Source organism: Lissotriton vulgaris, chromosome 4_1 (genome assembly GCF_964263255.1).
Source record: "Lissotriton vulgaris chromosome 4_1, aLisVul1.2, whole genome shotgun sequence".
In the NCBI taxonomy this organism is placed as follows: domain Eukaryota; kingdom Metazoa; phylum Chordata; class Amphibia; order Caudata; family Salamandridae; genus Lissotriton; species Lissotriton vulgaris.
Window position 1 is genome coordinate 1,607,589,330 of NC_141691.1, and position 144,179 is coordinate 1,607,733,508.

Below are 144,179 nucleotides of genomic sequence, written 5' to 3' on the forward strand. Positions count from 1 at the left end.
TACCTACCTGTTTAAGTATAGGGAGTTGATATTTTAGCATTCTATATTTTTAAATCAACATTTTTTTCATCTATATTTTTGAGGTTGATATTCTGTTAGTTAACCGTTTATTGCATTTCAATTGAACACAACTTCTCAATGCATTATGGAATTGATCAGAACATGGAACAAATCATCTGTATGTCCCACAACAGAAAATAGTTTAAAACCATACTTAATTAAGGAGGCAAATTAATCATACTCTTTACAGTGACATTTTGCGACTACTTCAATGTTAAAACGATCCCACAGGGCTAAAGTAAGTTGATCTACCGATTTACCATGACATCATTTCATATGAGTTATTTAATATTAAGCTGCAAGGTCCTTTTTCATTTCCGATCTGCATTTTTCATTTTTTTATGTCAATATGCTATTTTCACTCCTGAAAACCCTTTGAGTGTTCAGTTTTTCAACTGTACTCACTCACCTGGGATAACTCGTAGGATTTTTGTTCATGGCGATGCAGCGTGCGCAACAAAATTAGTTTTATTGATTTACATGTTTACTTCTAATTGGCCGTAATCTGTAGTTTACTACCCCTCACCCTGCCCCTCCCCCGCCCCATGTAAGCACCCAGCAGCACTCCCACCATGGGCCTCTACTGGGTAGTAAACTACGGATTACGGCAGATTAGAGGTAAGTAAACATGTAAATAAATCAAACTAATTTTGTTGCGCGTGCTGCATCACATTTGGCGATGCAGGGGGCGCATCGAAATTCGTTTGATTTATTTATATGTTAATTTACCTCTGATCTGCAGTAATCTGTAGTTTACTACCGCCCACCCTGCCCCTCCCCCACCCCACGTCATCACCCAGCAGCACTCCCAACTCGAGCCACTACTGCAAACTACCAGCCAGTATGCATCAAACATCCTAACTCTCCCCTGCACCCCACCCCTAAATGTTCTCACTCGACCTTTCGCCATCCTAGCCTATCTAAAACTACAATTAACTACTCACTGTAACTTTGTCTTCCTGACTTCTGCAATTTAAACTTCTTCTCCCTGTCTGTTCCAAACTGAATGCCCCATCTCAACAAAACAAACCTCTTCAACCTCTGAGAAAACTTGTCGTCAGACCACAAATACACCTACCCATCAGTGACAAACCCCCATACATTTACACCTTGGATCCCACCTTCTTCCCTGTGGACACCCCCCACAGTACGTATCTCCTTCCCATTCTATAGGGATGGGTGGGTAGGAAAATACGTTGTCCCTTATCCCCATTTGGGTCACCTACCACCATGCTGCCTGAAACCAAAATGGAGGGTGGTAGACCAAAGCGCCCAAACTTAGCCCTACCTGCCACCCAATATTTTACAGTGGCTACCCAATTAGTGTCCTTCCCTTCTATTATACCACCTGCTAAAATTGCCTGCGGGGAGTGCCTTCTCCACTGGCTCCCCCCCAAGCTCCCAATGTGCTGGATTTCCCTATGTTCCATGGGTGCTAATAACCTTAATGATTTAACTTGAGGGGCACCAACGGCTATTACCGACCTGACTTAATGAGCCTACATCTGCTGCAGAGCAGGTCCATAGGAGCAAGGACAATTAGCAAGTGTTACTGGCTGCAGGAGCAGGAAATAATGCTTAATTAAGTAGAGAAAGAAATCAAAAACGTAATGTAGTAATACTGGTTAATACTATAGAGATAGGTGCATTTAAGGAGGCTTTCTGTGAGTTTATCCATCAGAGTTTATATATTTTTTTGACTTTTGCTTCTTTTAAACAAAAGTGGGTATATTCACAAGTATCTATTGCCGAATTAGCAGCACTTTATCGCAGCTAAAAGTCGTGAGAAATTCACCGCGCCATTCACAAGCTGGTGCTAACAGCCCATAGCACCAGTTTTCCAGCGATAAGCAGTCACAAAAAACATCGCCACCGAGGACTCCCACAACTATCGCTAATGAGAGGCAGTGTAGGCGTTCCTGTGCAGAAAGCTACGACAACACGACACCTCAACATTCACAATGACCAGCCAGATGGGCGATTGGAACACAAAACAGGCGATAAGGCGCGTTAGCAGCAGGAAATTAACATCTGCTCTGACCTGATGTAAAGTTGGATGGCAACCTGCACCACAAAAGTGAGCCCAGCCCAGGGCGTCATTGAAAGGGCAACAGATGCCATGGAGCACTCATCATGCAGCCTGGACACCCAAGAGGGCCACACACCCACCAACACCACTCCCAGGACCATCCCTCCCTGGCACCCACGACCAAAGACATGCCACATCAGCTACACCTAAACATGTACGAAATAATCCGCCTGATGTGGCACTATCAATGGTGACATGCATGTGTCGTCACAGAAATAAGCATCACACATTCAGTTACGAAGCAAACAATGAAACTTTATTGAAATTAACAGAAAAAATAAATGAAGACACATGGCGGCTCCCCTTGGAACACTCCGTAGGTCACAGCCTGCAAGACGAAAAACATGATGAGAAGATGTGTCCTGCACACATCAAAGGACAGTGAGAGAGCGAAGGAGAGAGAGAGAAGTAGAGAGGGAGAGAGAGAGAGAGAGAGAGAGAAGAAGGGAGGGAGAGAGAGAGAGAGAATAGAAGAGAGGGAGGGAGAGAGAGAGAAGAAGAGAGGGAGAGAGAGAGAGAGAAGAAGAGAGGGAGAGATAGAGAGAGAAAGAGAGAGAGAGAGAGAGAGAGAGAGAGAGAGAGAGAGAGAGAGAGAGAGAGAGAGAGAGAAGAGAGGGCGAGAGAGAGAGTGCTGCTCCTGCGCACCCAGGTCACACTGCTCACCTGCTGTCACCGGTGTGTCTCCAACCATTTGCCAGTGTGTATAGCAGTACACCAGGTCACACATCAAAGTCAGAGCCGTCAATTGAAACAGCGTCCAGATACATGACTTGCACAGTACACACACTTGCACAAGAAAACATTGTCCGCCTGCCCATGCACACCCAAACAGAGGCGCCCCTCCCGCTGCCCTTCGGAGCATGCCCACCCATGTAAACCCGGGCCTCACTGTTCATCTTCCGCCATCGGCGTGTAGACAGGATGTCCCACCACATGCCACTGCAAGCCACAAGCCCATGGCCCATGGACATGGCACCCTCCACAACATGCAGCCACACTGCGCAGGCCACCAGGTCTCACGTCTGGTGCTGGGTCTTGATTACACCATGGAATGGGACATACCAGAGCACCCGGCAACATCGCAGCCTGTACAGACGCTCAGCACAATGGGTGCCACTAACTCTGTGATCCCAGAAGCGACGCCACATGGCAGTAGGCCCGCGCAGGCTGCTGGCTTAGGCCTACACTGCGGTCCAGCAAGGCAAACAAATCCTGAGCAGTCTGGACTGCCGGGACTGGGCTTCATTGGAGGCTACAATGACTCAGTGCACCCAAAGTCACTGTCCCTTGGTGGGGTGCCTGTGCCAGCTGTAATGCAGCGTGTGCCACAAACCCTGTTCAACCCCAGTCAGCACCACATGTCGGTAGGCCTGTGCTGGCCTCAAGGCATCGAGTCATTACTGGCAGAGGGGTATATGACGTCGTCGGCCCCTTATTTTAGCAGGGTCACATGGCCTGTGATGCCTGTGCCGGATGGGTGTGGTGTGCGTGCAAACCTGGCCTCAGGGAGTGGCTGGGACATGCTGACCACAGCCAGTAAGCCTGCAATGGGTAGAAATAAGCCCCCCCCCCTCCCGGAGTGTTAGCGGAGTGGTCTGGCCTGTCGTACGCCGGAAAAGCACAGGGCTTGCATAAATGACTCATGGGCACGGGGCGTGTTTCAGTCCATGTTCGGACAAGAAGGTGGCTGATGCATGTGTCCCTGTTGTGGTGTCCATGGGACCCATGCCTCAAATTGCTATGTTATCAAAGACAAGGGTCCTTAGCTTTATAAGATCAAGAGGAGAATGAAATATAGGCCATGGTAGGAGACTATATTTTTCATTGCCCAGCCGGACAGGATATTTATTTTTGATCAATGCAAACAAATTGGACAACTGGTTGTAAGGCACAATCCTGTACCATACTGGGGAACAAAACCAGACAACAAATAAGGGAAAGTTTTACAGGCAAAAAACGAGCATTGTTGCCCACTTTTAAATCAGTGTCAAATTAAAGTAATGCCAAAGAAGTGCTAGACACAACAGGATTCAACATAATAGTTAGGTTGTGAAAGCACTGTAAGAAGTCGACATTTCGATCCCTTATGCTCTAAATATATGGGACCATCATCAGAACTGACATTTTACAGCATTTGCCTGCCTGGCATAATAAAATAAAATACAACCGCCTGGATGAGCGGGCTGAGACACCGGGTGTTAAGGTGGCTGAGTTGCTGTGACTCGCCTGTTGGGATGGATTTTAACGTCTAATTACTGGTTGGGGTCCGGCCAGTCTCAATCAGAACTGCGGGATCAGGTTAGATTCCACCGGATGGTGGTCGCTTTACGGCGAGGTTGCTCTAATTTGCATCGATCTACGGTCAGAGAGCCGGGGGAGCGATGTCCCATCCATGTGCTGCCAAATTGCAGATGCCAAATTGCTATGTAGCACCCTCTGACTGGCATCCCGTAGTCTGACTACGCTGCCTCTCGAAACGCCGGATTGATTCCGTTCAAAGTCCCAGCACAAGCAACTAACCGCTTGCTGGCGTGGATGTTACTTCAGTTACTAACCTAGACGTTTCAACATGTGAGCCGTCTCCTACCTCGACCGTGCGCCGCTTCGCGGGCACCACACCTCCAGCCTAATCCCTGGGTGAAGTACAGAAACTGTGTCCGGTTGAGAGTTACCGACAACACGGCCACTTCTTTGCCATTGTGCAGAATCACGATCCCCAGTCCCTGTCCTGAAGAGAACCTGTAATAACGCTGGTTCGAAACACGTCAACACTTCCACCCTGTGGCAAATACCAAGGGTGCCCCTAGGATAGAACTCTACCGATTACTTTGGATCCTAGTTGAGCAACCCGGTTATAAACATTTAACCACAGGCTTGGTTGACAGGCAGGCTCTTTATTCCATCTCCTCCGCCTGTCCCATGGTCCCATAGTCCGATGGACTGGTCACATATTTGCTTTAAATCCTAAAGTTTTTGCACTGTATATTATCACAATTCACATTGTTCACTGAATTTTGTATTGTTTTGGTGTGTCTCGCTTAACTGTGTTGCTTGATTCATCTTTGTAAGTGTTGTATATTTGTAAAAATTGTATATTTGTAGATATTGTTATCATGAATCCACTGTCGTAACAGTTGTTTTGTTTGTTTTCGTGTCCTTGAATCTCTAATAACTTGAGTCAAAAAAAGAAAATAAATTTGCTTTGGGATTCTTGCCCGGTGTTCACGTGGTATATATTGACTACGTGGCAGAAAGTTGTTTTGTTAAATCTTCCTGTCCAGCCACCCTGTTCTGTTTTCCCTGTTGTTGAGATCCGGGCTGGGCAGACGTTGGATCCAAAACCTTCACTGTTCCACAATCCCACAGGATGAGCATCATTGACGCAAGGGAAAGCACTGCCCCTACATACATCCACACATACATACATGATGAGAAGTACTGCGGAAAAGGAGGGGTGCAGTCCGCAGCCTGCTCGCCGTGTCATTGGTCATCAAACAGGATGTGGCAGTCCATGTTGTTGTCCAAGGTGAGTGCATCTGAGTGAATCAGGGGTCAGTGGAAGGACATGAGGCCATGTGCGGGACCAAGCAGGAACAGGCCAGGTGATGGAAATGAAGGCTACTGAGTCCTGATCACAGACACATCCACGTCCTCGTCCCCGGGTGTGTGCTCTGCCCCACTGTGGGTGTTGCTGTACCTGCTGCGGCACTGTGTGCCTTCTGACACTTCAGGGGCAAGAGGTGGATTGTCGGCCACACTGTGTGCCATGGACACTTCAGGGGCCGGAGGTGGATTGTGGGCTGCATTGTATGCCACTGACACTTCAGGGGCCGGAGGTGTATTGTCACACCGCTCTGTGTGCCACTGACACATTAGGTGCCGGAGTGGTTAGGCCTTCCTCCCTGGGAGGCCGAGACACACCAGGGGGCGAAGATGTGGATGGTGTGGGGGCAGCAGCATTCATCATCACCACGCCTTGTGGCAGCAATGCCATGATGAGGATCTGCATGGCATGGTATATCCCAGCTACCTTCCGCTGATGTGCAGCAGTGGCTGCCATCCTTTCCACCTTCATCCACGCCATGTCCTCCATGAGCCTCCACATGTGTGCCAGCTCACGGCTGTTATTGCTGGCGCCACTTTCAGCAGACAGGTGTTCTTCGCTCCACATCATTACTCCAGCGATGTCAGTTAGGACTTGTTGGAGACCATGGAGTGGACCTACACACCCAAGGATGACATCATGTTTGGTTGCCATGATTCCAAAGCCCAACCACACCTGCTCTGCGGTCTCCCTCTGGCACTCCCGCACACGGTGTTGGAAGGCCATGTGTTGTTCCTAGGGGTCTTGGGGGAGTGCTGGGGCTGTGGGTGCCTTGGGTATTGGGTGGGGTCCCCTCAATGTAGTTGGGTTGCCCTGATCCTGGAGGTGAGTAGCGGATGAGGTCAATGATGTCTTGGATGGCTTGGGTGTCGATGCTGGTGTTGTCCTCCTCATCATCAGTAAAGAGTGGCTGGGACTGCTCTGCAGGAGGTGTTGAAGGTGCCCCTGCGATGTGAAGGAAAGTTGGTGTATTACAATGTATCCACATGTATGTAGCCGAATGATACATGTTGACTTTAAGACAGCATGGCATTGTACATTGTGACGGTCGGTTGATCTGGGCGAGGACCCAGAGTCATTGTGGGTGTGCACTGTGCTCTGCTTGATTGTGCATGTCCACCCCCTTTTCTGAATCGTTTTTGGCCACTATAGGTGTGGCAGGGTATACTCAGACATGAGTCCCTTTCTCACTGCACCATCAGGATTCAAGCAAGCCGGGCCGAAGACGGCTGAAATGCCAGAAACCGGTCCCCGGTAGCTTGTCTCCTTTCTGGTGAAGAATTGGCTTGGTAGTTTAGTCTGCCCTGTTCCCATGATGCACTGGGCCAGGGACAGACTGATTTGCATACAGCCAGGTTCTGAGCTGGGATGGTGCAGTGAGATAAATAACGGTGATGGATCAAGCCCTGATCTTTGGACTGGGTAAGAGTGGTCTGCTTAATTCAGACACTCTGTTCATCACCACCCCCTTTTCTGAATCGTTTTTGGACACTATAGGTGTGCAGGGTATACTCAGACATGAGTCCCTTTCTCACTGCACCATCAGGATTCAAGCAAGCCGGGCCGAAGACGGCTGAAATGCCAGAAACCGGTCCCCGGTAGCTTGTCTCCTTTCTGGTGAAGAATTGGCTTGGTAGTTTAGTCTGCCCTGTTCCCATGATGCACTGGGCCAGGGACAGACTGATTTGCATACAGCCAGGTTCTGAGCTGGGATGGTGCAGTGAGATAAATAACGGTGATGGATCAAGCCCTGATCTTTGGACTGGGTAAGAGTGGTCTGCTTAATTCAGACACTCTGTTCATCACCACCCCCTTTTCTGAATCGTTTTTGGACACTATAGGTGTGCAGGGTATACTCAGACATGAGTCCCTTTCTCACTGCACCATCAGGATTCAAGCAAGCCGGGCCGAAGACGGCTGAAATGCCAGAAACCGGTCCCCGGTAGCTTGTCTCCTTTCTGGTGAAGAATTGGCTTGGTAGTTTAGTCTGCCCTGTTCCCATGATGCACTGGGCCAGGGACAGACTGATTTGCATACAGCCAGGTTCTGAGCTGGGATGGTGCAGTGAGATAAATAACGGTGATGGATCAAGCCCTGATCTTTGGACTGGGTAAGAGTGGTCTGCTTAATTCAGACACTCTGTTCATCACCACCCCCTTTTCTGAATCGTTTTTGGCCACTATAGGTGTGGCAGGGTATACTCAGACATGAGTCCCTTTCTCACTGCACCATCAGGATTCAAGCAAGCCGGGCCGAAGACGGCTGAAATGCCAGAAACCGGTCCCCAGTATCTTGTCTCCTTTCTGGTGAAGAATTGGCTTGGTAGTTTAGTCTGCCCTGTTCCCATGATGCACTGGGCCAGGGACAGACTGATTTGCATACAGCCAGGTCCTGAGCTGGGATGGTGCAGTGAGATAAATAACGGTGATGGATCAAGCCCTGATCTTTGGACTGAGTAAGAATGGTCTGCTTAATTCAGACACTGTTCATCACCACCCCCTTTTCTGAATCGTTTTTGGCCACTATAGGTGTGGCAGGGTATACTCAGACATGAGTCCCTTTCTCACTGCACCATCAGGATTCAAGAAAGCCGGGCCGAAGACGGCTGAAATGCCAGAAACCGGTCCCCGGTAGCTTGTCTCCTTTCTGGTGAAGAATTGGCTTGGTAGTTTAGTCTGCCCTGTTCCCATGATGCACTGGGCCAGGGACAGACTGATTTGCATACAGCCAGGTTCTGAGCTGGGATGGTGCAGTGAGATAAATAACGGTGATGGATCAAGCCCTGATCTTTGGACTGGGTAAGAGTGGTCTGCTTAATTCAGACACTCTGTTCATCACCACCCCCTTTTCTGAATCGTTTTTGGCCACTATAGGTGTGGCAGGGTATACTCAGACATGAGTCCCTTTCTCACTGCACCATCAGGATTCAAGCAAGCCGGGCCGAAGACGGCTGAAATGCCAGTAACCGGTCCCCGGTAGCTTGTCTCCTTTCTGGTGAAGAATTGGCTTGGTAGTTTAGTCTGCCCTGTTCCCATGATGCACTGGGCCAGGGACAGACTGATTTGCATACAGCCAGGTCCTGAGCTGGGATGGTGCAGTGAGATAAATAACGGTGATGGATCAAGCCCTGATCTTTGGACTGGGTAAGAGTGGTCTGCTTAATTCAGACACTCTGTTCATCACCACCCCCTTTTCTGAATCGTTTTTGGCCACTATAGGTGTGGCAGGGTATACTTAGACATGAGTCCCTTTCTCACTGCACCATCAAGATTCAAGCAAGCCGGGCCGAAGACGGCTGAAATGCCAGAAACCGGTCCCCAGTATCTTGTCTCCTTTCTGGTGAAGAATTGGCTTGGTAGTTTAGTCTGCCCTGTTCCCATGATGCACTGGGCCAGGGACAGACTGATTTGCATACAGCCAGGTCCTGAGCTGGGATGGTGCAGTGAGATAAATAACGGTGATGGATCAAGCCCTGATCTTTGGACTGAGTAAGAATGGTCTGCTTAATTCAGACACTGTTCATCACCACCCCCTTTTCTGAATCGTTTTTGGCCACTATAGGTGTGGCAGGGTATACTCAGACATGAGTCCCTTTCTCACTGCACCATCAGGATTCAAGCAAGCCGGGCCGAAGACGGCTGAAATGCCAGAAACCGGTCCCCGGTAGCTTGTCTCCTTTCTGGTGAAGAATTGGCTTGGTAGTTTAGTCTGCCCTGTTCCCATGATGCACTGGCTAGGGACAGACTGATTTGCATACAGCCAGGTTCTGAGCTGGGATGGTGCAGTGAGATAAATAACGGTGATGGATCAAGCCCTGATCTTTGGACTGGGTAAGAGTGGTCGGCTTAATTCAGACGCTCTGTTCATCACCACCCCCTTTTCTGAATCGTTTTTGGCCACTACAGGTGTGGCAGGGTATACTCAGACATGAGTCCCTTTCTCACTGCACCATCAGGATTCAAGCAAGCCAGGCCGAAGACGGCTGAAATGCCAGAAACCGGTCCCCGGTAGCTTGTCTCCTTTCTGGTGAAGAATTGGCTTGGTAGTTTAGTCTGCCCTGTTCCCATGATGCACTGGGCCAGGGACAGACTGATTTGCATACAGCCAGGTTCTGAGCTGGGATGGTGCAGTGAGATAAATAACGGTGATGGATCAAGCCCTGATCTTTGGACTGGGTAAGAGTTGTCTGCTTAATTCAGACACTCTGTTCATCACCACCCCCTTTTCTAAATCGTTTTTGGCCACTATAGGTGTGGCAGGGTATACTCAGACATGAGTCCCTTTCTCACTGCACCATCAGGATTCAAGCAAGCCGGGCCGAAGACGGCTGAAATGCCAGAAGCCGGTCCCCGGTAGCTTGTCTCCTTTCTGGTGAAGAATTGGCTTGGTAGTTTAGTCTGCCCTGTTCCCATGATGCACTGGGCCAGGGACAGACTGATTTGCATACAGCCAGGTTCTGAGCTGGGATGGTGCAGTGAGATAAATAATGGTGATGGATCAAGCCCTGATCTTTGGACTGGGTAAGAGTGGTCTGCTTAATTCAGACACTCTGTTCATCACCACCCCCTTTTCTGAATCGTTTGTGGCCACTATAGATGTGGCAGGGTATACTCAGACATGAGTCCCTTTCTCACTGCACCATCAGGATTCAAGCAAGCCGGGCCGAAGACGGCTGAAATGCCAGAAACCAGTCCCCGGTAGCTTGTCTCCTTTCTGGTGAAGAATTGGCTTGGTAGTTTAGTCTGCCCTGTTCCCATGATGCACTGGGCCAGGGACAGACTGATTTGCATACAGCCAGGTTCTGAGCTGGGATGGTGCAGTGAGATAAATAACGATGATGGATCAAGCCCTGATCTTTGGACTGGGTAAGAGTGGTCTGCTTAATTCAGACACTCTGTTCATCACCACCCCCTTTTTTGAATCGTTTTTGGCCACTATAGGTGTGGCAGGGTATACTCAGACATGAGTCCCTTTCTCACTGCACCATCAGGATTCAAGCAAGCCGGGCCGAAGACGGCTGAAATGCCAGAAACCGGTCCCCGGTAGCTTGTCTCCTTTCTGGTGAAGAATTGGCTTGGTAGTTTAGTCTGCCCTGTTCCCATGATGCACTGGGCCAGGGACAGACTGATTTGCATACAGCCAGGTTCTGAGCTGGGATGGTGCAGTGAGATAAATAACGGTGATGGATCAAGCCCTGATCTTTGGACTGGGTAAGAGTGGTCTGCTTAATTCAGACACTCTGTTCATCACCACCCCCTTTTCTGAATCGTTTTTGGACACTATAGGTGTGCAGGGTATACTCAGACATGAGTCCCTTTCTCACTGCACCATCAGGATTCAAGCAAGCCGGGCCGAAGACGGCTGAAATGCCAGAAACCGGTCCCCGGTAGCTTGTCTCCTTTCTGGAGAAGAATTGGCTTGGTAGTTTAGTCTGCCCTGTTCCCATGATGCACTGGGCCAGGGACAGACTGATTTGCATACAGCCAGGTTCTGAGCTGGGATGGTGCAGTGAGATAAATAACGGTGATGGATCAAGCCCTGATCTTTGGACTGGGTAAGAGTGGTCTGCTTAATTCAGACACTCTGTTCATCACCACCCCCTTTTCTTATTGTGCATGTGTGCCATTGTGCCCATCTCCACCCGTCCCCCCAGTACCTGGTGGTAACTCACCCTGTTGTGTCCTGTTGTGTCCTGTCAAGCAGTGTCTGATCCCCCGACTCCGCACACAGACTCCACACTGATGACTGTCGACACCAGCTCCTCCATGTCATCCAGCTCGAGCTGTAGCGCTGTCCCCACCTCCATGCTGTGTTGCTGCCTTCTGGAAGGTGGAGAGTTTCTCCTTAGTCCTCCGCTTGATGTAATTCCATCGCCTCTTGACCTCATCCATTGTCCTCTTGTGCTCCCCCACTGCATTCACCTTGTCCATGATGTTCCGCCAGATTCAATTTTTGGTGCCCAATGACACGTTGGACGTGACGAATAGTTGTTGATGGTGTTCCATCACCTCCGTGACTATGATCCTGTTTGCCTTCGGACTGAACTTCGTCTTCCTTTTCTTCTTGTCCTTGCCCTTCCCTGTCCCCGATGTCCCGGGCTGGTCATCCCGGGTGCTTGTGGGGTTGCACTTTCCCTCTGCGCCTGCTTCGCCTGCCTCCACAGTACTTGGGTTTGTGTTTATGTGTGTTTTTTCTACTTTTATGGTGATTTTTCCGGCCTGCCAGGTGTGTGTTGCAGGCCTAGCGCTGATTATCGCTGATTTCCTCATCGCGCTTTGGCCCATCGCAGGTTTTTTAGTGTTGTGGTTTGTGTTTTTGTCTCCATCGAGGTGGTTGTATCGAGGACATTGGCCGCGGTTTTGGCAGACTATCGCTTGCTACCGCCGTGCTGTGAATTCCACGTGTCACGGAGTTGTTTTCCCGCGATATGCTGCAAGGTCAAAAGTTGCGTTACGCTACTCTTGCGGTAGTTATCACACGTTCTTGTGAATATACCAGTGTTTTTTCTTGAATTGGCAGGTATTGTTTCCACAACCTTCGCTCTCTCCACCTACTCTCCTACAATCCCACATTTAACAACTCATCCATAGACACGCAAGAGCGACTTTGTTTTTACTACATTTACTGCGACGAAACCTTAAAAGTATATTGTGAAACTTTTTTCATTCACATGCTTTTTATTTACATTTCATTTAGCACTGCAGGAGTATTTGAACGTTGCAGTAAATGTTCTAAATCAAAAGTCAATATTTGACTGAACTTGTTGGTTTGACCGTGTCACTTCACAGCAGCATACTTATTGTACAGCAACCAAAATCCTGTCGTGTCTCCAAAAGAATAAGAATTATTTTTACATAGTGCTTGCTGGCACACTTTTGTGGCTCTGGACTTCAATAAATAAGGCTTCTGTAAATTCGTAATGATGAAAGTTTAGGTGGGAGGCAGTAATTGAAAACTGTAGAATGCAGGTTGCAAGTATACTTTTGCAACTGCTGCAGTAACCACAGTAACCCACTGCATTATGTACAGACTGTCTTTCATGGCGATATCTGTGTTGTATTTGATTTAAGATTAAAATTACATTTGTATTCGTTTGGCAGTACATCAATATTCGGAGGATTTGGAAGCTGTCAGTTACATTTAGTAAAAATAGAAAGAATAATTCCAAAAATAACATTTAAAAAATCTGCAACACTCCCCAAAGTCTCGCCACACAGTCTGTGGGCTTCTGAAGACATGGTGAGAGTTTATTATGGGCCACGTGCAGCAAGAAGGCCGCTCTCTAGAATGGTGTATGGTAGGCGTTGTGTGGATATTCACAAGAGTCACATATCAAAGATGTGGGTCATGCGATAGACAGAGAAAACTGAGCAAGAAAGAATGGTGCATATTATCTAGGAAGTGGCGGTTTGAGACGTTAGTCTCCTTGGCTTAACGCATCTCATCGCCACTTCGGAAGCGCCAGGCTGCACCATATGTGTGCTGCTACATGCAGCACACATGTAAGTTACAAAATCGCATTTTAAATAAAGTTTTGTTTATGTACAGGAAGGGATACTTTCCTGGTCATAAACAAAGCTTGGCATTTTGCTTTTTCCATGTGTGCTGCACAAGCCAGCACACATGGAAAAAGTAAAAACGAGCAGAAATGAAGCATTTCTCCTTGTTTCGCCAACCTAAGACCAGGTCTTAAGTTCGACGCTGTCACCTATTATCGCCTCTCTTGATAATAGGTGGTAGCGTCGAAGTGAAAGGGTGCTGCGATGGAACGCCCACCGAAACACCCACTGAACGCCCCTTTCACGCTATTTTTTGCGTGAAAGGGGCCCTATTACCAAGGCAGCGTTAAGCCACTTAACGTGGCTTTGAGCCACGTTATGTGGTTTAAAATCCTGCCTTGGCAATAGGGCGCTGACCCTATCGCCACCACAACATCACAAAAAGTGACGTTGTGGTGGCGATAGGGGCTAGGTAATATGCCCCAATGAGTTAATGGTCGACTTTAAAGTGTTTTCAAGTTTTATCTCATGCCGACTGGTGGTTCTATTTTAGGATGCCTTGCAGTTAGTTTTCAAACCATCAAGGGAGGTACACTACAGCTTTTTCGTTTTTTGACACTGAATATGAAATATATAAACATGAGGCTTTTAGTTGCTTGTAAAGTCCGTTGTGCTATCAACTCCAATCCCGGTTAAAAAAAACAACTAAAATAGACCTTAGGACCGTATGATTGTTGGCATTTTCTCCTGAACGCTGCCTTTTATGTTTTATCCAGATGCCTTTCTAACAAAAGAGTCACCTGTTGTGCTTAACAGGTGGGCAGCACCATAATAGATAGCGAGAGGGGACACAGGGGAGGGGCTTAGCGAAAGGAGCAGAACATCCCATTCTTTGTTTTCAAAGCCTCTACCAATCTGTTTCTGCTAGCCCTGTCAACTAAGATTGAATCTGGAATGGCAATTATCCTTAATAAACAATATGTACTATCCCTCACCCAATCAGTGCACATTGTTAGTTCCGTCATGGTTTAATTTAGCCCCGCCCTTTACACATTTAGAATACCATAAGGCAGAGATTAGGCTTAGCAGCTATGCAGCTGCAGCTTGGCTTTATTGTACTGTTTGTAGTACTCTCATGGGAAAGAGTGTATGGTTTCGCAATAGCTTTGCAGAGCATCTCAGAGCTGGCCTTCTTAATAATATTTCAGTGGTAAGTATCCCTAATTTTCAAATAAGCCATTTTATAATGAGAAATGTTGCAAATATCAACCCGATGTTAAACATAATGATATGTATTTATTTGTATTCATTTTAATATTTAGAGCTATTGCAATAAGCTAAATGCCGCTGAACAGTTGTGTCAAAGATGGAAGGAAGAATTCAATACATGAAGGAAAGGAGAGAAAATGACAAAACAGCAAAATTAGATGATGGACTCATAGTTTGCATCTGAGAAACAACATTTGGAAGACAAACACCATGAAGTAATAGCACATCACAAACTGGATTATGTGCCTTTTCTCTGAGCAGAAGTTGCTTGCCTCGAGCCCTGTAGCCTCTAGGCCGAGCATGGCAAACCAACTCTCTCTGCTGCAACGTTAACTCATTTTCAGATTAGTATAGAGAACAAGAAGCTAAGAAAGTTATTCAATTGTTTTTTCATCTTTTTATTAGTATTTTTAATCCTACACTCCAGGGACAATATTCATCAATGTTGTTGCATAATCTTGACAATTCGCAGGAATATGATTTTCAGCGGGTCTACCGTACATTGTTGTGTGTAGCTTCCCATGTTGGATCTGATTCACAAACTGCACTTTTGAGTAAGTTTACACTTTTGAGTAAGTTTCTACTTTTGGTATTCACAAATGCCCTTTTGTAGTAATGTATATTTTGGTAGTAAGTCCAACACTACACATGACCAAACATTGGTATTGCTGCCTCCATTGTTTTCTATGGGAGGGTGTTGCAGTACCAGTGGTCGGTCATGTGTAGTGATGGACTTACTACTGTTTATTTTAAAGCAGTAACTTAAACTCAGAGTTTGTGAATATAGGAAAATAGCAAACTTATTCAAAAGTGTAAACTTACTCAAAGGTGTAAGTTACCCTTGTGAATCAGGCATGTTGAGTTCATGATGCATGATCGCTAATTAAGCATTATTACATTATAATGTCACATAAAAGGTGACCATCGTATTTATTATGTATATGGTATGCTGCAGGGCGCCACAGTGAGTCCTTGCAAGGGCAACTTTTATCGTCTATCTGTTTTGGATAGAAAAAATCAAATAACACTAAATAAAATGATTGATGGAAGCATCTGTTAGTTGCAGCACTCTGAGATTCTTTATAAATAGAAAATCTACGTTATCCATTGTGAAGACGTTAGTTGACTTTTTGTTTTGAAGGACAGGGATCGTTTGGACTCCTTAATTGTAAGCTGTACTTCTCAGGGGCATTCTACAAATAGTTTAGTAGGGGGGGACACGTTATTTCTGTACAATAATGAAGCATAAAACCGCACTCTTAATGTTAGTTTTATAGGTAGTTTGAAAACCAAAACATTACTTGCAGTGTTAGCTTCGAGAGAATGATTGCTTCATTGCCCTGTACTTACACAAGTTGGTTGGAATCACTTTCTCATGTCGAATTTCAAACTGGGAAAAGCAAATCCCAGAGATATCTCAGTAGTTGATGTATTACATCACTGAGTTATGTTAGCAGACTAGGAAACAAACCAGCATAATACAGCAGTTTTGTGCATTATTATGAGTTAAGGGTGCATCCTTCTGTACCATCTGTTGTTTCCAATATACTGAGAGCTAACTTAGGGTAAGTCCCTTTCGGCCATAGGCGTGTTTGAATCAGCCCCCTTCAGCCATTGCTTTGAGACTTTGTTAATCACATCGTTGATCAGCCAAGAGGAGTATCATTTCTCACCTCCTCCCGCTGGTAACTGTTTGGTGTATTATTCCACCTTGCAAGCTCCTAGGGAGTGTCTCCATTCCAAAGTATGAGTTGCATTTTTTCATCATCAAGTCATAAGGTCTATTTGGTGAACAAATAATCCATCTTTGAAAAAAGGCTTCACCCTCTAAAAGCAACATGATCTGTATTTATAAGCAAATGCTTACCTGAAGTATAATATATTTATTTTAATACTACATAATATGTAAACACTCTATTCATGTGTCATGTGCTGTTTTCAAAGAAAATCATTTTTGGTGTGGAGAGAGTGAAATAAATGCGTTTCATAAAAAATAACACTTGACAAATATTATCCAGCATTTACATACTTTTCTTGATGAGCTGTGTCCTTACTTTATTCAGGCTTCCGCAAGGTCGGATCTTTTACTTTCTTTATAATTTGGGATTATTTTGTTTTTCTTTCATTTGTGGTTTCTTTTATATCACTGTTTTTGTGTGCCATTGCCCCTCTTCAATGTTGCTGGTTGTTATTGACACTGTAGTTCTTCTTGTGTTCTGCTGGCATATAGCATTATGAGTTCTTGGTAATAAAAATAAATGGCTGTGATCTTAGGGCAAGGTTTTCACTGACATTTATCCGTAAAGTATGCAAAACAAAATGGATTGTCATTTGACAATGTTATGATGTGCACATGTGTGCATGAAGTGATTTTGAGGTCAGCACATGTGTGCATCTGTTTTTTCCATGAGTATGCATGTGTTCCTGTAATGTTGGTATGTGTGCCAATGTGCATGTTCTATGTGTTCCCAGTATTGTGGCCTCTGTGTAGCTATCTAGCAACAAAACCAGACCTATTTTCTTTATTAATTCTGATTAATATTATGATTCTCAGTACTATCAAATTCAATTTTAATATCTACAACACAGACTGGACGACATATTTATAGCTAATGTTCAGTATTTTTTTCATAGACGAGAATTTATTGCTACTGCATATGAGTATTGTATTTGCTTTAGTGAAAGCACAATCCGATACAAGGTGTCTGAGTGGCCTCGTTGTATTTCCTCTGTTGTCGAAGTTTAGACGAGGGTGTATAGTTTTACCACTATTATTACAGATCAAACTAGAAATGTCAGTCACAAGAGGGCAAGCAATTGCGATTTGTTTTGAGACACAAAAATAAATGAATCACTGTACTTTGATACTTTGAGGGAAGATTGATTTTGCTTTCTTACCACTATGAATTCCATGATTAACACATATAATAAGTAATCAAATGAGTATACTGCTATAAAAGAAATCCTGAAACATGTTAAAGTCTCGCTTACGAGTGGCTTCAGTCATGCAGTATTATTGTATGCGTTAATGCCATGGAGCTAGTATGCCAATGTGAGGGTAACTAATGTTTTCACTCAAGGGTCCCCTCCTAAGAGGGCCTCAGAGTCTTCTGTTCCATCATATCACGGTGCAGTGGTCTCCTAGTTTCTGTATTAGTGTGGAAGACTGACAATGGCACAGTTAGACCTGACACTTACTATGTATCACACTATCTTTGAAATGGCATAATTCCTCTTTGTAAGTTGTTGACAGATATGTATACAACTACCTATATTTAAATACACATAGAGACCTTCAAATGCCGATTGCGCAATTTTAAACACTGCCACACAATTTAAGGAGGCCGAAAACACATTGACATCTGATGCACCTAAAAGTTGAGTCGCCCTGGTTTTGTTTACTGGAAGGCATAGCATCTGGAATGAGATTCTATTCTAGGAATCTTTCCAACATGCAGTGAGGGTATGGAAGGTCCAAAGCGTAAGAGACATCCATTGGAGTACAGGTTTGTGGAGGAGCTCTGTTGATAACATTCATGTTCAAATCCCCGCAGGGTTGACTCAACCGTCCATCTTTGGGAAGTTGATTAATTGAATGCGACTACTGATTGGGTGACAATAATTGTATATAAACTACCTCAGGAAGCACTGTGTATTACTATTTTATCATTTCTTCAAATATAATTCGTGAATCTGCTAAGCTACCATGTAATCAATTCTGTCACGTTCTTTAAGTAAACCTGTGTCCATGCAAGGAGGAGCAGTGAAAGGTAGAAACCGTTTTAGTCCAATGAATAATCAATACAAGCTTTCTGACATTTTTTAAAAGGGTCGCACTGTTTAGCCTCATAAATAACAACACGTGAACTCAGGTTTTCGAACACCTTATAGTCTGTTACCTCTCCTGCAAAGACTGAAGAATTTCTTTTTGAGAACTTAATATTTGTTAAATAAATAAAATACTTGACTGGAACAAAACGTTTGGGTAGCAATCCGTGTGTTTCTGTCTCCACCATGATGTTCCTCTAAAGTCATTGTGGAGAATGGCAAACAGTTTTCAAAATAATCCAGATGAGTGCATGATAGTCAGGGGTAAACGAATCTGAAATAACCATCTAAGCTTTAACAAATGTCCCACATGCCTTACCTGGCCCCTCAGCGACATGCAATGTCTGAAAAAATAAGCTTTTTGCACACCCTCTATATTCCACAGAGTAATCCCCTTGTAAGAGTTGCCACAGAGACAGTTTTTTAACAATTGTTTTCTAAGTTTAATCAGACTCTTGCTACTTAAGCGATCACCTATAAATTAATCTCACATACATTTACTTGAAAAGGATTGCCCTTGCCTTTAGATCCACTGCTACAGCTCCTCTCGTGCCACTGTTTAGACTGGTACACATGCAACTTCTTCTTCTCTCCCAGGGGCATATCAACAAGCCCCTAGCAACACTTTTGAGCCGCCGTTGCGTCACTTCTGTGATGCAGTGGCAGCATAAAAAATGCGGCCAAATTACCATGTGATTCATCTAGGGAAATGCGTCACGTTGTAAAGCCCTGTGTCACATCTTACCTGCGTCAGGTATAATGTATCCAGGGTGAGCGTTCCCATGCAGGAAATCCTTGAAAAAGTGACACAATGAAATGTACAAGATTTCACTGCGTCACTTTTAAGACGCCACTGCATCAAAATCTTACAGCTGCTTGAAGCAGGTGTACGGAGTGACTCAGTGTAATGGGAATAGGCCTCCAAAAGCATTGCTGGTGTTGAGTCGTGCTTGCGACACGACTCCAGCAATGCGTGACTTATGCCCCAACAGATGCATCAGAATTTCGGACACATCTATCAATCCTTGCACCATGGTACGCCGCAGCCATGGTGGCACAAGGGTTTCCCAGGGTGGCGCAGGGAAAGTGGCGCATCTCTAGAGATGCATCACTTTCTTGTAAATCTGCCCCTCTCCAGTCTCTTAGTCTCCTCCCCATTGTCTCTGTCCTCGGCCTCGCCTTCACTTGGTTCCCCTAGTACTTCAGCAACACATGAGTAGAAACCTCTGGATCCCAAAAGAATTATCACCTTTTCTGTTTTTAACATCCAGTTTTGCAAAATTATTCTTTTTTCCGTATTTCGTCTTCTTATGCCTTCTTTCTATTAAGTTGGTAAGGCACGGGTGCAGGAGAATCTGATGCTGCTGTAACAGCGGTGGGCACCAGGCTCAAGCTGATGATTGTCCATCTGCTCTCAGCATCTTGAAAGTGCACCTCCTTTTATGCTTTGGGGGATCAGTGGTAATACAATTAAACAGTCAAGGCTTTCTGTTGACGTTTGCTTTGCGAAGTAGAACGTTTTAGGCTCAGTCCGCTCCTTTATCATTTATAATAACCTTAATTAAAAAGCAGAGTTAATTGTTTTATTATAATAGAAATACAACTTTTTATGTTAAGAATAATTGCATAATTACTATGGTAATTCTGATTGCATCACAATTAGCTCTGCATAAGGACATGTGGAGAACCTACTTCTCTATATGCTTTTTCTGGATTGTCTTGTACAGCTGTTCTGAGCACTTTTTGCTTTTTTTAGTCCCTGTCTTCTGAAGACTGGTCTACAGATGGAAACACTTGGTAATCGTCAGTAAAGCTATATATGGTAGGAAAGTAACATAATTGTTATCGATAATTTGCACTTGTGGAAAATATCAATATTGATAATTACAGCGTGTGGTATATACCATGCATGGAAAATACAATGTGTGGTAAGTTCAAGCCTACCAGCTCACAGAAAGGAGAAGTTACCTCTAAAAACTCGTCCACCCAAAAGCAGGAACTACATTTTGCAAATTACCTTTCAAACAACCAAAATACAACAAACGTTCCAGAAAGTATTGTAAAACAACACAGTATGCAATGCATATACCACATCCCCTTACGGATGAATGATACCACCAAACAAAATATGAAATTAGCACTCAGACTCATTCAGATACATTTAGATGCTAACAACATACACCTAAGACAAAGTCCATAGTTAGGTAAGACAAGTGAAGGGCCCTTTATAATCACCAGCATCAAGGACGATTTCATCATTATTTACCTCTGACCATGGGGACACAGCAAAGTAACACTCTGCTTCAATAGAATGTATTCCACAACATTCATAATAACAAACTTTTACTGCAGAACTTTACTTGAAGGTGCAAGCCTCGCGACAAACTGTGGGAAAAGCCTACTCTGAAGGTGGTACTTAAATATCTGTAACTGCAGCATGACATATGCCTATTCTTTTCATTTTTTGCAATATTTATTTATTATTTTACATAAACCAGCACATGACACATTTCAGCACTATGCAGAGCAGTAAAAGCAGTACATACATACAGTTCGAGAAGAATAGGGAGGGGGTGATATCCATCCTTCACACAGGAGCAAGAACAAACACACAACTGGATAGAAGAGGTGAAAGGTCTGCTGGAGGGAGTGGGTCTGTCCCATGCTGCAAATTGGTTCTTGCAAGACAACACCATTTCTTGTCACTCCTTGCGCTTTGCCAAGTTGGCCAATGAAGAGACTGTGGATGCATGACCTTCTATTACAGACATAATGGATGAAATCAGGCAAATCAGAGAGTCAGTGTTTGAATGGATGACGTGGTTCTTTTTATCAAGTGACACGGAGACCACTGGTCACAGTCCCTCATGGGCACGACCTTATTTTAATGTTTCTTAAATCTCAAGGAGGGTAGGCACTATTATATCTGCTCCCCTCATGTCCTCCTGAGTGTTGGTTGCCCTCCCTCTTGAAAGTCCACTGACCCATCTCCCACAGGGTCAGCATTGTGTTTTTAGGTGGCTTTCTAGAATTGGGTACTTTGATAGCTTTATCCTCCTCAGCTAGGCAGTTGGGAGGGTTTCAATATCCAGTGTCTTTCAAGGATTCCATAACCATCAAAATATGCTTCTTCTAGACCTCAACCAGAAAATGTATGATGTTGTATCTCTCAGATCTGGGCCACAATATCCTCACTGATGTATATAAGCACAATAGTGGCAAGTGCAGAGTGTCACATGTCTGCAGCTATGCTGTCAGTGGTGTGGTCTGCTGTGTGTGCTTAGGTGGCAGGTGTTGAGACAGTTGAGGTAACAGTGGTAGTTGGAGATCAGATGGCAGCGGTGATTGCATCTGTAGTTGCAGCATTGATTGCTGTTGTTGTGGCTGCAATGTTGGGCACGTCTTTGGCTGCAGTGAAATGTTTAGTCTTGGCACTCGTGGTGGGTGCCTTCTTGAATGCAGTGAAGGTTGCTTCATTGGCTGGGTTCCTTGGCAATCTTGGCAACAGTGGTGTGAGCAGTCTTGGCTGCAGTGGTGGGGGTCTTTTTAGCTGTAGCAAAGGGTTCAATCTTTTTTTCAGCGCTGGTGGTGTGAAGACAAGTGGTGGGCTAGTACAGCAGATGGGACTACATCACTATTATGCTCTTCACGGGATGAGTTGTGCATTTGAAGAGGTTAGTAAGTGAGTAGAACATGTGTATAATTTAGCACGTCAATTTTCATATTATACAGAGATGACACCAAGGAGGTGTGCTGATGCTTTGAACACAGAATCAAAGAACTTGTACTTCTCTGTCTGCTTATGTACACTGAGCTGCAGAGGTTTTCCACTATTTATGTCTAATAGTGAGGATGATGGCATTGGCTCCAGCCTAGAGGTTTGTTTGCTGTCTTCGATGCACAAAATGGCCACCCACTTGCCTGTTTGGTATCTGATGTTGGGTAGACAGTGGCTGGGATAGCAAAATATGTTGTCCTGAATAAACATGATTTTGTGACTCCCCTACAGTTGTGGTGCTCATGTTTTATTAATGCCACAAATGCTGTTTTTGGCACTTTTTGTGCATGTATGCTTTATGCCACATAGAGTAAATTTCAAAGGCAATAAGTTTCATATGTGGTAAATATCTCATGCTCAACATTTCCACTAAGTATAGTTATTCAGATAAGATATATACCAAACTCGATAAATGGCAATTCCGTGGTGCTCTGAAAATTCTATCTCTAAATCAAGCGTATTTCACCTGGCAGCAATAGTATTTATGGGTACAGCAATTTGCCCCAATTCCAAATAAAACTTTCTCCGGTTCAAACAGGATCTGTATTGGTAGTTCAGGCTGGACTGTTCTTATTGGAGCAGGACCAAGACACATGGTTGGGTCTAATCTGAGGATGCGTAGTGGCAAAACAACGATAGGTTGAAAGGCTACCTCGGTGACTGCCAGTAATAAGATGATTTGGAAGCATTCCTTCCATCTCTTTTTTTGTGGTTGCTGTATCTCCTTAAGAGGTCATGGGTATGCCCAGATGTGGGTCCTGTGCTCACTGTGGCACTAGATCCAAGCTGCATCTGACTGAAGAAGCTCAAATAGGAGGAAACAGGTCTTGGGTTGCTGGTGTTCCAGTTCAGAGAGGGCCTGGCTTTCAGCTCGGGCTGGACTGCTTTCATTGCAGCAGGACCAAGTATGATTTACATATGGATGGGTCTAATGTGAGGTGGAATAGTGGGTAAGCAAACAATGGTTTTAAATGCTACCACACCTAACTGCCAGGGTAGAACTATTTGTAAGCATTCCTCCTATCTCTTTTTCTGGGTTTGATGTAATGCCCTAAGAGGCCAAGAATATGCCAAAGCGGAGTCCTGTACTCAATGTGCCACTCAAACCAAGCTGTACACGAATGAAGAGGCCCAAATAGGTCAAAACCCGTCTTGGGTTACTGGTGATCAGGTTCAGAGTAAACTTAGCTTGACAGTTTGGTTTAGACTGTGCTTATTGTAACAGAACGTAGGCTGCTTTGAAAATGGTTGGGTCTAATCTGAGGTGCCATAAAGGACACACAAAAAATGGTTTGAAATGCTACTCAAGCAACTGCCCATGGTTAAACAATTTGCAAGCGTTCCTCCCTTCATATTTTGTGTGTTTGGTGCAATAAATAAACAAAGAAAATAATTCAGCATTGGCAAACCCAATAGGTCCAGCATTAATGCACTAAACTTCAGTAGAAGCAGACATTCATAAATGCTGCTCAGCACATTAAAGCCCACCGTATTATCCTGGCAAAGAGCCGGGAAAAAGTGGCTGCAGATAATTATCCTCTGTATAGTCGTTATTAAGTAGATAATGAATTGAATGTGATCAATAGTCTGATGATTGAGTTTAGTTTTCAGGTGACAAATAGTCCCTCATGCATTCAAATACAAACCCTTTGTAGAATGTAAAATGAGGAATGAAAGAGTCAATAGCATGAGGTGAGATAGAAATGCTCTCTTTGTTGGAGCAAAAGACACACTGTATGTACATTTTAAGAGTTGATAACAATAGAACTTAAAGACTGCTGATTACTCAAGCCAGACCCATAAAGACACATGGAGCCTTATTTAGAGTTTGGCAAAGGCAGAACATCAGCCAAAAAGTGGTACTGTCCCATCTGCCCTATTTAGAGTGTATGGGGCCCCTATGGCCGCTAAGTAAGATGCACAGGGCATTGTCCTTTTTTGGTAGATGTTCCACATCCAACAAACTTTAAGTAAGGCCGATTGTGGGTAGTGATTTTATACGAGTAGACATATGTTCAACTCAAAGTACATAGTAAATTAAATATAAAAAGAAACATGCTTGACTACATAATCAGAATAGCACCTCACAGCCATTGAACCAGTGGCTCTAGTAGCCTCAGGTGTGAGTAGATGATGCAGGATCCAAGGATTGCCCTAGACTAAACAGACGTATATACAATTCGCATACCATGATGGGGCGCTTTGGTGTATGGTGATGCTCCACACTCCGTAGCAACACCATTAAGAATAAAAAAGGAAACAATAATTACTTAGCATAATGAGTGCATTCAAAATTGAAAATTAAAATATGATCAACTCGTGCATCTAAAATACAACTGTTCGAAGCCTAGCAAGTTAATTGAAGGCTCACTGGATATTGACATTTACCTACGGAGCAACCAGACATCATGTCACATAAACACAAATGATGGGACTACCAAGAAGCACTTAGTGCATATCCCATCCGAATTTGCCAAGCCAACCATGACCACGTTTAACATTCCCCCTACAATAAAACCGTGTGCCAATGCGTGATTTAAAGCATGGAGTGTAATCACAACAAAAAATAGAAACACATGTTTGAAAAACAGTCACTGCACAATAAACCAATTAAAGCACTCAGTAATGAAAGCATGTTGAATGCAGTAAAACACAGAATGAAGTAATTATCAATTAAAGGTAATGTATACAAAGACAGTACATATCAAATATTAAGTAAGCGGGGACAAGGCATGCCCAAACACATCTGAATAAAATGAAATTTAATTACATTAACAAACACCATAAAAGACCAAGAATCTGGAATCCACAAATCACCCACAAGATTGAGCACCGCCATGGCCGTGACAATCTCAGTCAGCAGAGAATGCTCAGTCGCTCTTCCTTTTGTTATTATTTTACTTCAGGCCACAAGGCCCAGATAAAGAAGATGACATGCTATGACTGCAAAATGGTATCCCATATGTTTACAAAAGAATTGTAAAACTGTGCCACTAAAGACAAACTTAGCAACAGCCAAGCCTCGTTGTACAAGGCTAAATGGAAATCAAATGCAGACATCAGTCTAGCATGAAAACATACACAGGCTTCCCTCCCACAGCCACTGTAAATTAGGGAACTGTAAACATCAGACAGCTGCTCGATTCGTTGCTTGGCCAATTGGAAGCCTGTTACAACCATGCTGTTGTGAGAATACGTGTTTATTCTTAGTTCTATTAGGAGAGGACATTTTAGACCCAGGCAATTGGTCCCTGACAGGTCTGGGATGACCCCACATTGGCTGTACTTCAAAATAAAACTATTTATATATACTTAGAAGACACTCAGTGGATCCTTTACAAAAATATTGGCGACAATTTCGGCAACTTAGAAGTCAACATACACCGCTGCCCTGAGAGGAGATCAATGAACATGGCTTCAACACAAACAGATAATGACTTATCCAAACCTCCTGATAAAGTGGAAGTAGCTGCCCTTAGGAACTCATACAAAAAGGCACAAAAAAAGCGAAAAAATTAAATCAGGGAGGAGGCCTGGAATGAGCTCTTATCCATCGATGTAACTAAAAATAGTGCCAAATTTTGGACTGTCGTAAATAAGCCTTTTTTCCAGGACAAAAGCAACAGTGAGCTTGATTGTGGTATCCAGGAACAAGACTGGTACAGTCATTTTAAATATGTTTATGATGGGGAAGGGATGCCGGCAGGACCATTCCTAAATATGGAAAAATATTCATTGTCATTTACAGAGCTAGAGGTAACGCAAGCAATAATGCAAATGACGAGTAATAAAGCTCCGGCAGACTTTTTTAAAGCAGATGTAAAGACCTGGACAAAGATATTGTATAATGTCTTTGTCAGTGCTTGTCATTTGGGCCTGCCTCCTACATGGGCAAGATCTGTCATCATACCAATATTTAAGAAAGGGAATAGAGGTGACCCAAGCTGTTATCGCCCGATATCTCTAATTGACTCTTCTGTAAAAGTACTTGGTAGGGTGGTCCTAAGCCAATTGACTGGATGGCTTGAGGAAACGGGAATGCTTTCTGTAGCCCAGTATGGCTTCAGAAAAGGGATGGGCACAATAGATCAATGCCTAAACCTGCAACTATTGATAGGTAAATATACGATGGCAAAGAAGGGAGCTTTATTTTTGGCCTTCATGGACCTGTCCTCGGCCTTTGACTGAGTAAACAGGTCAAAGCTGTGGTCCATTCTCCTAACCCTTGGCGTAGACAAAAACATCATCTATTTTTTTGCGGACCTGCACAGGGATTTATCTGCAACGGTGAGGTATGACCAGCAGGGTTATTCCACGGAAGGTATACCCATTTCAAATGGAGTCAGGCAGGGGTGCATTTTGGCGCCCCTGTTCTTTACATTATATATTAACAACTTAGATACCACCCTAACTGCCTCCTGTAAAGATATTCCCTGTGCAGGGAAACGCTTGATTCCCGCACTTTTATATGCGGACGACTCCGCCCTCCTTGGGAGAACGGCAGTGGGACTCCAGTCATTGTTAGACTCTTTTTCGGCCTTTATGAAGTCATTTGACTTAAGTGTAAACTTTACAAAATCTCACATAATGGCCATTGGACTGAAATCGTTAAAGGTCAAAACCCTTTATTGCGAGGGACATATACTAACCAGGGTCGCGTCGTTCCCATATCTGGGAGTATTATTCGACGACCAAGGATCCTGGGGAACCCAAATCACAGCGAAAAAAATTGTCTTGACAAGAGCAACATCGGCTGTGTTGGGCTTCGCCAGGAAGTTAGGAGCCAGGCCAATGAAGGCCCTAATTCAAATATACAGAGCATAGTGTATATCACTAGCCATGTATGGGGCTGACCTGTGGGGCATAAAAAACATGAACGCCATACAGATTGTCGAAGATAGGTTTTTAAAGAACCTTCTTACTGTCTCTAAAATAACAGCAAATTACGGGCTCCCCCTAACAACAACATACAACAACGGCACCCCTACGAGCCTCCTTGAACGTGGCCGCGAGGCTCATCACTGGCTCAAGAAAACACTCGCATATATCCCCTGACTTCAAAGCCCTGAACTGGCTGCCTTTTGAAGCCAGAGTTCAGTTGAAAATTGCCTGTATGACACATTCGGCCGTACACCACAAATCACCCAACTACCTCACCCACAAACTGACTATATCAGGAGGCTCGAGATCCAACAGAAGCACAAAGAATCTCCTCCTGAAACCTCGTAGATTCCGGAAGGAAAAAACTTACAAACGCTCCTTCTCAGGAATGGCACCCAGGATCTGGAATGCACTCCCGCCAGAAACTAGGCTTATCCCCTCCTCTGTACTCTTCAAGAAAGAGGTAAAAGCCATCTTTATGGCTAAGTTCACCTGAACCCTATTGCCACTGGAACAATGATAGTACATGGCTCCTAGTTTATCGGCTACCTGATTGCTATCTATATTAGACTCTTTTATGACTGCTACTGGACCAAAATCACTACACGGATGCTTTATTATCTTGTTTCCAGATTGTTTATTAGGGCTGTACACTATGACCTGAGTGCCTTACTAACTTGCAATCCACTCACTGCTGCCTACTATTCTGTTTTCAACAGTGTGTATACTCACCCTCTGGGGTGCTATAATCTTATTCGAATCGTCATTGCACGGCTTCAATATTATTGCTTCCTGATTGTTTTAGTGTGCATACTCTTGTGCGTTTACTTCCCTATACTGTTTTCAACAGTTTGTTTATCCTACCTACTGTTTCTGTAAAGCGCTCTGATATCTGCAAAGATCTTGTTCGCGCTATATAAAACTTTAAAAATGAATAAAATAAATAAATTGTCCACCAGGAATGTGGAATTGGCTTTGTTCAAGATGCAATTGCTGTGGCACCCCTACAGAAAAGGATAGCTACCTGGTTAAATCCTGACTTAGTGCTTAACCATAATATTCTGAAGGATTACATGTCACTCGATCGTGGGTTGTGTATACCCTGGCTCAAATACGTTCAGAAGCTATCAGTTAAGCTGGGTAGACCAGAATTATGTAACTCCCCATAAACATTAGAGAAGGGAGATATAAAATGGTCCAAGGAAACATACCTGCGCATAGCTACCATGGATAGAGAAGAGGGAGAGCTGGTAAAGGTGACAGTAAGGGCCCACCAGCTATGTAAAACAACACTATTCATGGAACCATATCTGGGCTATTTTACAATTAACAACCACCATTTCCTATTGACCAGATTCAGACTCAATCAACTTCATTTCCTTCTTGGTGAACAGAAAGGTTGGAAAAAGGTAGATGATCTTGGCCCCTGTACCTGCGATAACTTTTCAGGACAGGATCTCATACACTTCTTATTTTTCTGTGAACACCTTACTGTCATTAGGAAACGTTTTATTTTTCCAATTTTAAGAAACAAAAGCTTTATGCATGTAAGACCAGCCCTTCTCTATTTGCAAATGTTGACAGATGTTTGGGAAACTTTTAACATTGCCAATTTTTTATCTGTAGCTGTAAGAACCCTGAGGAAAATAACCTAATTTTATATTATGTACATTTTATCATTGTGTTAAAATGAAATTAGTTTGTATTCATTTATTTTATAGGTATTTATGAGCTTTGATTGTGTTTTATATATTAGGGATTTACATTTGTTGACATAATCTGTTTTTTAGAATGCTTTTATGGTTTGCACATAAACCGAATAAACCGAATAAAGATATTTGACTGACTCTGACTTAGCTGAGGATCATATAAAAGCTGTCAAATTCAACACAGAGCCATGAGTGGACTTCAAGAGTGCAGCAGTAATAAATGTATAAGTAGCTTTAATTATTATATTTCCATGTATGAGTGTGTGTGAACTTAATTGTGCAATGGGCTCGCGCTGTGTACTCCGGAACAGTCACATGACTAAGGACAGGAGTACACCGGCGTAGCTAGGGGGGGCCAGGGGGGCGGTCCGCCCCAGGCGGCACTATTTTGAGGGCAACCGTGCGGTAGTGGCCCGTTGAGGCAGCCTTTATAATTTATTTGGGTACACTGACATGTACCCAAATAAATTATAAACGCTGCCTCAACAGGTCAGTATTGCGCGGCCGCCGTTTGAAGTGTAAACGCTGCGCAGCCAGTGGATTGGCATTCACGTGACATGGAGAGGTCACGTGAATGCACCTAACAGTCCTTTTACTGTCTCTGGGCGCGAAGGCAGGGCAAGCGGTAGTTACGTTTGATTACTTTGCTGATGCCCGCCTTTGGTGCCTCCCTCGATCAGGCATGCAAATACCGGCTTTAACTGGAGGGGCCGCAGTGCACAGTCATGGCAGAGGCAGAGATGCATGCAGGGTCGGTCGGACGATTACTAATACAAAAGTTCCACCGTCCGGCTCAGCTGAGGTGAGTGAGAAGTCTGTTGCGGGCAATGATAAAATAAATATGAGCTTTCTTAAAATAAATAGCATACTTGTAATTAATGGAAGACTTGAAAAGCCTGAAAAACGGAAAGCGACATGGTTTCATTAACCAAAATTCAATACTGGACATCAGAGGCCCTTGTGTAGGTCTTCTGGAACAGATGCACCCACTAACCAAAGAAATCGTGCGGGGCCCCACAAAGTGCACATGATCAGTCCAGTGATTAGTAAATTCAGAGGCGCGTTACACACTACCCACGGGGAAGACATTTTTCTAACAGAACTACGGGGACTTAAGCGGATATTTCTGTAACCTACAGAAGCATCAGAAAAGGCAAAGAATTAGTCTTGCTATATGTGTAGAAGGTAAAACATTATTTACATGTACAGTATGCAGGATTTTGGCTATGCAAATGTCTGTGGGTTATTCAAAACTGTGAAAGTCCAATACTGTTAACTGGTCGTATTATCCAGAATATTAAGTCAGTGGACACAGAAGTCGTTTCCTCAAAGTTCATCACAGTTGCAGAATTCCATGCGGAATCTGAACTGTAAGTATGTGCCCTAAACCTTTATCCCAACATGCGAACGCAAAATGAACATATAATCAAAAAGAGAGCGTGATGCTGAATGTACACGCAATAAGATTTCAAGTGTCAAAATATACATGGCACCAGTGCCAAGCGCCATCCACATCTGGCCAACACTGCAATGCTGTGGTCACTCGTGCCAACCTGGAAAACGATTAATATGGTGGAGCCCACAGATAAGTGAGCAAAGTCCTGTTAGGCTATAACTGAATCTAAATGAGGAAGGATGGGTGAATTCAAAAGAGTGAATGAGTGAGGGAGGCTAAACAATGTCGAGGGAGAAGGGCACCGAGCAGCTATTAGAAAGACCAGGACTGATATAAAGTGTGCCCAAGCGAGGGTGTTTTGCTGATGCTGACAGTGAGTAAGGGTAAGCGATGAGAAGTGTGTTTGAGTGAGTAAGGGAGTGAATATGAGAAAAAGGAATAGACTACGGTGTGGGGAGTGTGCCTGAATGAATGAGCCAGAGAAAAGGGGGAGGGAGATAGGGTGATGTTTCATCATCCGGGTCTGGTGTCTTAGTGAACTAATGCGTTTACTGTAGGGACCTATGTTCAACCTCATGATCACAGGGTACACATGATGAAATGAGTACTATTAAGTTTGGGTAAGAATAAACATCTGTTATTCAGCGCCAAGATACCCTTGGGAGAACGTCCGCTTTATAAAGACACATGTTTATGTTGAGAATAAGAGATGGGGTGATGCTGAGAAAAGCTATTTAGAGGTGAGTGACACAAAATTCAAGGGTAGTGCATGAGTGTGTTTGAAATGGGGCTCCTTTCCAACAACACGAGAAATGCCAAAAGATAGGTGCCAGAAGCCTCTATGATATGGTACTAAGATTGCATAGACAAGGTATTCTAGGCACACAGAAGGACCACTTTTCAAACTATTTGTCATCACCATGGGAACGATGTCTGCGTACCTTAACGTAGCAACAGCAAATGCACAACTACCTAGGATGTTAAAACATTAAAAGGAAGTTAAACAAATATTCACTTCGATATAACGTAAACTAAATAGAATCACAAAAAAAAGCTATCTGGAGTCTACCTTTAATGGCCTGAATACCAAGGCCTAGTGCAAATGCATCAAATCATTTCACGTGTGACTGTGACTGGCGTGAATGCAAAAGAAGGAATGCGATTTCTTTTTAAGAACGTATCCCTCAATGACCTGGAACATGTGAGCCGGGGTTCACCTCCATAAGTTATTTTGGCAAATATCACGAAGGACGGATTTAGAAGAGTGGGGTCACTTCGATTGTTACAAGGTTACCAGGGTAAGATGAAGGGGGGGTTACTATTGTGAAAAGACGTCAGAACTTTAAATAAATCAGTAATGATTATGAAGTACATGAAATGAAAGGTTACTGCCTAACGCAGCATGGAAGAGGGAGATATAGGGTTAACGGAGGTGGTTACGAAAAGGAGGACGGTGAACACAGAGCACAGGTGTTAAAAGCACAGGTTTATGAAAGCATGCAGTACGTGGGGGCCCCTTTGTAGCCTCCATCCAGGAGTTGCTGGCCACCCTCGTGGTCAACAACTCCTCTGTGCTCCTTCTTGGTGACTTTAATTTCTGGCCAGGAGACCCTAAGGAAGATTCTTCTTCTAAAGACTTCTCTGCCACTCTTCAATGTCTGAATCTTACCTCTTACGTCACAACCCCGACCCACGTGCACGGCCATATACTTGACCAAATCTGGTTGTCCTGTCCCCTTGCTTTACCTCCCTCCATCTCTCCCTGTGTCTGGTCTGATCACTCTATTATTTCCTTTTCTGTTCACTTAGGTGTGGCTGATAAACCCTCTCCCCCTAAAAGCCTTCTAGCCCGCAATTGGAACCATACCGACCTTGATTCCCTCTCACTATCTTTGGTTTCTTCCGCTCCCGATCTTACCTGTCTCCCCCTTGATTCCCAGGCCAAAGCCTTAAGTACATGGCTTGCTGCTTCGTGTGACCGTGTGGCCCCGCTCAAAAAGATCAAAGCGGTTCGTCCATACGACGCGCACAAATGGTTCTCTACTGAGCTCAAAGCACTAAAACTTGATCTTAGGCGGGCGGAACGCCTTTGGAGACGTCAGTACTCACCCCCTCTGCGAGCTCAGTACAGGCAACTCCTTACCAACTATAAAAAAGCAGTTCTTAATGCCAAAACTTCCTATTTCACGGAGAGAGTATCGCTCTCCGTGAATAAACCCCGCGAAATCTTCTCTTTGGTTCGCAATCTTGCCACTTCTGATCGTTCCTCCCCCGGCTTGGTTCCTTCCCAACCCCTCTGTCTCTCACTCAATAACTTTTTTATCGACAAGATTGCGAAAATTAAAGCTAACATTCCCACTGTGCCTCAGCCTATCCTCACTAGCCCTGCAACTCCCCCTTCTTCTTCCCTTGACATTTTCCCCCCTATCTCCCCTGACTTGTTTCACAACTATCTGTCCAAAGTTAAATCTGGTTCTCCCTTGGACGGTGTTCCCGCGCGTATCCTCAAAATCCTCTTCACTAACTGTCCCGGTCCTCCCCTCTCTCTTCTTAACTCCTCACTGGCCTCTGGTACTGTTCCCTCTTCCTTTAAATCTGCTGTTGTGCTCCCCATTCTAAAAAAACCTGGTCTAGATCCTTCCCTCCCCGCTAATTTCCGTCCTATCTCCCTCCTCCCCTACTTGGGTAAAATCTTAGAGACCCACGTTACCTCCTGCCTTTCCTCATACATCGAGGACAATGGTCTTTTAGCTTCCCATCAGGCGGGCTTCCGCCCTGGCCATTCTACAGAAGCGGTGGTTCTAGCGGTCTTGGATGAACTCAAGGGCAAGGCTGATGTTAACCTTCCCCAAGCCCTGGTGCTTCTCGACTTGTCCGCTGCGTTTGACACGGTCGACCACTCCATTCTGCTCGACCGTGTCTGCGCAGCGGGCATTCGGGGCGCGGCCTTCTCCTGGCTTTCATCCTTTCTTCAGGATAGGCATCAGGCTGTTCATCTCTCCGGTTTCTCTGCCCCCTTCTATCCGGTCACCTGTGGTGTTCCTCAGGGCTCCTCTCTTTCCCCTCTCCTCTTTAATCTGTACATCTGTCCCCTTGTTTCCTCTCTTCTCAAGCTGGGGGTCTCTGTATATAATTACGCAGATGACCTCCAGCTTGTTTTTGATCTGTCTGCCTCTCCCGATTCTATTCCCAAGTTCAGTTCCACCCTTATCTTTATCTCTGAGTGGATGAGCGCCAACCATCTTAAGCTCAACCCCGATAAGACGGAACTTGTCCTCACGGGTGGCCCTTCTAACCCTTGGTCCCCTGCACATTGGCCCCCTTCTTTCGGTCCCCCCCCACGCCCTCTCCCTCTGTTCGTACCCTTGGCATTAAAGTCAGCTCTGACTTAACCATGCACAGCCAGATCAGCTCTGTTGTGTCTTCATGCTTCCTTTCCCTCCGTCTCATTCGGAAAATATCTTGCTTCTTTACCATCGACGCGCTTAAAACCATAGTCTTGGCTTTAGTCATCTCACGCCTCGACTACGGCAATGGCCTGTACGTGGGCATTCCTTCCCACGAGTCCCGACGCTTACAGGCCATTCAAAACCAGGCTGCCCGTCTCATTCTCTCCCTCCCCAAATCCTCTCACATTACCCCGGCTTTGAAATCCCTTCACTGGCTCCCTATCCGCTTTAGATCCCTTTTCAAACTTGCTTGCTTTGCCTTTCGTGCCCACTCTCGCTCTGCCCCTGCTTACATCACTTCCCTCATTTTTTCCTATGTCCCCAGTCGCACCCTCCGCTCTTCCTCTCTCTCCCTTCTTCACATTCCCCGCTTCCGTAAATCCAGATCTGGGGGCACTCGTCTTTCTGTCTTGGCTCCCCAGTTCTGGAATAGTCTCCCCCTCCATCTTCGCTCCATTCCTATTTTTAGCCACTTCCGGAAAGCCTTAAAAACTTTTCTTTTTTCTTTGGCTTTCCCTCCTTAGGTTCCTTTGTGTTCCCCTCTGTGAGTTCTGATCCAGGTCCCCCAGCGCCAGGAAGCCGCTTGGCAGCAGTGCGCTCTATTAAATACTGTTTTCATTTCATTTCATTTGTATTTCAATCGTGAGGTGTTTATGGAAGCTGATTTAGAAGGTAAAGTTCCGGGGTGAAATACCCGATGGGCAACAATTCGTTTATGAATGGGTGTCACGTAAATGTATTGGGATGCAAGGGTTTGAAATGTGGGAAGTGGAGAGGTGGTTTTGGGCATCAACTTAGGGGTAGCTCTAGGGTTACTTTTAGCTCCTCATAACAAGCTGTGATGTTATGAGTGAGATGTCACAAACAAGGTAGATAGAACTGATGTAAGTTTTTTTTTCTGCTTCTCCTTCAGCGGTGTAGCTAGGTGGGTCCGCCCCAGGTGGTACTATTTTGGGGACGGGGGCTGTCTAGCCCTGAACCATTTCATGTATGTGCATTTAATTTGCATGATTGAGGTAACTATTAGCAACGATACTACGTGTCTCTCGGACCTCTTTCAGGTGTTCGCCGTCCTTTTTCCCCAGCACCATCCCAGGGGGGCGGCAAGCTGAAGGATAGCCCCGGGCGCCACAAGCTCTAGCTACGCCTCTGCAGGAGTAACTCATCGTTCTAAATGCTTAACATTTCTCAGCATTATGTTTGTTGGACACTTTGACAAGTGAAAACTTTGTACTCACAAAACGTGAAGGTTTTGATTCCCCAAGTGACAACAGCAGTACAAAGTCAGCAAGGTGGGCAGCAAAATAGTAAGTGATATGGCGTCCTACAAGGATCAGGGGAAAGAACTTTAGTAACGACATCAGCTCATGAACACCTGAAAAAGGAACTATACTGTGGTTTTCTCCACTATGTGGCGAAAATTGTAAAGAAAAGACAGTCAGTGGGTTTACAATACCAAAAGAGAAACATATGTATATTTATACAGAAAACTGAAGCAATCTATTGGTTTCCATTACCTATCTGTAGTTTTATTGCGATCACTTCTGTTACCATTAAAGCTGGTGCAGCTATTTTCTCCTGTTAATGTCAAAAATAGAGAGATAAATGATATGAGACTAGTTATCATTAAAAGAGAATACTTTTTTCTCTATTTATCTGCCACCTGGAGGGAATATAAATTTTTCTTTGATATATAGAGCACTTTGAATGTCGATGTATGCACTCGACAATAATCAACAGGTTAGTTTTTCTCAGCACATGTTTTCAACCTCACGCTGTTTAAATCTAGAATACTATGAGTGGCGAATAATGTAAGAGCAGCATCTAGCCCGGGTTCGTGATTTCCTTATATTACAGTACGTTTTCTGGCTTGGAGAAAGGTGGCAAGCTAATTCAAAGATAACATGCGAAATAAAAACATTAGTGTATGTACTGACGGCTTTAAGCCCACATATGGCATGTTGATCCTTTTTCAGAAAACGGACGCGTCGCGCAGAGAATAAATATATTTATACAGCACCAGAAGATTGCTTGCAGATCAACAAGTACAGGTAGATTATTTCCAAGGCACGCGCACGCATAGACTAACTGTATGGGCACACAATCTCCAACGAGCACGAGATCTTATAGATACAGGTTTCCACCACCTCGCACGCTAACAGTTGCGTTTTACGCTTAATTTTACACTTCCCACAAGTATCACAGTAACTGATCGATTATTTTATTTAGACGTGCTCACAGAATTTCGATGTTGCTTTCTTGTAGATCAACCAACCACATGGCCCTATCGCATGATAAATATTCTTTAAAGCATAGAAACTTTCAGGAAATCCCCCATGGTGTCAATTTATTCCAAGTAAATTTTATAATCATCAGAAACTTATTTATGCTTTTTCATTTCAAGACATTGCCCCTGATGAAGGGAAAATCATTCCTGAAATGCATTGGGCTTCGGATTCTTTGAAACTGTCAGTTATATAATATCAGATGATATATAATGTATAATGCATACCTGATGTGATTGTAGATAGGATTCATTGATTATTAGAAAAAAAAATTTATGGAGATCTCTGAAGAATAGAGACATGTACATTTCGTTATGACATCTAGAGTCACAATAATGTAATTGTTAAGACTTATATGTGAGATTGTAATGTTTGAAACTGAAATAACCTAGATTAAATGAATGTATAAACAATGAAGAGAGTATTCATTATTATAAAATTGATTGATTCAATTGTGGAATATAGTTTTGTTCCTTGGAACAGTGCACACTGCTTGCAGGCTGTTGTCTGCATCTCTTCCTACGCAGCTATTTTCTCGCCATCATTACTTTTGTTACAGACTGGCCCACCACCAATAAAGCGGGAAGAATAAATGGAAATACTCAAGAACTGTGAATGGACAATGGATGGACAAGACTTTCGCCCGTTAGAAAAACAACATTACTATTAAGCATGCTAGGAAAAGAATCACAACATATATTTAAATATATCCTAGAAGCAGTAGAACAGAATGCTCAATTTTGGATGTCTACAAAGAGACGATTATGATAGATATTAGATTTGCAAAATAGATTACCATAGCCATGACAAACGATAGATTCTTTACTCAACCTCAAAAACAGTAACTCACACTGATTTAATAGCAAGAGTGGTAATCATTGTGGTAGCACATATCACAGTTCTGAGATTAGAACATTTGTAGCTAGAATGAGAGAGTGAAGAAATTGTGGACGGAAAGGTAATTTTGCACTTATATGAAAGGAGAACAGTAGAAATAGGGTCGCTGCAGTTGTGGAGGAAAAAGTATCAATGAAAATATCTGTGACCGAGTGTTAAGTGAAGGTATAGATCTAGAAGGAAAGGAAAGAACGAGTGAACAGAAAGCAGAGTTTACCATAGCATGTAGAAATGTAGGACTAATGGTGGACTATGGCTCTATCTATACTATTTTGCCAAAAGAAATGTTTCTTAGTGATTGGCCAGGAGTCAAATTAATACCCAAGGATATTTGTCCAGAAGGATACCAAGTAGAGATTGTTGATATTTTAGTGTACTTGTTGGCTGCTATCACATTTAAAGATAGAAGGATCAAAATCCCTCTGATACTGTTATGGGAGCTCCAGAATGATCATCACATTATCATAAATCCTAGGGGGCCTCCTTAGATCATGGTAGTATAGAAATTAAGGGGGTTATTAGGATGGCGAAGGCCCGCCACCGCGAGCCATGCGGTGGCGGGCACTCCACCATCTAATTGCCCATTTCTCCCACCACATTACGATGGTGGGGGGAATCGTTCTGCAAGCGTGCTGGGCGCAAAGACCGCCCACCACGGTCCCGCCACAGGCAATCGTTAGTATTGCCTTGCTTAGCGGACTGGAACAGGGAAATGGTGGAAGTGCCTAGCAGGCACCGCCCACCAGAATACAATGCTGGCATCAGCCAGCCTTTCCATGGCAGTGAAAGGCTGGTGCGGATTGGGTTTGGGGGCCCGTTGCGGGCCCCCTTGTCTTGGGGGAGGTGTTGCTGCACTGGGGAGGTACCCATTGTACCTCCCTGCATTTCCGTGCATGGCGTGGCAGGCACAGCATGGTGCATGCCACGTAGTGCAGGAACATGCACAGCATTACATTTGGACATTGCTTACAGTGCTGCAGCCAGCAGCACCATCCGCAGTGTCAAATCGCCTGGATGGGCCCGCCAGATTGCAGTGGTGAGACCGCCGCATGACTGGCGGGCATTCTCCAACACCGCAATGATGACGGGTGGACTAATGTCCGCCCACCATCGTAATGAGCCCCTAAGTGTGGAAGATATTGTAAGGGGAGCAAAGTATGTTTTTAATAGGAAGTTGGGACAGTTGAAAAGTTATGTACAGAAAAATGTTTTGAAGCTTGATGCCATTCCTGGCTAACATGCAGTAAGGAGAGTTTCCATAGTAGTGTGAGGAGATGTAAAATAAATATTGGAGGAGATGACCAGGGATGGTATTATTGAGCCATTGGAAACTTCTGGAAGGATTTCACCTCTGATAATAACTTAAAAGGCCAGTGACTGGTTGAGGTTTCGCATAGACCTTCTGAGTCTTATTGAACAAAAAACATAGTGGTGTATACATTTCCATTGCCAATTATAAATTAATTACTCCTACTTTTGAAGGGTGTGAGGTTTTTCTTAAAACTTGATCTCAATAGTGCCTATCATCAGATGCCTCTTCACAAAGACTGAAACCTCTCACAGCGTTTATTGCCAAGGTAAGTACATTTCACCTTGCTTGCATATTGTTTAGATTATCTTTGGTGGCGGAGAGAGTTGAGGAATAAAATCTGACGCTTAATCAAATGTTGGATACATTATCGGAGGTAGGCCTTACTTTGAGAAAGGAAAAGTACACATTGTTTGGAGAAGAAATTGAGTATTTAGAATGCAGTATATAAGAAAATGATGATAAATCAAAAGCTATTTTCTTAAAATGTTTAGGTTAGCTCCACCACCAATTAATTAAGATCAGTTAAGTACTGCCAGGTTTGTAGAAAGTTTTGCTCATACAACTGAATGTTTGAGAATTATGTACATACTTTAAAATGGAAGGATGAGCAATAAAGATGTTTTGATGTGATAAAGATTAACATTTGAAATATGGGAATCCTTGTTCCATTTGATACACAGTTGAAAACTGTGGTCAAAGTTGACGCTAAAGGAGTTTGTGCTATTCTTTCACAATAGTATAGTAAGTCTGAGAAGACAGTGGGCTTTAATTTTAGAATAATAAGAAGTTCAGAGTTGAATTATTCTGTTATTGAACAGAAAGCCTTGGAAGCGGCATTAATGGAGGCATTGATACTTAACAATATTCACTTAAAATAGCTTGTAGTTAGATTTACGAAAGCGATTACCACTAGGGCAACCTTTTCCATATTGGAGAGAGACGGTTTCCCCTCTGTAATTGTAACTTATAGTGTCATACAGATCACATTGGTTGAGATGCAAACAATTTTTAACATCTAGTGGCATCAAAACATCTTTGCAGATCATTGTATAATAACCAGGCAAATACTGTTGTAGAGAGACCCAATTGAGTTTGCAAGGGTGCTATCTACATGGCATGTGTGAATGGTCAAGACATAAAGAGTAGGGTCTCAGAAATGGCATGGTGTACCACACAACAGTGCAATGCAAGAAATCCCCTTTCATATTGGTGACTGTTAGACTTGGCATCTTTTGGCGTGTTTCCCCTTCGTTTTTGCTTTATGCCCTCCCGGTTTTGACTCTGTGTTTGCTGGCGTAGTGTTTCTGCGCACATTTCTCACTGCTGATCAGTGGTAAAGTGCAAGTGCTCCTGTGGTAAAGTATTCTATGGATTGGGGTTTCCATGATTGACTGTTTGGTTTTCTTGTCAGCCCCTAGTAAAGTGCACTGAGTGTGCCAGGGCCTGGGAACCAAATGCTACGCGGGGGTCTGCAGCACGGATTGTGCCACCCATGTGAGTAGCCCGGAAAAGGTACCTTAGACCTGCCATTGCAGAGCCTGCACGCAGTTTGTAACTGTCATGTCGAATTGACCCGTGCACATACTGGCCAGTCCCTAACCTTCCCTTTTCTTACATGTCAGGCACCCCTAAGGTAGGCCCAAAGTACCCCTGTGGGCAGGGTGCACTGTATGTGAAAGGTAGGACATGCCCTGGTGTGTGTGCATGTCCTGATAGTGAATTACCGCCCATTTAATTTTTTACTATTGCAAGGCTACCTGTTCTCATAGGACAGAATGGGCAGTTTGATTATAACATTTTATAATCCTAAACTGACCCAGGGAACAAGGTAGAAATTCGAGTTTAGTGTGTTGAACTCAGAATGTTGAAATACATCTTTTACTGAAGGTGATTTTTACATTCTGTGTTTGAAAACACCACTTTTAGAAAGTAGGTATTTTCTTGCTCGGTCATCCCGTGTGCCTCTGCTGGAATGTGGATTGCCTGTCTGGGTGTTTGACGACAGATGGCTAGGAAGCAAGGGTGGCTCCCGATAGTCTAGGTAGGTCAGGAAAGGGCTGAATAGACCTGGGCTGCGATAGGGGAAAGGGAGGAGATTTCCTTGCACTTCAAAGGGCCTGGTCTGCCTCTGACAATACCATCTCCACCCCCTGACGGGAAATCACACCAGAGAAGGCAGAACTGGTTATGGTTAGGCACAGACACCCTCTGCCTAGAGGATCGGTAGTAAACTACTTCTCTGTGGTGCTCTACTGATTAGAATGTTGATGACATCATAGAATGCCTGGGGTGACTCTCTGGCTCTTAACGTCAGTTGATCTACTCAGGCTGAGCTGATGAGAGCTAGCTCCTGGTGGGGTTCTTCTTATCTACTTCTCTACTTTATATCTTGGAAGGAACTTACAATAAAGGAACCCATATCTACAGTGGACTCTTGTACTTCCTTTACCACAGTTTGGCGACGTTTTGAACTTGATTTATCTACGCGTGCAGTTATCAACAAGGAATTAAGCAACTACAAAGAAAAGAAAGAACCCAAGACATCAAGGATTGTGGAAAAATTCGTATTTATACTGAAAGGTAATGCCCAGCTGACCCCACCAGTGTCGTGTTTCATCTAGACAGCCTGCACTCTGGGCATGTGTTTATTTTATTTGATGTCTGCTGGCAATCTGCGTGGGATTTGTTCTGCTGCTACAGCACCTTGTCTGGACTCATTGTCTGCAAGTCTGATCGGCAGAAAACAGTTTGCCAGCGTTTTCCTATGTGAAAAAAAACAACAGTGACATTGCTGGTGTGTTTGTCAGTGAGCCCGTTCTTGTCCTGCTGCTGTCTGCGAGTCTTCAGCGCCTGAACAGACTCAGGAGTGTCTGGTAAAGCGGCGATTTTCGTAAGCTAATGCATTTATGTGTTTAGCATTGCTCTGTGACTAGAAGTACTGAGGCCTGTCTTTTTAACAAGCTGGACAGGGTTATCTACAGCGCCTCCGGTCTGCCTTTGCTCTTTGGGACATTTAAAGTGTTGCCTCTGTGCATTCAAACGGGCGCTTGTTGGAAGGGGACTCGGCGCAGGAACATTACGTTGTTTAAACTGGGCACTTGTACTTTTATCAGTATCCAGTGGGCTTTCCTGTGTTTTAGCCTGCAGGAGTGTTTGGCACTTTCTTGAAGGTATGCGCAGCATTGGAGGATATTGTGTCTTCGTATGTTTGGCAACTAGTGGGACACGGACAGAAGATTCAAACATTTTACACTTAAAGAAAAAAGACATTTCTTTTCTTTTCGCACTTACTGTGCCAGGGCAGTTTAACCGCTGCAGTTTGAATTTTGCTCGTCTCTCCCACCGCGCGCACATCGCGCGCTGCCTTCCTCGCTCCAGTCACAGTCTGTGACGTCTGCCTATTGTTCAGTCGTCACTATTCACAGCACGCCTTTGCCGTGAACCATCCGGCGGAGGCGTAACAGCGTGCAGTGCGCTGTTCCAGGCTTCTGTTGCAAGCCGTCTTGTGCTGTGAATTCAACCATGGACCTCGAGGCATTTTTGAGAAGTTTCTCATTTGGTGTAATGACTGCCTTTTGTTTACGCTTCTGTGCTGGCGAGTCAATAAGTTTTGGCACACGACTTAAATCAATATTACTCCAGCATTTTGAACGGTTTTCTGCAATTTTTCTCGAGCAAGTGCCGAGCTACGGTGTTGAAGGGACTTTCTTCATGTTTTCGATCACTTCCTATCTTCATGGCGAGATTCAACGGCTTATGCTAAGACCTCTGTGGCGTCTGCAGGGAGCGGAGTACAATGACCCCGGGTGAGAGGTCGCTCACCGGAGCAAGTGTTATTTATTTATTTATGACAGTTAATTTTCCATTGCACACTATTGAATATAGCTTTATTTTGTGGTGGTGTGGTATGGTGTGTCGCAAACTTCTCTTGCTCTAATTTTATTTCTGTATGGTGTGTTTGGTCATGTCCTGGTTGGATGTTGTTGAGTAGTCAATTTCCATCCATATTTTTAAGATTTGTTTTCTTAAATGTGTGCTTGGTGGTGTGTGTGTGGGTAGTCAGTGCCCCAGTGTTTCTTTGAGTTTGCATCATTTGTTTGGTGGTAGTCCATGCCCCATTCTTTTCCCTAGGAATATGGTCCTACGGTGTACCCTACATAGGGGAGGTTGTGTGGTTGTATCTGTGGGTGGGTAGTCAATGCCCATTTATTTTAGTTTGTTGAGGTAGTGGTCTGTGCGTCCATGCCCTACTTAGGGGATGTTGTGGATTTTAGGGTAGTCAATCCCATTTCAGTTCCCAGGTTTTCTACCCTGCGGTGTACCCTACTTAGGGGATGTTGTGGATTTTAGGGTAGTCAATGCCCATTTCAGTTCCCAGGTTTCTACCCTGCGGTGTACCCTACTTTGGGGATGTTGTGGATTTTAGGGTAGTCAATGCCCATTTCAGTTCCCAGGTTTTCTACCCTGCGGTGTACCCTTTTGAGGGGAGGTTGTTGATTTGTGGGCAGTCAATGCCCTATTTCAGTTCCAGGTTGTCTTTCCTGTGGTGTACCCTACTTTGGGGAGGTTGTGATTCTTAAGTTTTAGTACCCTGTGTTCCCTATTTTTGGTGGAGATTGTTTAACATCGTTGTTTTTTTTTGACAATCTACTTTCGTCAAAGTCTGCCTGCCTGAGATTCGTGGCCAAGGGTTTCATGTCGGTGGGACTTTGGGTGAGAAGTTTCATTTTTCTCTGTCATTGTTTTGTTAGGGGAGCTTGTAAAGGGTCTGTGTCTACGCTTGCCTTTGTTTTCAGGGGGTTTTCTCTCTGGTGTACCCAGTTGGCAGCGTGACCATTTTTCTTTGCTACTCTGCTCTTTATTCATACTTGCCATGTTTTTACTCTAAGGGAAGGGGATGTGGCATATAGTAGCATTTAGTAGTTTTGTAGTTTCTTTTCATTTAAAATTTAGCATGTTGTTCCATTTCTGATCATACTTATGATTATTGTATTTCTGTTCATGCTAATCATACCTCATGCAGTACTTGTTGTACTTTATTTATTTGCGTACTTCACTTTTGTACTTTTATGCAAATGTCACACTTGAGGTATCTTTGTCCGTGTTTTCTTCTTTCTTTCCTCATTCACTAAGGAGAGAGGATGTGTTGTAAACTACTTCTCTGTGGTGCTCTACTGATTAGAATGTTGATGACATCATAGAATGCCTGGGGTGACTCTCTGGCTCTTGACGTCAGTTGATCTACTCAGGCTGAGCTGATGAGAGCTAGCTCCTGGTGGGGTTCTTCTTATCTACTTCTCTACTTTATATCTTGGAAGGAACTTACAATAAAGGAACCCATATCTACAGTGGACTCTTGTACTTCCTTTACCACAGGATCAAAGGATTTTTGGATACAAATAATGGGGCCCCGGTTCAGTGAACTTTAGAACTCTTGAGGATCAAGAAGACTACCAAGAAGAAGAGCTGGAGAAGCTGTGAGGAGACCTACTGCTTTGCTGTGTGCTTTGCTGTGTTGGCCTGCAGTGTCTGCTTCTGTCTTGAACAGTGAAAGGACTGGACTGAACTTTCTGCAATCTATTTTTGTGAGTTTCTCCAAGGGCTTAAGGTAGACCTTGCCCCCTGTTTGCACCGCGACCTGTGGGCACCACCCTTTGCACCGCCCAACTTCATGACAACGCCTTGGCCTCCCTGACGACGAAGTTCCACGCCAAAATTGACACCGCTGCTTGAACCGTGGTTCGAGGGCACCGCTTGTAAAGTTACACAATTCACCGCCCTCATCACGCATCACTGCCTTTGCCTGCCAATGTTGGAACCATCGACTCCCGTTAATCAGTCGCCAACAGTTCTTCAGCAACGACAGCCCCGCTGCTTGCACCGTGACCTGCCAGCACGGTGACGAACACCACCTTCACCTCGCATCGTGACCCTGGTCTCACCGACAACGCCATCAGAAGCCGTCACGGAGCCGCTGCTCGCACCGCGACCTGAGGGCACCGCATGCCACACCGCTGCACTTCGCACCGCAGCACCCGACGCCTGCCGATGCTCCTGATCCCAACAGAAAGGAGCTCAACGTGCAACTCGAGTGACTTCAAGAGCCTCAGCGCCCTGCATCTCTAACAGGTACTGTTTGCGGGTCTTCCCGACACCGTAGCTTGTCCGCGACACCACGACCAGCCTGAACTGTTTGGATTTGTTTGCTCACAACGCCTAGCCCCGAACGGAGCTATCGACATCAAGGAACTGTTTTCAAAGCGTATTTTGATAACTGTAGATTTTTAAGTACTATTTTGTGGATTTTTATCGTTTTTGGTCTTCTATATAAAAATATTGGCTATTTTTCTAAACTGGTGTGGTGTCCTTTTGTAGTGCTTACACTGTATTACTGCAGTTAGGTGCAAAAGCTTTACACACTGCCTGACTGCTTGTGCCAAGCTACCAAGGGGGTGAGCAGGGGTTATTTTAGGGTTCTAACTCCCTTATCCTGACTAGGAAGAAGGGTCTCTACTTGGACAAACGTGAAAGCCCTTGTCAACCAGAGACCCCCATTTCTAACAGTGAGGGAGAGAAAATGAAAAACTGAAATGGTTTCTGCATGGATAAAGAGCTCATGTCAAATTAGGCGGTGAAGAATGTCAATGGTGGTGTTGAGAAAGACAAGTTTTGAATTGGTGATTGGGTGAAAGTCAGACATGGTTGAACAAAAATAAGGCTGCTCATATTTCATGGACTGTCTAAAAAACAGATTTACAAGTTCTTTGTTACACCACAGAATGGGAAGAAATAGAATCACAGAAGGGTTGCTTTAAACCAAAGAGGGGGTGATGTGGAAGAGAAAATGAGTAAGTCGCAGTTGTTTAATGTTGCTGGATGATCGAGATTTGTGCTCCTCAAGGTGAAGGGGTGTGAATTTGGAGATCGGTAAGTTGATACCACAGGAATCAGTTGTTCCAATTTTCAAAGACAAATGTCTGCTGGGCCTGGGCACATTTAAAAATTTGGTAGGTGGCACCTCCTTCAGAACAACAAAGTGATTTACTTCATTGTCCTGGTGGAGGGTGGGCCATATGCAAAATATTAAATCAAGACCTATGTACGGTAATGCTGCCCTTTTGTATTATATGATTTGATTTGCATTTACACATATTTTATTTATTATATTCTTCCAATTAATTTGTTTGTTATAGAAGGGAAAAGGATATGCTATTTCTGTCTTGTTGTTGGAATGTTTATGTTTATTCCTAATTGTATTGTATCGAGGCGCAGGCTTTAAGTTACTGGCTGGTCAGGGGTGACCATGATCTGACTATTCTCCAAAAATAAGCCAACTTATATGTACTTGGAAGATATTATGTAGAGTGGCCCAATAAGGACCTGTAAGTACCAATGTAACAACTTCCAGGGCCATAGAGGTGAAATGATATGGCTAATGAAATGTCCTTCACCTCTTTCACCAATTACTTTGCAGGCTCTGTCTCAATTGCAGAATGCTGCAATGAAGCTAGATCTCAGTTGCAAATTCTCAAGGAAGGCATTTGACTAATTCAGTACTACTGACAACAATATAAGTTGTAAAGTGCACACATTCATGAAAAAACATTAAAACTGCATCTGCTATCGGAAAATGTAAAGTTCCAATTGTAATATAAAATTATTCCTAGGGATGTAATTTTGGTTCTCTGTCACTGAGTTCACCAAATTCCTTAACATGAGCCAATGTCCCATTGCCACATGATGTATTGTACATGTACTATGGACACTTCATAGTGGTTCAAGTTGCAACTCCTGTTACTGAGTTGAAAATAAGACTGCATCGTATCCAACACAAAATAAGACATATTGGGCTACTGATGCAGCAACTTATGTTCTCATAATATCAAGAACACTCACAAAAGGAATGTGGCATTGTAAAAGTGTTTTAATGTTGCATTATCTTGCAGTTCCTATAAGAAAGGGCTAGAACCACATGGTTGGTTTGAAATATACACATTAACCAAATAATAAAATCCTGTAAGTAGAGGGACACCAATGACATTAAACTCAATAAAACGAACATTTGGAAAGGATGGTCACAGATTAGTCGATATTATACGAATCACTTGTTTAATTTGGTCAAAGACCATGTCCACTTTTGTAACTGTGGAATATTCACCTGTATCCTCACCCACTAAATACAGCACCTGTTCTGCAATCCCTATCGTATTCACAAGTCCATCAAGGTTCTTCTCTAGCCTGCTTTTCCAGCTGTCCATTAGAGCCCTCACAAGTCTCATCAGATCTAAAGGTCCACATTTTCCCCTTTTAGCAAATCATACTTGTATTTAATAAACCACTGAACTAAGAAGAAATTCCAATGGCTGTTTGGTAAGACTGTAGATATGCCAATCATAAATCTCCGCAGGGTAGGATGCTTTGGTGAGGAGCTCCAGACTGAAACCACATAAAATATCTCTGTCTTCCCCTACCACTGCAACTCCATCAAACTTGACCGTGCTCCACTGACAATCCCTGGTTTCCCCTGGGGCATCTATCAACAGCTGACTGCAGTGACCATCAAAGTCAATGACACCTGAGACTGTTATATTCCCGGGTTAGGCCCATGTAGTGAAGCAGCGTATTTCTTATATTGTCCTCACAACAACCATTCAGCTGTGAACTTCTGTTCATATTCGTGTGCACAACAATGTTGGATTAGTTTCCTTGAAACTAAACTTGTTTACACATCTACCTTCACACAACATTATCACAATGCCATGAACATCATGTACAAGGTCTCTTTTCGCACTATGTACAAATTTCATCTCTATCTTCATCCACGGAGCGGCATGGCTATCACATATCCATAACATTACTCATCTATACGCACATCGCAAGGCTACTTTCTATTACAAAAGATGAGCATCCCAATAGATTGTTAGAGGAGGCACTTCAGCTTACAAGAAGGGTCCCCGCATGCTGAGACTTCACCACGTTTGTGGTCTGACATCTCATGAGGGGTATCCAGCTTGTGACCAAGACACAGTCCTTCATTCTCTCCCATCAGGTAATGGGGTTGACTCGTCCTGTGGGGGATTCTTAGCTCTACACCTACACACACTCTAGGTACACAGAGTGGAATTTTCATAGTAGGAGTACGCTCAATTACAGCCTTGTTTTATATCACTGCATATATACACCGCTTTAGCACCATGGTAGAACAATATCAACTGTTTACGCTTTTAGTGCTTATAATCACATTTATCTGAATCTGCTTATTAATCATTGCAGCACATGTGTTTTATTCAAGAATAATGTTGGTTCAATAAACTTACTGAAAATATCCCACTGTGTATTCTCTGTATACTTCTCTGAGAATAAGTGAGCACGAGAGACTGAGAGAAATGTCTGTACTGTTTCCACGATCACAGAGGGGTCATTGTTGTCATATTAAGTGGTTGCTGGAAACCATTTGCTCCCTGATAAGGTAGGGGAGCTTACAGTGGCACTGTAAGCAAGTTGGTCTATAGGCCAACAAATCCTGCAGGAGTGTCCGGAATCAGTCTAGACACCAAGCCTCTAGTTTATGTTGTCCAATAAACGCACAGAGATCCTACGGATCAGTAGGAACTACACAACAAGACATTAGGGGACAACAGCCTGGACACAGGTGGTGGCTGGGTGCCGAGGATGTTCTGCTGCCATTAAGGCTTGTGGGTCCATGAGTTGATGTTGAGGAGAAGGGCCTAAGGGGAGGGAGGGAGAGATAGGTGATGATTATGTCCTCTCACTGGCAGGTGGAATGGTAACCTGCAAGTCTTGGGAGGTCGAACAGAGCAAACCACCGATCTTCCCAAAGGGTGTGAAGTAGGTCCTCTTCATTCAAAAGACAGAGGTAGGCCATGCCTCTGAGAGCAGCTTCAAGGTCCTCAGCACACTTTTGGGAAATGTCCAGGTACCTCAGCGTGTGGCTGATGGAACTCCTCCTGATTGATGCCATACTCTACATTGTCTCACTACAAGGGGTGAGCATCTTTACTGCAGCGAGGCAACTTGTGGCTAGACCACTGGTCTTCTTACAAGAGGTGCATCACTGAACTTCAGTTCTCTCATAGAGCATTGTCCTACACCTCATGTGACAGTCCATTACAACATGGTTCCCCTTAAGCACCAGCTGATCCACTGGGTGTTGTTGTTAGCAGCTACCCCAACATATGAGCCAGCAAATCCACATTTATTTTCCATCATTAACACCTGCACAAGAGGACAGATATACAGCTTGTAAATTAATCCTATTCTTTACATTTTTTTATTTTTATTTTTAATGGTTTGTTACATGGTGACAGTGATACCAGGGGGTGATTAATGTCTAGATGCACTAACAAAATCTTAGGCAGTATAGTGATGGTTTGAGTATGTGCACAGCAGGTTCCCTTCCTTGGAAAATGTTAGGTTACTTTTCAAAAGAGACTAATACATGATGTTATGTGAGCTGGCCATGGAAGGTATTGGGTAATCCCTATGTCTTGTAGTAGATTAGAGCGAGTGAGTGTTCAGCCATGTCTTCACGGCAATTATTGTGATCATATATGAGTAATTAGACAGCTAGGCAGAAAGTATGCCAAAGTTGTAATGTTTGCCCCCTTCATTGTTATTCATTCACGGTGTTGCTGCTGTATTGTATCTTGAAGTACAGTTGATTGTCTTAAGTGTTTCTGCTGGTTGTGATATCTTCAATGCTGAGAAGTTATGATCTATATCTGCCAACTCCGTAGTGAAAGCGGCCTGTACTGCCCTTAATACGTTAAAGAGATGGTCGATGTGGCTATATATATTAGTATAAACAGTAGGCCACAAAACAATTCAGATTGAGTTCATCGGAAACATAAATTTAATTATTCAATCAAGTATTCAATAAATGCTCTTACATTTCAGAGTATTCATATAAGTCCGTGTGGTGTCTACATATTTTCGTTATGTACAATATAATGCAGTGCTCTCAGCGCAGGAAGAGAGAAAGGATTGTTGGGGAAATTGGGAGTTATTGGGTTTGTGAGGGACAGGGTAAAGGTGATGTGATGTAGGCACAATTCAATTATATACAGTGGAACCTTTTACAGCCTATTATACGTCTAAAGTTCCCTTTACAACGCATTACACATAGGGCCAAATAAATTGATTTCTTCAAATCCTATGGTTGGTGCTTGGTAGCTGTATGGTAGTCTATGTTTCGACCCCTAGTAGATAAGGGCTATTTGATCCTCATTGTGGAGTCTTCCTCAGAACAGGATGATATATTGGAGCACCTGAAAACATAACTATGATTCAGTGCATGTCTGCAGAAGGTAGCCTACTAGTAATCAATAACCTGGAATGTACCTACTAAAGAAATCGGCTCAAAGTGTCCGATCACCAGTGGCATAAGAACGCTCATCCGTTTCTGTAATGATATATGATCATCAGGTCAAGAAGGGGGAAAGGAAAGAAATTCAATCTTAGTGGAAGTAAAAAATGTGAGAGGGATACTCACTAGGGTGGAAGTGTAATTTGTGGGGTAATCATTCTCCCATTAAGCCATTCCAACAGTCTGGTTATCATCCGTATGTCTGGATTCTTGTAAGATGTGTCGCTGAACAGTCGACACAGGTATCTAACCTGGAAGAAGAGGAACTTATTTCTAAAAAAATGCAGAATAACTGGTGCGTGTGTTAGACAGTATCGTATTTAAAAAAACAATCCTGTGCTATTAGCATAGTATAATTAATCATGCGCTTGTCATTATCATTAAGGAATCGTAGTTAAACACGTCGCTGGAGTAAAAACCCCTTGATTGTGGTCACAGATTATCAGACTATCATCGTAATGATGGTGCCCTCGCCCGTGTCAAAATTACAGAAAGGCATATTCTATTTACATAAAAGGATAAACATTCAGGAGACCCTTCTTAGCTCTTACATTCGTGTTGTCTATATTACGAGTCCGATAGGTAACACGGCTCGGGTTCGGTAATATTCTTGAGAATGTGAGGTCAGCTATATCATAAATGGGCGGGAGGTATTAAAAAGCTCCGAGGTAGAGAGCTCGATGTAACTCGGCTGTGTATACTGCGGCTACCCTAGGGGGACTGGAATCGATAGAAAGATCTGTTCTCCATAATGGAGGCTCTTACCTCGTTTCCTTCTGTGCTCAAACTGACAAGCAGAGTTGCTGTCAAGGCTACTCATAAGAACTCAATTGAGGGCGGGGGCGTGGCCACTGCACGCGGTGCTGGTGCTAGATACCGATGGGGGCTCGTTTGTGAGGTAGCCAATGGGCGCCTCGGAATGGTGAAATGGTCGATCTGGTAGGTTTACAAGACTGATTCATGCCACAATGAGCTGGCACACTAAAAGCCCGTACATACTCAGTGTCTGGAGTCTGTGGTTATACAGGACTGGTCATTTTAGACATTGGAACATTAGTTCAGATTAGATTACGGAATGTTCACCTCTACCAGCGCGGTTGGGTCGTATATATAACGGAACCAATATACATGTATAAATAAATACATTCGGCATTAGTTAGATTGATGCATGGATGTACAAAGTGATCATATGAGTAATATCGTGCATATTCTTGTAACCAGATCGACCATTTCACCATCCTGAGGCGCTGATTGACTACCTCACAAACGAGCCCCCATTGGTATCTAGCGGCAGCACCGCGTGCAGTGGCCAAGCCCTATGCCCTCAATTGAGTTCTTATGAGGAGCCTTGACAGCAACTCTGCTTGTTAGTTTGTGCACCAAAGGAAACGAGGTAAGAGCCTCGATTATGGAAAACAGGTCTTTCTATCGATTCCAGTCCCACTAGGGTAGCCCACAGTATACACAGCCGAGTTACATCGCACTCTCTACCTCGGAGATTTTTAATACTTCGCGCCCATTTATGATATAGCTGGCCGCACATTCTCAAGAATATAACCGAACACGAGCCGTGTTACCTATCGGACTCGTAATATAGACAACACGAATGTAAGAGCTAAGAAGATTCTCCTGAATGTTTATCCATTTATGTAAATAGAATATGCCTTTCGGTAATTTTGACACGGGCGAGGGCACCATAATTACGATGATAGTCTGATAATCTGTGACCACAATAAGGGGTTTTTTACTCCAGCGACATGTTTAACTACGATTCCTTATTGATAATGACAAGTGCATGATTAATTATACTATGCTAATAGCGCGGGATATTTTTTTTTTAAATACGATTGTGTCTAACACACGCACCAGTTCCTGTGCGGCTGTTTAGAAATAAGTTCCTCTTCTTCCAGGTTAGATACCTGTGTCGACTGTTCAGCGACACATCTTACAAGAATCCAGGCATACGGATTATAACCAGACTGTTGAAATGGCTTAATGGGAGAATGTTTACCCCACAAATTCCATTTCTACCCTAGTGAGTATCCCTCTCACATTTTTTCCTTCCACTAAGATCGAATTTCTTTCCTTTCCCCCTTCTTAACCTAATGATCATATATCATTACAGAAACGGATGAGCGTTCTTATGCCACCGGTGATCGGACACTTTGAGCCGATTTCTTTAGTAGGTACATTCTAGGTTATTGATTACTAGTAGTCTACCTTCTGCAGACACGCACTGAATCATATTTATGTTTTCAGGTGCTCCAATATATCATCCTGTCCTGAGGAAGACCCCACAATGAGGATCCAATAACCCTTATCTACTAGGGGTCGAAACGTAGACTACCATACAACTACCAAGCACCAATCATAGGATTTGAAGAAATCAATTTATTTGGCCCTATGTGTAATGCGTTGTAAAGGGAACTATAGACTTATTACAGGCTGTAAAGATTCCACTGTTTATAATTGAATTGTGCCTATGTCACATGTAAATGTAAATGTATTTGAGCTTATATAGCGCACAGCTACCCGCAGTGGGTTTCCCGGCGCTTGCTTAGGGAACCCGTCCTGGTATTCCCCTGTGAGATAACCCCGGCAGGGTATCCACAAGGTGAAAGCCAGGCATCCCGCCGCGAGGGGCCGTTGTGGAGATTAAGCAAGCTATTGCCCAGAGTTGCAGAGTGTGAACCCGTGAGTCGAGAAGGCACCGGAGCGAGAATTATCGAGTCCGTGGATTTTTTTTTTAGCCCAAGACCCACCAAGTCGGGGAATTGAACCCTGGTCCAGGACCGATCTCAGCTTCCGGGTCTGCCGCCTCTAACCCCTGAGCCACACTTCTCCACATCACCTTTACCCTGTCCCTCACATACCCAATCACTCCCAACTTAGCCAACAATCCTTTCTCTCTTACTGCACTGAGAGCACTGTGTTATATTGTACATAATGAAAATATGTAGACACCACATGGACTTATATGAATACTCTGAAATGTAAGAGCATTTATTGAATACTTGATTGAATAATTTAATTTATGTTTCCGATTAACTCAATCTGAATTGTTTTGTAGCCTACTGTTTACACTAACATATATATAGTCACATCGACCATCTCTTTAACATACTACTGACATAACCCAGGTCGGTTTGTTTTAAGGATCTACCCCGTTAAAACTTAACATGTACTGCCCTTAAATCATTACTTGAATAAGGGTGTATTTCCACATGCTGCAGTTAAATCTCTGAGGTCATTTTGAAAACCCACGAACTTGCCCAAAAGCATGCTGGTCAATTCTTTTCATGATTTGTAACAGTGCACACCATCTGGATATGTCTTCTGCTCTTCATTGTATCATCCATATGGTTAGAAGTCTGACATGCCCCCTTGGTAAACTGACATTATCAGGATCCCCCAAGGGCTACAGTGGAGTGGAAATCCTTGAGGTGGTTAGGATGAATGGGATTGCTTCATATGGATGTGTATTGCAGAGGGGCTGGGAGGGAATGATGTGTTACCAAGAGATTTACACCGAATGGAATGCAAACAAGGTGCGGGTGCTGCTGAATTCTGCCCTGTGCTGAAAAAATGACACCAGGACAAATTCAGCATATTTCCCCGGGCTGTGGGATCCGGCCCAGAAATAGCTGCCAAAACCGAGATCCAGCACAATCCCCCTCCTTTCCAGCACTGTACAAAAGCCCTTTTTCTCATGTCCCCCAGTGTGCACAATTACCCCATTTGTCACAATTGGTGCCTGATTTCCACCTGGTCACAGGTCCCCCTGACAGAAATTCTGCATTAAGTGTAATGATGTCCGTCCTGCTGTTTGTTGATCATAGCCATTATTTTTTGGTCGCACTACCTCTGAACTGCAGCATCTTCAAAATCAAATCAAATCAACACAACAGTTTTAATTGCTGACACATTTTTAGCTCATATTATACCTGCGCCAATATGACATGAATGTCGACTTCTGATCATCAGATAGTGAAAAATGGCACTCCGGAGGTAACAAAAGAACTGGCAAATTTCCGACCAAACGTGTCTAACGTAAATCCAGGGTTTAATCCCAATATTTTAAGCACATTTTAAAGACACGTATTGCTTCTACTGAAACCTCATTTGCCATCTCTGTTTCCAGATTGCGTAAGGCTCCTGCTCCCTCGTTTCTCCTTCCATTACTCATTTCCCATCACTCTCGTGGGCTTGAAGCTGCTTGCCCAGTTTGCACCATACATTTTTCTAGCACTTGTGTCACATCCTCGCTTATTTCTGCACCTGTGCGCAATTATTGTCTGCCCTTCAATGTCGGCTTACCGTGCCCGCGGAGGCCTTTGTCATATAAACAATATGGGTGATTTGCAGATATTCCTTTCGCTAGAGCTCGCTAATTTGCCCGTATAGGGGCGTTGGAAGGAAGCCAGCTGAGCTTAAATGCTATTCCCTGAACCATGACACAATACCCTTAGGAAGGCCCCTGGAGGGGATTAAAGCACCTGCATCTGTAAAATTATTTTTTATTGAGTAAATACGTGTATGTTTGAAGTTCAGCTGGAACAATGTGTTTTCCAAATGTCGACCATGCAAAACGATGTAAGAAAGTACGCCAGTCCAAAAGTGAATATATATATATATATATATATATATATATATATATATATATATATATATATATATATATATATAAAACATTCAAAGTGTGTCCATTCACAGCTTTATATATTCTTTTCCAACCATACTAGAACATTTAAAATATTTTATTTCTAAGGCATCTCCTTCGATGCGAAGTGGTTCCAAATCACTCGGGGTTGTGATTAAATGAGTACATTTAATAAGAGTTAAAAAAAGATAAAAAAATATTGAGGAAGCTGCAATAATAGCAAACGCAGACTAGCAAGTCTGGGACTGATGAACAGGTAATTGAATAGCGAACTTTCATTTCAGCAGGCTCAGCTGTATAATTTCAGAAAATGACCACTTAGTGACGCCATTTGAGTCTTCTTTTGAGAGGATAGCTGTAAGCCAGTGCTTCATTTGTAAAAACATAAGTCCCAGCCAGGATCCTTCTCGAGAGGCCTTTGCAGCTTACAGAACCCATTGCCTCTACCGGCCCTTCCAATGACTGTACCAACACAACTCCTAGCCACCACCCTCCGACAAGTGTGACAATTCGGACTATTCCATGACACCCAAAGGGTATAAAAATAGGTTGCAGATATTATTCATTTTAATGTATAGTGAATGATTAAACAACTGGTCTGCTCGTCTCAGAATTAGACAAAGAGCACCACCTCGCGGCAGACTGCTCAAATTAAGCACTGCTGTAAGCAGACCGTTCACTATATTTGGGTGATCTTAAGTCTCCTGCCTTCTCTATCACATTTTTTACACTAGACTAGAAACTGCTACTCAAAGATTCTACTCTTTGAAAAGGGCAGAATAATGGAGACAGTAGAGATCTGGTTGTTCTTAAATTCACTCCCTTGGAGTGCAAAAGCTCTATAAGATAACACGACCAAACATAACATGACATAACATAAAATAATATAACATACCATAACAACGCAACATAGCATACCAAATTAACACAAAACAAGAGACATAAAACAACACAGCATAATGGTGCATAAAATAATTAGGGGCACTGAAATTATGTGACAGGACGTACCAAATTAATCAGTAGGGTTTACTAAATTATGTGGCAAGAAAAGTCAAATTATGCAGCATAATGCAGCACATTTTGTGGTATTATTAAAATTACTTCATAATTTTGTCATTTTTAGGTCTGGTGCTTGCAATGACCTTTTTTAGCCAAGAAAATTTACAAAAATATGTATAATATAATTATATAGAGAGGCTTTCAACCACCTCTATTCATCCATTGGTCTGTTATTGTATCATTCACATTTTTCTTCCACCCATGGCAGCATATAGCATGGGGCAGTTGGTCAGCCTACTTAAGTCACTGGTTAACGTCACTTTGAGTGACTGCATTTTGCTCTCTCAGAAGGAGTACATTCACACACAAGCTACTTTCAGTCACTGCCTGTGTTTTTTTGTATTTACTTTATGATTATTTTAGTTTTGTCTTTGTGCTTAGAGCCTGGTGTGATAGTAGGACGCTTCTGATGCAAATTGCCATCTTTATCGGATCACATCTCCTGCCAATACTGTTGTAAATTCCTTTTGGAGTGTGTTGCTTTCTGGTTGTTACTGTTTCATGGATACTGGATCAGATTGTTCCATTTGAAACTGTTCTTTCCTTCTTTCTTTCTTCTTTCTTTCTTTTTTCCCCTTCACTTTCCTTTGTTTATTGCCTTGTTACTTTCTCCTTTCTTTCTTTCTTGCACTCTCCCTCTCCCTTTCCCTCTCTTTGTCCTTCTCTTTCTTTCTTTCATTCTTGCCTTCTCCTCCTTCTTGTTGTCTTTCTTTCTACTTGTTTCTTTCTCTTCAATTTCTCTTTCTTCTTTCTTTCATTTTCTCTATTTCCTTATCTTTGTCTTTTTCCTTATCTCTTTCTTTCTATCATGTTTTTTTCTATCTTTCTTACTTTCTTTCTTTAAATCTTTTCTTCTCCAATTTCTTCTCTTGTTTTTTTTTCTTTCTTAGAATTTAATGATGCCTATTGGAGGCACAGGTTTTTGAGTGTTTTGGAATGAAATGTAAAGAGTTAGTGAGCAGTTAACATTTAGTTAACTTTCTCTAAGGAGTGAGTGGTGTTTGGTAAATCCCAGATGCCATCCCGCACATGGCCAGCATCATGGGCAGGGAACTAAATAAGTCTTTGTCAAACTGTAGGTTGATGTTACCGAAAATAATGCAGGTTTTATGATTAGATGTGATTTTATTTATAAGATCTATGAATTCCTGGTGGAATAATGAGAGGCATGCTATGGGCCTATAGAACAGCATCAAGGGACGTGCTCATGTGGGCGAGATGTGTATATAAGCAGGCAATATTTCACAATTGATATTGTGATATGGTGACAATTATGAACTTGTGATCATCCATACCGAGTTGCACCACCCCATCTTCTCTGCGAATGTTGGGGCAGTCATGTCGGAAAAGGGCCAAATTTCCTGGCATCCATTTTGTTAATACAGGTTCTTCTTTTATTCAAGTCTTAGAGTTACCTAAAATATCCAAATTGTGGTCTGAAATTAATTTTAAGGGCATGTTTGTTCTATGAATGTACGTTTATTATGAATATTTTGATGTCATTGGAGAGGTTAACTGTTGGACTAGGGAAAAGATGCATTGGTATGGATGTCAGAGGAGCCACCATCTGAATCAGAGACACCATTAGACAGTATTCGCAGGTGTTTTGGGGAGAGGTCTGGGCGGCATCCTTAAGCACAAAAGCTCCTTGGTAGAGTACGTGATATTAACATCTAAGGATTCTGAGTCACTGTGCTAAACCGAGCAGAGACCATCATAGCAGTCGGCCTCAGTCCTGGTGGTACCCTTGAGGGCCAATACCATCTTGATTTTAGTAAGCCATAAGTGAACCCCCTGCATCCTCGAACATGCTAAGAGCTGATTTCTATAGCAATATGTTTAGGAACTTTGTATACAAAAAATCCCCAAAAATCCTACTTCTCTAAGGATGACACCCGACATAAAGAAGTAGGAGCAGTAAGAATAGACAACAGACTAGCAAACTGTTAGAAACTGGCGGCAAACCAACTCTAAATAAAATAACCTCAAGAGTAAAACACCTCTTAACAACCAGCATAGTCAAAGTCAGAAAAAAAGAAGATGGAAAGTGTAACAATAAAATTCAGCAAGTAGGTCAAAATAAAACAGTAAACAATTTGTAATAAATGCGAAATAGTGATCATTGACAATTATTCACAATAAAGATTTAAAAAGCTAAAAACTGTTTAAAACACCTAATAAACGAGGAGCCGTAAGCAGCTAAATCAATGCCTAAACATGTAGTTGAATCTGGGTCAGTAAGTGTACTATAGTTACTAGGAAGCACTGTAGTTGTTACATACACAACTGTTGTCCGACCTGACATCCCTGACATGGTAATCCTCCAAACGTTTTGCCTTCACTTCTCTTAGTTGCAGTATCTGTTTTTGTTGGCTTTAGGACTCTGTGCATCTTACCACTGCTAACCAGTACTAAAGTGCTTATGTCCTCTCCTTCAAGATTGGTAAAATTGGCCTACACCTAATTGGCACATTTAATTTACTAGAAAGACCATAGTAAATGGTACTATGTGTCCCTAGGGCCTGTTAATTAAATTCTACAATTGGAACTACAGGACTCATTGCGCCACCCACTAAAGTAATATTTTAAATGTTTCTCAGGGATCACTGACATAATATCGAGGGACATAATATCGACAACCAAAAATATCGGTGAAAAAATATCGACAGACAGAATATCGACTTTGTATCTACAAACAGGTAAGTACAAAAATATCGAGTAAAAAATATCGTTTACAAAAATATAGTTTGTAAAAATATCAACTTTATTAAAAACAATGTCAAATTAAATTAATATTAAAAATTATTTACTAAAATATACTTAAAAATACTTAAATTACCTTATAATAATTAAATAATTAATTAAAGTTATACAAAAATGTTTTACAATCATATTTGTTAAAACATATATATATAGTAACATAATATAATTAAAAAATATCCAATATTATTACCGTAGGATTTCGGAAGTGTAAAATTACTATTCCCACTCCAGAGAGTGCAACAGTAGATAAGGCGTTGGATAGCGTAGGGGTAAAAATTACTATTCCCACTCCAAAGAGTGCAACAGTAGGGAAAGCGTTGGATAGCGTAAGGGTAAAAATTACTATTCCCACCCCAGTGAGTGCAACAGCAGGGAAAGTAGATACTTCAAATATTATTTAAAAATATATATATATTAATATCTATAAAAAAATTAATTAAAAGTAATTATCACTTTAATATAATATAATAATTAATTATTTACAAATACTGATTTAATTTAATCATTACAATTAACATATGTAATTAGTTATAATTAAATTACTTCCCACCCTGAACCCACAACCCACTACAGAAATGAAATTACTTAAATTAACATAATTATCAATTAATCAATTAAATGAAATTAATTGGCAATTAAAATTTAATTAATTACCAAATACAAATTATTTATCAATTAATTATAAACAAATACCAATAAATACATTTACATATTTAATTACTTACAATTAAATTACACTACATAAATTTACATATTTAATTAATTATAATTAAATTACTTCCCACCCTACTCCCCTATAAACCCACAACCCACTACAGAAATTAACTCAGTTAAATTAACATAATTATCAATTAATCAATTAAATAAAATTAATTGCCAAATAAAATGTAACTAATTACAAAATACAAATTAATTAACAATTAATTATAAACAAATACCAATAAATAAATGTACATATTTAATTAATTATAATTAAATTACTTCCCACCCTATTCCCCTATAAACCCACAACCCGCTACAGAATTAAATTACGCAAAATGTAAATAACATTAAATTAATTTAATAAATTACATTATAACATAAATAAACACTTTTAACACATAAAATACACTATAAAAAATTTGATATTATTAAAAGTTCGATATTTTTCTTAATCTATATTATGGACTTCGATATTTTGACTATCTATATTTTAAAATTCGATATTACATTACTTACCTTCAAAACGATATTTTTGATGTCTATATTCTGTCCATTCGATATTCTGTCCAGCCTATATTTTGTACTCGATATTATGTCCATTCGAAAGTTTGTAGTCGATATTTTGTCTGTTTACCGTTTCTCAGGCATGCCACTGCAGCCTGTAGTGTAGTTTTATCCTGCCATTTCAATCTAGTAAATAAGCCTTTTGTGAGGCCTAATCCTTCCTTTTTAATATTTATATGCCACCCCAAGGGAAGGCACTTGGAGGAGCCGGATTCAACGGTTTAGATTTGCTCTCCAACCCCAGGTCAATGAGTCATTTTATCAGCAAGTAAGCGTGAGGAGAGAGAAATCATTAGCCAATCAATCCAATTAACTATGACTCCGAAGAATCAGTCTCCCAATTAAGTTTAATTAGTTTATTACAAAGCCAAGAACAGTTGGACATACAGACACCTCAGGATGAGGGTGTAGAAATACATTGGAACTAATACAAAGCCAAACCTACAGGTGAAGTTGAGGTGGTGCAACATTCACAAAATAATGAGTTAGACAATGAGAATACAGAAAATGACAGTGCAAACATCAAGGTTCTCCTTCATTGGAAGTTTGTGGGTATAAAGCATTAGTATATTCCTACACTACAACTAGCATGACCTCCCTACCTAACATTTCCCAAACTAGACCCCTTAGGTGTCGGTGTGTGAAGTCTTCCCAAGAAGTCTCTGCACGTACAAAAGGGTCAGTTAGCATTTATCTACAGAGCTTGTTCTAAGATGCTCTCTCTCTCAGGAAAGGCAGAAGTCCCCCGGACACTGTCCCTAGTTCGATACATCAATCTCGCAGGTCGTATACCAAGATGCATTGCAACATCACACCATCTATTCAAGACACTTCCTCAAAGGTGATTTTCCATTAGGCAGCGAGGCTCCCAGACCTAGGCAAGATGACCTTCATTACCAGGCGTGCTTCAATTAGAAAATACAACAGTTCTCCTTTATCAGCTTCAAATCTTAACACCTTGGCTGCTAGGGGTTTTCCCGCTGGGTGCTGATTCCTCTCATTTCCCATTGTTCATGACAAAGCCAGCTCGTCATAAGCGCAGGGCAGGTAACACCCATGACGAGCTGGCCTTGTCATCAGCGCTGAAGGGGTTAATGTATCATCTTTTCCCTAAGCCTAACTTCTAAAACAAAGACATTATTCTAGCTAACAAGGATGGATTCTCCAGCTGCAACAGACATGTGGCAAATAACAAATCCAACATGCACATGAAATTCAACAGGGAAAAATAAATTTCGGGCCTACAGAAATTACCAACATAAGGGACGGCACAAGGCCTCTTGAAATTACACAAACAAAATGAACATTATTTACTGAGTGCATCTGAATTATCAGGTTACATAAGCGCATCAAAATACGTGAATAATTGTCAGTTCCCTACACAATTCCATACACAATTTCTGCACGTTAATGTTTTCAGCTAAACACGTATGAATTTTGACATTAATTTCTTTACGTATACATAAAATGATCCCTAATCCGTCACTATTCATGTTATTACAGTTCACATTCTACTGTCCCATGTCAATACGAAAAAGAAATATATGCGGGTGTGGACTACTCATGATTATGATGCACCCCAACAAATGAAAAATAATGTTTGCCCTAGAGCCCCCTAAAGGCTTATAGGACAGGGTACATTGTTTTAAAAAGTAAGACATGCATGCTTAAGATGTCCATGTCCTGGCAGCGAGAAACTCCGAAAGTCATTTTTCACTGTTGTGAGGTCTAGCTCTCCCATTGACTAACACTGAGTTACCTTATTACATTTAATAAAGTCCTAACGTTTGATCCTTTTTGATGTTGAAGTCAGATTTCTAGTTACAATTCTGAAAATGCCACGTATAGAAAGTTGTCATTTTCTTGTCCCTACAACCTGAGCCTTTTGCCTGTGTCCTTGGTGAAATGACTTGGAATGGCTCTGCTGTAAGGCTTTGTGTATTACTTCCAGACAGTGACACAGAAGGGGCTTAGGTGTGGACAGGGTGGCCCATCCTGGCCGGATGGCTGGGGAGTAGCTGTGCCCACCCTCACTTGCACTTCAAAGGGCTTTCCCTGTCCACACACACAAAGAAACCTGACGTAAGGCCTACCTTGCCTTTTGTCACCCCAAGACTGTTTGGGGCCTTGACAGGGAAAGGGGAAGAACTTTCCAGAACCAGATGTACGGTAGGACACAAAGGCTGGGAACAGTACTCATGCTCCCATTAGATGTATCAACAAAAATGTCGGGGTATCTGTTTCTATGGAAATGAAATGAAGTCTAATGTGGAGTGTAGATGGAAATTCTGCATTTAGGGCAAGGGTTTTCCTAAATGGAAGATGGAGCCCTCACACACCCAGATGGATGTTATGCTTCATCATAGGGCTTAGCTCCTTGTGAGGCTGGTGCTGCAATGCCCCATGGGCCCTGCTAGAGGGCTCTTTGGCAGAGATCTTCTCTGTAAGCCGTACGGGTGCATGGGGGTCGTTGAATCTAGGGTAGAGTGTGCAGGAAAGGAACTGTTGTTACAACCACCTTAGGGGTCTCAAAATAAGGATTGTTCAATGATCCCCTTGGCAGGGTTAAAAAAGAGAAAAATTGTGAGAAAGCTGTCACTGGTATGTGATGAACTGTGACAGTTTCCACATGTGAAATGTGATTTAAAAGGTTGACATGTTTCACGCCTATCGGTCCAGGAGATATCCAGGACATTTCTTCAGGACCAAAAGTGTTGTCTGTAGAACTAACTTCTACCCAGCACCAGAGCTCATTTGCGTTTGGGAGAATGGAGAGGGAAGAACCCCTGATTTTTTTTTATAACTTTAAGATTGTTTTCAGCTTAAGATCATAGTAGACTACAAAGTTGTTGAAGGTCCTCCAGTTCATTATTGCATGCATCTGATTGTTCTTTTGAACCAAAAAGATAGTTCTTAAACCTGCAGGGTGATATAAAGAGCCCTCACTTTATTTTGACAATTAATGTTGCTGTATCCCACCTAACATTGAATGCATTACAAGGCAAGATAATGGGAAAATTAATTGCCCTTGATTTTCTCACTAAGTCTCCCTCTTACTTGTTCCCTGTTTTGAGGATGTTCGCTGCTATTGGCATTGCTTCTTATCTCAGAGTCTCTCTGACTTACATGGAGTATTGTACTAGTGTGGTTCAGGCCTGTGCAGGAGATCAGAGAAAGTGGATGGTGCAAGCACTTGCTGCTCTGAATAGTGTGCACCATCAGACAGTCACAGAGCCTGCCCTTGTGTCAAGTGGTGAAGTCCTGGTGCCCACATTGGCTGTGGTTAATGTGTGGTGCCATGGTGGAAGATGAGTACACAGATCAGGGCTGGCTGGCTGGATAAAAAGCATAAGGGTGAAACTGCGCTCTTCAACCTCTGAGACAGAGGTTGCACATCAAAACAATATCTCTTCCCCTTTGCCAATTGATGTTTCAGTGGTTTGTGACCAGAATTGGGGTTCCAAACCATTGATACATTGCTTTCTAAATTGCGATATATAAGGAATTCCCCTTGTATGCCTGTACCAAATTGGAATTCAGCTTGGGTCGCAAAACCCATTTTATGAGGCATTCTATGTTTTCAAAACCCAGTGAATTCGCAAATTTGGGGTTTGCAAATGAAAATGACCTTGATACATCTGGCCTTAATTCCCTTCAAAGTGAATGGTATGCTAGGGTTGTGCTATTGCTTTCTCCCAGACAGCTCCTAGATAGCTCATGCTTGCCACTGGTTGGCTTTATTGTCACTCTCATTTGCTTGCTTCTTATTTGATGGCTTTCCTTGTCCCAACTTGTCCATTTGGTTTTGTCCCTTCTCTGAATAATAGCCTCTTTACCTTATTTCTGACTGACTATCTTCTAGCATTACGCTGCTGACTTTTAGGGAACTACTTTTTGCTTTAGCACTCCATAAAAGTGCATACTTTTTCAAAGGCTCTTTCTCACATGTTTCACTTTTGTCCCTGCTCCCCATGTTGTTGTCTCCCTCATGTTGAAAGCGCTCTCTTATGTGATTCTTCTCACTGCTGTTGGAGAGGTAAATCACATTTAAACTTTCAAAGACGAGAAAAATTGAATCATGACATTTCAGAGAAAAATAATAAACGTGCACCAACTACATGTTCAAGAAAGTATGAGAAGAGAATTTTAGTTACTGCACCGTAAAAGGATGCAATAAAAGATTAGACTAGAGTATATAATTTTTGTAAATAATATAGACTGTGATATATTGAAAGTACTTTTTTTCATTAACGTGTGTTAGAAATGTGTAAATGGTGAACTCTCACGTTATGGAGTGTATCTCTAATCATACTTTATTGTCATTTATATGTGTGTATTACTAATGGGAATGTGTTTATTATCAGGAATTAACCTGAATATAATGACAAATTCAATTTGAAATGTGTCTTTAATGTGTAAACATGTGCACTGAAATGACAAAACGCTATTACACATTCCTAATTGATGATGTATTTGTGAAACTTTCAGAAAAGGTATTTTACACATTTACTAATGTTATACACCTAAAAGAAGATTTTAATACTTTGAATTAGTACTTACACATTAGGGAAACTGTCCTCTTGAACATGCCTGTGTGCCTTTGCTAAAAGAGGTTTGTTTCAATGTTTCCTTATTGGATTGCTGCGTAATTGGCCAACTTATTTCTCTACCTTTTGTATCTTCTTTTTGTCACCTGACACTCATCCTATATGAACTATCCAATTAATTGAATGGTTTGACTAGATGTGGTGGTCTCCCCCCTGGTACTATAAGAATACAATGTTGCCTAATTGAAGGGACATGAGCCCCACACTTTCTGAGCTTCTTGGCGCGGGCACACATACTGATGATGACGGATGGGTTGCTTATTATCCTATTCTGGAGGTTTGTGAAATCTTGAACTTGCCTGATGCAGACTCACCTGGTTTCCTTTACGAACTGACGCATATGCCACACAGTGGTCTCTTCCATTCTGGAGACTGCTTGAACTGGCATATTTCATGTCCCTTCCTGAACTCTTGAGCTTTGGTATATCAATTTAGAATTTGCCTGAAGTACTTATTGACCTGTTGCAAATTTATTGATGCATTTATTTCACCCTAATCTTTGATACTTTCCATATTGATTCAGCTATCATGATTCTATTTATCTAAATGAATGTGCATTCTTAATACTAGTTTCCAAAGATCAGAAAAGACCATATTAGCCATATTAGAGAGATCACCGAGCATCAAATACTAATGCTATTATTCTGTATTGCTTTAACTGAGCTTTTGGTGTGTATGGTTTTGGCTCACCTACGTTGGGAAGGGAGATTAAGGCTTGCTGTGATAATCCTTTACCTTTATAGAATTGTATTGAGAGTGATTTACATGAGCCTGATTTTTAATTTGCATTTCAGCAATCCAATTCCTGGTCCTCATTGGATGACTGTTGATGCCCTTATATCCAACCCCTCTCAGCACAAAACAAGGCCAATCGGAGGACCAAGAGAGGTATAGATATTTGACAGGAAGAAAAAGAAAATAAATACTGCTTAGTGGGCCAAGTAAATGCTACAGTACTGCCAAACTGGCTACCTCCCCGCTCCCCAAATTGTATTCTCGCAGATGTGTGTCTCCACTAGGCCCCGGTGTAGTTCTACTCTGCATGCTGTTTTTCCCATCTCAAACCACTCCTGCTGTTTTGCCCCACCAACTCCTCCGTTTCCGTCACGCCCACTATCTTTTTGTTTTAAAAAATAAAAGTGTTACTTAATTTATTTGCTTTTGGAGAGGCTCAGGCAGCAAATTGCTGCCAGCCCATTCCCTTATAAAAATGTTCTTTTGCACTACTCCTTTTTATCTGTTTTTATGTTCTGATCCATCTCAATGCCTGTATCATTTTGTAAGTGCACATGCATAATGACGCATGTGGGTCCACACGTGAACACACGTGCATGTCTGCAAAATGAGGCGGGTGCTGCGTCTGGATCATCCCACCTGTATTGTTTGCATTTTCTCATTTACTTTTGGCCATGTTGCTCAGAATCTAGTCAGTGCTGTACATCATGCCAAAAGGCATTGTCAAAGCCAATAGGTCAAAAAGGCCAATGCTTGTTTTAGAACGTATTCCTTGATTTCTGGGTTAATGGGAACGCAGCTAAGATGTGTTGTGCTGGTTGGTTTGCATGATAAGAAAATAATAAATGAATGGCTTAAGCACTGGGGGCCTCATTTATGAAAAGTGACGCATCGCTGCGTGAAAACAGCGATGCGTCACTTTTCACTGCGCACTCCTTGCGACACCAATGATGTGTCATATTTAATGTATGACGCATCATGTCGCAAGGACTTACAGATACGTCAGTATTTCTGACGCATCTGTAAGCGCAAAAGTGACGCATTGCTGGAGTGTGTCACAAAAGTGACGCAACTCCAGCAATGCGTCCTTTCACATGGGGAAAGCCCCATGTGAAAGGGCTTGCGTCAGTCTTGCGCCTGCTGTGAGGCAGGCGCAAGATTTTGGCGCAACCGCATCCTAAAAGTGACGCAGTGAAATCTCATAGATTTCACTGCGTCACTATTACGAGGCTTTTTGCGGGGGAACGCCCCCTTTGCATACATTATACCTGACGCAGGCATAATGTGGCGCAGGGGTTTAAAAAGTGACGCATCTACCTAGATGCGTCACTTTTTAAATATGGCGCAACAAGGCGCATGTTTTACGCTGCCGATGCGTCACAAAAAGTGACGCACCCGCAGCGCAAAACTGACGCAAGGCCTCTTAAATGAGGCCCCGGGGATTTATGTTGGGCATCTCGCACATATAGAGCGACCCATATGATCTGGTGCTTGACTTAAGCAATAATTTGGTGATCCTGGCTTCAATGGCTGGCATGATCAAAAGTTACAATGTTTGCTTACTTTATGTACAGAAACTGAACCAAGCACAGTGGCTGCAGGTGCCTCGTTGCCTCTGGGTTTTGTATTTAATCAGGAGCACAGAGAAGAACGTCAGCTACAACAGTTTAGGCTGAGAGGCTTACAATTGTGAGTATAAAAAGCCATTAGCAGATCAGACCAGGAAAGCCCGCTTCATGGGGAATTCATAGCACGTAAATAAACACTGGACGTTAATGATGTTTGAACTGACGCTTTATTTATACAAGCGGACAAAACATATGTACACACTTTGCAAACGCAGAAATTCTTTATGCACAAGAAGGAGACAAGGCCAAATCAAAAGCGTCCTGGAAGGTAACACAGGAATTGCACGCTGATGCCTCATGCACAGGACAGGGGGCTCGGTGCTGACCAATTTGTGGATTCTATGCATGTGAGAGATCTATAAATGCACACATTTATTTTTATGTCTCGTAAAACAGAGGAATTGTATCTAATACAAACCGAAGAACATGCTAACACTTTGTGATTCACTTAGGAGCTGAGAAGATGGATCAGCAATACAGATGAAAGATGAAAGCATGGGTTTTACATTTCTCTTAACTTTAATCTTCTGCAGAAGCCCAGAGTAAAAAACCGACAGATATGGACGGCAGGAACTTCTTGTAACTGAGGTGATGGCAGGGCTGAGTGGATGAGAACCCTTCATGCGCAGTCCCATATGCACTGAGTGACTTACCTAAAACAGAAAGCGCAGGAGGGATAAAAACTGAAGGAGGGATAATTGACAATATTAAAACTAAACTAACTCTGGTGGATTGGTGGAAATCGCAAGTTTACATTATCCGTCGCTGCACCTTTTTTTTACACAATTCTATCAAATTTCGTTTTGCATCTAAAAATTGATAGAGAATTTTGAGGGAATTAACTGGAGGAAAGTACAGGATATTTCCTGAGTCGGTGGTCCTTTTATCTACATATGGTGAGGTGGGTTGGAGGCAGGAAGTAGGACAGTGTAAAGTCTGTCTGGGAGGTGGATTAATCTTATGTGGGTTACGATGGAACAAGGAAGAATCGACTCAGAGTAATGGAATCACCAGTAAGAAATGAAAACATTAAATATTCTTCACACTATGCTATAAGCACTATTTTGATAACCTTCTCACATCTATAAAAAGATGCACCTTGCATATATAAAATATAGCAACAATGTACATAGTTGCAGAAACCCCCTCTTTTATTGATAACCATATCTGAATTGCTGGCACCAGTCACATATTTATCACTGTTGAACATAACTCTTTTCACGGATGGCATTAGGATTAGGTTCTTTAATGAATGCTAGGCAAACATTTTTTGATGTCTTTGTGGGCTGCCACATAAAACTAACTGTGTTCTCAAGATCCAGTGGGACCAATGCACTCTTTTGTCTTGCACTGCCTCCACCAATGAATACATACACAACAATAAGAAGGCCTGTGGTAGATGCAGGCAGACAGAAATGGATTAAGAGAGAAAACAGACTTGGACTCTTCCACTCTGACCCACTACTTCTCCTGGGCACTGAGGTGTGCAAGATGAAGTGGGTTGTCGAAAGGTAATAAGAGATATCTTTAGTAACTGCCCATAAACCATCAAACACATTTAGCCTTTCTCCACCTTGCTTTGTTGTACATCTGGGTGGAGAAAAAACACAGGGGCATATTATCAAGGGGGTTATCTCCGCTTTTTTGGCTTTAAAAGCCAAGAAAGCAGAGATAAAATTATCTCCCTATTACCTAGCTGTCGCTAACACCAGTTAGCGACAGCTAGTAGGAGATAGCGACCATCTTGGGCCCCACTTTGCATGTCAGTGATATTTATCACTAATGACATGCAAAGTGGGCGTGCCAAGATGTTAGCGACTGGAAACAGTCGCTAACATCGCTATCTCCTATTACCAACTTTTGGAGATAGTCGCGCTAAGCGCGAATATCTCCAAAAGCTAACACCTGCCCTGAGCAGTTCTTAGCCATGTTATCCAATGGGAGGTGGATAACATGGCTAAGAGCATTAGCTCGCTAATGCATGAATATCGCTGACTTTTCAGCGATATTCATGCATTGCGGTCGATTTTTATCGCATTTGCGATAAACCTTGGTAATACCAAGGTTTATCTGCGATAAAAATCGCCGCAGGTCGGCAATAAATTTTTGTCTCTAACCAAGCAATAGCGATAATTATCGCTATTGCTTGGTAATATGCCCCACAGTTTCCCAGTCCATGTCTTTTCTGCCGAACCGAGGCACTCGGACCAATTCTACTCATATGCTGGGAACATTCCCAGCATGTGAGCAGCGTTGGGATTGGGAGCTGGGAGCCTGCGCAGTGTGCAGCAGGCTCCTGACAAGGACGCGAGGATCAGGAGCAAGACGGGAGCCGTCAGAGCAGGCAAGAATTATTTTAATAATTAAGATTTTTTTTCTTTGCACTTTTAAAGTGCTTTCTGATTTTTTTTCTTTTCACATTAAAAGTGCTTTCACAGCCAGAAAAAATCCAGACATGGAACGTCAATAATCCATGAATATCACTTCATAAGAATGTTCCTCCTCTTTTAAATGCTGCTCCTGTTCAGATACATATCTTACTCTGTTTGCTCATTATGAATGAAGTATAAGGATGGAAGGATAAAGGTTTCCAAGCTAACTCTTTTCACGGATGGCATTAGGATTAGGTTCTTTAATGAATGCTAGGAAAACATTTTTTGATGTCTTTGTGGGCTGCCACATAACACTAACTGTGTTCTCAAGATCCAGTGGGACCAATGCACTCTTTTGTCTTGCACTGCCTCCACCAATGAATACATACACAACACTAAGAAGGCCTGTGGTAGATGCAGGCAGACAGAAATGGATTAAGAGAGAAAACAGACTTGGACTCATCCACTCTGACCCACTACTTCTCCTGGGCACTGAGGTGTGCAAGATGAAGTGGGTTGTCGAAAGGTAATAAGAGATATCTTTAGTAACTGCCCATAAACCATCATACACATTTAGCCTTTCTCCACCTTGCTTTGTTGCACATCTGGGTGGAGACAAAACATTATCAAGGAGGTTTATCTCCGCTTTTTTGGCTTTAAAAGCCAAGAAAACGGAGATAACATTATCTCCCTATTACCTAGCTGTCGCTAACACCAGTTAGCGACAGCTAGTAGGAGATAGCGACCATCTTGGGCCCCACTTTGCATGTCAGTGATATTTATCACTAATGACATGCAAAGTGGGCGTGCCAAGATGTTAGTGACTGGAAACAGTCGCTAACATCGCTGTCTCCTATTACCAACTTTTGGAGATATTCGCACTAAGCGCGAATATCTCCAAAAGCTAACACCTGCCCTGAGCAGTTCTTAGCCATGTTATCCAATGGGAGGTGGATAACATGGCTAAGAGCATTAGCTCTCTAATGCATGAATATCGCAGACTTTTCAGCGATATTCATGCATTGCGGCCGATTTTTATCGCATTTGCGAAAAACCTTGGTAATACCAAGGTTTATCTGCGATAAAAATCGCCGCAGGTCGGCGATACATTTTTGTCCCTAACCAAGCAATAGCGATAATTATCGCTATTGCTTGGTAATATGCCCCACAGTTTCCCAGTCCATGTCTTTTGTGCCGAACCGAGGCACTCGGACCAATTCTACTCAAATGCTGGGAACATTCCCAGCATGTGAGCAGCGTTGGGATTGGGAGCTGGGAGCCTGCGCAGTGTGCAGCAGGCTCCTGACAAGGAAGCGAGGATCAGGAGCAAGACGGGAGCCATCAGAGCAGGCAAGTATTATTTTAATAATTATGATTTTTTTTCTTTGCATCTTTAAAGTGCTTTCACAGCCAGAAACAATCCAGACATTGAACGTCAATAATCCATGAATATCACTTCATAAGAATGTTCCTCCTCTTTTAAATGCTGCTCCTGTTATGATACATATCGTAGTCTGTTTGTTCATTATGAATGCAGTATAAAGATGGAAGGATAAAGGTTTCCTAGCTTCTAATTTTTAGAAGCAGGATGAATGGCATGTAAATTTGGTACACTTTAGGTTTTAGAGAAAGATCAGTATGTCTGTTTCTGTATTTTAACTGAAAACATTGTATTTATTACTTGTGGCGAAACAGTTAGAAAATAAGAATTTTACATGTTTGGGCAAAGGAGAGGCTATCGAATGTATGAGGCTTGTAGCGTGAGGGTTACATTCTCTTACCACCCCCGCTAGCACATTTTATTTCCATTTGTAGCAAGAGAGATTCATTTTTAATATTTCCATCTTTTTCATGTAATGCCTTCAATTTTATAGTTAGGAATGTGGTATTAGGCCAGACTGGACACAGGGAATGTTAGCTGTGCATAATGCTGTGACTTGCTTGCAGCTGTGACGCAGTTGAATTTGCTCCTAAGGCGGCATAAGGAAAAGTGTTACAAAGGTGCTGGGAGGACCAGTGCTTACCATTGGTGGCCATGTGCAGACTTCTACAGCAGTGGCAGTATGCAGACTTGGATTGGCACAACTCCTTGCATACAGCCATCTCTCTGTCGGGAGCTGGTCCCATGAGGGAGCACGCAAGGTCACACTGTTATCACATGATTTGGGCAGCCATTTCCAATTGGGCTGATAACAATTGTGGAGAAGTGTGGCTCACTGGTTAGAGCAGGCAGACCCTGAAGCAGAGGTCAGACCCGGGACCAGCGTTCAATTCCCGACGCGGCAGGGTCTTGAGCTCAAATGTCCATGGACTCGATAATTCTCGCTTCGGTGCCTGACCTAATCATGGGTTCACACTCTGCAACTCTGGGCATTAAGCTTGCTTAATCTCCACAACGGCCCCCCGCGGCGGGATGCCTGGCTTTCACCTTGGGGATGCCCTGCAGGGGCTATCTCACAGGGAAAAGCCAGGACGGGTTCCCAAGGCAAGCGCGGAGATACCCCTTCGGGGGTCGATTCTGGCGCTATATAAGAATATAATAATAATAATAATAATAATAACAAGGATCGGGATAGGTATCGCAGGAGCGCATGAGACACTTTTTTCCGTTGGGTAGGAACAGATTTCTTTAGATTGGCGAAAGCTTCAGGGGCGGTTTTCCTTTAGTCAGGGAAGGCGCATTTATGATAATAAACAGGTTTTAAAAAAACGGAATAGCATCTAAGGACAACAGTGTTGAGCAAGGTGTGTTGGAAAGTAGGATGTGTGACAGTATTAAAAGTTGATTCAGAAGGAGGTTAGAGCTTCAGTAAAGAAAGTTGTAGAAATTGTAATAAAAAAGAGCAAGAAGGATATAGGATCTGGAGAGGAGTATTGCTCTTTGTCAGACGAGGAGGCAGAAAGGAGTGTGAGAATAGGTAAAAAAGTGAGGAAAATGAACATCTAGTGGAGAAACCATTGAATAAAAGAAAGAAGGAGGGAATCGACTCCATAACAAAGAATGGTGTCTGCAGCAGCAAATATAGCAAAGGTGTCCTTGGCAGCACGCAGAATTTGTCTGATGATGAATACATGAATGTAGATGGCGACTTCACACATAATTCTGATAAGAAGCATGAACAATACACATTTGATATAAATCCCAATGATGATTTCAATGATGATCTGAAGGTTGATGTGGGTGGGTCATCAAAGGTGACAGTCAAAAACTTGCTACGTTAAGAAATGTTTAGTCCTTTCGATATTCGCCATCCTAGGAGTGCCGATTGGTAGCCTCAGGATCATGGAGGTAAATTCATTAGGGAATGGATGAGGAAACCTTTCGAGAAAGAGGCGAGAAACTTGCTTAGGGCTGAGTGTTCACAGCTGGTGATTCAGAGTAAGAAGTGCAATACTCCAACCCTGGATCCTGACATGATTACGGTCTGCTTTAAAATGGGGAGAGATCCATGCAAGGGCTTTGGGCATTCAACAATGTCAAGATCATCTGTTAGACGTTCTAGGGCCTATCGAAAAAATCATGGATAAGGCAGAGGAGGCCCATTTAAATGAGGAACAAGTTGAAGTGGAGGTATTAAGAGGATGGAGTGAAAGGGCAATAAAACTCTGAGGAAATGCTACTGCTGGGCTTTTGGCTGAGCGCAGGAAGCCAATTCCCATAATAATCAATCCCAAACTGGGGCAATGTGAATAAAGAGGCCAGTGATGATGCAGAAAGCTTGCTTTTTGGTGATGGTTTAGTAAACTGCCTTGGCAAGTATTTAGCAATGTTCATGACACTAGATAAGGCTCAGTCTAACACAGGGAAGTTGTTAGCTAGTGTTTTTGTGAGGATCAGCAAACAAGGACCTTATGCTGGACGAGGCCGGCAAAGGTCTCAGTATAATTACACCTCTGAAGTTTTGGAAAAGGCTTCCAAGGAACAACAGGTTTTTCCCACAAAGAGGAAGATCAGGAAAAATCACGAGTATCCGAGGAAGAGGCCAGTTTTCTTCAGGATTCTGAGGTGAGTATTGAGAAACCTATGGGTTATTTCCAAATAAAGGTAGGGGAACGTGTAATAATGTTTGTGGAGGAATGAAGAAGAATAACAAGGGATCCTTGGGTGTTAGCCACAGTTTAAGGATTCACAATAGATTTTGCAGATTTGCCAGTTCAGAATGACGAACCAATGGATTTGCACATGACTCAGGTTCAAAAGTTAGTGGTTATTGAAGAAATTAGGGCAATGGTGCAAAAAGAAGCTATAAGACCAATAGGAGAACAAGCAAATGGGTTTGTACGCACTCTTTTGGTTGTGGAGAAAAAGCAAAAAAGTTGGAGACCTGTGATAAATTTGAGGTCTCTGAATCAGTATCTAGCTTACAGGCATTTCAGGATGGAGAGAATCTATCTTTTGAGAGATATGCTTCTAGAAAAGGACTTGCTGGTAAAACTAGATCTAAAATATGCTTATTTTACTGTACAGATAGAAGAAGAAAGCCAGTGATACTTACAATTCAGATGGAGGTATCAGTTTTACAAGTTTTTGTGTCTCCTGTTTGGCATCAGCACTTTGGTGCTTTATAAAAATGATGTCGTCTGAAAGCTTATTTGAAGTAAAGAGGTTTCCGTTTGATTGTATATTAGGATGAAATACTGTTGATGTCTCAGGATGTAGAAGAGTTGGCAGAGCAATTGAGGAAGGTGAGAAACCTATTGGAGAATTTGGGTTTTTTGAAAACTGAAGATAAATCCATCATGATCACATCTCAGAATTTGGAGTTTCTGGGGTTTCAGACAGATACAGAAAGGGTGATGTAACTGTTACCAGCAAAGAAGACAAACATGATAAAGAAGGAGGGTTTTTTTGTGTCCTCATTTGCCCTACCCCCTTTAAGGAAACGCCAACCACCATAAAGTGTCTTAGTATTGAGAAAACACATGATTTTAGTTATCTCTTGCAGACCAAGACCCGACATACAAATTGGCGGAAGAAGAGACCAAACCAAGAGGTGAATTTGGGGTAACAAAACTACTCTATCCAGGTGTATTTCAACCTGTTGGTCCATTACCGTGACCGTAGAGACCGATGACACAAGGTCCATGGAGTGAAGTAGGTATAATCGTAGGACCAATGGGGGGAGAAAAAAAACCCGGTAGACCTATCTCCAATTTACCAATAAGTCCCAGAAAGCCAAATTCTTTTTGCTACATGCTCTAGCCAAGTCCACCTTAGATGTGTCATATAGGGATGTCAGCGGACCTGCATGTGTTGGAGCAACTGTGTCTACCCAAAACTTGCATATTTGTCTTCTAGCCAGCAAGATAGCATAGAAAAGGAAAGATCTTGCCTGACCAGAGATGTTTTCATTTATACCAAAAATAACAAGCGACAAAGTAATAGACAATGAGGTGTTAAGGATAGAGTCCAACGTCACCTTTACTTTCTCCCAAAATGCACAAATTGAAGGGCAGTCTTTAAACATATGCACATCTGAAGCTTCAGGGAGATTGCATTTGTTGAATCTCTTTCCAGTGGGGAAAGGTATGCGCGGTGGACAGTGAAAAGATGGTTACGCCTCAACCATGCTGGTTTGACGATCTTGTATGTTATGATATGTTATGTTATAAAAGCTTTTATACCACGCTCTGTTACTAGAAAGTATCCTGGCGTGGAGAAGAGGAGGCAAAAATAGCGAGGGGGAGGCAACTGCTCACACTGAACGCCTAACTCACCCCCCCACAGTTCATCAGGGAGATCAAAAACACCATCTACCTCCTCCAAAATACTCTAAATCCACAGGGCTACCTCTTTACCGCCCCTTGCCTCACCACCAGCTGATGTTCCAAGTTGCTGTCTTTCCCCAAAGGGATACTTTTCCCACATAGGGCCCGAGCCCAGCTATCAAGCTGCATATGTTTGAACCTCGATGCCCCGGGGCCTACCATATCCTGTAATTCTTCCCATGTCACCATTGAGCCCCCTGCCAGCAGGTCTCCCTATTTTATAATCCCAGCTTCCTTTACAGGAGTCGCCAAACTGTCCCTCAAACACAGTGGTTGACCGGGGGATTCCCACATAGGTGCAAAATTTGAGAAATACGACAGCCCTATTTTCTTTTTGATATGTATCCAGGCTCTAGCCAGAGATTGGAGAATTTTTAGTTTGACCTTCTTAAAGAATTTTTGGTCCCCGATTTTTAAACAAGAAACCGTCAATTGGTAAATCAGCCCCTGCTAGCATGGCCCGAAACATTAATCCTATAGACGAGCTAGATGGCGTTTTCAAAAGCATTCTAGAATAGGACAACTGAAATAATACTGTAAGTCGGGTAATGCCAGCCCCCCTTTTCCCTCCTTTTTCTCAGCTTCTTCCAAGCCAATCTAGTGGCTTTATATTTCCAGATGAAAGAATTGATCTCACGCTGGCTCTTGTCTAGTTGTTTTGAGTCAAAAGCCAGGGGGATGGTATTAAAAATTAATGTGAACTTAGGAAGAATAGACATCTTTACCAGATGTATCCTCCCTAGAATGGATAATGGTAGGCCCAAGCTTTTAGTTTTTTCTGGCAATCTTTTAGGACCCGGTGTAAATCGTCTTGCGCGATGTTCCCAACCTCTTGGGTAATACGAACTCCGAGATAATGCATAGAGGAAGTCACACCAAGTTGCGTAGTAATGATGTTCCAAGCCATTATTTCAGTCTTGCTTGCGTTTATCTCGTACCCAGAAATGCGCCAAAATTCCTCTGCCCGCTTGATGACTATAGGTAAGGCTAAATCCGGGTCAGATGTAAAGATGAGAATATGATCTGCGTAGAGGGCTATCCGCCTTTCCCACTCCTCAAATTTAAAGGAAGGGATGTAGTCCTCTTCTCTTAGTACCTGAGCGAACGGCTCAATATATAAATTAAAGAGAAGGGGGGAAAGCGGGCAGCCCTGCCGTGTGCCCCTTGTAATTTTGAAGGACTCTGTCAGAGTATTATTGACTAGCAGCCTAGCTACTGAGGCCTTATACATGAGAGAAATGACCTGACATAAACTATCCCCAAAATTAATTTTTTTCAAAACCGCAGCCAGATAGGGCCAATACACCCTATCAAAGGCCTTGGTTGCGTCCAAAGTGAGAGTTGCCAAAAGCAGAGAGAAGGTAGAGGCAATGTCAATGACCCCGACTTAGGGGCCTATTATGATTGCGGTTTTCCCGCATCCTCCGGGCCGGCAGAAGCCACCACCGGCCCGGTGGATGCGGGAAAACTGCAGCGGAGCCTCGAAAGACCCACCACCATATTAGGATGGCTGGTGGGTCTGGCATTCCATCCACAGCATTTCCGCCGCGGTCGCCTTCCGACCGCGGCGGAAAAGTACTAACATGGCTGGCGGTGTCTATCAGACACCGCCAGCCATATTAGGATGTCTGGAGTACTATGCCTTTACTCAGCGGCATTTCTGCCGTGCAAAGGCATATGGATTTTTGTTTTGGGGCCCGTTGCGGGCCCCCAGGGGTGAAGGGTGGGTGGGGGGTGCACATGGGGAGTACCTATGGTACCCCCTTGCATTTGCATGCACAAAGCGGCAGGCACCGCGCGGTGCCTGCCGCTTTGTGCATGCAAATGCACAGCTTACATTTTTAACATTGCGGCAGGTGCTGCTTCAAGCAGCACCCGCCACAATGTTAAAAATACAGGATGTGACCGCCAGGGTAGCGGTCACATCCTAATTTGCACGGAGGGACCGCCACTGCCCCTGCGGACGGTCCCTTCTACTGCGGGGTGGCGGACGGACTCAGGTCTGTCCGCCATCATAATCGGCCGCAAAGTCATGAGTAAGATCAGCTAACTGACGCCCTTTTATAAACCCTTTCTGGTCTTGATGGATGATTGAGCCAATTACACTCCCCAACCTGTTAGACATGATTGCGGCGAAGATTTTATAATCATTGTTGAAGAGTGATATCGGGCGATAGGAAGCGCACTCAGTGGGGTCTTTCCCTGGTTTAGGGATCAGCACTATTGTTGCTTCACTCCATGACTTTGGGGGTCCTCACCCAACAAGAAAATTCTATTAAAAAGGGCCGTCAAAGTTGGAATAATAGCTTCCTTTATCCCTCAATAGAATTCCCCTGGTAGCCCGTCGGGGCCGGCCGCCTTTCCTTGCTTTAGTTGTCCAATGGCTTTACTCACTTCTGCTTCTGATATTTCGGTCTCCAAGCAACTACTTTGCGCAGGTGAGAGAGTCGACAAGGAAATTCCATCAAGCCAAGAATCCCTAGCAGAGTGGTCTTCAATGATATCCTCTTTATAGATTGCCTGAAAAAAATCATGAAAGCCACTTCCAATATCCGAGTTTGAAGTCCGAAGATGTTGTTCACCTTCAAGCTTTATTTCTCTGATATATTTCTTTGATTGGTCTGATTTTTTTTTCCAAGCCAAAACCCTCCCTGCTGCTTCCCCAAATTCAAAATGGGAAATTTTACTTGTCTCCCATCTCCTGGCAACCCTTTCTTGTAGGGTGCTTTCCAGTTGTTTTTTAAGCTCAGCCAGTTTCTCTTGCTCTTCTTTAGATCCCAGGGAAGTGCCGAGCTTTTGTTCGATAAGGCTCATTTCCGATTCTAAGTTTGTAATCTTCTCCTTATACAGCCTCCGTCTATGAGAGGCTCTATTAGTTATACAGCCTCTCCAAAAGGCTTTCAGAGTGTCACACACAATAGCCATACCTGGAAAGTCAAGATTAATCTCCAAGAAGAGTTTAGACTTGGCCAATAAAAAACTAATTTTGTCGGCTTCTAATAGTAAAGATCTATCTAAGGACCATGAAGCATGACTAATTTGCTTGTCTAGTTTTAAGGAAAAAAGAATGGCCGAATGGTCGGAAAGATGGGAGGGGAGATAAGCTATTTCCACCAATGAATTACTGAGACAATAACTAAACAATGCATAGTCAATTCTTGACTTATACTTGTATTTAAGGTTCCGGAAGGAAACCCCCAATTTGTTACCAGCCCTTTCTCTCCATAGATCAGCTAATCCCAGTTGTGCCATTATTGACACAAGAGTCTGCCTTGATTTAGAGAACACGAAAGCTCTTGAATTGGGTGACTTATCGAGCTTGGGATTCAACACAATGTTAAAATCCCCGACCCAAATAACTGGATCGTGGGAAATTACTAGGTGATTACCGATAATATCTAGCTATGATGGATCGTCTTGGTTTGGGCCATAATAGGCCACTAGTGAGCTAATCAAACTGCATAATGAAACTCTTAACAAGAGCCATCTTCCACTAAGGTCCTCCTTATGTTCCAGTATTTGGGCTTTTGCCTGTTTCTTGAAAATAAAGAGGATCCCTCTTATGTTTGCAGTTTGATCTGTGCATGCAAATTTATCGACCCATTTCTGTTTTTTTAAAAGGTCCATAGTCTCCGCTTTAAGGAAATGTGTCTCCTGTATGGCAATGACCTGCGCAGGGGAGTCTCTCAAGTATTGAAAAATGCGATCTCTTCTGCCCCTCACGCGCAGGCCATTGACATTCCAGTATAAGTATTGAAGAGAGGTCATCTCAATTTTTATCTCTCCTCATCCCGTCCCACCCGATATCGCACATCCCAAGCTTGAATAGAAACAGATTCAGACACCACAGGGCTTGAAAACAACTGTTACCAGCCTCAAAAAAGAACTGAAAGAGGGCTGACTTATGAGGACTATTTAGAATTTTTCTCCCACCACCCTGTGCACCCCCACCCCTACTCCTGTCCTCCCCCCGCCCCCTGGAAAACCCCTCCCCCCGCTGGATAAAGAAGGAGGTATTGCATGTTTTGAGGAAACACAGTTTAACTTTGAGGGATTTGGTAGGAATAATAGGTGTGTTATCTTTATCAGTTCAGGCAATTTTTCCCAGGTCCTTTGCAGTATCAGGCTTTACAGAAGCTGAAAGCAGACCCATTATGAAAGGGCTTATGGTATGGCGACAAAGTGGTGTTAAATCAGGAGGCGAAAGAGGAGCTGTTTTGGTGGCTGCACAATCTGGAAGCTTGGAATGGATGAGCAATCTTTGGGTGCAAGGCGGATTTTATATTAAAGACAGATAACATGGTTGGGGAGCTCAGCTTCTAGAGCAGGAAACGGGTGGAACGTGGCCAGGTTCAGAGAGGAGTCGACATCTAAACTGTTTGGAGTTGACAGCTGGGCTGTTTGCATTGAAGAGTTTCAGAGGAGTCTTTCAGGTCCAGACAGTGTTGATGAAAATGGAGAATGTGTGGGCTGTGTTGTACATAACTCATATAGGAGGGAGCAGGTGTCAGAATCTGTCGGACATTTCGAAGGAAATTTAAGAGCAGATTTTCTTCCAGGGACCTTGAATTCTATAGCAGATTGGAATTCAAGGAATATGATTGATTACAGTGATTGGAAAATAGTTTGGATTGGGGCCCGTTATAGGTGAATATTTTTTCAAGTAGTTTGACTTTTCATATCGATTGCCAGAACCAGGTGCAGCAGCCATGGATGCATTTTCAAAAGGACTGGTCAGAAATGAAAGTTTATGCTTCCCCCCCTTTGCAATGATACAGAGTGTGCTGTTTAAGGTGAGGAAGGAGAGATGTCTCTTAGTTCTGGTGACTTCTTTTTGGATATCTCAAGCATGGTTCCCAATGGTCATGGTGATGGCTTGCAAGGTCCCATAGTTGATTCAGGCAGAAGAGGGTCTGCTGAAGTATGGATAAGGAGAAGAGAATCCTTTGATTCAGAACAAAACATTGCACCTTCTTGTTTGGAAAGTTTCAGGAAATCTAGATCTTTCAAGGGACTTTCGCAAGGGGCTGTTGAGTTGCTCGAGAGCTCATAGGCACCAGGTACTAGGTGAAGGTACAAAGGAATTTGGAGAGTTTGGGTATGTTTGTGCATGGAAAGGGATTTGGATCCTATGGAAGCACCTGTGGAAGAAGTGAGCATTTCCTAGCTGAGCAATTTTAAACAGGTCTATTCCATTGAACATATAATTGTTATAGATGAGCAGTCTCGTCAGAACACGCATGTGTTAGTGGAAGATCAGTAGGGAGTAATATGCTGGTGTGTTGAGTAATGAAGAGCATGAGATTAAGGAGACCACCAAGGGCTAAGAATGAGACTTTGTGAGATGCAAAGAAGAAAAAACTAGGAAAAATAATGATATTTCTCCTTGTCACGCCATCCTGACATAGGTGCACTATTTCGGCTCAAACGCTTGTTTACATATGAGTTTGTGTCAAAATCAAAATACATGAGTGGATGCACAGGAATCTTGATGAACCACCCTTTTAATGGCTACTTGATGCAAGGTCACTTAAATAGCACTGGGTGGTGTTCCTTTTTTTTACAAGACCACGCAAATCAGGATTTGTGTGGCTGTGTAAATTGAAACATTTATTTTACATAGGGATGCACAAAAAAGTATCGCAACCCTGATGCAAAATCTCATAATACCGGTGCCAAAGGATCCACCCACCTCAGTAAACCAAGGTGGGTCTTTCCACAACTAAACCATTCAAAAAAGACTGTTCTGAAGGAGATGGGTTAGGCATAAACTCAGGCAAAATAACTTCCTGATGCACATGGAAGGATGATTGGACTTTAGGAACAAAAATATTCTTAACATAGAACCTAGTTCTACTAACCTTCTTACAGAAGTAATCAGCATAAGAAAAACGGGAAACATCCTTTACGCAGTACCTTTACAACGCAGATTTTTCAACGCAAGTCATTACAACGACTTGCGCTGGGGGGTGCTCTAGGATAGGTAATAGTTTAATTTACTATCCAACACCTTCCCTACTATCCACGGGGACTGGAGTTGGAATAGTAAATTAAACTATTCACTATCCAGCACCCCCCAACGCAAGTCGTCGTAACGACTTGCGTTGAAAAACCTGCATTGTAAAGGCATGTGTGGTAAAAGCATGCATTGTAACAACGTACATCCAAGAAAAACACATTCAGGGTTAAGAACCATTGCAAAGGTTCAAAGGGGACATGCTGAGGAGTTGTCAGAACCAATAGCAATGTCCAATCAATTACCAAATTCCTATTTAGAGGATAAGAAAAAGATCAGAAATTAGAAGCCGCTAGACCTCTGGAAGGAGTTTCCTCCATTTCACTATATAAGACTTGGCTGTCATATTGTATGCACTGATGAGACACGTAGCCCCTTGTATCTGATAGGCAACTTCCAACAATGTCCTTCCGAATGAATCCTGGACCCACTCTCTTGCAATGTCCAAGACTCCAGGGTGGCTCCCCACCGTAGTCAATGGCGACAGTCACAGTTAACTTTGGGATGGCATTAACAAAGAGGCATTCATACCTGTTGTTTTCTGTTATAACTACCTTTGGGAATGGCATCAAATTTGGGGTCCCTGCTCTCAAGTGCAAAGGATCCAACCACTGTCTCTGAAATCCATAGAGGTTGATATTCAGGCATCTAGAAGATGACAAAGAAAACTCCCCATTTAAATATTGTCCAAGGGACTATCACAATTGTTGCTACCATGTGCCATTGCACTTGCAGCTATGATCTGCCTTTCAGATGATCATGATTCAAAAGAGCTGAGGCATGTTTTTGCACCATGATTATCATGTTTTCTGGAAGTACTATCAGAATGTTTTTGGTTTGGATTCTGGCTTCGATGAAATATAAATCATGAACAGCAATCAGGTTTTATTACTTCCAATTGATATGAATGCCTTGAGTCTGAAACAGAATAAAAACTTGCTTGGCGTGGATTTATGTTTGGAACCTTGAAGAAGAATGAATCAGCCAATTATCCATATACTGGTACAGCCAGATGCCCTGATTGCACAAAATACCCACTAGAAAAACCATCTCCTTTGTAAAGACCCTTGGAGTTGACGTCAGGCTGATCTAAAGAACACAGAATTGGTAATGCTGGTCTTGAACAGCAAGCAAAAGAATATTTTGATATTCATTGCAGACTAGGATGTGAAGATAAGCTTCCTGAAGATCCAGTCTGATCATCAATTCCTCTGGTTGAAATAATGTGAATATGCTTTGCAAAAAATCCATCTTGATATGAATTCTGGACATCCTACAAACATTCAGTACTGGATGACTTTGAATATGTTGCATGTATAGTCAAAATAAGTAGGTTTATCAAATTCTAACTATTATTGAACAATGTTACCTTTAAAATGTATTATCTTTAAAAAATTAACTTATTTTAAAAATATATACTTAAAATATAAAACATGTATAACTATCAAACTTAAAATAAAAATACATACATACATTAAAATGGTCACAAAAATAATTTCCTTAACTTAAAAAAATATATATTATTTAAACATAAATAATAAAAAATACAAATAATTAATCATAATTTTAAACACTACGGGGTCCATTAGGATGGCGGGTGGAAAAATTCCGCCCACCACCCTAACGGAGATCAGGACCGCCCGCCTAAAGGGCGGGGGTCCAGACATTGGCATTAGGATGCGCCCGCCACAGTGGCGGGCGCGTTCCTCAAATTAACATTGTGCCAGGCGGTGCTCACTGCACCGCCCGCCACAATGTTAAAAACAAATGCGCGCATTTGCATATTCGAAGCGGCAGGCACCATGTGGTGCCTGCCGATGCGATTATGCAAATGCAGGGGGGTACCACAGGTACCCCCCCGTGTGCCACCCCCCTTTGGCCGTCACTCTGGGGGCCCACAGGGACCTCCCAGAGTGAACACCGCATGCCTTTCCATGGCGGCATTGCCGCCACGGAAAGGCATTGAAAAATGCCTATTCTAATATGGCTGGCGGTGTCTAATAGACACCGCCACCATGTTATCCCTTTTCCGCCCCGGCCGCAAGGCGACTGAGGCTGAAAACAGGCGGGCGGTGTTTCGCACCGCTGCGGCCCCTCCGCTATCGTAATATGGCGGGGGGAATGCAGGGAAGGATGTCGGGCGGATTGCCTCCGCCAGGGTGGCGGTGGCCACCGCTACCCTGGCGGAGGCAATCCGCCCGACATCCTAATGGGCCCCTAAATATTAAAGTACACAAAAATAGACTAATAACATTAAATTAGAAGTAATTCAATGACGCAATTACTACAAAACATAAATAATAAAAATCTCACTGTAAGCTAACTTTTAAAATTAAAACCTAAAATATATATTAAAACAATTATTTAAAACCTATATGATAAAACATACTCTTAGAGGGTTCAATTTTACCACCCCCATTCCAGCCTGATGAAAAGTAGGGTAAATGGTCGACTTTGGAGGGTCAGATTTACTATTCCCACTCCAATGTGAGCAAAAATAGGGAAAGTGTTGGATTTTGGAGGAGTCATAATTACTATTTCCACTCCAATTTTAGCAACAGAAAAGAATGTTCTGGACTTTGAAGAGGTAAGATTGACTATTTCCTCATATATTTGAGAAACAGTGGTGGACTTTGTAGGGGCCAGATGTTACCTGGAACATGACACCCAGCCTCTAATAACTTCAGCAGCAGCCAACTGTCTGCCTCACAGAGCTTATACAGCTGCACCCTCATAACACAAGCCATTCAGGGATCGAGAGGTAATTCCAAAAAGATAGATTTCCCATATTTTCAAAACCTGTGCCCAGTACTAAGATATCATAAAAAAGTAAGGGAATCTAACAAATAAAAAGGAAAGGAAAGTAAAACAATTTAACTTTACAACAGCCATGACTACAGGACAGGGTATTTTGCCTGAAGACACAAAAAATCAGATGTTCTTTGGGTAGGTGGTTCTTTAATCCACCGATGGAGTGGGGAGAGGAGGGGTTGTCTTTTAGGGAAAAGGGAAATAGGACAATAAAGTGTCTGTTTTGGGAGGTGGACTCACCTCCTGAGACTAATGACTGAAAGAAGGAAGTGGACGAGAAGACAAGAAGTAAAGTGCTTACTTGAACTAACATGGAGCGATAGGAAACCTCAGAAGAAGCGAATGGAGGAAATGCTTAGAAAAACTAACATTGAATATGTTCTTTCTTTTTGAATTTCGGCCCATACAGGTGTGATTTGATGTTCCGAGATAAGGCTATGGGTTGCATTTGGACAAGAGAGAGCAAGTCTGACAAAACAGTCACTAAATATTAAAAAATGAGAAAATATCAAAAAGGGTTTTTAAAATGCCCATATGTGCATTCAATAAGGATAACAGCCAACTAGGCACATTATGCAGCAGAAAGTCTGCTGGAACATTATTGGAAAATTTTCAGTTTGAGTGAAAGCCATTGGATAATTTTTAGCCTGTGACATGAAGAACAGAGCTTAGCCCTGCTGTTAAAATCAACTAGACATGCTCTGTATATCATTGGCCGAGCTCCTCACACCTCAACTGATTACATCCTGGAGAAAAACAACGACACCAACACCACCACCCTGCTGGACAACCTCGCCAACCTCAGACTCAAGCAACTGGTGAACACCCCACCCACTACGCCAGTCACACGCTTGACCCCGTCTTCTCCTCCTGCAAGCACATCTCCTTCAGCCACTCCACCGGACATCATTGGACAGACCACAGCTGTGTCCACTTCAGCTTCAGAAGAACCACGACCCACCACCACCCGCAACATGTTCCCCACCGGAGCTGGAGCAAGATCACCGCCGACCAGCTCACCACCTCCCTGAGCCTGAACCTCCCGCCAACGCAACGGACCCCAACGAAGCAGCCCGCACCTTCACACAGTGGCTCACCAACTGCGCCGACGACCTCGCACCACTGAAGAACCCTCCCAGCACACCCGGCAGCAAGAAAGCCTCCTGGTTCACCGACAAACTCAAAACTTCCAACAAAAACTGCTGCACCCTCGAAAAAGCCTAGCGCCACGACCCGACCACAGAAAACATGACTGCCCTCAAGAACGCCACCCGCAAACACCACCAGCTGATCCGCACCACCAAAAGGACAACATTCAAAGAACGACTGGACAACAACACCCACAACAGCAAGGAACTTTTCAGCATCATCAAAGAGTTCTCCAACCCCAACGCCGGAAACAACGACATCACACCCTCGCAAGACCTCTGCGACTCACTCGCCACCTTCTTCCACCGCAAGATCGCCGACATATACAACAGCTTTGGCACACAGACCACGCACCCAACCACTGAACCAATGCCCCTGACCATCACCCGCTGCAACTGGACCCCGGTCAGCACCGAAGACACCACCTGCACGATGAACACCATCCACTTCGGATCACCAACCGACCCCTGCCCCCACCACGTCTTCAACAAAGCAGACAAACATCTCCTTCAACACCGCCACCTTCCGGGAATGCTGGAAGCACGCCGAGCTCAGCGCCCTCCTGAAGAAACCAACAGCGGACCCCACCGACCTCAAGAACTTCTGCCCCATCTCGCTCCTCCCTTTTCCTGCCAAAGACATCGAGAAGACCATCAACAGACAGCTCGCTGCCTTCCTCGAGACAAACGGATCCCTCGGCCCTTCGCAGGCTGGCTTCCAAGCCAACAAGAGAACCGAGACCGCCCTCATCGCAGCCACCGACAACCTCAGATCTTTCTCGACAACGGGGAAACAGCGGCCCTCATCCTCCTGGACCTATCTGCGGTGTTCAACACTGTCTGCCACCGCACCCTAGTACAGCGCCTCAACAACATCGGAATCCAAGGGAAAGCTCTGGAGTGGATCATCTCGTTCCTCACCGGAAGAACCCAGAGAGTCCGCCTCCCCCTGTTCAGATCCGAGGCCACCAAAGTCATCTGCGGCGTACCACAAGGATCCTCACTCAGTCCTACCCTCTTCAACATCTACATGAGCCCCATCACAGCCAACACAACCTCAACATCATCTCCTACGCCGATGACACCCAGCTGATCCTCTCCCTCACCCACGACCCCGCCACCGCCAGAGCCAACCTACACGAAGGGATGAAGAACATCGCTGAGTGGATGAAGAACAGCCGCCTGAAACTGAACTCAGACAAGATGGAAGTCCTCATCCTGGGATTATCACGCTCCACCTGGGACGACTCCTGGTGGCCCCCTGCCCAGGGCACCACCCCCAAGCCAACGGACCACGCACGAAACCTGGACTTCATCCTGGACTCCTCCCTCTCGATGACCAGACAAGTCAACGCCGTATCATCTTCATGCTTCAACACACTGCGCATGCTCTGTAAAATCTACCGATGGATCCCCACCAAAACCAGGAAGACAGTCACCCAGGCACTCGTCACCAGCCGACTGGACTACGAGAACACCCTCTATGCGGGAACCATGGCCAAACTACAGAAAATACTCCAGCGCATACAGAACGCCTCTGCACGACTCATCCTGAACATTCCCCTCCACAGCCACATCTCGACGCACCTGAGAGACCTGCACTGGCTCCCCGTCAACAAGAGGATCACGTTCAGACTCCTCACCCACGCACACAAGGCTCTCCACGACATGGACCCGAGGTACCTCAACAGCCGCCTCACCTTCTACACACCCACCTGCTACGATCGGCCAGCCTCGCCCTCGCCGCCGTACCACGCATTCGCAGAGCCACCGCTGGAGGAAGATCTTTCTCCTACCTGGTGGCCAAGATGTGGAACTCCCTCCCCATCCACCTACGGCTAACACAGGACCACCTCTCCTTCAGGAAACTTCTCAAGACCTGGCTTTTCGAGCAGTAGCGTACCCCTCCCCCCAGCACCATGAGACCCTTCTGGGTGAGTAGCGCCCTATACAAATCATTGATTGATTGATTGATTGATACTATGCCATAGTTCTCATTACTGTTAGGTCACTCTATCTATATTCCACATCAATAAAAAGCCCAAAGCCACCCTTGTGCTCACCAATGACTAGATAATCTTACTACGTTCCCTGATAGACGCAAAACAAAGAGAGCCCAACACTATGTTAGTTCATGTCTCAGCACCATACCTGCTTATTCACCTATCCCTACCTACTGCTTTTACTTTACTCTTAAGTTCACCTGGTAGAACCCATTGTCTTACACATATGATATACCATTTTGTGATCCCATGAATCAATCTTTATCTTAAACCATGGCTACCAGTATGTTATATTTGGTTTTTACTTCTGTCCCTTTGGATTGTATTTATTCTATGCTTGTTTTTTTATTATTCATGCAAAATCAATAGCATATTTTAAAATAAGATCATGGGCAGTTGGTGATTTTCAAAGTGGTGAGGTATAATATTTGCCCCTATTTCCAGCAAATGAGAGAAGTAATTGAGCCTGACTTTGTCCAGCACAGTTTGGGGGTTCTCCTCTAAAATGTGAAAATATGGGGCTCAAATAATGCATTTTAAAACATTACCTTCTCATACATTTGATCAAATGCCATTAGTGTATCAAGGCAATACAGCTGATGCTCCCTAGGAGTTGACTTTAATTTAAAAAAATGCATCATGGTGTACCCTGTACATGGATATTTATTTCCTTTGTAGCAGGGTCAGTTTATTGTCATGGTTGCCCCCCCCCCCCATGCCAAAAACCATGTGTGCCCTTATGTTAAAACACCTCTCTAGTATGTAATGGACAGAATTTGTTATGGTTGCCTACCCCTGTGAATATGCAATGGCTTTCCTCCATAATACAAAGAATTACCTCAAGCATGCCTTCAATAAATCAGCACCACCATTTTGCCGAGGGCACCTCTTATGGCAATATGTATATCCAGTATGCTAGTTTCAACATTTTGCTGTGGGTATCCCTCATGCCAAGAATTACTTATAGGGTCCAACAACAGCATTTTTCCACCAGTGCCTTTTATGCAAAGACTTATCTCGAAATTAGCAATGCCATCATTTTTGTATCGAGTATTCCCTATGCCGAGAATTGGGAAACAACCGTTACAGCGGATTAATTACGACGCATGCTTTTATCCTGCATGCTGTTGAAACAAAAATGGCTTGCTGTACGGGGTAGAAAGTGTTGTATTTTACTCCAACACCTTCCCTATTGTTGCACAGACGGGAGTTGGAATAGTAATAGTACTATTACAACATCCAGCGCACCTCAGACAGCAAGTTGGAGTAAAAACTTGCATTGCAGCAGCATGCGGGGTAAAAGCATCCCTTGTAACGTCATACAACCCAAAAAATATTTCCAGTATGCCAGGGACGATGGCGGACTCATAAGTTTCATACACGATCCTACTCACAGTCACTGAATTCCACACATTCATTCTCTCACTTACTCTGGCTGTCACTGAGTTTCACTCACATTCTCTCTGTCTCTCTCACGCTCTCCTCACTCAGTTTTATTTTTCTCACTCTTTCACACTCACTCATTCACATTCAAACTTACAATTACACTCACCGTAACTTCCTTTTTATTTTTACCCAAACACACACTCTCACCCACATGCATACAGACACCATTTGACAAATGTGTCTTACTTACCTTCAGACACCTGCACCAGTAGGCGGCTTCAGTCCCTCAGCTGCTGGTGCATAGACCTTTGGGCAGGCATACAGCACCCACCAGCTTCAGGCACTGAAGCAGGTATCTGAAAGCTGATGCCTGCACATTTAATATCCTGTTTACTAAACCAGCTTTAGCTTTTGGCTTCTTGCCCTTTCATCTTACTCTCTCGCATCTCATCACAAGATGTAATATGGTCATTAAGGCTGCTGACCTCACCCCTCCCTGTGATGAGACAGGAGAAGGTAAGGTGACAGTAAGGTTTTTTAATGTCTAAATGTATTTTTATACCTTTTTAAAAAGCATAAAATCATATGCATGTGTACAAGTACTGACCCTATAATCATATTTACTAATGTAGAATGTATGTATCATGCAAAAAAGCATAAAACCCATATACAGAGCCGCAGGTACATGTGTGTTGTCAGCATACTATGAGATAGATATAGATATATATGTAATGCATAAACATCCATTTGCTGTCTTATACACAACAGATGCTTATTTAATAATATTTCGGTATTTTGGAATATATAATTCTTATATCCTTACACAACGCATAATCTCAAGTACATGGATACATCTACATGCTTATAGCCATATTCAAATAGCCAGATATGTTTGTCCATCTAAAACATAAACTTGCATGGATTTTTCTAAGCATGAATGTGGTTATGGTGTCTTTCCTTTTTTATTTATATATATGTATTCACTAACACGTCTATATATTTATATCTTTATTTTACATTTTCATATGTACATTCACTTACATACTCCCATATACAGACACATCCCTATACAGAGACTAAACCTATATTGATGCACACATGCATATGCACACAACAACAGTTACACATATCCAGATACATATATTCTTGTAAAGCAGGGGTCTATAACAGGTGAATCGTAAACTACAAGTAGCTCTCAGGTTCCTATAAGTAGCTCTCAGGCTGCTTCTGAGTAGCTCGTACATGATAATTAGCTGTCAGTTGTTTTGTCAATATACAGCTGCTCAAATGCTAAGGCAGCACTTTAAACAGTGTAATGCTTTCTGATGGGTCTAGGAATCTAAAATGAAGGAACATGCAGCCCATTCTCTTCTGAAATGTTTTGTTTCTTTTCTTTCACTTTTTTTCTTTTGCTACTTGCTTAATTTTTTCACTATTTCACTATTTCTTTATTTCTTTTTCCTTTTACTGCTTCATCAGTTCTTTCTTTTCTACTTCTATTCGCTCTCTTTTCTCTGTTTTTCGTTCCCTTCCCAGTTTCTCTCTCTCTTTCTGTCTTTTTTCTTCCATTTTCAATTTCTTTCTCAACTTCTTTTCTTCTTCTCTTTTATTCTTCCTTTACTATGTTTTCAATTTGTTGCTGTCTTCCGTTAACTTTTGTTTCATTACTCCCTTCTTCCTCTACTTCCCTCTCCTTTCGCTACGTTCTTTTTTCTTTCTGCTTTTTTCTTTCCCTTTTTCCTGTCTTCCTTCATTTTCTCCTTGCCCTCCTTTCCTGTAGTTCTCTTCCTTGCCTTGTTTATGTTTTTTCATTCCTGGTCTTTGCTTCTTTATTTCTTATCTTCTTAAGCTTTCTTCCTCTCCTTTGACTATTACTTTCTACTTTTTTCTTCCTCTCTTTCCTTCTCAACTTGAACTCTTCTTTCTCTCCTTTTCTCCTTACTTCTCTGATTTGTGTTTCTGACTTGTTCTTTCCTTGTTGTCAGCTCTTTCTACCTCTTTTTTCTCTTCTTTCACTTTTTCTGCTTCTTTCTTTTGCTACTTTTTCATTTTCTCCTTCATTTCTTCTTTCGTCGTTGCTTAACTTCTGTTTCTTTTATACTTCTTTTCATTTTATTATTCTTTTTCTGCCTTCTTCCGTGTCTATTTCCTCTCTCTTTCCTATTTGTTTCTGTTTCTATTGTGCTCAGCTTTCTTTCTTTCCCTTTTTCTCTTTTGTTCCAGATTCTTCTTTTTCCTACCGTTCTCAAACTCTCTCCCCTACCTTTCTCTCTCCCTATCGCCCTTACTTTCTCTCTCTCATTCACCCTCATTCTTTCTCACTGCTTTACCTTTTTGTATCTTCACTTTCTCTTTTTCACTAGATTTCTTGGTCTTTTCTTTTCCTTCTACTTCTCATTTATTTCTTTTACTCCCAACAGTCTTTCTCTAATTGTCCTTTGCTTGCTTTCTCTCCTACTTCCTTTCTCCTCACATTTAATTTTCTTTTAATGTCTGTGTCTTTTTTATTTTCTCCTCTCCTTTTGTTCCTTTCTCATTTTCCTTCCTTTGTATTTCATTCTATTCTTCATTGCTTTATTTGTTTTCTTTCTTCTTTTTTTAAAGAGTGCCTGGCTTCTTAATAAAATCTCTTAATTGATTAATTTGTGTGCCATTATTGTCTTACTCCTGTAGATTGTGGTGGTCACTGTTGACATTGTTTACTTGTAGATACCTATGAAGTCTGCACGGGCCTCACAATATGTATTAATGCTAATGGCCCTTCGTGCCCTACCTCTCAAAATGAGAGCAGTGTCATCCTATATTTTGCATGACTATGAGCACACAGGTATAAAGTAGACCCTCACTTCTCAGTGTGATTCATAAACAACCGACAAAATTGATCCTTGGGGTACCCACAAGTTAACATTTGCTATACAAGTAATGGTGTATTAATACTTTATGTACACTGGAGCAGAACTGTGATACACTAGGGGCACTACTTAAGTTACTTGGACTTTAAGTACCTTTATGGAACACCCTTATATTAGGCGGTAGCTCAGGATGGTTTTTAATGACCACTAGTAGCTCCCACTACAGAAAAGGCTGGACACCCCTGATGTACAACATAAATATACATAAATTCCCATACACACACAATTTTGTTTGTATAAATAGAGACATATATACAGACAGACAGACAGATATGTCTGTATGGATATATATATATATATATGTATGTGTGTGTGTGTGTGTGTGTGTGCGTGCATACGTGCGTGTGTGTGTGTGCGTGTGTGTGTGTACTGCTTTGTGGATGAAACAAATCAGCCTGAAGGTGTATCTTTTGGCAACTGGTAACCAGTGGAGTGCCCTTAGGGCAGTGGAGATATGGGATTGTGACTAGGCCTGGGCGAAGCACTACGCTACGCTCTCAGAGTTTGCGAAGTTTGCGCAACTTTGCACTACGCGAGCTGCACGTAGCACAGTGCGGACACATGTAGTGCAGCGTAGCGTAGTGCAGCGCTCATTTTTTGCTTGTTCGCGATCCTGTGGTCATGTTCTCGACCACGAGCAAGCAAAATGACATCCCGGCGAGATTCTCAATGCGGGAGGTAATGAAATGAAAATGAATGAAAATAAATTTATTAAGCGCGGTTGCTGCCCACGGGCGTCCAAGCGCTGAGTTGAAGCAGAGATGTGGCAGAGCAGAAGAGTTAAGGCACGGAGGATTTGGCAAACAGTAGTGTTTTCAATTTTTTCCGGAATGAGAGCAGGTCTGGGTTGGACCGAAGTGAGAGGGGGAGAGCATTCCAGAGCTTGGCGGTGTTCAAAGAGAACAGCCTACCCCCGGACCTGGCTCTCTTCACTCTGGGAACAGCTGCCAGGAAAGCCTCCGTAGACCGGAGGTTCCTGTTTGGGTGGTAGGGAATGACAAGGTTATTATTGATTGCTGGGCCCGTCTTCCAGAAGGCACGATGCGCAATGCACAGCGCCTTAAATGCCACTCTCTGCCTCACTGGCAGCCAGTGCAGACTTTTCAGTCCAGGTCTGGCTGACTGGGTTCGTGGGATCTGCAGCAGGGTACGTGCTGCGCAGTTTTGTACCACCTGCAGCTTCCGGAGAGTCATCTCAGGTGCCCCTACGTATAGGGCATTGTTTGAGTCCAGGCGGGACTGGATGAGGCCTTGTACTGCCACCTTTTTGGCATCCAGAGGCAGAAGCGGGAGGACCTTCCTTAAGGTTCTGAGTAGGCCAAAGCATGTGGCGGACAGCTTAGTGGCCTGGGTGGAGAAGGAGAGCTTTTTGTCCAGCCACACTCCTAGGCTCTTCACACTATCCTTAGGGGTGGGGGGAGAGCCCAAACCACGGGCCACAAGGAGGTAAGGTTTCTCATTGTGAGTGGTTGCGCATGCTCGTGACCGCTCTCAATGAGAAACTACCAGTTCACGTTGAGAAAGCTGCAGCTCGAGTAATATTCTACTCGAGCAGCAGAAAACTGCAGCTCGCACTGTGCAAGATGCCGTTTTCAATGATTGCACAGTGCCGGATGCTTGTCCGCACTGTGCAATCATTGAAAACACATCTTGCACAGTGCGAACATGCTACTATGCTACTACGCAGCTCGCGTAGTGCTACGTGAAGTTCGCATAGTGCGAAGTGCACTTCGCGTAGCTTCGCGTAGCGCTACTTCGCGAGCTACGCCCACCCTTAATTGTGACTTGTAGAAGTGATCATGCAGCAGAGTACTGATTTCTCTGTAATATTCTTATGGTTGATAAAAGTGAGCTGTGATTCAGAATATTACTGTGATAAAGTATTGATAAGACAAGAGAGATCATTTTGTCTACCTTGTGGAGGATCTAGGTGTGGGAAGACTTGTCACAGCATTTTCATGGTAAGAAATGTTGACCTCGACAGCTTATCCATTTGGGCATCCATGGAGCGCTTGGAGTTGTGGTAATTCCAAGGTTTCATACCTCCTTGGATATTTTTTGGTGGTGGCTCTAGATTGTCAGGCCAGGTGCAGAAAGGGTCATAACTTTTCCGGGCACCACAGGTGAGTACTTCAGTTTATGAGTCGTTCAGTTTTAGGAAGCTCCATTTGATCTATTGTTAAATTTCCTAGAGGCAACTTGAGTTTCTAATTCAAGAACATTTTATGCAACCTTCACCTTAAGCCCAAAACTACACCTGAACTGCTATATGACTACCGCATGTACCTGTTGAACTGCCGCTCCCTCCCAAAACATAGGGTTGAAATTTCTCTCTTAATAGAGGAATTTTCACCTGACATACTGTTTTTAACAGAAACCTGGCTAACTCCTGACGCTGAGCCAGCGATTCTGGAAGCCCTCCCCTCAGGCTTTCAAATCTCTCACCAAGACCGGCCTAAAGGGAGAGGAGGAGGTCTAGCGATAATTTATAAAGATCAATTTCGCTGCCGTGTAGCAGCCGAATCCATCCCGGACTGCGAGAGTATCACTTTCCATGTGGAACTCTCACCTAACAATTGTCTTTCCGGCACGCTTATTTACCGACCTCCCGGCCCCCCGAATCAGTTCCACGTCTGCTTACCCTCAAACATAGCCGAACGCCTTAATCCCTCATCTAACTTCACCGTTTTAGGTGATTTTAATTTCCATTTCGACTCGGATTTGGACCACATAGCCACTATTCTAACAGAAGACCTCGCAGCCCTACAATTGACCCAAAAAGTTACCTCCCCCACCCATGTTAAGGGTCATCTGCTGGACCCGGTTTTTAGCAACTGCATCGGCCTCACAACAGGATCACCCATCCACTTGCCTTGGACCGATCATTTTTTGATCCCTATCAGTTGGTCTGCACTGAAACCCTCTAAATTGACACCGACCACAAGACTCACTAGAGCTTGGTCAAACCTCGCAATTGACAAATGGACTGATTTACTTGCTGAGAACCCCTTCCTAATCAAAGATAACCCTAACCTTGCTAATCTGGCTTATTCTAATTGGATCACTCAGTCTCTAGACGTAGTTCTCCCCCCCAAAAAAATCACACTAAAACGACTTCAAAAAACTGCCCCATGGTATACTGAAGATCTCAGAGCCAAGAAACGCTGCTGTAGGCAGTCTGAAAGAAGCTGGCGAGCTGATTATTCCTTAGGAAAGAAAAATCTCTATCATGAAGCCATCAGGGAATACAAAATGTTGATAAAATCGACCCAAGCCGCTTACTTTTCGGAGAAAATCTCCCTTGCTAAATCCAAACCTAAGGACATTTTTAAGATCATAAAAAAACTGACCAAACAGTCCTCCTGTGATCAGGCAGATAAGTCCACTACCCATTGTAACGACGTCGCTGAATTCTTTCACCAGAAAATAAATACCATTTACTCTGCTTTCCCACCAAACAACCTTACCCTCTCAATTCCTACCTGTCCCCCCATGACTCCCACTCCTCGCTCACCTACATTAACACATTTCCCCCCACTAGAGCTAGCTACTCTTGAGCCCCTAGCACGGAGTGTTAAATCTGGTTCCCCCAACGACCCAGCACCTCCAGACATAATAATGGCAGCATCTCAAACTACTCTGCCTATAATTAAGGACATCCTAAACGCCTCCATTTCATCTAGTGTGGTCCCGACTGCCTGGAAGCAGGCTATGTTCAGAGCTCTAGTGAAGAAGCCCAACTTGGACCCTAATGATCTGAGTAATTATCGCCCCATATCCCTGCTCCCATGGATCAGCAAGATTCTGGAAAAATATATCAATAAACAACTAATCACTTTTCTGGAAGATCACCAACTACTGGACCCAACCCAGACGGGCTTCAGACCCAAGCATGGGACCGAGACCGCACTCCTTATGGTCACTGAGGAAGCGAGAAAGATCTTGGATCAAGGAGGATCAGTGGCAGTGATCCTCCTTGATCTCAGCGCGGCCTTTGACACGGTTAGCCATAACACTCTGCTATATCGCATGTCCCAGGTTGGAATTGAAGACAAAGCCTTGTCCTGGTTCAAATCTTTCCTCCAAGACAGATCCTTCTGTGTGTTTGAAGACAACTCTGTCTCTGCCAGCAGACCTTTGAATTGTGGAGTCCCTCAGGGATCATCTCTAAGCCCTGCACTTTTTAACTTGTACATGAGGCCACTGGCTGACGTCGTCCGTCCGTATGGGATTAAGATCATTTCCTACGCGGACGATACGCAGCTGGTGGTCTCCATGACTCAGGAAGCCACTCCATCGGCTCCAGGCGGGCTTAGAGAGTGCCTTGAGGAAGTGAAGACCTGGATGTCCCTTTCTTCGTTAAAACTGAATGGGGACAAAACGGAGCTGATGATCCTGGGCTCCCCAGACCCCAGCATTCCCCCCTCTTTATGGCCACCCAGTCTGGGTCCCCCACCTACTCCCAAAAACAGCATCAAAAGCCTTGGAGTGTGGCTGGACAGATCCCTGTCCTTTAACACGCAGTCCACAAAACTTTCTGCCACCTGTTTTGGCATTATGAAAATGCTGAAAAGAATCCTCCCCCTCCTTCCCTGGGATGCCAAACAAACTGCCATTCAAGGCTTAATTCAATCGCGACTCGATTTCAACAACATACTTTATCTTGGTGCCCCCGAATCCACCCTCAGAAGGCTCCAGATAGTTCAAAACTGCGCAGCACGCATTCTATTAGACCTTCCCCGCAGACAGTCGGTGAGAGCAGGCCTGACTACCCTCCACTGGCTTCCGGTGCGACAGAGGGTCCTGTTTAAAGCCATGTGCACTGCGCACCAGGCCTTCTGGAACACTGGCCCTAAAATTACCCAAGACTTAATCACCCATTATGTGCCCAACAGAAGCCTCCGCTCCAGTCAAATATTTCTGGCAAAAACCCCCAAAATAAAAAGATCTAGATCCGGAGGCAGGACCTTCTCCTTCAATGGTGCTAGAGCCTGGAACGCCCTCCCACTGCACCTTAGAGCTAATTCTAACCTCTCAACCTTCCGCAGACAATTAAAGACCCATTTATTTCACTCAATCTAGCTAACCTTTCCCTAATTCTCCTTCTAAGCCTGCTGTAGGTATTCGGCTCTCCTAGCGCTTGGACGCCTCCGGGCAGCAATTTGCGCTATACAAATGCACATCCTATCCTATCCTATCCTATGCGTTGTCTAGGTAGTTATAGCAGGTGAACTCAAAAGCATTAACCAATTATGGTATGGATTTCACATGGATGTTGAAAAGGAGGGGTGACATAATTGAACCTTGTTTTTATGCTGCTGGGTTTTGATGAGCAAGGAGGAGGATGGATCACATATGTTCTCATATGAGGGTAAGATTAGATTCAAGTGAGAACAGTAACTCTGCCAGCTTCTTCAAGTCATCCCAGATGAAGTTCGAAAGTAGGGGGTTTTCTTCAATGAATTATAACATCTGGGCAGAGAATGCTCTTTCTATAAGCTTGTGTGAGAATGGCCCATCCGCTATAGGTCCGTAAATGTTGAGGCCACGGGGCCCTGGTTGGTTTCTCTAATGATGGGTATATGTTTCACTTTTTTAAGTCTTCTGGAAAAACCTTCTTTCATTAAGAAGTTGTTCATCAGTGTTCTCACTTGAAAGGCAGCTGAAGTTAGAAGAATGCTTTTGAAGATTTGTGGTGGACAAGGGCCAGAGGAGCAACATGCTGACCTGCTCAATTTGACAAGATCCAGAAATTCAGTTGGTGATAGTGTTTTGAAGTAGTGAAGTGATTGTTTTAACATTCTGTTGGAGGGGTTTGTTGGAAAATCGTTATTGCTGTTTGTTATTTCAAGTGTATGAATCCAACATTCCTGCTTTTGTTGTGTAATGTGTTAAAATTCCTGCAAAAAGGAATGGGTTCCTTTGGCGTTTTGGAATTGTGAATTTCTGTGAGTATTTTTAAAACTCCTTGGTTGGGGCATTTTATGTCATTTTATGTCATGGACTCTGCTTGAGTAGTAGTTTGTTTAAAACTTTTTTGATTGTTGACTTGTTGATTATGTCTATGTGTGTTTTGTCTTGAGGGTTGTTTGTTTTGAGACATGCACTCTGAAGCTTTGTGATTTGTTATCTTTTTTAATTCTGCATTCATCTAAGGGCTTACTTTCTTTTTTATTGTTTGATGTTTGCTGTGAGATTAACATATCAAAAGCTTCATGCAGCCATCCATAGAGTTTCTAAACTGAGTTCATTGTGTCCGGATCTGTGATGGAAGCAAGATGGCTTTCTTGGTCATCTAAATTCAACTTGTTCCAAGGCCAATATGTATTTGCAGGTAAACTAAGTTTAGCTGTGGGGAGTTGTTCTGTATCATGTTGGACGTCAAGCAGGTGGTGATCTGACCATATGACTGGAGCAACCCTTTGGAATAAGGTGTTTGCCAATGTTTATGGGTTTGGGAATGAGCCAATGTAGATTGAGCATGTCTAGGCCAGTAAGGATTGTTCTGGAGTAGAGCGTGTTAGGTTTGTCAAACTATGGGGAATAATTACAATGGATTAACATTTGCACCGTCACGCCATCGTAACCTGAATTACTCACCGCCATATTACGATGTCGGTGGGTATCGCGGCGAATGGAAAGCCCGCCTGCGCATTTCCGCCGGTCGGCAATTGTTATGATTGCCGGCCAGGCGGAGCAGGGGCACAAATATGCTGGCGGTGCCAGGCAGACACCGTCATCCATAATAGGATGTAGAGCATTTGCAGGCCTTTCCATGGCAGTGATGCCGTCATGGAATTGCTGGTGGGGATTTACTTTGGGGCCCATTGTAGGCTGCCGAGGGGGTGGGGGTCTGGGGGACTATACTTGGGGGGTACCTATGATACCACCCTACATTGCCTTGCACAAGGTGGCAGGCACCGCATGGTGCCTGCCACCTTGTGCATGGCAATGCACAACATGGCATTGTACCATTGCAGTGGGTGATGTAGACAGCAACACCCAATGGTAAAATGGTAGCTGCGACCGCCGCGGTGGCGATTGCATCATAATCGGGGTGGCGGGACCGCCGCATGGCAGGTGGAGGGACTGCCGCATGGCAGGCGGGCGGTCCCGTTTCCGCTAGGGTGGCAGGTGTACTAAAGTCTGCCCACCATCCTAATGAGCCCCTATATGTTGAGGTCACCAAGCATGCATAGGTTTTAGTATTTTCAATAAGGTTTCAAACTATGTCTAGAAAGGGGTCTAGGAATGTTCCATCGCCAGGTGGTGGTCTATAGAGAAGGAGAAAGTTACAGGAAAAGACTGAGGTAGGGCTGGATCTGACAAGGAGGGCCTTACAACTTTGTAGGGAAACATGCTTAGCTTTGGTGAGAGTTATTGTTTCCTTAAATATGATGGCTAAGTTGCCTCTTCTTTGCTTATACGATTTTGTGTAACAGTTTGATAGCCTGGCAGAACAGCTTCATGCTATGTGGGTGCCATGTGTTTCCCCAGCCATGATTTAGTTATGAATAGTAAGTCAGATTCTGTGTCTGTCAATAGTTTGAAGATGTGATATTTGTTTTCGGATATAAAATGAGTATTCATTAATAGGCAGTTTAAAGGAATTGATTTTAGAAATCGAGTAATTTTGTGCTGTAGGAGAATGAGTAATGCTATTGGAGGTTGTAAGTGGTATGCTATTGGTGATTGTGTCTCATGTAGCAGGTCAGAAATTGAGTTATTTTGGGTGTCATTGTTCTCTTACAACAAGCTTAGATGACATTGTATGTAAGTGGTGCGGAGTATGGTTGAAATTGAGGTGATGGGCTGTGGACTTCTCTTTGAAAAGTAGATTTGTTATGTCGTAGACAAGGAGAAGCGAAAAAGACTGGTGTGGAGTGGCTTTCTTTTGCATATGTCAAAGGTGGAAAGGATATTGTTAAAAGTTGTTGGAAAATGAGGGTCTGCTTAATGGCTCAGAATTTTGCAATGGATGATGGACCTTTGACTGCTGAGTGGTCGGTGTCTTCATTGCTTGAAAACTGGGATGTAGAGATGGGTGAGAATATGTGCTAACTGTGTTGACATTAGGTGCACAGTGAATGCTTGTTTGTATACTGGGATGGATGGGAGATTGGTAGTGTGGAGAAGTGTGGCTCTATGATTAGAGTGGCAGACCCTGATGCAGAGGTCTAGCCCGGGACCAGGGTTCAATTCCCCGCCTCGGCGGGTCTTGGGCTCAAAATTCCACAGACCTGATAATTCTCGCCTCGGTGCCTATTCCATACATGGAGTCCCACTCTGCAACTCTGGGCAATAGCTTGCTTAATCTCCACAACGGCCCCCACAATGCCAAGGATGCCTGGCCTCCACCTTTGGGGTGCCCAGAAGTGGACGCCTCACAGGGAAAGCCAGGATGGGTTCCACAGCGGTATTCGTACAAGCGCCGTGAGACCCTTGCGGGTGAGTAGTGCGCTATACAAGTATCAATTTACATTAATGTCTGAGCTATTTTACAGCAAAAGGTTATGTAGGTACTTGGGATTGCTTTGGTTGGTTAACATTGTGTGATGTTGGTGTAGTGACTTGAGAAGTTTGAATGTGTTGGGGAGTAGTGTGGATGTTGTAGCAGTGGTGAGGTAAGGCTGGTTTTGGTGCTAAAGGAGAGACTCCAAGGCTTGATGTAGGACTGGTTTGGGTGCTAAAGAAGAGTCTCCAGGGAGTGTGAAAGGGGATAAACATGGGTCAGAAGGGTTAGTTATGTATTGAGTAGGGGTAAGAGGTAGATTTATTGGTGGAGCAGAGTGTTGACAAAGTGTTGTACCAGGCATCGGGTGACAAAAAGAGGGGAGTTGTGTAGGGGGAGGTTTAGATAGAAAGTCGAGAGGGCTGGTATGGACAATATCTGGAATTGGCAGAGGTCGATGGAAGGATTTAGTGTGAAAAATCAAAGGGTGTGTGAAATCGATGGGAGTATAGATATGTGGGGTAGTGGCATAGGGTAATAGGTTTTTGGATTTGGGTTCAGCACAGAGTTGTGGTTTGTGTAAAATTGAAGGAAACCTTGACTTGATGTGGGGGTAGAAGGGTATGTAGGAGTATTTTGTAGAGCTGGGTATGGTTTGGTCTGTGAAGGTTGGCTGGAGTGACCCTGTTTGCTGGGATGGTAGATGTTTAATGATAGATTGTCTGCATATTGGTTGTTGTGAAGGTTTTGTGCTTGAGTTGAATAGGTAGAAAAATGGGTAGCATTTCTGGCCGTAGTCCAGAACTGGGTGGAACAAGCCCAAATGGTGTAGAGACAGAATATCGATGTGGAAATATTGAATTGCATGAATATCGAGTCTAGAATATCTATGTTGTAAAATATCGAAGTATGTTTTTTTGTTGTTAAAAATATCGATATTTGTGTAAATAGAAATATCTATTATGAAAATATCAATGGCAAAAAATATTGTTGTACATAATAGTTATTTTACATATTTAAATTATTTTTTATGTTAAAATGTTTATTTTTATTGTATTTTCATTTATTTGTAAGAGCTGGATGTGGGTTTAGAGAAGGTTAGGGTGGGGAGTTATTTAAAACTATTTGTTTAAAGTTATAATTTTTTTTAATTTTCTAAAATTTTAGGAGTGGGATGTTGGGGTTATAGGAGATAAGTGTGGGGAGTAATTTAAACATCTTTGTTTGATTTTTTAATTATTTATTTAATTTTATGTAAAATTCAGTAGTGGGATATTGGGTTTATAGGGTCTAATGGTAGGGAGTAATTTAAGAATGTTTGTTTTAAATAAAAAATGTAATGTATATTTGCATAAAATATATAAAAAAATTTTTTAATGTAATTAAATATATATATATATATATATATATATATATATATATATATATATATATATATATATATATATATATATATATATATATATATATATATATATATATATATATATGATAGGAAAATTATGTTAATATTTATTTACACATTATTTTTTATTGTTTTTGTTTTTTAAATGTTTTAAGTATTGGTACATATTTTTCTTTCATTTTGGAATTTTAGAATTAAAATAATTAAAATATTTAACGTAAATTTAGAATTTAATATTCATATATTGTTTTTATTTTTGTAAGAAGGGGTATATCAAAATGTTATGATCCTTTTTTTAAAATATTGTAATTTATCATATTTTTTTATTTTTTATTTTTTAATAATTTTGACAAAATCTATTAAGCACTTTAATAACAATAATACAGCAAGGGGCAATGCCGATATGCCAATAAATATGGGTAAGTGGTCATCTTCCAGGCAAGCGCCGGAATCAATATTACAAGAGCCACTAATTATAGTGGATTTGAAGCGTGTAAGGATTAACTCTGAGGATCATCTAGGCAAGTCGGTCCTAAAACTTTAACAGGACCTATAGGGTCCTCATATGATCCCTCTTTTGTAGATATTGACAGAGCAAACCGGGAGCAGGGAATAAATGTTTGCACTCTTTTATCTACCCAATTGAGTAATGGCTATCCCACTGCATCTCGAAATCAAATCAGGCAACAGAGTAGGTCTGTTTAGATTTATCACCCGAAGTTACTCCATACACAATAATTTTGGAAAATGTCCCTAAACTCCCGGTACAAGCACCAGAAGCCTGGGATGCTTTGATGAATAAATCTCTATATTGGTTGGGTACAAAACAGGCCTAACTGATGCCCTTTTTGCTGAATTTAAGATGGCTAGAAGAGCTAGTTGGGTCAGTAAAGCTCACAAAATCCTTCCAAGAGATTGTGTGGTTTTAACATTTAAATCTCCACACCTAGTGCAAAGTATTCCGAGAAGAGCAGGGAACCATTTTATAATGACTCAGGGCATCAACATTGTCCTATTAGGCTAATTTTATCAAACGTCGAAGGAACAGTTTAGATGGGTCATCAGCAGGAATTACTCGGATATGGCACACTGTTGTGAACATATCTAGGACCCTAATTAAATATTCCCGATTCATGCCCTTATGTGGTTTTAACAAATCAGATCCTTATAAAGGCATAAGAATCAAATCCATATTTAGTCATAGCCAATGCAGTCCAAATACGGCAAGGCTACTTCCCTAGACTCCTAGAAAGTACAACGTGTTCTTTAACCCCTTCCATGCTCATGACGAGCTCAGCTCGTCATGCAGTACACTGCTCGTGTGCTCATGACGAGCTGAGCTTGTCATGAACAATGATAAATCCCACTTTGCAGCACAGGAGGGGAAAACCTCTAGCAGCCAAGGTGTAAAACAAACCAAGCCTCCAGCAGCCCGGGAATTCCCCCTGCTTCTGTTTTGATTTGTTCTAGAACTCCTGAGAGTTCTGAAAGAACTGCCAGTTCTTAGTGACAGTTCTTAGTGACAGTTCTTAGTGACGTCTTATGTCCAACCTTACGTCAAACTCGGCACCTTTCAGGTATAAATACACCAGCATTTGCCTTAAGCAAACACACGGTGGTTTGAAGCAGAGCGGCTATCTACTTACCCAAAGCCCAGCTGATGCGAGTGCCGAAGGAAGCCGACCCTCCCATTTGACGCACTGAGAGAGGAGCTGTCTTTTCTCCTGCCGAGAAATCCAGCTCCAGTGTTTACAGTAACCCTTGAAGTTGCTGGGAAATCGAGTCCTGAGAAAGAGATACAAGACCTCCTTCATTCTAAAACCAAGGTACGGAGCTGATTAAATCCTTAGAGAATTCTTGATACAGATTCTTGGCAAAAACGAACTTAACTTAAACTGCAGCTCACTTACTCCTTCCCACGTACTAGGCTTAGGTTAGGTACACCGGGGTAGGCGTATTTTAGAAGCACCAGTTGAGTATGTTTAGTCAACTTTTATCATTGTATGGATTGTATATATTTTATCCGTTTTAAGTATCATATGGCTCAGAAACCATAACAATGCTTTTACAGTATTATTTCATAATACTCCTTTTACTGTACGCACTTTACTTCATGACAAGTATTGCAATTGTGGTTATTTACTTCTCTTGCATGAGAAAGAAGACTGCTCAAAAAATAACAACTTTTTTTGAAAACGCCTGTCTCTCTATTTCTCTGCACTCTGGTGAAACTAAGCATGCACGATTGACTGAGTGAAATAGCTATCTATTGTTTTCACACGACTCTGGAGATATACTCCTTATTCTGGAGGGAGCAAAGTTGTCATGTTTATGCGGTTGTCAGAAGCTAATCCCTTCTTGTCTATTCAGGAAAGTTAACTCATTCCTGGTCACTCGAGAAAGTTTCTAGTGACCTCTGAGCTAGCTGGCATTCATAATTAAGTCTAACATATTCAATAGAGACCTAGTCGACCTCAGTCCTACGTATAAACTATCGTTTATGTTATTCCATTAAGCAGAGCCTATTGGGAATATAGGAACTACACTACATGGCGCCCAACTTTTGGTAAGGAGATAATCTAACGCAAGATACTAGAGTAACTCAGTCGTGCTTTTCACACAGACCTCTTTTCCTGTTAAAACTCCAATAGATGTCTGGAGTGGGTAATAGGTTAATATCCGCCAGAACTTAGTAGTAAGAGATTCCTATGTATTAGTTTTTGGTTTTGTCAACGTTGAAGGATACAGTGTTCCAAAATATTGTGCACCTAATCTTTGTTTCCTTGAAACTTGCTCTGCAAACTTTCATTAAACAATGTCAACTAACGGCGACAACAACGAAACCAGTGGAGCTGCAGTAGATGCGAATCAACCGGGTTCAGACGTTATAGGGTTTAATGAAAATGACCCGGATGCTATAATCATCCCGGTCAATGTAAGAAAAACTATAACTATGAAACTTATAGAAAATGGAGTATCATCAAGAGGTGGTACAGTCATATTTGTGGTAGAGGCCCATGAATATCGGCAGACAGAGGTATTCTATTCCTGGATACATTTTCCAGCAGCACACGCTGTGACAGGCGAGTTCCACTACTACAAAATAGAGGAATCTCCAGAGGAATACGCCCCTTTCGAGGACGTTGAAATTCCACTAACATACCAAGAGCACCTGCTCTGGTTTAATGGCGCCCTAAAACATCAAAATCACATTACCAGGCTTGGTCCACTAGGTAGACCAGGAACAACATGGCCGGTTCTAGCCAGCTATACACCACATCCCGACATTGAAAAAATGTCAAGCGAAGAATTCTTAATTAAAATAAAAGAATTAACAAAAACATATGGAGATTTAGTTCAATTAACAGTTGACGGTACAACCTATCAATCAATCAATCAAAGCATTTATATAGCGCACTACTCACCAGGAGGGTCTCAAGGCGCTGGGGGAGGGGGGAGGGGTCCGCCACTGCTCGAACAGCCAGGACTTGAGCTGCTTCCTGAAGGCCAGGTGGTCCTGGGTCAGGCGGAGGTGGGTCGGGAGGGAGTTCCAAGTCTTGGCGGCCAGGTAGGAGAAGGACCTTCCTCCTGTGGTGGCTCTTCGGATGCGGGGGACGGCGGCGAGGGCATGGCCGGTCGATCGAAGCTGGCGTGTGGGAGCATAGAAGTTGAGGCGGCTGTTGAGGTATCCTGGGCCTTGGTTGTGTAGGGCTTTGTGTGCGTGGGTGAGGAGACGGAAGGTGATTCTCTTGTTGACCGGGAGCCAGTGCAGATCTCTCAGGTGTCCGGAGATATGGCTGCGGCGGGGGATGTCCAGGATGAGTCGCGCTGAGGCGTTCTGAATCCGCTGGAGTCTCTTCTGGAGTTTGGCGGTGGTTCCGGCATAGAGGGAGTTGCCGTAGTCCAGCCGGGTGGTGACGAGGGCCTGGGTGACCGTCGTCCTGGTCTCGGTGGGGATCCACCGGAAGATCTTACGTAGCATGCGCAGGATGTTGAAGCACAACGAGGAGACGGCGTTGACTTGTCTGGTCATGGAGAGGGAGGAGTCCAGGATGAAGTCCAGGTTGCATGTGTGGTCTGTTGGTTTGGGTGCGCTGCCCACTGCGGGGGGCCACCAGGAGTCGTCCCAGGCGGAGGGTGAAGATCCCAGGATGAGGACTTCCGTCTTGTCCGAGTTCAGTTTCAGGCGGCTGTTCGTCATCCACTTGGCTACGTCTGTCATCCCTTCATGTAGGTTGGCTCTGGCGGGGTTGTTGGTGAGGGAGAGGATCAGCTGGGTGTCGTCGGTGTAGGAGATGATGTTGAGGTTGTGCTGGCGTGCGATGGCTGCGAGGGGGGCTCATGTAGACGTTGAAGAGGGTTGGGCTGAGCGAGGAGCCTTGAGGAACGCCGCAGATGACTTTGGTGGCTTCTGATCTGAACGGGGGAGGCGGACTCTCTGTGTCCTTCCGGTGAGGAACAAGATGATCCATTCCAGTGCCTTCTCCTGGATTCCGATGTTGCTGAGGCGCCGCGCTAGGGTACGGTGGCAGACAGTGTTGAAAGCCGCGGAGAGGTCTAGGAGGATGAGGGCCGCTGTTTCTCCGTTGTCGAGCAGGGCTCGGATGTCATCGGTGGCTGCGATCAGGGCAGTCTCGGTGCTGTGGTTGGCCCGGAAGCCAGACTGCAGGAGGTCGAGGGATCCGTTCGTCTCGAGGAAGGCGGCTAGCTGCTTGTTGACGGTCTTCTCGATGACTTTTGCAGGAAACGGGAGCAGCGAGATGGGGCGGTAATTCTTGTGGTCGCTGGGGTCGGCAGATGGCTTCTTTAGTAGAGCGCTGAGTTCGGCGTGCTTCCAGCTCTCCGGGAAGGTAGCAGTGTCGAAGGAGGTGTTGATGATGTCCCGCAGGTGGGTGCGATGACAGCGTCGGCCTTGTTGAAGATGTGGTGAGGGCAGGGGTCGGTCGGAGATCCGGAGTGGATAGAGTTCATTGTGCGAATGGTGTCTCCGGTGCTGATCGGGGTCCAGGCGCGGAGGGTGGTGGTGGGGGGCGGTGGTTCAGTCGTGGCGTGCGTCGGTTGAGTGCTGAAGCTGTTGTGTATGTCCGCGATCTTGTTGTGGAAGTAGGAGGCGAGGGAGTTGCAGAGGTCTTGCGAAGGGGTGATGCCGTTGTTTCCGGCGTAGGGGTTGGAGAGCTCTTTAACGATGTTGAAGAGTTCCTTGCTGTGTGTGCGTTGTTGTCCAGTCGTTCCTTGAATGCAGTTTTCTTGGTGGCGTGGATCAGTTGGTGGTGTTTTCGGGTGGCGAGCTTGAGGGCAGTCATGTTGGTCAGTGTTGAGTCTCTGCGCCAGGCTTTCTCGAGTGCTCGGCAGTTCTTCTTGGAGCTCTTGAGTTCGTCAGTGAACCTACCGAATAAATACACTAACTGAAAATCCTGAAAAGACTTTCATAAAAAATAATCTCAACTCCCAAAAGAAGAAGTGGGAGGGTAATAAACAAACCACTCCCAGAGAAAAACAGTTTCAGTCCAGAGGAAGGTCTCCTCAACGAAGGGATGGATCTCCAGAAGGAGGAGGCAAGTCTCCCCAAAGGGAGCCCTCTGAAAAAAGATACAACCTTAGAAATAGGGACACTTTGAGAAAACCTGACAGATATCAAGATATTGATACACGTCCCTCTTGATCTTTTCAGACTTTCTCACAGAAATCGGAAAGAAGAGGGCGGTCTGAACATAAAGAAGAGCTTGTCAAGTCTGAAGACAAGGAACATGCTCATCAAAGTAAAAAATTACAATTTCCCAGAAAGGTAGTCAGTATTAAAGTAAAACATGGAGAGAATTCTGAGGACACAACTGAAAAATGGAGAGTGGGCCCAGGCAATGCTCGACAGCGCAGCAGAAGTGACCATAGCTCGCAAGATCCTGATGAATCTTCTGGAGACAGTGGACACGAATGAACATATTCAAGTAGAAACTGCAGACACCAGAATTATCGGGCCCCATAAACTATATGAAATAACAGGCTTTAGAACAGGGACAGGTACAATCGAGCAGACATTTCGCCTCCTAATGATCTATTGGAAAGTGGTGGTGCTGGGAGGGGGCAGTTTATATTTAGTCTTTATTGACTTGCGAACAGCCTTCGACCTTGTACCACGAGCACTACTGTGGAATGTCCTCGATAGGCTAGGTCTGCCCCCATATCTGTTGGCCTTGCTTAAAAACTTTCATGATAGCAATTTTGCTCAAATTAGATGGGGTGTCCAGGGGGAGAAAACACCTTGTATCCCTGTAGATAGGGGCGTCCGCCAGGGGTGTGTGCTTGCCCCCACTCTGTTTTCTCTCTTTGTTAACGGAGCGGTGGAGCACCTCCTTCAACACCCATCAGACGCACCCACCCTGGCCGGAAGGAAAATTCCGACGCTCCTATTCGCGGATGACACCCTTTTAATTTCGAAATCACCGGCGGGCATCCAATCATTGCTCTCTAGTTTTAAGACCTTCTGCGACACTAAGGGTCTGGCTATAAACATAGGCAAGACCAAATTTCTTGTCCTCAATCCCCCCAAGAAATCCGTTGTTCCCCCCGTTCTAGATTCTGTTCCACTCGAAAGAGTCAAAGAATTTGATTACTTGGGCATACGCCTTAGCGACACTATGAGTTGGAAGGCACACCACCAAAAGGTGTTTCTGACTCATAAGAGGGTTGCAGGTGCCCTGCTCAAGGAACAGCGTGCCTCATCTCTAAAACCAATTGGGGCACTCCTAGATATCTATAGGGCAAGGGTAGTGAGCGCAGTACTGTATGGCGCCGAACTGTGGGGCATCCAGAGAGTAGACACCCTGGCCCATCTTGAGAACAACTTTCACAAAGACCTTATGAGCCTACCCCACAGTACCCCCACAATTCCCCTTCTGCTAGATGCAGGCACTCGCTCGATATGTGAGCAAGCCAAATTACGCCCCCTTTTGTTATGGTCCAGAATCTGGAATGTCCCCGAAACTCCGCAGCTATGCAGAAGCCCTAAATGATCTTTTGTCTCTTCCGGGCTGTCATAAGATCACTTGGCTTAGGGAGGTTAAGAGGCTTCTTTATAAGCTGGGTTTAGGAGATGCTTGGGTCAACAAATCAGCACCCTCAAAACAACTACTAAAGAAGGCTTACTGGTCATGGGTGGACAACGAGAGAGTATGCAATGCAAACCATTGTAAATCTGTCGAACAATTTTTGTTAGCTAAGGAGATACCTTATAGGGAACCCTATCTGGATCTTATCCATAGTTCAGGCGATAGAGCATTGTATTTCAAGTTCAGGGTGGGGGTGCTTCCTCTATGCCAGTTTACTTCCTCCTGGAAACCGCCCTTACAAACTGTACCTTACTCCCCTTTCTGCGATTCAAGGGTAGAGTCTGTTGCTCACTTGCTGTTTGAGTGCAGCGCTTACGCAGCGCCTAGACGGAAGTGGTTGAAGCCCCTTTGTAGGAGCTTGGGAACCCGTTCACATCTGGAAGCCCTACGCATATTACGTACAGATGCAAGACCACTCTTTGCCATGTATGGCAAAATTCCTAGGCTGGGCTTGGCGTATAAGAACTGCGAAAAAATTGCTGATCCAATAATGTGTTCCCCCTATCTTGTCATACTTAAAGATGTTCTTTTTAAAAAAAAATTTAATGACGATTATATAGGATATTTTGTACTGATTGTTGTAAAACTGTTTTTATTGATGTATTGTGTCGCTTTTATGATATCCTTTATATATCGAAATAAAGCTTACTTAAACAATATATGAAATAACACTACGTATAGAGGGAGATAAAACTAGGAAAATAAAAGTTCTCTTCCGGGAGAATCTATCAGAAGGTTATGATATCCTTCTAGCAGAGAAAGACTGGCCACCAGAGTTTGTCAGGGAGTACCCACATGGCGAAGAAATGATTATGCCTGCCTTCTCAAATTACATTCCAATTCATAGAAAATACACATTTGCTAGAAAATGGGCAGTGGCCCAAGCCCCTGCATTATATAAAAATCATGTAGGATGGCATGAGGATTCTCCTCACCATAAAATCCAGTTAAAAAATCAACCTACTGCACAGAGACAGTATCCTGTTAAGCAAGAAGCTAAAAAACAAGTCAGAGAAATCTTAGATCAACTTGAATATCTGGGGGTGATTGAAACATGCACCTCACAAATAAACAATCCTTTGTTTCCTGTCTCCAAGCCAGACGATTCATATCGTCTAGTTTTGGACTACAGACACCTAAACTCTTGTTGCAAAACATTTGCAGTACAAAACTCACACAGTGCAGCACTAATGAATAACATTTTCCGAAAAAAATTTAAAACAACATTAGATATTTCAAATGGTTTCTTCTGTCAAAACATAGCACCTGAAAGCAGATATTTGACCGCTTTCTCCAGCATGGGGACCCAAAAACAATTTTGTCGTCTCCCACAGGGATTCAAGAACAGCCCAGGATTATTTTCAGCCAGGGTAACTAAGTTACTACAAATGTATGATGATGAGGCATTATCTTATGTCGATGACATCTATTTTACAGACGATGACCTAGAGACACACTTGAAAAGAGTGAACACCATCATACTTGGGTTCGTATCTGAAGGGTATAAATTCAACTTTAAAAGTCACGAATTGCCCACTTAACAGTCCTATTTTTAGAATATGAGTTATCGAGTGAAGGCAAAAGCCTAGCTGAGAACTTCTTAGAGAAGTGTGCAGTACTGCAAGCTCCAAAAACGCTGAAAAACTTACAATCAATTCTAGGTTTCCTGAATTTCGGAAGAACATACATTCTAAATTATACAGAGAGGGTTAAACCTCTCTACGAACTAATAAAACCTGACTTTAAACCAATTAATTAGACTCAGAAACACACAGAAATTTTACGATCATTACAAACAGACATGTTAACTAAAACAAAACTGCAAACACGCGCAAACGATCGCAACCTTGTAATCCGAGTCATCCCAGGAAGATGCGGATTCACATACCTGACCTCTAATGAGGGAGAAACTGTACCAGTAGCTTACAAATCACACTTGTACACACAAGCTGAAATGAAATTCAGTTCTACTGAAAAAATACTAACTGCGGTTCAAGCTGCTCTAGCAAAAGAAAGAGCCCTAGCCCGCTCAGGAAAAATACCACCATCTCCTGGAACGAGCTTAGTAATCTCAGACCAATATCCTTACTCCACTTTTTGGGTAAAATTACTGAAAAACACATAAACAAACACCTGTCGAGATTTATTGAATCTGCAGGAGTGCTGGACCTATCACAATCCGGCTTCAGGCCCAAACATAGTACGGAGACCGCTCTAATGTCAGTCGCAGACGATCTGCATATGTACCAGGATAGGGGCTTTTCCGTTATCCTGGTACTACTAGATCTGTCTGCGGCGTTTGACACCGTATCCCACTCCATCCTCATGGCCAGGCTAGAGAACATCGGCCTGAAACATGAAGCCCTTGCATGGTTGAGAAGTTTTTTAACCAATCGAACCCAGCAAGTAACCATGGGCAGTTTTCGGTCAGAGGAAGTTGAGATCTCCAAGGGGGTGCCACAGGGCTCATGTCTGAGCCCAACTCTTTTCAACATATATGTGGCACCCCTGGCTAACATCCTGAGAGCATATGGATTTGTTCCAATATCCTATGCGGATGATACTCAACTCCTCTTTCCTTTTAAAACCTTGACTCCAGAGATTAAGAATTCTTTCTCCCTGGGGATGAAAGCAGTGGCACACTGGATGTCTTCCAACTTTTTACAATGCAACGTTGGAAAGACGGAAGTCATGTTGTTTGGTGAGGTAAAACGACTCTGGACTCCGGACTGGTGGCCACAAGACCTTGGCCCAGTACCGGAGCCTAAACCATCTGTTAAGAATCTAGGGGTCCGATTAGACCAGGAACTTACCCTCAAGCAACATGCCAACCAGGTGGTGGGATCCTGCTTCCACATAATTGGCATGCTACGCAAAATCTTCCCCCTCCTACCAGACGCCAGTAGAAGGACGCTGGTACAAGCTTTAGTCATGAGTCGTCTAGACTATTGTAACAGCCTGCTGCTATCTGCCAATGAGGGAGTCATGACAAGACTGCAGGTGGTCAAGAACACGGTTGCCCGTCTGGTCTTGAATGCGCCCCCCCCCCCCCCCCCCATACCTTCAAAGCCCCTACTGACAAAACTCCACTGGCTACCTGTTAGACAGAGGGCCACATTTAAGGTATGCTGTACCATACATAAATGTCTTAATGGTATGGGACCTGCATATCTGGCAACCAAATTTGTCCCCTATAAACCCTCCCGTTCACTTCGATCGAGCGAACAAGGCCTTCTAGAAGTACCTAGAGCCAAGAAGGCAAGACAGGGTAGCAAAGCCCTCTCAATAGCTGGCCCGTCTCTCTGGAACAGTCTTCCTAACACCCTTAGGCTATGTACGGAATACCTTCCTTTTAGGAAAATGTTAAAAACCCTCCTATTCAGTTTCTAGACAGCTAACGTTCTCCTGAACTCAATGTGGCAGAAGTCAAAAGCGCGGAGATACTCCCATGGGAGTCGATGCCAGCGCTATACAAGCCTGTAAATAAATAAATAAAGGGAAGAGCATATCTGTACTAACAGCAGTATCAGCCCTTGATGCAGTAACAAGACCAGGCATTCTAAATGCTAAAGCTCTAGATCCAAATTGGATACAATGGGAAAATTATCTTGCAACAGAAGACTTGAAACACACATTTGATCCGAAAATGAAAAAACTAGAATATCTGGAATATGAAAATGAATGCCCTCTGTCAATCAAAATTCTGCCTCTCGAGCATTACACCTGTGTAATCTTCACAAACAGATTTGCGCAACACTACGTTGTAGAAAAACAAAATTACAATGCAGCGTGTGTGATTGTTAAAGGTCGTTGGCGCTTGGGTAAATTTAGACCGATGGTCACTAAAACTGAATCACTCAGAAACTGTACAGCTCAGCGAGCTGAAATAAGATCTCTATAGATGGCGCTTGAAAATGCCGATCGCGAATTCCCCACACTGATAGTGTGCGATACGCATTACTGCGTCCAGTCTTACAACAATTCCATGCAGACCTGGATAAAAAACGGTTAGAAAGATGAGTCAGGTGCCACAATAAAACATAAAAAACTATGGGAACAAGTAGTTCTTTTGCAGAAAGAACTACGAAACACTCACGTGATACATACGCAGAGTCTTCAACGTGATGGCGTTCACGTTGCAGGGAATTCATTGGCTGACAGAGCCACAGCAGCAGCTGATCACTCGGCTCCCGTAGCTACAAAAAATTGTTCTAAAAAACAAATAGATGGCGAAAGGCTGCTTGCAGTAAAAGCTCAATGGAAGGCAATTATGAGGCGTTACCTCTAAACTATCCACTCTGCAGTACATACATAATTGATGCGAACTCCGTTCCTTTTGCTCAAATCCCTTGAGTGGGGGATAGAGTAATTCCAAACACGAACCGGAGAGTCTTCTTGATTCAAGAAGCACACATGGGATTAGGTCTGAGGCACCAAGAGATCCTGAAGTCTCTAATAGAATTACAATCACGATACTGGTGGCTGGGAATGAGTGTGCAAGTTTATAACTCTGCAATGGAGTGTCAGGACTGCAATAGAGATCGCAGTTATGAACCGGACCAGATATCTGACTCTAACACAGGAAGACCAGCCCAGACACCTTTATTAGACAGCATTAGACTATTTATACGCAGGCGTCCGACCGGACAAATGCGGTCCCATAAATATTAAGATGAGATTCATTTGGATGTGGCCCCAGCGCTCGGCTGACGCCAGAACTGTTATAAAAGATTTGCGAGTCTTTATCGGCACATACGCAATTGGCATGCTACATTCTGACCAGGATACTGCGTTTAGCTCTCGGGATTACAAGGAGGCCATGGCCAGCATGGGCATTGCATTGCGGTATTCTAGTCCATTCCATCCCGAGGGAAATGTGGTAGTGGAGAGAAAAAACTGTGACATAAAGCAATCTATAACAGTGAGGGTATTAGGTTCAGGTGACGGAACGGGTTATACATCTAATAAGTGTCCAACGTAGTCTTAATAATCTGCCAAGAAATTCTCTAGGAGGTATCACTCCGTACGAACTTTTGTTTGGTACAAGAATGATCATCCATGATCTCGATTGTCACACTTCAGTGGTGAAACAAAAACCCTTTGATATCAAAGATTGTTTGGCTGTTTTACAGGACTTAAATGAAACAAGAAGAAGTCTAAGTAACACAAAGCTAAAGCCAACAACCACTGAAGAAAAACCACCTGTCCCAGCAAGACCTGTCTGGATTCCAAAGATTGGGGATCTGGTCAGAGAAAAGATCGCGGTGAAGAAGAAATTTGGGCCTTCTTACAGAAAAGCAGTACCTGTCAGCGGAACAAGATCAGTAGTACTACCGCCCCTTGCTGGTAAAAAGGAGAACCGAGTTGTATCAATCGACCTGGTGAAACCACAATCATGTGGCCAATAATAGGTAGTAGGCCCAGTGGACTCCCAAGAAATAGCAGAAGACCAAATCTTGCTACAATCCAAGAGGTTCAAACTGAGAGACTAATCAAATTTGATAAACCTGCAGAGAATAAAAAAGGACTATGCAACAAAGCCATGGAACTTGTGCCTCTTGAAACCCAAATTGCAACAGTTCGTCAAGAAACACCTGTCTACAATAATGAAGCCTCGGACTATGCTAATATGAAAAAGGAAGAAGCAACTACAGTGATTAATAACAATCCTGATGCCATCCAAACAATTGACAGAACTGCATCTGGCTACTTCATCAATTTCAATGACTTTTCTGATGATCCAAGTGAACATGGAAACAAGCCAGCAAACAAAACTTTCAAAAAGAAAATTACAGAGCTCTTTCATCAACTCAGACAAACATATCTGATTTCACCATGGATTGAATTATGGATTGTGTTAGGGGTACTTTTCCTCCTTCTGTGGCTCATCTTGGTTTTAAGTTTGGGTAGATTTATTGATGGAAAATATAGTACCTTGTACACAGCAAGTCAGAACATCAACTTGGTCCTAAAACCACACAGATCTTCTCACATCGAAAAACGAGAACTATCATCAGTGAACATCACAGCAAATCCTATACCTGGGGGTATAGCATGGGACAAAACTGATTACGAAATCTATGGCATGGTTGAACTCTTGAAAAATCCACATCACTTCAAGATCTCTTTAAGTGACTTTGTATCACCTAGTACTTTCTCTGATGATTGGGACTTTGAAAATATTAATAATATGATGTCAGATTTAGAAATGTCAGCAAAATTTACAGAACATGATTATTTACAGGGTTCTTCGAATTATGAAGAAATGGTTCAATCACTTTAGGCATCATTATCTGCATAAATCTGCTAATCCTAGAAATGTTTTCGGTTATAATCAGTGGAAACATTGTCCAACTCCGCCAAAAGGCAGTTCAAAAACATTTTATGAAAAATTCCCATACTTCTCAGGGTTTGATATCACTAATCCAGAAACATTTTTTTTCAAAATGTTAAATAAGACAGGAATGAAAAGCATTTTGACAAATACTAAACTGATTTATTCTGAAAAATTTTATGAAAAAAATGTCTACATTTGGTTTTGAATTTTCGAAAAGTAGCATTGAGACAAAAACCATCTTGGGTACAAAAGAATGGCAGGTACAAGGTTTAGAATCAATATTTAGAGCCTGCATGATCCCAGAACAAATAATGTTCCTGAATGACACCATTCAACAAACAACCTGTCTTGGCCTAGCCAAGATAAAAGATTTAAACAACCCGTCTATACCAAAGCCTATGGCTGATAAAACTACAGATGAGGGGTTAGACGTGTCCAATATTTTACAACAAACCAGAACTATTCCTGATTGGAACAAATGGTTGATCTGGCCCCCAGACACTAATAACTGTCATGATAGATTCCTGAACAAAACACAGGGGTTCAAACAGAACATGCCAGACCTAAGATATTCCCAGAGACAACATCCAGGGATAATTACAACATACAGTGTAGGAAAACTATGCCTTGATTGGCTACAGAGATACACACTACCCGAAATTAAGCAACACTTAACTTTACTTAAAGAAGGTACTGACTTGCGAGATTTCTTACTGGGACCTCGCAAACAGCGTCAAAAACGTTTCATATATGCCGGTATATATGCAGCTTACAATGAAGCTTGGAAAGTAACACAAATTGAAACTGCAGAAAAAATACGAGAAATTGATCGTATTAATTTGAAAAAATCACTTTCTGTAGTGGACAATGTGTTAACGACTCTGTCCTCAAGAATTTATTCACTGGACAGCATTGTATCATCTGCTATTGATATAATATAACAGGATATGCTAATGTTATAACATGCAAAAACAACAATTGATGGACAGAATGCAGAACAATGCCATACATTCACCCCAGTACAGAGATCTGGGCCTAAATCCATCGTTTTTTTGCACTCCTCACCACCCCAGTTCAGACATGGCCATATGCAAATCAGCCTTGACCCTGTGCCTCATGGGAACAGTCCAGCCCGAACTGCCAAGCCATGTGTTTCCTGGATCGGAATCAAGCATCCTAGGACCGGTTTCTGGCTATCAGCCATCTTCAGCCAGGATAGCTTGACTCCAGTGGTGTGGAGAACATGGTCAATCCCAATTGCGTTCTATTGTACAGCTAGGCTGGACGTTACAAAACCTCCGTTCAGGCTACGTGCCATGGCGTCTAATCAACACATCGTCATTATTTTCTATCTTTAACCTTACTGATAGACAAATCTCGTTGGCACAAAAAGGAGCAGACTATACAGTGCTGAGCATTGAAAAACTAGACAAATTGCCATTGACAATGTCAGAACGACCGGTCATTAAATGGATAATACATGGCACCATTACAATCCCGATAACAACGTTTCAGTTTTAATACTGCCAAAAGTATATACCAGCAGGCCTGTATGAAAGGTTAGGTAAAGGATACATCAAGTCAACCTGGAATTTGCCTTATACACATAGATGTTATAGTGAAGGGAAAAAAGAGGTATTTCTTAGTGGTAACAATTGTAAAAAAATCACTAGGCAGTACACTTCTGTGTCAAGGTATTAACTTGCATGGAGCCTGCGAAGGTTCATCAAACAACCTTTCATGCCATCTGCACGGCACCCCTGCTACACAGATAGAGCCCTTTTTCAGACAACTTTCCAACGGTAGCTACGTTATATTAAGTGGCCACAGCTGTTGTGGCATGATGCCAGGAAAAGCCTATCTCGTGAGCGTTACTTCCAGGGTCATTTGTTGTATTCAAGTATTGTTTCCAAACAGCAATCCAGACATGGAGGCAGCAATATGGCCTTCTGTGAATATCTCTTCTATTCAAATTGATACTTTAAGCAGAATGAAGTCTATTCTTTTACAAACAACTGTGCCTTTAACCTCGTCCAAAGAGACGTATGATCTGCAAGTTGCAAGGACAGCGGCAGAGATACATACCCTATTATCGACAAATTGCCTCGTGCATTTTGTAGAAATGTTAAGCCAAATCTTAAACATGTCAGATACCAGTGGCATCGCACATGTATTTAAGACAATTTTTTCGGGACTGTTAGCACCCTTTGAAACAATTCTGGGCATCTTCCTGAATTTTGCGCATTCTTTATTCGGTGGCCTGCCTCTTATTTTGGGACTCGTAGCAGGAATTTTATTTTTGTTACTTCTGCTCCGAGATGGCAAGCCAACTCACAGACAAAACTCAGGCTACGATGGAAGAAACAATCCTAGCAATACCATACCGAGAACGTATCAGTGAAGTCCTCGGATTGGCCAGGCTAAGAGATCTGAATACTGCCTGGTTTCTTTCTTTCAGACCAATCTGGCAATATTGCATCTTATCTGTGCTTTGATGTCTGCTATGCGGAGAAGAATACGTGTTGGACGTCTGTCTTACACTACCATCAGCAGTACCAATGGATATCGATGCTTTGCTTGCTTCGGTAATGGCTCATGCAACGTGTTGTCCCCAGCGGTTACCTATTCTCATGACGGCATTCGTTGAGACTTCACCATTACGATTAGGTGGCGGTGAAGTACGAGATGAAAGCGGCACCACACAGGTACAACCTTCTGTGACCATTGCTGATCTAAACACCGATGATGGCAATGCATCGCATGTATGCACTATTTCCGATTTTTCGGAGTTAGCCCAACTTTCACCTACTGTTGTAGACAAATTTTTTGCCTGCCTATCTGAGGTAATGTTCTCTCCTAACAACGGGAATAATATTTGAAATAGCGAGCACACAGCGTTCCCTGAACTCTGAATTCGGCCTTCAGTTTTCTATAAACAACACTACTGAAAACATTTGGAACTTTTTTTTTCCCATGAAAGCGAAAATATTTTTTCCAAATTCCAAAAGATATATTTTTTTTTATTAAACCTTTATTTGTTGCGGTCAACAGAGATACAGGACAGTTACAGCCTCAACAATCAAATAGAGCATAATACTTGTGGTACATCATTAGAAAAGCGTACATTCCCGTGGGCTGGCTTATCACATCATGCCTTAACAGCAAAACATCCCCCAGCAGTCGGCAGGGTGAAGACATCAGTATCAGGGCTCTGTGCACCATGCATTTAGGGTTGTAAGTAGTAGGAAAGTTACAATACCCTCGCAGTTACAAGCAGTGCGTATTATAGAGGACGAGCGGCATGCTGCCCGTGGAGTGCGGCTGACTCAATCCTTACCAGGCGTCCATCAGTATCTCTATGAATACTAGTGTATCATGTGTGCGGTATCAAGGGTGGGCTCTCACCTCATCCGAGTGTGCATACAGAATGTGGGTACTCTGAGTGATGACTGTCATGAGGCGGTGCCCGGTGTCCAACCATTCATGTATAACCCCAATTTGACTACAGTTTTAGGATATCGGAGGGGCCTGCATCGTGTGTTCAGTATATGGCAGTACCCGACTTGCAGGTGTCCTATAGCTCTTAACCTCGTTCCGGCGCTGAGCACCCCGCCCCTTCTCGAGCAGGGAGACTCTGTTCCCACCAGTTAGGCGTGTTGCAGTTGTATGCGAGCACTAGGCAACATCCGTTCGTTCAGGGTCCAGCTAGCTGACCCTCATCCCCAGAGGTATCACTGTGAGTCGCCTGGGACATCCAGTAGAGCTGCAACGGGGACCAGATATCTCTGGGTCTACAACGGACGGGCATCAGGTCTGCATAGATGCCATGTTGGTCTTGGCAGTATGTGAGATCGTCCAGCCATTCTTTAAACTTTGGTGCCCTGCCTCTCCCCCATCTGCAAGCTACTCTCCTTTTAGCGAGGAGCAACGCAATATCTACAAATCGCCGGTTCGATTTGGGTATGTCTTTGGTATACCCCAACAGCATCAACACCGGGTCTAGTGGAAGAGGGCCTGCAATCATGATTTGGATCGCAGCATGTACCAGCGTCCAATATGCCTGTATCGCTCTACACTCCCAGGCCAAATGAAGGAAGCCCGCACCTTCCGAGCGGCACCCTGCGCACCTGTCATCGTCTGAGAGGTGAAATCGCAGATTCCTGACTGGCGTGTATTAATATCTCTGTATAAACTTGTAGTGAATGATTTTCAATCGACAGCTGGGCGAGATGTTAGCCGTGACCGAGCAGCAATACGTCCATTGCTCGTCAGTGAGTTCAGCATCTAGGTCAGAGCTCCAGTCATCTCGCGCTTTGGACACAACAGGTGGACGCTGCGCTCGGATGTTAGTATACAGTTTTGACACCATATGTCTCCCATCTGACACCAATAGCACATGCAAAGGCAATACTGTCCCTGGTTCATCTGGGAAGCTGGGGAGTATGTCACGCATACCCTGACAAAGCCTAATATAGTAAAACACCTCCATCAGTGTCGGGGGACCAGTCCGAAATATCTGATCTTTGGTACGAAAGATCCCGTCCTGGAATAAATCACCCCATGTACTAAGGTGGAGGCGCTTACACATTATTATTATTATTATTATTATTAAGGCTTTTATATCGCGCTCCATTACTAAAAAAATAGTATCCTGGCGCGTAGAAGGCAGAGCAGACTAGGTGAGCGTAAATATCAAGGAGTACCGGGAGTGGGGAAGTTTAGGCTATAATATTAAAAAGATGGGTTTTTAGACTCTTCTTAAAAGAACAGAGAGTCGGTGCCATTTTTAAATGAAGAGGTAAAGTATTCCAGGATTTCATGGACCGGAATCCATTTTCCAGTAACAGTGACAGCCTCGGGTGGTAGGTAAGGGGCATTGCAGGTGAATACAGCATGGGAACCTCAAGCATTTTAGTCACTCTCCTCCAGGCGTCGATTGTACAGGTAACTGTGGTGGCAGGCGTCTCAATATCACTAATCACTCCCATGAGCATGCCGTTGAGCGGAAGCGGATGTGCAATCCATTCTTCAGCTGCAATCTGTGGCATAAAGGGAGCGGGACTAACCCAGTGGTAGGCGTACTGCGCCTGGGCACTAAGATAGTACACTTCAAGATCCGGCACATCGAATCCGCCCTTGTCGTATGGTTGTGTCAGGACAGCCCAACTAAGTCGCGGTTGTTTACCTCCCCAAAAGAGGCGAAGAAGCTCAGTTCGCAGTCTCTTAAAGAAATAGGAGCCCGGGTAGTAGGGAATGTTCTGAAAAAGGTACAGGAAACGCGGGAGGATGATCATCTTGATCAGGGAGGCTCTGCCTGCCATTGAAAGCGGCAGGGCCATCCACCGAGTCACATTGTCTGTCAATTGTGAGATAGCCACTCCGTAATTCAGCCGGATAGTGTCCTCTTTATTGAGTGATATCTCAATGCCCAGGTATTTGAGTTCCGAACTGCACCATTCTAGGGGGTAGTCCAATGGGAATTGGTCAACCGAGGCCGTGAGGGGGAAGAATTGCGATTTCTTCCAATTAATGTGCACTCCGGAAATGCCGTCAAAAACAATAAATTCCCTCACGAGTGGGTTAAGGTTTTGCTGTGGGTGCCGCACGTACAGTGTAACGTCATCCGCATATAAGGAAATCCCTTTCTGCCGTCGGGTGCAGTTAAAGGCGCTAGCCTTATGTAGTTGCCGGATCCTGCATGCCAATGGCTCAATTGCCAAGGCGAAAAGCAGGGGCGACAGGGGGCAGCCTTGCCTGGTCCCTCTTGTGATTGGCATTTGTGTAGAAAGCACACCATTTATGATGACTCTGGCGACTGGGGAAGTGTAGAGAAGTTTAACCCATGAGATGAAAATCCGAGGGAACCCCATTCTAATCAAAATAGCCATAAGGTAGCCCCATTCCACAGAATCGAACGCTTTGGTGGCGTCCAGAAACACAGCGGCAACAGGCAGCTCAGGCGCAATGGTGGGTATAAGGGAGAACAGCGTACGAAGGTTGTGCGACGTAGCTCGCCCCGGCACAAAGCCAGACTGATCTGGTAGCACCAGGGTAGTCATGAGTAGGGACAGCCTAGTGGCCAACACTTTAGCAAGTATTTTCGCATCACAATTCAGCAGCGAAAGGGGTCTATAGGAGTCGGTATCTAATGGGTTTTTCCCTGGCTTCAGAAGTGAGGTAATCGCCACCTCCCTCATTGAGCCTGGTAGTATCCCTACCTCCAGCGACTCTTCAAAGACTTCCTTCAGCACCGGTGCCATGATGTCAATGTAGCACTTGTAAAATTCAGCTGGAAGGCCGTCCAGCCCTGCAGATTTGCCGTTACTGAGGGACATGATAGCTTCCCTAATCTCATCTAGTTCGAGAGGACACCCAAGGAAGGCCCTGTCACTGTCGCCCAGCCAACATAACGCTATGTCGTCGAGGAAGTTCCCGAACTCCACTTCGCCCTCCTGCTGCGTGGAATATAACTGTTTGTAGTGCTGCAGGAAGGTGTCCTGTATCCTTTTTGTGTCCTGATAGGTCCCACCCTCACCATTAGTGATTTCCAATATGTGGGTAGCATAGCGCTGGTGTCTCGTGAGCGCCGCGAGTACCTTTCCCGGTCGGTCCCCCTCGCAGTATCGCCTAGCCGTCCAGTACTTGCCTTGGAACTTCACCTCCCTGGCAGTTTCCTCCTCAAAGGACGAGAGCTTGGACCTGAATTCCTGCGCCAGGTCAGGGCGAGGGTTTCTGACCATCTCCGCCTCAAGGGCTTTAAGTTTCAATTCAAGTTTAGTCAGCGTGCGCACTATGTCCCTCAGTATACCGCAACTCTTAGCAATCGTGATACCTCTAACAGTCACCTTAAAGGCTTCCCAAATCGTCTCCACACTATCGACTGACCCCTTATTTCTAGGGAAGAAAGCCTCTATCTCCTCACCAAGTTCATGCTTAAAGACAGGGTCAAGCAGGGCAGAGGGGAAGAGCCGCCAGGGTGGACGCAACCTGGCAAGTCCAGGCATCTCAAGTACAGCCAAGACAGGGCAGTGGTCAGAGTAGGTCCGAGGCAGATGTTTTACCTTAACGACACCACCAGCCAGGCCCCGCGAGATAAAGCAGTAGTCAATCCTCGCCCATGTGCGTGCGTGTGCCGTGAAATGCGTGCCTTCTCTAGTCACAGGGTGCGTGTACCTCCAGCTATCTATGAGCCCTGCCTCAGTCAGTATACCCTGCAGGGTGTCTCGAGCTTTTGTGTTGTATTGTCCACTCCCATCAGACCTATCTTCCCCAGGAATCAGCGACAGGTTGAAGTCCCCCCCCAGATAACGTGTGTGGCTTCGATCTCCAATACATGACCCCACAATGCCAGGAAGAAACCAGGTGTGTCAATATTGGGCGCATAACAATTCACAATTATGATCACTTCCGTGCCCAGCCTGCCCCACAGAATCACATACCTACCCTCAGTGTCCACCCTCGCTCCCAACTTTTGGAACGGCAGTGCTTTGTTGATCAAGATGACTGTACCTCTCGAGTACGTGGAATAAGAGGAAAACTCTCTCACAAGTGCCCATCTACATGCAAATTTAGGGTCGCTCCGCGGTTTCAAGTGGGTTTCCTGAAGCAACGCTATCTTCACATGATGCCTATCTAAATACGTAAGTATATTTCTGCATTTCCTGGGGTCGTTAAGGCCTCGTACATTCCAGGACAATATTGAGATGTTATTCAATGCATCATCACCCATGCCCACCATCGTACTCCTGATAAAAAATCATGGCCAATCCGCCAGCCCCCACTCGTATCGTACCAAGTTCAAGTCTCTCCGCTGTCCGGGACATTTGCACCTCCCATTCTGTAACGCTTTCAGTCACACTAGCTCCAACATCTGCATTCACGCCATGGATATCTCCCGCAAAACTGCCTCTAGGCACAACAACCCGTACCCCAACAGTCATACTCCCCCCCTCCCCCCACATGCAGCAACCCAACTCCCTCACTCCCAGTCCTCCCCCTCCCACTGAAGCAACCCAATCTTGCCAGTACCATATCCCCTCCCCCATCCCCGAACCCCGTACTCAAGAACCATAGAAGAACTGTGTGGGGAATCCCCTTCTGGGGGCATCAGAGGTACACACCAATGCACCCCGATAATCTCCTCCCGCCCCGCACATGCCATACGGGAACTGTCAGAGATGGGGGGGTGGTGCCTGGTATACATTACCCCTGCAGATTAGAACCTGTCCACCATACCAATGTCTCTCACGGCTTCCTCCCCAGGTGGAGAAGATGCCAGTCAATTCAAGTGAGACCGTCCACTTATCGGCTGCAGCTCACACCCCCTCCAAGGTTGCCACCAGCCTGCTCACTTCAATAACAATCCCATTCTCGGATCATAGTGTACGACCTGTCTGCCCATCCCCATCTTGTCCACGTAGCAATGAGTCTGCAACCCGGTTCCTTAACCAGGTTAGTACTTCCGGGGCTTGGACAGGCCAAAGGATTCGAACCGAGCTTCAGAACAACAACAAGAGGCCAACCAGTCTATAACAAAGAGGCAATGTCAGTCTTCAGCATGCTCCAAAGGTTCTCCGTCCGCATCACCATTCTCCTCGTTTCGCCTGTCCCTTCTAGTAGCGCGGAGTTTTTTTATATAGTCCTCCACCTGCTGCGGAGTTGTGAAAAAATATTGTTTGCCCTGATGGGTCACCCTGAGTCGTGCCGGGTATAGGAGTGCATAGTCCACCTGCATGTCTCTAAGCTTTTTCTTTACTTCTAAAAACTTCTTCCGCTGCTCCTGCACCATAGGCGTGAAGTCCGGGTACACTGAAAAGTGCACACCATCACAAGTCAGGTTTTGGTTCGTCCGCGCCGCCCGTAGTGCAGTGTCGCAGTCGCAGTAGTTAAGCAACTGGGCGATAATAGGCCACGGCGGTGCCCCTGGCTTGGGCTTTGGACCTAGAGAGCGGTGCTCTCTTTCGACAATAAATTGACTGGAGAAGGCTTCTTTGCCCACTGCAGTGATGAGGATTTTCTCGACATATTCCTCCATACGGCCAGTGTTGGTGGATTCCGGCACACCTATGACGTGGATGTTATTGCGCCTACTCCTCGCCTCCAACTCCTCATTCTTCGCCGCTATCACGCGCAGAATGTTGTCCATTCTGGATAGGCGCGTATCGTGGGATGTCGATGCGTCCTCCGAAGCCGAGATGCGTCGCTCTGCTTCCGTCAGGCGTTCCTCATGGACCTCCAGTTCTTGTGCGACCCCATCCATCCTTGAGGACAGGCGATCCACCTTGTCCACTATCGTGGCGAAGCCCTGCCTCATCTCCTCCATCATTACTTGCATCTCAGGGGTCATGGACGTGGAGGGGGGCTCATTGCCCGATGGTCCGTGGGCACCACCAGCGCCAGCCGTGTTTCGCAGCTGTTTCTTAATGGCCGCGGGCTCAAAAGAGAGCTTAGGCTGTCTATTGTCATTCTTTCCCATTGTGCGCCGCTTGTAGGGGCTTGAGGTGCTCGGTGAGAGACGATTGGAGCGGTCCTCACTGCCCGTTGACAATCCTTTTTGCATTCGTACACCCCAATGCAGTGTTTGCGCCAGTGGCAGCGCCTTCTGTGCGAGGAGCAGGCCAGCAGTGCATAAGTGATCCCTGCACTTTGGCGTGTCCCCAGCCCCAGTGACCAAAGCTGGCCGCAACTGTTCACGAGGGGGTCAGAGGTCCCATTCAGCTTTGTTGTGCGTGTGGCGGGTAGTGGTGTGTTAAGGATGAGTAGCTAAGGTCCGTCCTGCAGTCCCCTCCGCCTTATAGGAAAACCACCAGTGCGTGTAGGAGAGGCGCGGGGGGGAGACCCACCGCGCTGCCGGCGGGTAGCAACCCGTGTGGTCCGATCTCTGACAGTGACCCACAGGAGGCTCCTGACGCTCCACGACCCCCAGCCACCAGAAGCGGCGAGCCTGCGGAGGGTACACGGGCACTGCCGGTAATCCGCGGTCCAAGGCTGGGGCCCCGCTCCACCACCTTCCGGTTCAGGCGGCAGTCCCCGTCTTCGCCCGCGCTCCCAGCGGGACTCAGGTCCGCCGCTTAGCGCCTCTGCGCGTTGTTGTGGCCAGTGGAAAGGGGAGACTCACCGCCACTGTAGTCCGCTGAGCCCCGGCAGGTTCCGCACCTCCCGGGCAGGTCGCTCCGCCTTTGAGGCCTGCCTCCCTCATGGCGAGCCCCGGCCTCGCGTGGTTCTGTGCCCAGGCTTCTGCGCCGCCCCTCCGCAGCAGTGTGTCCCGGTCAGACTTCACATTCGCCGAAGTCCAGCGTCGAACATCGGATCGCCCCCAAACTTGGACAGGATCGGCAGGACATATAGGCTCACACTCGCTGAAAGTTTCAGGTGGATACCTGCAGGATAAAAGGATAAAAGCAGGATATTTCTGACCACGACCAGGCAGCCAGAGCCTCACTAAAGTGCGGCCATTAGCTCGTGCGCCCTCTAGCGCCCCCCAAATTCCAAAATATTTACCTTTTTTTTTGGCACATGGTACTCTGCTTAAAGTAGAACTATTCTTAGAGAACAGAACTTCTATTTTTAGAGATTCTAGAGACAATATTTTGAATTAGCCACTAGCACATGTACAATCTTGTATAATTATGTGATGAAATGGTCTCGACCGTCTCTTCTGTATTAAGAGCCATTTCATAAAATGTTACTTTCCTGATTCATTCAGTGAAGATTATAATGCACTACAAAAAATATTATCTGAATAATACCACTGCTTGAAACGTACAGTATAATACTCATTTTTCGTGTATCTATACCATTTCAAATGCATTTTATGTATTTTGGGGTGGGCTGTAAAACACATGCATACTTATATGTTTATATATTGCTTAGTATTTAGTAATGATGGACATTATACGTGGAGTGGATGTTGTGAACGTATCTAGGACCCTAATTAAATATTCCCGATTCATGCCCTTATATGGTTATAACAAATCATATCCTTATAAAGGCATAAGAATCATATTCATATTTAGTCCTAGCTAATGCAGTCCAAATACGGCAAGGCTACTTCCCTAGACTCCTAGAAAGTACAACGCGTTCTTTAAATAAACTAAGCCTCCAGCAGCCCAAGAATTCCCCTGCTTCTGTTTTGATTTGTTCTAGAACTCCTGAGAGTCCTGAAAGAACTGCCAGTTCTTAGTGACAGTTCTTAGTGGTGTCTTATGTCCAACCTTACGTCAAACTCGGCACCTTCCAGGTATAAATATACCAGCATTTGCCTTAAGCAAACACACAGTGGTTTGGAGCAGAGCGGATATCTACTTACCTAAAGCCCAGCTGATGCGAGTGCCGAATGAAGCTGACCCTTCCATTTGACGCACTGAGAGAGACGCCGTCTTTTCTCCTGCCGAGAAGTCCAGCTTTAGTGTTTCCAGTCACCCTTGCGGGTTGCTGGGAGATCGAGTCCTGAGAAAGAGATACAAGACCTCCTTCATTCTAAAACCAAGGTATGGAGCTGATTAGATCCATAGAGAATTCATGATTCAGATTCTTGGCAAAAACTAACTTAACGTAAACTGCAGCTCACTTGCTCCTTCCCACGTACTAGGCTTAGGTTAGGTACACCGGGGTAGGCGTATTTTAGAAGCACCAGTTGAGTACGTTTAGTCAACTTTTATCATTGTATGTATTGTATATATTTTATCCGTTTTAAGTATCATATGGCTCAGAAACCATATAAATGCTTTTACAGTATTATTTCATAATACTCCTTTTACTGTACGCACTTTACTTTATGACAAGTATTGCAATTGTGGCAATTCACTTCTCTTGCATTAGAAAGAAGACTGCTCAATAAATAACAACTTTTATTGAAAACGCCCGTCTCTCTATTTCTCTGCACTCTGGTGAAACTAAGAATGCACGATTGACTGAGTGAAATAGCTATCTATTGTTTTCACATGACTCTGGAGATATACTCCTTATTCTGGAGGGAGCAAAGTTGTCATGTTTATGTGGTTGTCAGAAGCTAATCCATTCTTGTCTATTCAGGAAAGTTAACTCATTCCTGTTCACTCGAGAAAGTTTCTAGTGACCTCTCAGCTAGCTGGCATTCATAATTAAGTCTAACATATTCAATAGAGACCTAGTCGACCTCAATCCTACGTCTAAACTATCGTCTATGTTATTCCAATGCGCAGAGCCTATATAGGAATATAGGAACTACACTAGATACAACGTTCTAGTCAGTAATCATTTTGATAGTCTTCAAACCCTAGAAGTACACTGACCAAACAAAGAAATAGTTTAGCACATTACACGAAGTGAGGAACGTAGGCAAATCAGAACAATTGAGCCAGAAATACATAGAACTGATCCCAGCTCAAGTAATGATACAGAAAAAAAGCTGGACTTGTTAAATATCCTCAAATAACAGATACTGGGTTGCCGGGAACATGCAACCTGATGAGGGTACTATAGCCATCCAAGTTAAGAGCTTGAACCCTGTAACACTCTCTATTCCCCTGGTATCCTCCGATAATGCCAAAGTTGCAAATATAATAGGTAGTAACAATTCAGGCCTCTGACATCTTCGTTTTTGGAATATCTCAGGCATACTCTCAAAACTTGCAAATCCGTTATGGTTGGACTTCATATTGAAGTTTAACAAAATTTGTTTTCCAGAAACCTGGGCAGAGGATATTGTGCATATTAATGGTTATAGAACATTTGACACTGCAGCCATATCAGTGGATTGTTGAAGGTCTATGGGTGGGTTATCTACATATGTTTCAAATCTGGTGAATGTGAAAAAAGTAGAATTGAAAAAAGTAGACATATATTATCAGTGAATTGTATTTCATACTGACAGGTTGATTGTATTGTTTTGATACATTTTACAATAATGTGCCTTCTGAACAGATTTGGGTGGTAATGAGTAAATTAGAAAATGACTTAAAATTCACACACAATTATAGTGCAAAAGAAAAGCTTATCATTTGGGGCAGGAATTTAACTCTGCTCTATGCCCGGGTGCTAGGTGGTGCACGAGGAGTGTGGCCGAAACTGGCGTGAGGCTCCTGCTGTTCAGCACTATTATCCGATCAATTATCCTGCCCATTAGAACCTAATTTGCTTCTCGTTGCACTGCTGTGGCGACTGAAACCTGGAGACCTGGCGGAGTGAGTTTGAGGCTGGTGGTGCGCTGCTAATTCCTATTGCAACACTGCCCTGGTGCCACTGCCGGAGAGACCTGTCCTGTCTGGAGCCCCTGCCGGGCTTGGCTTGGCACTAGAGAGCCTCAGTGCCCACTTGGCGACTGGCCCCATCCTAGACGCGGCTGAAATCCCCACCGCTTCTACATAATAGGGGTGAGTGAACGTCAAATTGCCCCCACCGAGCGCTTGAGATTTCTTTCCCCAGCACATCTGGGGGGCAGGGAAGCTCAAGAGGAAGACACCATTCAACATGACCCATTCCTCTGCGAGAAGCCGCTGTTGCCTGATGCCTGGTCGCATACTTGCTAACCCCACCGGCAGAGGTGCGAAAGTAAAAGCAATGTGGTTAACTCCTGCCAAGCCTCAAGTCGAATATAGAAAAGGGTTCACACACACGGAGTCACTGGGACCTGGGTAGTATAAGTACTGAGAAAAGGGGGTCCCAGCAATGAGCAACAAATTCAAACAATTAGATAGCAATAGAAAAACTCAATTGGTCTGCATTGTTATTTATTCACATTGTAGGTATATGCTGATCATCAACAGTTTAAATACACAATCACAAAGTGTTCATAGTGCCTCTGGAAGGGAGGGAAGTGGTATAGTGCAAGGTGGTGTGGGTATAGGATAGTGACAATATGGAAACCGGCCTAACGGCCTCACTGTGCTATGTATCAAAATCCAAACATAGACAAAGAAAAAGACCATTGGTTCAATAAATCATTAGGTAAAGGTCCTGCTCCACATATCACAATAAATGACTAAATCATGGGGTGAAGCTGAATGAACATAAAAGCTGTCGACGTTTCGACCCTCTAGTAATTGCAGGCGTTAGTTGTATCCTTGCTTCGGGGTCTTCATCAGGATGGGAACGGGGCAGGCAACCTATTTGATGAGCAATGAATTTGCATTTAAATTAAGTAAGGTGCATAAGTCAAAATTTATATAAGAATGATTTAGCACACTAAAATGGTAGACAAGACATACCGAAGGTTGCTCTTCTCCAAGATGGATGATGGGATTGAGAACACTTTCAAAGGAAGAATTACTTCGGGTCCTACGAGTGGAGAAGATAATAATTAGGACCCTAACGGTGAAAATGCGTCCAACAATGGGAAGTAATAAAAAGATGCTCTTACATAAATTAGTGATGTAAGGCAGCCCTCAAATCTGGGAATAAAAGGAAAGGCGGCACATCGTTAATCAAGGGAAGCTACCAGAACGGGAAAGTTATTCGACTATATAGCAAAAATAAGACGAATAACTTACAAGAGTTAGAGCTGTTGGAGACACTCAAGTCCTCCACAGGGTCGGGCAGAGTGCGGTGGTCCCGCTGTGCGTTCTCGCGTCGTCGAGAAATTCAACGTCTGGAGGAGTAAGAGGGAGTTTAGGGAATCGCAAAATCGACACAGGGGGGCATCGATAACAGAAACGGCAGTGACATGATTAAACAGGACCTACTGGGAGCAGACTAAATCGACTGATTCTTAAATATAAAACAGTTTTTCGTCATTGCTATCCTTAATAAGGCTACAATGAGTTCCGTGGGAACTACCTCAGGTGCAGGTCGCTGTTGAAGGGATCTGGCTACTACAGCTAAAGCCTCCTCCTGGGGGATACAGGTATACAAGGAGACGACGTCACATGTAGCCAGAATCCTGTATCCGAATAGGCAAATTCTGGCTACATGTGACGAAAAGCTTTTTTATATTTAAGAATCAGTTCTTCCTCCAGACCAAGGGTGTAGCAATGGGGGCTCCATTCGCTCCTGATGTGGCTATCATATATATGTCAACATTTGAGGATGGTGTCGTCCTGAACACCTTCAATCCATTCAGAGACCGTCTCGGTCTCTGGATGAGATATATTGATGACATCCTACTGATCTGGAATGGAGATCCGAATGAACTCATGTCTTTTCATTCCTGGCTGAACCAACAATCCCCTCATCTGAAATTCACGATTCATTCAGACAACAAAAAAGTGGACTTTTTGGACATCATCATCTACGAGAATTCTGGTACCCTACACACTACATTATATCGCAAGCCGGCTGAGAGGAACTCACTCCTGCAATATAAATGCCACCACCCCTAAGCCCTACGAGACAACTTGCCCTTTGGGCAGTTCCTATGTATCCGTAGGAACTGTTCCAACAAGGACCACTACATTGAGGAGTCCGAAGATCTCTCTAACCGTCTCCAACAATGTGGGTACCCTAGAAGACTTGTCAAAAGAGCTAGGAAACGAGCCTGGTTTTATCCCTGTGAGCATCTACTGACTCCCAAGGACAGAACAGACCAGCAACAAGAAAGAATTGTGTGCGTTACCACATTTTCAACCAAAAGCAACAAAATAAAGCGGATTGTCAACCAACACTGAAACTGATTGCAGATGATGTGGGACAAGAGAACACACCACTACATGCTTTCAGAAAAGCTAAGAGCGTTAGAGACCACGTTGTGAGATCCCTTTTACAACCAAAGGAGGAACCAACTGTCACAACTATGTGGAATCTTCCACCCATTGTGGGCCATTTTAGATGTGGACAATGCAAGGCCTGTAGCACCACGGTGCAAACCAAGGAATTTGAACACAATCAACGCAAAGTGCAATTAAAATCACACACTAACTGCAATACATCCAATATAATCTATGCGATAGTGTGTCCTTGCAACCAGATCTACATTGGCCAGACTCAACAGAAGGCTAAAGTAAGGATCCTTCACCACACAAGTCGTATTCGATGCGAAGTACAAGGTGCACCGCTTGTTGAACATTTCAAATCTGCCCCACATCCCCCTAACAGCTTTAAATGGGTGATTCTAGAGAAAGCAACCCTTGGACCCCGTGGTGGTAAGATTATCAACATCTTAAACCCACGGGAGTTGAAGTGGATGCTTTATTTTGATTCCATCCAGAATGGCCTGAATGAAAATGATAGCTCCTTTTCCCAATTAGCTACTCTGAATTAATGTGCACATTGGCGAACAATATATCCATCTCAGCTATACCTTGACCCCTGGTCACCAACATCTATGAAATATGGCAATGCTGGTTTTGTTTGACATGGCCTTTACCGTCATTCGACAGGTACGCCGTAATGTGATATCTTAAATGACACTCATTATATATGGACATATATGTATTTATATTCATGTCTGATTTCTTGCCTAATTCACGTAACAACACTCTGTTGCCTTACCAACATCTAGGAGTTATAACCATTTTTGTTTGACGTGGCCTTTACCGTTGTATGACAGGTACGCCACAATGTGCTGTCTAGATGACATTCATTATATTTCTATATTCATATTGTCTTTATACAATGACACATTGTTTCCATGTATCTGTATATTTATCGCTGACCTCTGGAATGCCCAGGTTCAATTAGGTATTCAATAAACAACAACAATAGGCCCATATTAAGAATTTACAACACGGACCGGTAATTCACTGTCCTTTCACTAACGTGAACGACAGTGATTTTGTGAATGTATCCCCAACTTTAATCGGGCGATTTGGCAGTGACCCACCACTATCAATTTCATAGCCACGACCTTAGTCTTTCTTTCATAGCTACACGGACCGTCAGAGGTCATGTGTTCAGGTTGCCTTGGCTACCCGCCTAACAGGAAACAGCCGACCGCCATTACTGAACGCGAGTCGGTATTCCGATGGATTTACTCTGCTCCCGGTAGGTCCTGTTTAATCATGTCACTGCCCTTTCTGTTATCGATGCCCCCCTGTGTCGATTTTGCGATTCCCTAAATTCCCGTCTTACTCCTCCAGACGTTGAATTTCCCGATGACGCGAGAACGCACAGCGGGACCACTGCACTCTGCCCGACCCTGTGGCGGACTTGAGTGTCTCCAACAGCTCTAACTCTTGTAAGTTATTTGTCTTATTTTTGCTATGTAGTTGAATAACTCTCCCATTCTGGTAGCTTCCCTTGATTAACGATGTGTCGCCTTTCCTTTTATTCCCAGATTTGAGGGCTGCCTTACATCCCTTATTTATGTAAGTGCATCTTTTTATTACTTCCCATTGTTGGACGCATTTTCACTGTTAGGGTCCTAATTAATGTCTTCTCCACTCGTAGGACCGGAAGTAATTCTTCCTTTGAAAGTGTTCTCAATCCCATCATCCATCTTGGAGACGAGCAACCTTCGGTATGTCTTGTCTACCATTTTAGTGTGCTAAATCATTCTTATATAAATTTTGACTTATGCACCTTACTTAATTTAAATGCAAATTCATTGCTCATCAAATAGGTTGCCTGCCCCGTCCAGTCCAGATGAAGACCCCGAAGCAAGGATACAACTAACGCCTGCAATTACTAGAGGGTCAAAATGTCAACAGATTTATGTTCAATCAGCTTCACCCCATGATTTAGTCATTTATTGTTTTATGTGGAGCATGATCTTTACCTAATGATTTATTGAACCAATGGTCTTTTTCTTTGTCTATGTTTGGATTTTGATACATAGCACAGTGAGGCCTTTAGGCCGGTTTTCATATTGTCACTATCCTATACCCACACCACCTTGCACTATACCACTTCCCTCCCTTCCAGGGGCACTATGAACAATTTGTGATTGGGTATTTAAACTGATGATGATCAGCATATGCCTACATTGTGAATAAATAACAATGCAGGCCAATTGAGTTTTTCTATTGCTATCTAATTGTTTGAATTTGTTGCTCATTGCTGGGACCCCCTATTCTCAGTACTTATGCCTCAAGTCGAGTCAAACTATCGCAATTTGCCGCACCCGCGGCTCTCCACGGCTCCGCTATTGTACCGCCCTGGTGGGTGCATTCAACACCGCAAGAAAGCGCATCATTATATTGGTGTTTCCAAACTAACTGCATTAATCTCTGGTGTGGGTCTCTCTGCACAGAACCAATGGGCCTTGCCGCACTAGCAACTCTCTGCTCAGCCTGTAACATTGAAGATTACTGCTGCTCATACCTGTCTGCACAATCAGCTTGAGAGGGGGCCTCTCACTTGCCATCTCAGCTGCGTTATCTCTGTTCTAGGACACTGTAGGTCACTGCTCGGCGTGACCCCTCTCAGCCTGCACTTTAGTGGCCTGGTGCGATAAAAGATATGACACTTATGGGGATTCTGCCTTCTCCTGTTATATAATGTTGCACAGCAGTTAATGTTGCGGACGGCGGATTATCTGACACTTGGTGCCACTGCAAGCAGTTCCCAATGGCGCATTTGCGATCCTGAGGCCGCCCCTTTCACACATTGAGTGACCCAGCTTCTGTTGTTAATAGCCACCACTCGAGTACTGTAGCCTGCCCTACCAGAATTCACTGTCTAAGTGGTACTGCATCTCCCAGAAGATTGGCTGCCCGGCCTTACCTCTCCTTTTGCTGTGGTATGCCCTGGGTGGTGGTTGTTGTGCGGAGCAATACTTCATCCCACTGCCGCTGCCTGGATCAGTCCGGGTAGACGCTCGTGCTTCCCGCATCCTGTCCTAGGCGGTCCACCGCCATTTCCAAGCCAGCTACCATTGTGTCATGTGCTATTATATACTCATCATGGGGAAGGCAGACATCAAGCAAACCCGGCTGACCTTTGAAACCAAGAGGAGTGGTCTCTCTCAGGAGGAGAGTTCAGAAGAGGCCAGGGAGGGAACTACACAGTGTGGAACCCCCTTATAGGAGGACGACATTAAATCCCTTCTTTTAGAAGTGCGGCAGAGCCTAACCTCTATTGCAGAAAAAATGGACACAATGACTAACCCGATGGATGGTATCATCCTCAAGCTGGGAGGTCACGGCGAGCGCATCAAAGAAACAGAGCGCTGCATTTCAGAAGTGGAAGACAGCACCTCCAACATCCAGACTCATGTGGCGCAAATGGACAAGTTGCTTCAAATCAGTGCCGCAAAAAACGAAGATCTTGAAGTGCGCAGTCGGGGGAATAATATACGAGTTCTTGGCATCCCCAAGAGTACCAACACTGGCAGAATGGAAGAATACATAGAAAGACTTCTGAAAGACACTACTGGTGTTGCATTCTTTTCTTCCCAATTCACAGTCGAAAGGGCTCATCGAACTCTCAGTCCCAGACCACCCCCAGGAGGCACGCTGCATCCCATCCTTGCTCGGCTCCTAAATTACCACGATTGAGATGCTGCTCTCACGATGGCCTGGGAGAAACACCAACTCATCTTCGAAGGAAACCAGTTCACTCTATCCGGGTCACAGCTGCAGTGCAGGAGGAATGGCGTAAGTTCAACCCTGCCAAGCAAAAGATACATCAAGCCCAGGTTGATTATGCCCTTGCTCTACCTGGCACGCCTGAGAGTCACACAACAGTGCAAGCAATCCTTTTTACCAACCCACAACAGGGAGATGAGTTCCTGAAAAGCCTTAAACGCCACAACAAACCATCCGCCTCTCCAGATGCATCTCCTAGATCGACTTCTACAGCTGCAGACTAACTGTCACCAACTTCATGTCACCACAACCTCAGTGGCACTTGTGGTGTCGCACTGTCACAGCAACAGTTGAACTTGATGCACAAATCCAATGGAATGGGACACCTGGCGCTACTGGCCAGGCAAGTGACGCATGAGGGCTAACTGACACTTGGTGCAGAGCCCCCTCGATTAGTGTGGTCTTTCCATCCTCCTGCTACTCTGAGGGCAGGGAGTGACTGTGAATGCGCCTAAGAGCCCTCCCCCGAAGGTGCTCCCCTTTTGCTTCTGGCTGCAGACCAGTATGCAGATGTTTTTTGGGGTTGATGGTTTTTTTTGGGGGAGGCACTGTATCTTCTAGCATGTTTGGGATGCTTAAGTGGGTGAGGGTGGGAATAGGACTGTTTATGAACAGGCACGGCCCGTGCTGGGCGTTATACTGGGGCGGTGACGTCTGGCAGGGGGGGGCCAGGGTGGGGGGGGGCTGTAAAATGCGGGATATGGACCATTAGAGATAAGTGCCAGGAAAAAAAACGAATTTTGTTGCCCACGCTGCATCACATTTGGCGATGCAGTGTGGGCAACGAAATTCGGTTTTTTTTTTTCGGTACTTACCTCTAATGGTCCATATCCCGCATTTTGCAACCCCCCACCCTGACCCTCCCCTGCCTGACGTCACTGCCCCAGTATAATGCCCAGCACGGGCCGTGCCTGTTTATGAAAGTTCACTCAGCACACACAGCACACTGTGACAGACAGACAAATTGTCGGTTATTTACCCTCAGAAGTAGAAAAATCACATTCGAAGCGTAGGATATCACCATACTATGTGGCTAGTTCACCACCTCACCAACATTTACCTGTCCTCATCTGGAATTTTAGGGGGGTCAGGAGATCGGAGGAAGAGGCGGAGGGTCTTACCATACCTAGATCATCATCATACACATGTTGTAATGCTCCAAGATACCCATATTAATCCCCACCACAATAATACCTTTGCGTGCAAATGGGAAGACCACAGAACATTTTCCTTATTATTCTCGTATTCCAGAGGGACAGCGAAACTCATAAAAAAGAAAACTCCCTTTGTCATGGCCGGTACAGCACAGGATCAGCACGGTCAATACTGCATTGTATGAGGCTGATTGGGCCCCTAATCGGTCACCTTAGCTTACTGCTGTTGCCCTAATATCGATTCCCGCGAGTTCTTTGCCATGCCATGTCATGGCAATTGGTTCGACACACATCGTATGGGGGAAGTTCAATGTTGCCCTCAATTCCGCTGCAGATTGGTCCAACCCCCGCCGCACCATTACAATAGATCACAGAAAGTGCTAAATGACATAGTGACTGACAATGAGTTGTTAGATACCTGGCACCATGTACATCCGCACACTGCTGAAGGTACGCACTTCACAGCGCAATCCGCTTCATGGGCCAGATTACATTATTGTCTCACCTCCTGGGACCTAGGCCCGTCGATACTGGCTGTCACACAGTTAGCCAGCACATATTCTGATCAAAACGGGTGCTCTCACCCCCGGATATGATCTCCCACGCAGCATTTGGAGACTGTCGTCCCTCACGCTGCTTGATGCAGTGTTTCATGATGAACTAGGACAAGAAATAGCAGATTTTTTTCAGAGGAACAAAGGCTCTGTTGAGAGCGTTGAAATAATCTGGGAGGCATTGAAGGTCACAATTCAGGGGTTTTGTATTTCAAAGAGCTTTGGAGTCCTACGGACGTCCAAAGGACGTTGCAGAAACTGGAGATGGAGCTTACAGGGCTAGAGACTATACTTTCTCTAGGCACTGATGCACAAGCTCAAAGTGAGCTTCGGGACAAGCTCTCAGATTGTGCTAGCACAGCAGACAGGGACACAAAATTCAGGTGGAAGTATTGGGTGACCCAAAAGTATGGCGAGGGCGAGGCCCCTTGCAGGGCTCTGGCAGACACAATACGGCAGCCCCGTTTGTCTAACTATGTTCTGGAGGTCGAGGTCCTGATGAGGTGCTATACAGAAACACTGCTGATATACTTAACATGTTTACTACACACTACTCTATGTTATATACCTCAGGGAGGTAGGATACCTCGCTGATGTGGCCTTGGGATGGCTGGGGGACTCGCAGAGGGAGTTCCTGTTGTCCATTCGAAGTGGATGAAATACGGGACGCAATTATGCGTATGAAGTCTGGTAGGGCCCCTGGCCTAGACGGACTCCCCATTGACTTCTTCAAGACATACATTGATCAGCTAGCTCCCACTCTAAAAGAGTTATATGAGGATTCCCTGGAGCGGGGTACGTTACCTTCCTCCATGAGAGAGGTGCGTATCACCTTCCTACTAAATCTTGGGATGTTGACAGTCCACTGCGACTCGTATAGACCACTGTCCCTCATCAATTGTGATACAAAAATTCTAGCTAAGGTCTTTGCCAACTGGCTGGACCTGCTCATGGAGAAGCTCTTCCTTCCCGACCAATCAGGCTTTATCCCTGGACGTTCGACCACATATAACTTACGTACATTTTTCTCCATATTGTGCAATGTTGATCCCGATCTGGCCCTGGCGGCTGTCTTTCTAGACGCCAGCAAGGTGTTTGATTCTGTCGAATGGGATTACCTACTAGGGATACTGCAGCGAATGGGCTTCCCTCCACTATTTCTCTCGTGATTGTTTGCTTTATCGACTCCCTACATTCAAAGTCCTGATCAATTGCTGACTGTCACCAGCCAACCTCATAACCAGGGGCACCAGACAGTGCCCACTTTCCCCCCTGCTCTTTGCCCTAGCGATCGAACCCTTAGCAGCTAAGATACGGCAACACCACCAGGACAAAGCAGTGCGTTGCAACTTGTGTCAGATACTTATATCCCTCTATACTGATGACATCTCCCTATATGTTTTTGTCCCACAGCACAACATAAATCCGCTCCTGCAAAAATTCATAATTTTTGGGAAACTTTCTGGGATTCATATTAACTGGGGAACGCTGCAACTATTCCCTCTTACCCCCGCTGTCACGCAATTCCCCATGGACTTCCCATTACAATGGTGTAGCTCTGATATGAACTACATGGGGGTACGCATTTCTAGAGATCGGGAGGAATTAATGTGCCTTAATTATGGCACAACCCTAGATCGTATTGCAAGCTGTGTCACCCGCTGGATCTCCTTACTGCTTTCCACGGTGGGTCGCGCCTCCCTAATTAAAATGGTGGTTTTTCCGCAGCTGCTATACTTATTCCTGAACATTCCATATCACTCAGGTAGTCAGCTCTTTAAGGCGCTGCTTTCAGAAATGATCAGATTGCAGTGGGGGGGGGGGGGGGGGGGGGCAAACAGTTGTGCTTGCAATGAACTATACTCACTAACCTCTACTCTTTTAGGGCTTTGACTTCCTAAATGTATGCGCTCAAGCACACTATGCTTATTATTGGTTTCACCCAAGCACATACATGCCACGGGTAGCAGTAGAACAATGGCTGACAGACCCTGTCCCCCTTGTGAGCATGACTTTTGCCACCCCTCAGCCAACGGACAAAACATCCACAATGATCACATGCACGATGGACACCTGGCACCGCATTCTTAGACTACAACGAGGTCCTTTGCTTTACTCTCCATTACTCCCACTGTTATACCATCCCGACATGCCATTACTACAGTTAGACGGGATTTCTTAGACTCCTTGAGCGGATAAAAATCGTAACCTGGGGGGACTTTTATCATAATGGGATGTTCAAATTGCTAGAACAGATATTTCTTGAGATTCGGCCTTAACGATTAGATGTATTCCTTTAAATATGGCTCCGACAGGGTTTGCGATGCATTACCCCAGCATTCCCTCAGGAACCCCCTACTCTGGCTCCTCTGCATTTGATCTTACAGGCTAGTTCCCCGAAGCATGTTGTCTCCAGACTCTATCACAACATTCACACAAAGCAGGAGGTGATTCCTTGCCCTCCTTGCGCACACTGGAACATAGACTTAGTTTATGAGCTCACAGACGAACATTGGGTTTACTCCTGTTTACAAACAGAACAAATCACAACCAGCAGCATTACACACTTTAAATTTCTGCATCACTTATATTATACTCCTGTCTAAATGTATAAGTACAAACTGAAAGACTCGAATCAATGTGGGCCGATTTTCTCCATCTGGCCTGGGACTGCTCTGCTGTGAATGAGTATTGGAGGCAGGTCTGTGAGGATTTAGAACAGATGACATCCCTTTCCTTAGAGCCCACCCCATTAGTGGCTTCATTGGGATACACTGAGTCGATAGCGAGGACCCACCGTCGCTTCCTGGCAACTGCTTTGTTAATGGTTAAACGCTGTTTTTCCTGCAGATGGAGCAGAGGCAGAGCGCCGAAGTTTAAGGAATGGCTCTCCGATTTAACACACTGTCAAGGAAAACTGAGTACTCTTGCAGAACTGATCCCCTCAAAATCCTGCCTAAGGATACCTGGGATGCCCTGAAATACTACTTTATTACGTATCACTTAGCAGTTCCTGCTGTCACTGAAGAAGAACCAGCGTCATAGATATTTACGAGTGCAATGTGCATGGGATGCTTTCTCTATACACTCCTTATCAACACTTCTCCCTCACTACTTCCATGCTTATTTCCAGATAATACACTGTGGATATAGATATACTGGGTTATGGATATTCATTGTGTTAATCGTACTTGCCCCCTCAGTCCTCACCTGGCTGTTACCGTGAATGGGTAGTTGCCGCCCACAAAGCCTGCTTTCTGTGATGAGGTCCAGAGAAAATATCATTGATGGGGTGGTTATCTCCTTTTTACCATGAACTGCTTCTGTATGAAATGACTACTGTGTGTTGATTCACATTGCTGTATCTGTATTTGCTTGATTATAGTGTTGCTGTTATGTCACTAAAAATCAATACATACATTAAAAAAACTCTTCTCTATGCGCAGAAAATGGGGGGGGTACAGGTTTACATCTGAGGACGGAAATAGTTACACACATTTTCCACATAACAAATATGGGGAATTCCTAAATGAATTAATGTTTGGATTTGATTTGGGGTTTACCAACGAGTTATGCGTGACCCCTATGCCCCTCAGGCACACTTTCAATGGAAGAGGATGCTTTTCAATCATAGATTAAACCTTCATGTCAAATAGACATTCAAATAGAGTTAATGGCCATATGTATCAAGCCTTTTTCCCGTTTGCAAATGAGCAGATTCTCAGAATCTGCCCGTTTGCGAATGGGAAAAAGCCTTTTAGGATGTATCATCCCAAAAGGCCATCGCAAAATTGAGAAACCCAAAATGTGTGATTCTCTATTTTGTGAACTCAATTAAGGAAGTGCAAATTACGATTCCTTAACTGCAATTCTGGAAGCACCAGAAATATGCTATTTGGCATTAGGTAATTGCAAATTACCACCAACTTCAAGTTGGTGTTACTTTGCGATTTTCTTTAACCTTTACCATGCTCATGACGAGCTGAACTCGTCATGGGCCGTGGAACGCTCAGGTGCGGGGAGAATTCCCCTGCTGTGCTGAGCGTTCCACGGGAGCCGGTGCACCTGTGACGAGCTCAGCTCGTCATGAGCACAGGAGCGCCACGCCTCATGACGAGCTGAGCTCATCATGAGCATGCGGGCGCTGTGCCCGCACCCCTCCCCCCAGCACAGCAGGGGAATTACCCCCGCAGCGAAGGGGTTAAAAAAGCACTTTTTAGATTTTTAAAAAGTGCCATATGTCACACATACATGCCCTTAGGGCATGTATGTGCGCATAATGTACACAGGGTGTACTTTTGTCACCCTTGCAACCTTGAAATTGCATTCTAAATTTGTGATTGTCTAATTGGTAATCGTAAATTGAGAATGCCTTCCCATTTATTCCTATGGGCCTCCTAGCCCATAGGAATGAAAGGTATTCCTTATTTGCGAATCTCAATTTGCGATTCGCAAATAATAAGTATGTAGGATTCACAAAAAATTTTCCGAATCCTGCATACATTGCATTTTACATTCTCTAATTGCGATTTGCTAAAAATCGCAATATGACCCTAAGGGGCAGATTTATGAAGGCCTTGCGCCGCCGGTGCGTCATTTTTAACATGGGAAAAAGTGACGCACCGGCGGCGCAAGTCCTTCATAAATCTGCCCCTAAGTCTTTTACAACTCACAAAAATGCCCTGAGTGACCATGTGCGAGCCGGAAACTTCGACTTGCACCGCCTGTCTGACGCGTGCATCGTTCTGGCTCGGTCGTAATTCACTTCCATTGCATGGCACGGTCAGCTTACGGATGAGTCGTACAGAGCGGTTCAGACCCGGAAACGTCTCGGTCGGTGAACTTCGCATTGCTCGCATCGTACTTGCTTGTACAGGTGTACGAGTAGATCAACAAAAACGCGTATGGCTCGAAATTTTTCAGGCCGGATCGCATTCGGTGCCCTTCTGACCCAGATCGGAATCGGACCCCATAGTGTTACATTCCCACTATTAAAAAAGCAGTCAAGTTCTAAGGATACATTTTCTCATGTCGCATGTTTATTCCCTGCACTGGTCGATGGTGGATCCATTAGAAATTACAAAGAAAGTTGTGACTAAATGTAAATCTGCCTTCATAGCTTGCCTAGATGAAACAACCACTTACGATAACGTTTGAAATCCATTCCAACAGATATCAGGAGCAGTAAAAGAAGCTTTTTTTTCGTGCAGAAAAATAGTTAGTTTGGGAGAAAATAAGTGTTGTTTGAAACCAAATGTACCCAGGCATATTCTAGATTGAAACATGAGATGCATAAATCACCTAGGGCCAGATGTAGGTAAATCCGATTTACCGACTTTTAAATACCGAGTCATACCGATTCGGTATTTAAAAGTCGGTAAATTGGAAGGAGGCAGATGTAGGTAAAAAATTACCGAATCTGTCAGAGTCGGTATTTACAGATTCTGTAAATACCGATTCTGTATTTCCCATTGATTGCTATGGGCCTTGAAGCCCATAGCAGTCAATGTGAAATACAGATTCGGTATTTACAGAATCTGTAAATACCGAATCCTGCAAGGGTGCAGGGGGTGTCACTTTGACACCCTCTAGCACCCCAATTCTGGACTTGTGTGCAATGTGGCACACTGACATGCCCTTAGGGCATGTCTGTGTGTCACAGTGCACAGGTGTGCATGCACAGATGTGCATGCACACCTGAATTCGGTATTTTACCACCCAATAGGATTGAGTGGTAAAATACCGATTTTTAAGGGCCTGTGGCACTCTTAGGAGTGCCACCTACATATGGTTTTTCCGCATCGGTAAATATACCGATTCGGTATTTTACCGATTCTGTAAATTTACCGATTTGGTAACTTTACAGAATCGGTAAAATATAGGCCCCTACATCTGGAAACCCAAATACTGGTCGGTAACAGCCGAATTCGGCCCTTACCGACCGGTATTAGGGCTCCTATATCTGGCCCTTTGAGTCATCAATGATATCAGAACGGCTAACGGGGCATATAAGTGTGCACTTAAAGAGCGCAAAGAAACACTGAGAAAAGAAGCATGGATAGCCTTGCATGAAGCTTCTCTATCCAGAGACTGCATTTTGGAAAGCAGTTAAAGTCCCTTTTCTGGACACTCGGGACACTCTCTCCTTCGAGATGGCAATAGCAGAAGAAAAATTGATCAAGCATTATTTTACTATGCATAAATGTACCATGCAAGAAAAATCTATGGGATCCAATCATTATATGATACTGTATTGTTATCGCCCATGTGTCCCATTGATCTCCAGTTCCAACTGGAAGAAGTTAACAGTGCTATCATGGCAAGTATGGGTGGGAAAGCTCCTGGGCCAGACAGGGTCTCCGTAGATTTATATAAATCTAACTTGCAGCTATGGTGCCCGCTTTTAGCTCAGGTAATAACAGCAAGTTGTTCTTCTCATTTTATAGATAGCTGGTCTCAACCAATTTTGGTCCCAATTTTTAAAAAAGGTGATCGCCAGGACCTGGGCTGTTACCGACCCCTATCATTTCTAGACTCTCTGGTCTAAGTAGTAGGGTAAATTATACTTGAAAGACTACAGGATTGAGCTGAAGATAATACGATAATATCTGAATTACAATTTGGCTTCCGAAAGGGTTTAGGTACTGTTAAGCAGAGTCTAAACTTGAATATTATTATAGGGAAGTACACGCTGGCAAAGCAGGGCAGACTGTTTCTAGCATTTGTTGATCTCACAGCAGCCTTTGACTGTGTAATACAGAATAAGCTATGGAGGATTCTGAAGGATCTAGGTGTGAAATCCCCAATAACATATTTTTTAAGGCAATTATATACTGAAGCAAAGGCAAGGGTGCGGTTCGGTGCTGGGGGAAACTGATGTTCATAAAAGCCACTACTGTCTTAGCTAACTTTGCTAGAAAATTGGGAAGATGGCCGCCGGTAGAGCTACTTTATATTTACCGGGCTTAGAGTGTTTCTGTAGCTATGGCTCCGGTGTCTGGGGCTATGCTGATTTGTGTCCATTACAGCTAGTTGAGAATGTGTTTTAAAGATTTTTATTAGTAAATCTTCCTATATATGTCATTCTGAACTAGATGTGTCCTATATATCTGATCTTATAAAAATAGAACCTATCTTATTATGGCACAGGATCTGGACATCATCAAAAACTATGTTCAATCGAGACATTTTAAATGAAAGTTTTAAACTTGAACGGGCATCAACTATACTGTGTTAAAGTATGTCAGAAATTTTATGTATGATCTTGGCGACCCCGATTTTTAGAATGAGGCTAGTTCAATGACTACTGTAACACGAAAAGAATTAGGGAAAAGCGTCTGGTATTACTGGATTCGCTTAGACTATGTACAGAAATCGTTAAGCCAACAGTACTGGCAAATGAAATTATTTTAACAACCTATAGTATACAGTCTTATCTTAAAATTGTGCCTGGCGGATATACATAGATTATCAAGTTTTCCATCAATGAACTATTGGTCAAGAGTTATGAATTTATGTCCTTGTGACGACGTCTTGGAACAATCTACAATTCAAGGTATTTTATTTAGCAAATTTTACTTTGTGCAAAGAAAAAGATGGATTTTACTCATTTTAAAGTCACTTGGTCTTAGGCAATATCACCCTGCATATCTAGCTCTACAATTTTTAGAAAATAAATATTCTACACGGACCCTATCACTGTTTTTAAAAAGTGTATTTCAACGTAGGAAAACTATTTTATTGTGATGATGTTTTATAATACGCTATATTGTGTGCTTTTATGATGATCTAAAACGAAGTTGAATAAACCTTGACTTGTTTGTTTGGTTGTTTGTTAGTTTACAAAATCATGAAAACGTTTGTGCTCAATTTTGAATTTTGTAAAAATGTATATTTTTATACATGTTTGTTTTTTGATAGTTTTGAAATTTTTTACATTTTTAAATATTTAAAATGTTTACATAAATTAGCATTTTACCTTTATTTGTTTTCGATTTGGAATAGTATATTATCCATCACTTTCCCTGAGTTTAGTTGGTTCTAGAGTTGGAATAGAATTTTTTTATGGTTTATTATCCAATACTTTCCCTGAGTTTAGTTGGTTTTGGAGTTTGAATAGTAATTTTTAGAGGTTGATTATCTAGCCCTTTCCCTGAGTTTAGTTGCTTTTGGAGTTTGAAAAGTAATTTTTTATGGTTTAATATCTAGCACTTTCCCTTAGATTTGTTGATTTTGGAGTAAGGAATAGGAATAGGAATTTTCTTAGGGTTTATTATCCAGCACTTTTCCTGAGTTTAGTTGGTTTTTGGAGTTGGAATAGTAATTTATTATGGCTTATTATCCAGCACTTTTCTTAAATGTAGTTGGTTTGGTGTGGGGAATAGTAATTTGTTATGGTTTATTATGTAGTATTTTCTTAGAGTTTATATGTAAATTGAAATAAGAAAGCAGATGTATGTCCGTTTTTCTTGTTAATAATTTTATTTGCAAACACATGTATTTATTTTTGTTGTTCACAATGAAATTATTTTTATTTTGTTTTGTTTTACAATTTTTGATAATATTGAAAAACATGATTCACAAATGGTTCTGTTATTCAGAATATATTCTGAAGTATAATATACTTTTAACACATATTTTTAATGTACATTTGCAAAATTAAACATATATGTTTACATACATATTTTATAAACAGTTTTGAAGAATTGTCTATTTTTATGAAGTGTAGTTATGTAATAGTAAAATAAATATATTTTTAGTTTTTTTATTAAAAACTTTTTGATTTTAATTGTCATTTTTATGAAACAAAGTAAACATTTTAGTACATTTGTTTTTGCATGTTTCTTTAATACCTTTTATATCAGTTCATTTTTGTTGGAAAATCATAAAGTATGTATTTTAGTTATAAAGTTATAATTTGTACATTTTCTTTTTATTATTTAGTTTAATAAATAATATTTAAAAAAATATGTAATATATTACATAATTTACAAAAAAAATCATGAATATATTTTTCTATCATATTTTTTTAATTAAACATTGTTATATTGGTTGGACATTTACAATAGTCTTACTGTAATTGTATATGTTGAAGGTGAGTACATCAAAGAAATATACATTTTAATATATATTAAATATTATATTTGTTGCTTTTT